The sequence below is a fragment of the Xenopus laevis genome, chromosome 5L (assembly GCF_017654675.1).
Source record: "Xenopus laevis strain J_2021 chromosome 5L, Xenopus_laevis_v10.1, whole genome shotgun sequence".
In the NCBI taxonomy this organism is placed as follows: domain Eukaryota; kingdom Metazoa; phylum Chordata; class Amphibia; order Anura; family Pipidae; genus Xenopus; species Xenopus laevis.
The window spans coordinates 165,435,228-165,568,818 of NC_054379.1; the positions used below are offsets into that span (position 1 = coordinate 165,435,228).

A 133,591-nucleotide genomic window follows, 5' to 3' on the forward strand; every position below is an offset into this window, starting at 1 on the left:
AACTTAAAGGTAAACCACTCTTCAATCAGTAATGTGGAATGGGAAGCATTAAAGTAAAATATAATTGTTGAAAGATGTTGTTAAACCTGCTGATAAAAGGGGAAAGGAAGTGATTTTCCAGTAACATTATATCTGTGAGAACAATAGCAGACGTTAAATGTATGGAAAGGTATCAAAAACTCATTCAGCTTCACTAGACAATATAATTAGTAAGAGGGAACATGAATATTTGATGGTTGAATACTCAAGAGTTCCCACCATCTATGCATTACCCAAAACACAATCACTGGGCAGACACATTGTTTCAGGAAATAACAAGCAAGAAATCTTTAAAATTGTTGATGAGATTCAGGATATGGTAGTGGAACTTTTTTCATATCTTATTAAATGATTGATGCTCTTCCCATTGACTGACCCTAATTCTGTTAATGACTTCTGACATAGAATTCTTATATACATCAATACGCACATGAGAAGGGATTAGCTGCTGTAGGTTTCTTCCCTGTGTTCCAACAATTTGTTGATTTTAGGGCACCCCTCGTAAACTCCTCTGCAGCTCAGGAAAACAGGTCACTGAAATCCGATGTGAAACCATTGAGCAAGCATCAGAAATCAATCAAAACCCATATTTTTCCTGAGGCCACACACATTATCCTACACACAGGCACAAAAATATTAACAATCAAGAAAAAGGCATTTTAGGTAGTGATGGGTGAATTTGTCCCATTTTGCAGAAAAAAAATTGCGAAACACCGCTGACGTCTCGTTTTGGACGCCAGCGTCCGGGTTTTTGGACGCTGGCGAATTTTCACAGCAGTTTCGCTAATTTATTCGCTGGCGGCAAAACGCGGGAATTCGCGCCTGGTGAATAAATTCGCCCATCACTAATTGTAGGCTCCATGATAATACAGTCCTCCCTACTAGTGGGGAGGACTGTAGGGTTTAAAAAAAAAAAAAAGGAAGCGGGAAATTCGCAAATTTTTCAGCGAACCTAAACGCTCCAAATTCACCAATCACAACTCCCTACTCCCATCCCAATGAGGGATATACCACATCTCATTACACAGGGTATAAATGCAGAACTGGCAGCCAAAATCAGCTCCATACCAAACACAATGCTGGCATAACATCCCCCCATAAATCCCCATGTATCACCTATGAGGAGATACACCTGAGGAGATACACCTGAACTGAGCCTTAAGCTGGCCATAGACGCAACAATCCGATCGTACGAATCGTGGATTCGTACGATTTTCAGACAGTGTGTGGAGAGTCCCGACATTTTTCGTCCGGCAGAGATCGGTCGTTTGGTCGATCGGACAGGTTCGAACATTTGTCACCTGCCGATAATATCTCTGCGTGTATAGCCGATCGTATGATTTTCAGTGGGAGAATCTCTTCAGTGGGAGACCTCTACAAGGGGTGAACCAAGTAGCAAAGAACCTCAATAAAATATTATAACTTCATGGCACAACTCTCATCTGAAAAGGACAGACTGCAAGAAACAAGCCAGTAAAAACTCCAACAAATGGTTTGACAGTGAGTGTAAGGCAATAAGGAATCGCCTAAGGAAAGCCTCTATCAAAAACATAGAAAGCCAGATAACCCAGAGCTGAAGGCATACAGAGCCAATACATACATACAGAGTAAAGACATACAGAGCCAATACAAAAGGATCCTTAGATTTCATCAAGATAAAGAAATGCATGTACATATACTGTATGGTATATGTGCTCGAAATTGAGTGATTTTTGGAGGGAAACTATAAAGCAGGGGTTTCCAAACTTTTTGCAATGAGGGCCAGATTTGGTGAGGTGAAAATGTGTGACCAAGTTGCGGATCATTTCACTAATGTGCCCAAATATTACTGCTACGGCAATACGGCAAGGCGATTCCAGATTGCACTGTGCTGGCGGGTCACCTTATTATTAATTTCATGATGGAGGCTGAGGGCTGGTGTAAATTTGAAAACGGGCCGAATTTGGCCACCGGGCCTAACTTTAGACATGCCTGCTATAGAGGATATAGTGAAGGTAACAGCAATTACCATAAAATATACAGATTTGGATTTGCCCCTAATTTTATTAGGCATTATAAACAGAAAAGAATAGTTTAATATCAGATCCACTTACCTTACATCTACTTAATGCGGCAAATCTTTGATACCGAGATATTGGAAGAAGACTACATCTCCAACTACTTATCAAATGGAGAAGTCTGGTAGCGTAAATAAGGAAAATGGAAGAAATTACACTTGTATTGATTTATAATACAAGTGTTAACTACTGGAAAATCTGGAATCCCTTGATTTCATTTTTAAAAGCAACGTAGAGCCCAGTTCCTTTATTTTTTTGTAAGATAGGTATCTACAGGTACTTAAGTATTTCTGTAATTTATGAACGTTTTTCAGGCCATATTACTGTTATTACTAGACTGAATTATATGGAACATGTTAATTTACTCGGTTAAATGCTAAGAAATGAACCTGCTGTCAAAAAAATGGAAAGTGTATAAACTGAATTGTGTAGAAATGTTTTATGTTTATCTCACCTTATACTTTCCCTTTTTTTTGCTTTTTGTATCATCTCAAGCAAACTCCGACAATTGGAGGATGCCCTGCAAGAAAACTCATTCTGGGAGATATGGAAACACATGGTAACCCGACCCAAGACAAATTCCCTCCATATACAAAATGGCAACATCTGGCTAAACTATTTCAAAGATCTGTATAAAGAAATCCCTCAGTTGAGCAAACCCAGGAACAAAAGCAGATACAGTCAAAGCTTCATGCGCTGGAAGCAAAAATAAAGGTTTTTAAAAACCCTCTAGACCTACCAATAACACCCCAAGAATTAGCAGAGAAAATAAGACCTACAATGCAAAAAAGTCGCGGGTCCTTAGTGTTTGCTACCGTACTTCCTCGGATATGTAACCAAGGTGTCACGGTCGGCACCCACACCAGAACAAGCACCCTGGTCTTGGCTCGTGCTTCACCAGTAGAGTGACCGCCTTTGGGCCTTGGGAGGAGCCCTTGGCTTACTTGGATGCCCCCTGGACTTAAACGAGAGGTGCAAGATGAGGGTTCTGGATAGGCAGAGGGGCACGACTGTAGATAGCGTCTTTAAGGCCAAAGGTCATGGTACAAGCAGGAATAGGCAAATTTGTTGTCAGACAGACAGGCAGGATCGAGCCAGGTAGATAGCAAGGATCGTCAGGCAGGCAAGGGTCAAAACCGGGTAAACAATCAGATGGGATGAGGCAGAATCGGAATCAAACCACAGGCAGGAATCAAACCAGGAAGTCAATCAGGAGGGACAAGCGGAAACAAAGTCGGTTTCAGGCATGGGTCAGGTTTTCAGAGGTCAGAGAAGTCAAAAGCCAGGCCGGGTCAAACACAGGAGATCAGAACAGATTACAAGCAAACAGGAACTAGCAAAAGGCTCAGGAAACCACCAGGAATTAAATCCTATCACAGGCAAGGTCTAGCAGCCCAACTGGGCTTTTTATAGCGGTAGTTTCGCACCCTTGCGCGTCTGCGTCAGAGGCTTGCGCATCCGCGTCAATAAGTACGATACGCAGGCAGGCGCGCGTGCCCTAAGGAACCAACATGGCGGCAGAGACAGACAGGCGCGGCGTGCGTCCCTGCCGATAGGGCGGCGGGCGTCCCTGCCGGACCACTGGACCACCAGGATTAGTTTTCGTTACACAAGGCCTCATAACACCCATCTATAAAAGTGGGGACCAGCATAACCCAGCCAATTACAGAATAATCTCTGTGGGCAGCACAATGGGCAAACAATATCGGTAAATCCTCACATTCCTAACCTGACAGCATGTCCTCAGCCAGAGCCAAGCAGCGTTCATGCCAAACCATCGCACCACCAATCTACTCCCTGCACAGCCTCATTAGGGACCATGTCCATAATACAAATCATGGAGAAAAAAATCTCCTGTTTTGTAGATTTTAAAAAGGCTTTTGTGGAACCCAGGTCTATTCCTGAGACTTGGGAGAGTGGGATAGAAGGGAAGACATATGATGTCATAAAGAGCTCATATACTGAGAACCAATGCAGCGTGAAGGTTAACGGGAAGTGAAGTGAGTGGTTCCAGCAGGACCGTGGAGCCCAACTATATTTATCATATTTACATAGTTAAATCGAGTTAAAAAAAAAAAGTCCATCAAGTCCAACCCCTTCAAATGAAAACCCAGCATCCATATACACGCCCCCTCCCTACTTTCACACAAATGACATATACCCATACCTATACTAACTATAGAGTTTAGTATTACAATAGCCTTTGATATTCTATCTGTCCAAAAAATCATCCAAGCCATTCTTAAAGGCATTAACTGAATCAGCCATTACAACATCACCCGGCAGTGCATTCCACAACCTCACTGTCCTGACTGTGAAGAACCCCCTACGTTGCTTCAAATGAAACTTCTTTTCCTCTAGTCTGAAGGGGGGCCTCTGGTACGGTGATCCTCTTTTTGGGTAAAAAGGTCCCCTGCTATTTGTCTATAATGTCCTCTAATGTACTTGTAAAGTGTAATCATGTCCCCTTGCAAGCGCCTTTTTTCCAGAGAAAACCACCCCAACCTTGAAGGTCTACCCTCATAATTTAAGTCTTCCACACCTCTAACCAGTTTAGTTGCACGTCTCTGCACTCTCCAGCTCATTTATATCCCTCTTAAGGACTGGAGTCCAAAACTGCACTGCATACTCCAGATGAGGCCTCACCAGGGACCTATAAAGAGGCATAATTATGTTTTAATATACACATATGAACTGGCAGCAGCCTTAGATTCCTTCTCGACACCAGGACTGAAATTATGATACTGAGGTTCCTGCTGTATGATGATGACCTCCTTCTCCTGTCACCAACAGAGAGTCCCCTGCAAGCAAGCCTGGCAGTGCTGGAGAAGTACAGTACAACATGGGCACTGCCCATTAACCAAAACAAAGGTCATCGTGTTCCAGAAGAAGAGCACACAAAGCAAAAGGCTCTCTTTCATAGTAAACAACTGTGCACTGAGTGGCAATGGCAGCTATACCTACCTTGGCCTAGAAATCAACCAACTGTCCTAAAAGACAAGGCCTGCAGGACCTTCTATGCAATCAGGACACCTGTACAACCTTAAACCGGTGAAAGTCTGGCTTAGAATCTTCGACAGTGTCATCACGCAAACTGTGGGGTCCTGTCACTTACCCAGACCAACCCAAATGGGATTGTAGAACAGAAATATTCCACCTGGAATTCTGTGAGCACCTTCTCCAGGTCCACCGGAGCACCTCAAACTCTGCCTGTCGGGCCCGAGCTGGGCACATTTCCCCTACTGTTTGCCATACAAAGCTCTACCTGATTTGGCAATGCTAAATGTGTTTGGTCCTGCCAATAAAGTTAATTTCATTTGAGTATATATTTAGGACTATCCTCATCCTTGCATTTCTCTCATCCTTTGACATAAATTAATGATTTACCAATCCAACCCACTAATTCTCAAGCTGGGAATCCAGGAGTGGCTAAGCTTAGTCTCCTAAAACATCATGTCACGGTCGGCACCCTAAACCAGAACTAATGCCAAGCTCCCTGGTCTCGGCTCGGCTTCACCAGTAGTGTGACCGCCTTTGGCTTCGGGAGGAGCCCTCAGCGTACTCAGATGCCACCTGGAGTTTTGAGAGGAGCAAGGCGAGGAGTTCTGGCAAGCAAAGGGGCATGAATGTTGTTAAAGTCAGTTAGGCCGAAGGTCGTGGTACAATAACGTAAGACAGATAACGTGGTCAGACAGGCCGGGTCAAGGCAGGCAGATAGCTAGAGTCGTCAGGCAGGCAAGGGTCAAACCGGGTAATCAATCAGATGGGCTGAGGCAGAACCGGAGTCAAATAACAGGCAGAGGTCAAACCAGAACGTCAAACAGGAGGGTTAAGCAGAGTCAAGGTCGGTTTTTAGGCAAGGGTCAGGTTCCAGAGATCAGAATAGTCAAACAGGCAGGCAAGGGTCAAAACAGATAATCAGGATCAGATTCAAACAGAATAGCAACAGCTAATAGCATCAGGAACAAATCCTATCACGGGCAATGACAAACAGTGGGAATGCCCCTTTAATACTTTTGAATTTGGTGCCTTTGGCCGCTGACGCCATTACGTCAGCGCGCATGCACCTTTAAATCCAGAAGTGCGCATGCGCGCGCACTAGGAGAGAGCCGGCACAGGAAGAAGAACAGCGCGACGGGAGTCCCCGCCGAGGGGGCGGCAGGCGTCCCTGCCGTCCCCCACTAGACCACCAGGGTGAGACTTCATTACACATCATTTGGGAAAGTAATGCAAGGGTAACAGTGCAAGTGTGAATCATTCCAAATGATCTGAAAAAGATTTTAAAAGAGGAGCAACAAGGGAGCCACAGTAGAGTTGCAGACAGCCTGCATGCTTGTTTACGTGAACATAGATCAAATTTTCAGGATTTACTGGCATTAATATTCTTATTTCTCCTGTTAATGGTCTTTCCGCTTTGTGCTTCCACAAGTAGCTTCTTCCTTTAGCTCTCTGGCGGACTATCCCCATTCTATCATATCTTACTTCCTGCTCCATTCCACACACTCATGCACCTGTAAATTTTTTTAAAAAATTGAGTGCCTCCAGTTAACAAAAGCACAGTAATTTCAAATCTTTCCAGCTCCTCTCTTGTGCCATTAATTGCTCCATATACCAGATTGCTAGGACAGTCTATCCTTCCCTAATGCTTCCCGCTCTACTGGTTGTGGGGGAGGGAGTAGGCATTCTGACCTCCCCTCACTGGCACTTAAAACTAAACTCTACCACCTTCCTTCTGTTGAGTTGCATGCAGTTCATCAGCTGTTTCACCCTCTCTGTACATGTAGCTAAACTCTCAGACATGATTCCTGCACTCAGCATGCTCACGATCAATGCAGCTCATTTGGGGGAAATACCATACAAAAGCTGACTTTCTTCACTATAATTTCTCATGTCATGCCTCAACTCTGCACTCTCCCAGGCCAAGCAAGATTACTATAGTACAGTCAAATAATAAATCAAATCCACAAAGCTCGTTTTCCATTTCCAACTGCCTTGTCATCAAAGTCTCAAGGAGTGACTGAGCCAGTTATTTGTCGGTATAAAGAAAACCCCTACTTTGTTAAGTGAAGATACGGATTTCATGACAAGTAAGAATTGTGTTCTTTCAGATTGTTTATTGAAACTTATGGAGTTGTTGGTTACAAAACAAAGTACTCTTTATGTGAATTTTCAAGTAGATATCAAGAAACTTAGGAGAGAGCTCAATAAGTTTGAAGGACAATCTGATAATGTATCTTTTGAAACTGTTTATCCATTAAACTAGAGAAACTGGATATTTAGATAATGCATTTGAATGAAACCAAGTTCAAGATACTTCAAGATATTCACACAGGGTCTCTGGCAGTACTAGCAAACCCAGGAGTTCTGTTCTGAAAAAAAAAAACACATTAGCTACTCTAAAGACGATTCTGAATCCAACAGTGACAGGGAATTTTAGAGTGGCTGGCTCCTTGGCGTCCTCTTTCTTCACAGAAAGAAGAAAATAAGGACATTAAAAGTTTCTCAGAAAATATAAGCAGTAACTGTTCCAACTTCGTCAAAAAAACAAGAGTCCACTACAAAAAACATGCTGGAGTCATCACACTCAGCCAAAAAGTAGAGGAGGAAGACAATCCCAACAATGGCTCCCAGGAGATCATACAAAAAAGGGAAGGGATGGCAAAGGTACTGAATTTATCATCAATATAAAAACACAAAAACACTTGAGTAAAAGGACTGTCTTTCAGTCCCTCTTCAAACTGACATTATTTGGCACTGTTGTAGAGATCAATAGATTTGTGAGAACTTCTACTTCTATCATGTCATCATTTTGCATAACTGAAAATACTTTGATAGCCTACAAGAATCCTCCTACAAGGATATACACTAATGTAATTAGCTTTTTGGATATATGTGAAAAACAAACCCTCAAAGAATCATATATGAATAGCTCAGAAGGCTTTGGAGAGTGAGGATTCTGGAATCCCAGACACAGAGTAAATAGTGTAAGAAATCCACCTTTTATCCAGTGCATTTGAGGGACAACAGTATTAATATAATCCAGGCCCATCTTGAGAAAGAACTGGTAGGACTTAGTTTAAACCTAAAAAAGACAAAGAATCTAACTGTAAAAGAACAAAATACTTGATCATTTCAAAACGGATACCTTCATTGTGATCAAACCAGCTGATGGGGTGAGAGGGCAGATCTATGTATATTTCAGAAGCAAAAAGACAGCTAACTAAGTATTGATGTATTATCTCTGTTGGGGTGCCCAAATTTATGCACTTGTCTAATTTTGTTATGATTCATATTGCATATTTAATGTTAATCCAATAAACGTTGTCACTGCTGAAATACTACGGTTTCCATAAGGCATGTTATATATTTTTAAAAGTAAGTTGCTACTTTGAAAGCTCAGCCAATGATAAATAAAACTCCAAATAATTAAGAGGGGTTCCAAAACTTTGTAAAATGTAAGCCTCTAGACACCTCCTGTAGCCTTTGATGATTGTCTGGATTCTGGATGGTGGCATTTTTGACCATTCCTCCATACAAAATCTTTCCGTTTAGTTCAATTTGATGGCTGCCGAGCATGGACAGCCTGCTTCATAACATCCCATAGATGTTTGATGGTATTCAAGTCGGGGAACTGTGACGGCCATTCCAGAATAATGTACTTGTCCCTCTGCATAAATGTGTGTTTAGGGTCATTGTCTTGTTGGAATATCCAACCCCTGCAGCGGAACTTAAACTTTGTGACTGATGCTTGAACATTATCCTGAAGAATTTGTTGATATTGGGTTGAATTCATCCGACCCTCGACTTTAACAAGGGCCCCAGTCTCTGAACTAGCCACACAGCCCCACAGCATGATGGAACCTCCACCAAATGTGACAGTAGGTAGCAGGTGTTTTTCTTGGAATGTGGTGTTCTTCTTCTGCCATGCAAAGCACTTTTTGTTATGATCAATAAACTCAATTTTCGTCAGTCCAAAACACTTTGTTCCAAAATGACTGTGACTTGTCTAAATGAGCTTTTGCATACAACAAGCGACTGTTTGTGGGAGTGCAGAAAGGGCTTCTTCCTCATCCCCCTGCCATACAGATTTTCTTTGTGCAAATTGTGCTGAATTGTAGAACGATGTACAAATACACCATCTGCAGCAAGATGCTGGATCCAACCAATTACATGCATTCAAATTAGCAAAATTACAAGGGTAACCAAATTTTTAGTCGGTTTTTCACATTTTATTTAATTTCACACAACTGAATACTGCTTCACTAAAAATCTTTGTTCAGAAAAACACCCCAGTACTCAATATACCATTTGGTCAATTTTTATGTCTAAGACACATATAGCTTTGATTAATTTGTCACTTTATAGTAAAACAAGTTAATCTCAAGAGGCTGCTCTTAAAGAAATTCTTTACAAGTAGAATACTAAACATCTTACTGACTCCGGTAAAAAAAAAAAAAGATACTTAAGATGGCCATAGACGCAAAGATCCGATCGTACGAATCATCGTACGATTGGACTTTCCCATCTCCCGACCTGCCACTAACCATTCTGAACAGATCAGCCGATGTTTTGCCCCTGACAGTAATCATACGAAAGTTATGTCCGACCAAAGCTAGTGACAGTCTCCCTCTGAAAATCGTATGATCGGCGATACATACAGAGATATTACCTGCAGCCGACAGAAATCTTTTAACCTGTCCGATCGACCAAACGACTGATCTCCGCCGGATGAAAAATGTCGGGACTCTCCACACAAGGTCCGAACTTTGCGTCTATGGCCAGCTTAACAGTCTCATGGGTCCCCCTATCTGCACCAGATCCTCACAAGTGGTTATAGATTTGTATCATGAAAATCTAGGCCTTTGGGCAGTATATAATCTCCCAGTTTGTCGTAAAATAAGGGGGGGGATCAGAACAAAAAGGAATATTTAAATGTGGAGCAAGGAGACGCATTATATGCTCCCATGTACAGTGTTCCAACTTTTAATTCCACTACATCTGTAAAAACTATATAAGAGAATATATCAACTGTAGATAAATACATTTTATATTCACTTGCAAAAAAATGCAGCTGCCAATATGTCAGCTTTGTAGAGCACCTAAAGTACTAGGGAACGCATCTTAGATATACAGTAACCACTAAGAAAGAAACTAATGTTACTAGTCATTTTTTTAATATTACTAATGGAGACCCCACATTTTAGCAGCCACAGGTATAGAGAGAGTAACTCTAGGACCAAGAAAAAGTTGATAGAAAAAAGGTGGATTTTATTTATTTGTTTAGATACCAGTAGTGATGGGCGAATTTATGGCGAATTTGCGCGATTCGCGTCCAGCGAATAAATTCGCGAAACGCCCGCGAAAATTCGTCGAAAAAATTCGCCGGCTTCAAAAACGGGCGCCGGCGTCAAAAACGGGCGCCGGCGTCGGAAAAACGGGCGCCGGCGTCAAAAACGAGACGCCGGCGGCGTTTTGCGAATTTCGCGTGAAATTCGCGAATTTTTCGGCGAAGCAAAACGGCGCAAATTCGCCCATCACTAGATACCAGGATTCCGAAAAGCATGAACTTTTCCATTGATGGCTTTAATGGATTTTACCTGGTACTTAATGCTGGTTCTTGTTTGTTTTTGCATTTTGTATGGTACTTAATGCTGGTTAAATCTGTGTATCGCTGTTCAGCGCTGGCCCGTCCCCATCAAGACTCGCCACACTTAATTCTTGGAAAAGCGGCTTTTATTCAGCTTGCATAAGTGATAACAGGCAGTGGGTAAGTGGTGCACCACTTACCCACTGCCTGTTATCACTTATGCAAGCTGAATAAAAGCCGCTTTTCCAAGAATTAAGTGTGGCGAGTCTTGATGGGGACGGGCCAGCGCTGAACAGCGATACACAGATTTTGCCTTGTAAATACCGGCTTGGAGTTGCCGGAGTATCGCGAGAGCTGCGGCCGAGACGCCACAAGGAAGGGTGAGCTCCGTTCATTACATTCACAACCCGTGTTTCTCCTGTTACTTAATGCTGGTTCTCTAACTTTATTTCTAGCGAAATGTACACCCCATATTTTATATAAATAGTGTAATATTTCCACAGGTATATTTGTGATTTGCACAAAATTTGGTTCCTTATATAGTTTTTCCCCCCTGTATTCCTATTGGTAATTGCATATACTATATGGCAGATCTATCAAGGGTTGAGCGAATATTTTTGTTTAAATTCGAATTTCTAATAGAATTTTCACTATTTTGAATTCAACAGTGCAAGTTGTGGTATTCGATGATCGAGTTTTTAAAACTCGAAAATTGAGTTTTCAAATCCAAATATTTTATTTGAATTAGAGAATAGAAATGTATCAATTTTCACTCTAATTTTTTCCACAAACCAATTTTTCACCTGTTTTGTCCTGCCGAGTACCGTGTCACACAACAGAAATTCAAATATTCGAATTTTAAAAATTTTAATATTTGATTTAGCCTATCCTTATGGTTCAGTAAATGGTTAAAGGCTGCATGGAATGCTGGGAAACACTTTAGTTTGAAAGAGTGTGTTATGCGTTTTAGTATGGACCTGTCAGCATTATTTGCACTAGGTATTGTTGGTGGCCAAGAAAGGCTGCAACAGGTACATGAGCAGCAGCAGCAGCACCAGGACCAACATGTCCCTTTGATTCCTGCTACAACCAGGCAGCCTCTTCACTTCAGGAGGCAAGTCCTTTCTCTTGACCAGCTGCCTGATGTTTAGATTGTGCAGATGTGCCGCCATTCTCCAGGTTTACGGCCTCATCAGCAAGAACATTGAACCTGTGATGGCACGGCCTGGGATGTGCAAGCTGCTTCTAGTTTTGCATTTCCTGGGCAATGGTAATTACCAGAAATGGATTAAACATTGAAAATCAATTTACAGTGTTTTTGAAAAGATTAGAACAAAACCACAAATCAATTAATTCTCTAATTAATCATTAACTGATCGATTAATTATTCTTAATGATAAATGTTTTAATAGATAATTAATGTATAATGAAATCTGTAATTTGTGCTAATAATTGTATAATTTGTGCTAATTTATTTTAATTGATTTACTTCCGGTTAAATAACAGTGTTGAAGTATGGGTAATGCCCCTGAGGAAGTATACATATATACGAAAAACGTTGGTCTTTAATACAAATAAAAACATTTTAATATCCATTGATTGAAGAAGTTCACTTTGTACATGATCCGTGTGAATCTATAACTGTTTGCAAGAAACGACTAGTAAATAAGTTTTGCGGAGTTTGGAGGACACGGAGAGAAACAACACACAGACCGCATTTACCAAGTGGTTGTGATCCACGAGGAGGAGATCGAACCGGGGAAATGAACCCTGCGACTCTGAAAGTAACGTTAGAGGTATCGCCTTTTAAAAACAGGCAGAAGAAACCTCCCGGTGCTTCAAAATATGCGATTGATAATCCTAATTCTATAAATACAACCCATATTTGGGCCATCGGAGGGGGGTTCCTAAAGTACTTCCCCTTAGTAGCTTTCTGTCGGCAGGTATAATTACCATTTCGGACTCCAAGAAGGCACTGCTTATACACGCTGTTTACCGTCTTAACCGAATGTGAGTAGGTTTGATTAAAATCGCAGCTAATCTAGTGTATTTAAGGGATACACTATTGGCACCCTCCATTTTTCTCAGGAACACATGAAATCTTAGAAGCGCACCTTAACCTTGCTATATACAGTTTCCAGCAAGTATCTTCACACCTCATTGGAATGAGCCAGCCCACCTTCAACAGAATACTACTGCAAGTGCTGAGGGCTCTAATGCCGCGCTCACAAAGCCTCCTACTGGGTTATGGTTCTCTAACACACACATCATACGCTACTCTGTAATGTTAGTGCTCACCCACAGAGGCTACAGACATGGACACTGACTGATTGTTTAGCCACACCATGAGAGCTTCCACTAACTCTAACTTCCACTAACATATTAACATATTGTTTGTTTGACTCTGCAGCCTCTACATGAGCAAAGGTCTTATGGCACACTAAACTGGATTCACCTCCTGGACAGAAATAGACAGACGTCACAGCTATTTGGATCATTTGGAACCTGTGGGGGAGTCTCACCTTCAGAAAGCATTTTCTCATAAAGTGGCAGTGTTTGTTTAACAATGACCGGCTTTTGTGTGGCTACTTAAAAAGTAATGTTTGTATTAATGTGTTTTTCTTGTTTAATCTCTTCTCTTGTCCCCCTTGGAACGGACTGAAATGTTAACTCTGCAAGAAAGGGCATTTGGTATTTACCCTGAAAATGATTTACCTGCTCTGCATGTTTCAAAGACATTACCCATGTTTACTGAATTTTTGCAAACCACCTAAGTTTACCTCCAGGTCATAGTATAAAAAGTCTTTTACTTCTCTGCATAGTAGCATTACTTGTAATCAGTGTCTCGTTGAACCTTGGTTTCAGTCTAAGAGCTAGCTCCTCCCCCACCAGTATGTGACTTTTAAGAGGGAGAGATTGCCCAAACCAACGCCCATTTTTAAAAGCACAGGACTTCCATTAGTTTAAAGGGGTGGGTATGGGGTGCTATTACAAACCACATATGAAGCTCACATAATCAGGGAAGCTGGATTCACTATCACACCTAGCAAATGTCAAATATGGTTCATAGAATTACTACCTACGTGGATGCTTATGCCCAGAATCTAGTCAAGCTGGCCAGTGGCCATTGCTTCTTTCAGGGCTGGTCATAACTTTCCGTATAGGGTTGCTTTTATGCAGCCATTTTATTGTATATTTATCAATTTTATTGCATTTTCAGTGGATTTCTTGTTTGTGCTCATATATTATTGCATATAAACTTTCACAAATGAAATAGCTTTTATTGTTAGTCATTACATTGCATTCTGCATTGTTCTGAGAGATTGAACAAAGTAATTTCATCAGTCAGTTAAATATGCTCTTCAGATGTTTCTTGCTGTGTCCTAGTATGCAATAGATTTAATCCAGAAAAAAGCAAAAACAGTGGAGTAACGGGGAGTCCAGTAAAAATATAATACAGGTATAGGATCCCTTATCCAGAAACGCAATATCCAGAAAGCTCCGAATTACGGAATGGCTGTCTCCCATAGACTCCATTTTATCCAAATAATCCAAATTTTTAAAAATGATTTCCTTTTTCTCTGTAATAATAAAACTATAGCTTGTACTTGATCCCAACTAAGATATAATTAATCCGTATTGGAAGCAAAACCAGCCTATTGGGTTTATTTAATGTTTAAATGAATTTCTAGTAGACTTAAGGCATGAGGACCCAAATTACGGAAAGATCCTTTATCTGGAAAACCCCAGGTCCCAAGCATTCTGGATAACAGGTCCCATACCTTAAATTGAAATTTTATTTAGTATACATATAAAAATAAATTACAGCAGCAGTGAACCCTGGCTGCCCACTTAACGCGTTTCGTGGCGTGCAATAGATTTACCTTGGTAATAGAGCCCCTGTCTGAAAATATACAATAGGCCTAAAATATCCAGACAGGGATGACACCGTCCAAGAGAGAAAAAAAACTTTTTCCATCCAGTATGGTCCTAATCAGACACACAAGTTCTGGTAAATTCTTTCTCAAAGCCAAATACAGATTTCAAAAAATGTGTCCACAGAAACACAAATAAATAGCTTATGGTCTATTGGAATCATCAGACTTCATATATTTATTGGGCAAACACATGACTAACCAGAGACAGTGAAGGCAGATCAGAGTGTAAGATGTCTGGAAATATAAAAAAAAAAAACAGAACTAAGTCAATGTATAAATCATACCGATCTTGAACACACAAAAGATGCAAACAAAACGCTCAACTTGCTAACACTTAATGAACAAGTTGTCATGTGTGGAAAGGGGGTTTTGATCAGCAGATTCTTCTTTCCCTGTGTTGGGAGTTATGGTGTAGTTTTGTGAGGTTAAACCTTGTTCAAGTTAAAAAAAAAATATAGGTTTTCCATTCTAAAACACTTGTATCAGATCAAAATTACGCAAACCTACTTTATTGAATCAGCTAGTAAGTGAAATCAAACTGCCAGTTCTGTCGAGTATCAGCATGGTAATCTGCTCCAAAATAACACCTCTGCATAAGAACATGTACAATATGTGAGTTACAACACTGAGGGGCAAGATTTACTGAGGGTCGAATATCGAGGGTTAATTAACTCTCGATATTCGACTGCTGAATTGAAATCCTTCGGCTTCGAATAACGAAGTCGAAGGATTTATTGCTATTCCTACGATTGAAGGAATAAACGTTTGATCGAACATTAAATCCTTCGAATCGGACCTTTCGAAGGATTTTATTCCATCGATCGAAAGATTTTCCTTCGATCAAAAAATTGTTAGGAAGCCAATGGGGACCTTCCCCATAGGCTAACATTGGCCTCGGTAGGTTTTAGGTGGCGAACTAGGGGGTCAAAGTATTTTTTAAAGAGACAGTACTTTGACTAACGAATGGTCGAACGATTTTTACTTCGAATCATTCGATTCGAAGTCGTAGTCGAAGGTCGAAGTAGCCTATTTGATGGTCGAAGTAGCCATATTTGACCATTCGAAATTTGCAGTATTTTTTCTTCTAATCCTTCACTCGAAGTAAGTAAATGGGCCCCCGATTGTTCTAACTAATAGCAGTGCCCCAATAATACTTGGCAATAAAAGCTTGGAGTAAAAATGTGCTTGTGGCATGCAGCACAAGCCTTGCATACATTTAACCAAATATTCACTATTCTTTATATCTTATTAGAGGAGGCAGTCCAATGGTACAAGTTGTCATTTGCTACCTTGGGTACCCCTGGAACTATAGCAGGGTGACTGTTACCCCAATGTTTCTATATATCTGTTACCTTGTTATCAGCTAAGGGGGCCCAGTCTGAAGGTCAGGGGGAGATTTGGGGTGAGTGCTTATTTGTACCCTGGGTACCCCTGGAACTATAGCAGGGTGACTGTTACCCCAATGTTTCTATATATCTGTAACCTTGTTATGAGCTAAGGGGGCCCAGTCTGAAGGCCAGTTAGGGGGAGATTTGGGGTGAGTGCTTATTTGTGCCCTGGGTACCCCTGGAACTATAGCAGGGTGACACCCCAATGTTTCTATATATCTGTAACCTTGTTATGAGCTAAGGGGGCCCAGTCTGAAGGTCAGTTAGGAGGAGATTTGGGGTGAGTGCTTATTTGTACTGTGGGTACCCCTGGAACTATAGCAGGGTGACTGTTACCCAATGTTTCTATATATCTGTAACCTTGTTATGAGCTAAGGGGGCCCAGTCTGAAGGTCAGTAAGGGGGAGATTTGGGGTGTTTATTTGTGTCCTGGGTACCCCTGGAACTATAGCAGGGTGACTGTTACCCCAATGTTTCTATATATCTGTAACCTTGTTATGAGCTAAGGGGGCCCAGTCTGAAGGTCAGTTAGGGGGAGATTTGGGGTGAGTGTTTATTTGTACCCTGGGTACCCCTGGAACTATAGCAGGGTGACTGTTACCCCAATGTTTCTATATATCTGTAACCTTGTTATGAGCTAAGGGGGCCCAATCTGAAGGTCAGTTAGGGGGAGATTTGGGGTGAGTGTTTATTTGTACCCTGGGTACCCCTGGAACTATAGCAGGGTGACTGTTACCCAATGTTTCTATATATCAGCTTTATCAGTGGTTGTTTTTTTAATGTATGAAATAACATTAAAAAAGCCTTCACTTTGCAACCTATACTGTTAAGGCATATTTTATATTTATAACGCATATTTACATTTTCCATAAAATGACAGCATTTAGCTGAAAAATGCTATATTAGGTATATAATTATTTGGATTGTACATATAAATAGCAATGTTGAATTTAAGTCTTCGGTACAGAGCAGAAAGTCATAACTGGACAGAGAAGTCCAACAACATTTGAGCAAAGATCATGATTATGAAACAACTATCATAACCCTTATCTGATGTGTTAATATTTTCTTTAACTGCTGTGTCCATACTCCTCCTATTTTGTAACTTCGCCAGACAAGATCTGAGCTCAAGAGCTGTTTATTAACCAGGCAATCACTGAGGGAGAAATAGGTCAAATGTGAATTGGAATTAGAACTAATAGCCAGGGTTAACGATTGCGGAATGTGCAGCAAACATTCCAAATTCAGAGTGAATTTGAATTTAATGCACAATCCGTATGTTAAATCTTGTATCGCAAACAATGCTCAGAAGAAAAGCTTACAAATGTGAACCATATTAAATTAAAATAGATTTTTCCTTTATCAATCAATGAGAGCATCTCCAAAATAAATGTACATCCCAAATTGGGTGCCTCTTCTCGGAGAGAATAGTGTAAGTAACAAAGGATCGTTGGATTTTAGTTTTTTTCTAGATTTTAGCAGCATCATCCTCGCTATTTAACCCACTCGGTTTGAATGGGCGCAAATACTACCATTACCCTAATAGGCCTTATGGCTGGAGGATTAGGGATAAATAAACCCCACCCTAAGCAGTGATTGGAGGTTCAGAAGACCTTCATCCCTACAGGCCTTTTGGTTGGGGGGGCCCCCCCAATTACAAAAAAGATTCTCTGTAACTTTGTGGAGAACAACCTGGAGACCCTTGCCCCTAACAGTTACCTAATTTTCTGCTGGATAATTAGTGACGAGCCCTAAGCTTAGCTTCTCAACAGCCAATCAGAGCCCACTGAGCATGTGAGTGTCACAGACACTTTCCAAGATGGTGACCCCCTGTGACAAGTTTGTTTGAAGTCCTGGATCATTGCTGATATTGACAAGCTGAAACTTTAGGCTGGTACAATAAGTTCAACATATAAAACATGGCATTTTTAACCATATTCATTTTAAGGGTTTAGTTCTCCTTTAAGGCAGTGTTGTGTGTAGCATAAGGTACGTTTCATTCCCCCCATTACGGGTTGCTTTCATTCCCCCCCATTACGGGTTGCTTTCATTCCCCCTCCCCCCCCATTACGGGTTGCTTTCATTCCCCCTTTCCAGCAGAACAGTGCACATAGTCTATGCATGACTGATGGGATTGTGATACTAATACAAAATGTCCCTACTTTCAGTTATAATCTGCACACAGAGTGCATTTAGAAACCCCACAGAATTCCAGGATGATTCCAAAAGCCTTTTAATAGGGGTCACACTTTGGGGGAGGTTTATGGCCTACAAGAGCAGTATCAATAGAAGTAGTCACAAACACTGCTGGGGACACTCAGTGAGAAGCCAACTGTTCCTATTAGCACTACCATTGCATCCAATAACAAGTTATGGACAGTATTTGTATCAATTAAGCTGGTACATGGACTCGAAGTTTTTCCTAGTCTCATATGTAAGCATTTTGCACCACATGCCTAATTTTCTTCCCCCCTCCCCCTCAACCAGCCCAAGAGCAGACTCCCTCGTTTTCTCCTCCAGTATTTAACCATTATGTTTCTTATGTCCCCTCATCCCCTGTATGCAAGCGACAAGTTTATTTTCCCACCACAACTGCACCCATATTTTATCTTTACACTGCCCTTCCACCCCATTCTATTGTCCCCAATTTCCATTTGAGCAGAACACGCTCAGTCTCCCCAGATCTTCCCTTTACACTTGCTGTGATTCTCCTTTCCAGCAGGACCTGCACCTCCTCCCCTCACTCGCCCTATGGCTTCCCCATTGCTCCCACTAATGCCGCACATACTCACTGCTGCCCATATGTCTACATTGTACATCTCCCACATGATTCCCCACATCTCCCTTTGGAATTCTCTATAGTTCCCCTTCTAGGACACATGCACACAGCTCATTTGATATTTCCAGTAGAAGCGCCCCCCCCCCATTCACACAGACCCCTTGGAACAGGCCAGACAGCCCCCCACTTGATAGCCCCCACTCATCAGTAGATCATACTCTTGTCCCATTCTCTATTTTCAACCCCCACACAAATTCCGACATGGAACTTCCCAATATCCCCCTCCCCCTTCTGGCAGGTCCCAACCACATTTTCGCCATTAAACTTCCCCCAACAAACAGGTCCCCCCTGACAGTGTGACATCTCCTCCTGTATTCTCACCATCAGCTCAGGGGGTTCTCCTTTACTTCCCATACCCCCATGGCACAGTGTCAATGGTTTCTTCCTTCTAAACAATTCCACCCCTCCCCCAGCCCATTCCCAGTTCTCCAGTTCGTGTGCCCAGTTATCAGCTCATATCGCCCGTTGCTCCACACAGAACGCCTCCCAAGTCCCAGCACTTCCCCTTTAACCCAGTGCGGTGCCCGCGCCTCCCCTCCCAGCGGCTCAGACTAAAGGAGTGGCTCAGGCTGTATAAGGCGCTGAGAGAGATATCTCCCACACACACTGTGCCCATGGCTGGGAAGCGCTTCGTATTGTTTGACCTAGGAGGGGTCCTGCTCACCCCTGGGCCGCAATCGGCCTTTCAACGGCTAGAAACTAGCCTACATCTCCCCAGGTAAGTTACCAAGCAACTACTGCTTTTCCCGCCACTGCCCGCCTCTTATCAACCTTCGGATCAATGACGTCACGGGGGGACGCGCCGCGAGCTACTTAGCGTCACTACGCATTTGAATCGTCTGTGAGGGAGCTCATTCTCTGCCTGTAAAACGTTTATACACAAAATAATCAACTCCTGTGTTGACCCCCATCCCAAATAAATTAACATAACATGTTGTGAGACAGTTCCTGCAGTTTTTGCTGCAACTTGCACATCCCAGTGATTTACATAACCCCCCCCCCCAGCACACCTATATTGCCAGTGGCCCTGAATGTGAGACCCTTAATTAGGGTGCGACCATTTTGGGGAAAGGGGGTGGTGCAGTAGTAGAATTAGCAAAATCTGTTTTACTAAAACAGAATTAATGCATAAAGACTTGTGAAAATATTCTATGTAATTTGCTTTATTCTATAGGAGAATTGTTTACACAATAGTAAATGGTAAAAAAAAAAAATAAGAATGTGCCAGTGTATTAAACACTTTTAGATATAGAAGGAATGTGCTTTACAAAGTTGTGTTTCTGGTTATTTTATTGAAAATATTTTATTTTATTGAAAATTTAAGGTGGCCGTAGACACACCAAAATTAACATACAAAAAAAGATCTCCGGTCCATATGTGGTGGGAGACGAGCCGATATCAGTCGGAAGACTTAGATATCAGTCGGCTCATCATTCTGCCCGGGTGGAAAATTGTGAACATCAGTACTGAATCATCAGATAATGGTAGAATTCTATTGTTTCTATATGTATATCTGACAATTCAGCTCTACAATTGTGTATTGAAACGAACAATCTTTCCTGGAAACCTCTTTTCCATGGAATATCGTAATTGTCAAGTCTTTGGCCACCTTTAGGATCTCCAATTCCCCAACCTCATATTCCTCACTCCATTTTCTTCATACATACCCATATGCTCTGTTCTTCCTTTCCATTCTTTGCCCCTTTCCCTTCATTATAACCCTTCGTTCTGCGCTTTCACCAAGTCATTCCTGTAGACACTGGTAGGCCCAGGTATCGGGAACATTGGCATTTCTGAATTTATATTTCAGTTTGCATTTTTCCTTCATGTTCTATTTGGTCATTTCATTTTTTATTGTAATTTGTCCTTTATTATTTTAGCACTTTTGACTCAGTGCTCCCCTCTTGAGCAGCTGATAAAACATAGACGAGTTGTTAGTTCTTTCATTACTGCCACAGACTTTTCCTTGACACTTCTTGTCATCAATATTTCTCTTGAACTCAGTCCAGTTCATTTAGCCGTAAATAACAGCAAAATATTCCTCACATTCTGGGATTAATTAGCAGTGTTAGGACAATCTTATGCAGAGTCTCCGGGAATTTCTTTTTCTCCAGCATGGGGGCAAATTCTCTTCAAAGTGACCTAATTAAGATTTCTTTTTGACAGTTGATCCATATCAGTTTTGTTTCTTTGACATTTTCTGAAGCCCTTCACTACACGGGGCTATAGGTCATTGTGTTATTGCTACAGTAACAAGCAATTTAAGGCACCCCACACAGCTCTGAAACTTGCCTTGGAAACAAAAATAAACATACTAACAAAATTGGATGCATATTTTTAAGGGGGTTCTGCAATTTGTTGTGACCTCATTTACAGCTCAGAGATATGGCTGCCTATAAAGTAATAACAGATATCTTTTTCATATTTAAAATTCCAAATAGGCACCTGAGGGTTTAATGACTCCTCTAGTCCCCTAAGGGAGTTATAGGGGCAGTATCACCTTTTTCATTATAAAATTACTTTTTGAATTGTAAAATGTGAGACATGGTTCATTTGAAAAATGGTACCTCCTGTCAGGAGTACAGGTATGGGACCTGTTATCCAGAATGCCTAGGGTTTTCTAGATAAGTTATCTTTCCTTAATTAGGATCTTCATAAAAATCATGTAACCATTAAATACACCAAAGAGGCTGGTTTTGTTCCAATAAGAATTATTTATATCTTAGGTGGGATCAAGTACAAGCAACTGTTTTATTATTACAGAGAAAAGGGAAATCAGTTTTAGTGTAATCTGAATTACACTATATAATTAAAGCAGACTGTATGGGATATGGCCTTCCCGTATTGTGGCGCTTTCTGGATAATGGGTTTCCAGAGAACAGATTCCATACCTATATAAGGAATTGTCATGCTGCAAAGGAAGTGTAATGCCTTGGAATTACCAGTAAAGTTTTTTAATCAATATTGCTGTAGAATATTAGGCATTTGCAGTGTCTTTATTTGTCCTCCATCATGTTTATTCTTAGACCCTTCTACCTAAAAGTACTTTGTAAATCCTGTAATTTCCAGCTTAATCTTTTCATTTTAAAAAACCCTGTATCTGAATTATAGACTCCTCTCTAAAGCAGTGTTTTGTAATGTTTGCAGATAAAATGTTGTCATGAACTCACACTATTTGTTTGAGTTCTCAGATTATATGAAATACTTGTTATGCCAGTTTGTTAACTAGCTGCATTCAGGCTATTGTCTTCATTCCTCCTGCCCTTTATCATTTCATAGTGGATTTCTGCAGTGTAAAGCATAATATAAACTGTACAAGTGGGCTTTGTCCACGGTACTCACTGAAGGACTAACAAGAGTGCAGAAAATGACATTTCTCAAGGATAGAGAACAATTTCTATTGTAATGAAATGCTATTGAACTGAAGCAAGACAGTGAGAAACGAGTACAATCTGGTAACCTGTAAGTAATTATTTAACAGAATGGATTTAGATAGCACAATAAAGAATTATAAAGAAAACAAAAGTGGATTATTCGCATGATTACATGATGTTCTTGGCAAACCCAAATTCTCCCGCTTCGTTTTTTTTTTTAATATAATATGATTTTTACAGGCTTATAATACCGTCATTTTTGTAATCATTCCCTTTGCCATATTGTAATGTTGTAGCCAACACAGACATGGCCTAACAGAGGCTTGGCTTGACATCACTAGGGCATGGTCGGTCAGTCAAAATAGGCCATACTTAATTTACATTGTATTTTTATCCCCTTTACCTGTTGAAATATTTTTCAATCAAGTTGCTTATAGGAAAAATTATCGAATTGCTATAAACGGGTTAAAATATGTTTCTTGAAAAAGTGCATATGTGTGAAATGTGTAGATAATCAGCCTACGGGGATCCTTAATAATCGACATCTTGAAGAAAGTGACAGTGGTGTGACAAAACAGGGTGAGGGACACAAGAACACAGCTTTATTTAATTTTTATCCTGGCCTGGGAATTTTATGCTTTTAAAAAAATCTAGATTTATTTTAATTTGTGTCTACTTTATAATAACTGATAGATTTTTGGTTTCCTTCTACATCTCAGGTAAATCAGCTTAAGCCTTTTCGGCAGTAAAGGTTTACATACCCTAAAGTCATAAATATAGACATATCCACCGAAGTGTAAATATATGTGAGACCTTGTTCAGATATTGCCCTTTAATTTACAATAAATTGCTTTGTTTAAACTTCTACCCACTTTGCAATAGATAGATAGATAGATAGATAGATAGATAGATAGATAGATAGATGATAGATAGATGAGCTATAGATAGATAGATAGATAGATAGATAGATAGATAGATAGATAGATGATAGATCAGTAGTAGCAACAAAAACAGGTACAGCCTCTCTCTCCAATCTCCAGCCTCTCTCCAATCAACTCCCATGTGCTTCCCCAACAATTCAACCAGCTCATTTGAATTCAATGTTTTATTGTATTCAAATGGCCCCACACATCATCAAGTTTCAGTTCTGTCCCTTGAAACATCATGGCTAACTGTCAAGAAGAAACAGAATCAAATTGAAATGTGGGATCATGTGAATGTGAATACAATGAAACTTTTTTGCACATATCCATACATGATTCTAATTGTATAGCTGTGTATATATATATAAACATGACTTACTTATAGGTTGGTTAAATAACTATAATTAAAAAAAATGTACCCAGTAAGAGTGTAAACCAATGTACCAATCCTAGAAAACCAAAATAGCTATTTATTAAACCTCAATATTTTCTGGTCGAGTTTTTAAAGGGAATATGCTAATCTTTAGGGGGGGGGAATTAGAATTTTTAGAGATTTATTATACCCCAAAGCTGCTAAAAATCTGAATCTGAAAATACTCCAGTTAAAACCTGTCAAGGTCATGTAGAAGTCAATGGCAGATGTCCCTGAAAATGTTGCTTGACATTGTGATTCGTGCCGGTTTTCGTTCGATAATCCGATAAATTCGAGTTCTTGCAGTGACAATTCGATGAAGTTGATTCGAATTGACGAACGTTTTTGTTGCCACGTTTTTTCGCTCACACTTTTTTGAGAAGAATTGTTGGTAAATGAAAGGGATTTGTATTTGGGAGTTTGGTCAAATTTTTTTTTATTAGATTGAGAAAAAGTCCAGTTTTAGTAAATAATCCCCTTCAATGTGGTGGGGTTTTTTTGTAGATTTTTTGCCTACAAAGGCAATAGGGGATACATATTGCTTACAGAGGGGGGGAACATGCTATAGAGTAAATGTAAACTTAACCTCACATTAGTGTATACATGTTATCTACTGTTAAGATATGGCAACTACATTATTTAGTATTTAGTTAGCAACGTTTCACCCAGTCATTTTCTACAAGTGTTTGTTCCACTTTTAGAAGCTGACTGTGTAAAATGCTTGTGTACTTGACCCTAAATCATGTTGGGTCGTATCTAGGAACCAATTAAACGTTTCTAATTAAATGCGATCATTCTTGTAGTGATATAAAATACAAATTATTGTAATTGATTGTAACATCTCTGTTACGTATGAATGCATCTAGTATATCATGCCAGATTATTACATTATGACATGTTCAGCATTAATAGACGTTTGATGTAACCAAACTGTGTCATATGGGTCTGAGTCCATTTTTGTCATAGGGTTTCTCTTCCTCCAGACTGGCAGAAACATATTTAAGACCTATAGTACATATACATTCACTTCCTTTATTTCTGTTTTGGATAAGCACATGATGTAAGGCTAAATTATTCCATGGAGATAGTCATTGATAAATTGGAATGCTTTCAACTTTTAGGGGGTTATTTACTAAATCCAAATATATCTCATTATTAATTAAAAAAGCTTCACCAAACTCCCATGCCTGATTTTGCCTTATTTATTACAAAAATAACTAGAATAAATTTTATTAGGAAAAACACAATAAAATTGAGTGAAAACCAGAATCGTACACTTTTTTTCCCTTGATTTTTTTCCCTTTTTGTTTTTTGCCTGAAAAACCCCGAATTTATTGGATTATCGGGCTAAACCCAGATGAAACCATGATATCCTCAAATTGGATAGGACATCTCCCATTGATTTATACATGACCCTGACAGGTCTGATATGGCGGATTTTTAGGATTCAGGCTTTTTGCAGCATCAGGGTATAATAAATCTCGAATAATTTGAGGGTTTTTTTCCACAAAAATTTGAGCTTTGCCCCAAAAAGCCTGACCAAATAAATTTGAGTTTAGTAAATAACTCCCTTAAAGTGCAGTAAAACCCCCTTTTTACATATTTCAGAGAAAAAAATGGTGTAAAATGTGGGTAAACTTAGCATTGAGGCGTGTAGTTTCACTGTATAATCATTTTTATTTTCATTACATATATAATTTACCAAAGCTGCAAATGTGTTTTATGTTATTATCATTCATGCAAAACATGATGGGGCAAATTTACCTAGGGTCGAATATCGAGGGTTAATTAACCCTCGATATTCGACTGCCGAATTGAAAAGGATTTAGCGCAATTTGTTCTATCGAACGATCGAAGGAATAATCGAATCAAACGATTCGAAGGATTTTAATCCATCGATCGAAGGATTATCCTTCGATCAGAAAATTGTTAGGAAGCCTATCGGGGACCTTCCCCATAGGCTAACATTGGCCTCGGTAGGTTTTAGGTGGCGAACTAGGGGGTCGAAGTATTTTTTAAAGAGACAGTACTTCGACTATTGAATGGTCGAATCGTTCGATTTGAAGTTGAAGGTCGAAGTAGCCCATTTGATGGTCGAAGTAGCCAAAAAAAACATTCAAAATTCAAACTAATTTTCCTCTTTTCCTTCACTTGAACTAAGTAAATGGGCCCCGATGTGTTAAATTTGGCACACATTCTCTTATATACATTTGATGTAGCTATGTAGTAGTATTCTCTTTTTGACATTGTAAGAGAAAATCTCAGTGGTAATAAGTACATATATAAGTACATATAAAAGATCATTGTTTAGAGATTGAAATGGGAAACCTCAGGGGCACCCAGGCAGACCCCAGTTTTTAGTAAGAAGGGGAAAATTAAGCAACTGTCAAGAGCAATGAGTGAAATGGCATTGACAGTTGTAGAGTAGGTGGAAAGGGCAAAAAATAATCCGACGGAAGGTTGAAAGGTTGCCCGTGGGATGAGGGTGACTGACCTGCTAATGGCTATAGCATGGAATGTGATTGCACATCGTTCTGTTATCATTTTACAGCCTGGGCTGAACTTCAACAGCAGATATCTTGTATTTCATTGTAGGGCTTATTCTCCATATAATTCTCTAAAGTCTGCACAAATGAATTACCTGAGAAGTATTGATAAATAGGCTCCTTGAAGTTATTCAGTTTAACAGAAACCTCAGTGTTTGTTATCTGTTCCATACAAAGGGGCAAACATGTTTAATCAGTCACATCTCCAGCTCACTATTTGGCAGGCTGCCACTGTAAATGTCATCAATAGCCCGTTCCAGTGTGACAGATCGTAATTCTACTGCTTGACTCACAAGGCCCAGGAATAACCGCATGCAGCACGGAGAGGCATTGAGATTTGTGTAAATGTATGTCAGAAACATTGGTGTGCAGATATAGCTTCGTATTCATGTGGATTTCATTTAAGAGAAGGGGAGATCATGTAACACAGCCAGTAGACTGAATAACTTAGACACCCTCAGGAGTAAAGGCATGGGGGAGATGGAAAAATGTCATGTTTATTGGGGGAAAAATCTGCTGGTAATGTTTATAATACTTCCTTTCCCACCCTCTTCATATGGGTTTTATACATGTGGGTTCCATTTAGATTCTCCCTTGTGATGATATAGTTCAACCCATGGTCCCTTTTCGCTCATAAAAAAAATCTTAATATGTTGTCTTGACTTTTTTTTCACATTACCCCCTCTGCAAATAAGAATTTTCCTTCATTAATTGCTGAGCATGTTTTCCATATTCCTTGTTCCCTAAGAACTTCCATTGTGTAATGTTTTTCTCATCTCACCCAAATATTGCTCATGCTTTTCTTTATTGGCATACATTTAGACATGAAAATGGCTGTTATAACTGTCCTTGCCACGTACCTTGGTCTCGCCAGTGTACAGTAATAGTCCACAACTCTTTTTCTAGTAAGGCCTCACATGACTATTGTAGCCAACATCCATATTGTAGCCTCACAAATCTGAAAGTTAACTAACAGTGTTGTGGAAGTACTGGTCCCAGAGACGTTGTTGTCTGAGCCCAATCTGTAGGCCAGTTAGGGTGAGAAGCAATGCCAGTTTGGACCTCTAGATGGTCCTTGTACACCTTGAATGTTTTTTATTTGGAGTCAACATTTATGTGATGTCTTGAATATCTTCAAACTTGGATTGAATAACTGACAGCAAACTTTTTAAATACCTGTAACTTTGGCTATGAGCTAAGGCATCCCTAACCAAATGTTTGGTCGCAGAAAGAGCCTTGAACTGAAAAATACCAAAAGCCTGGTTTGAAGATTTAGATATTGTTTATCACAATACAAGGATCCAATTGCTTGTCAAAGGTTACACAGCAATACAATTGCAGTTGATACCAGAATATAACCCCCGTTCTACACCAAATAGATCCATATTTGTACTCACTTTGTATGACTGGAAGATTATTTATTCGATAGTTGGATGGAGTTAATTTTGTGTGCCATCTTTGTACCTATATATGTGCCCAGTATGGTTTATGTCATGTTTCTCTGAATCATACGATTCATTGCAACTGAATAGTTATGATAATAAAGCCTCATACCAGCAATCTCCCTTTGTTCTTTTTACAGTGGATTTCTGCAGAATGTCTTCACTAGGAGTGGCTCAGAAGGTCCATTTGCTATGGCTGAGAGGGGGAAAATACCTTTCTCCAAGGTAAAAACAATGTGTCATATTTGATATGTTATTTGCTGTGAATAGATCATCATACAGATCTTGAAAATTCTGAATTGCGCAAAGATAGGACTTGAAGCTAAATCAACATCTAGTTGTCAGCCAATTTATGAACAAAGGGTTGTTATTGCAGTTTCAGCCTTACTTTATTTGAAAATCATTTAATCTATTATTGTTTAAGATACTATAACTGCATTGCTGCATTTGGATTGATTTTATTAAATGTATCTGAAGATTTCAAATCCCGGTTCTTTTATTTGGAATAAATATAATCCAACTTTGCCAACTATGAGATCATTGTCTACACCTAGAGGTGCACAAAATCCATAATTGGAATCATACAATCATGTCTTCATTTGTCCCTTGTCACATGATTTGAAGAGTTTTGATTTGGATCAGCTAAACATTAAGGATTCAGCATCCAAAAGTACTTGTGACTTTCAAGTCACCCTTATTAGTGGTATTGTAAGTTCTTAAAGGGATACTGTCATGGGAAAAATATTTTTTTCAAAATGAATCCGTTAATAGGGCTGCTCCAGCAGAATTCCCCTGCCCTTAAAGGGATACTGTCATGGGGAAAAAAAAAAAATTCTAAATGAAATCCATTTCTCAAAAGAGCAAACAGATTTTTTTTTATTCAATTTTGAAATTTAACATGGGGCTAGACATATTATCAATTTCCCAGCTACTCCAAGTCATGTGACTTGTGCTCTGATAAACTTCAATCACTCTTTACTGCTGTACTGCAAGTTGGAGTGATATCACCCCTCCCTTTTTCCCCCCAGCAGCCAAACAAAAGAACAATGGGAAGGTAACCAGATAACAGCCCCCTAACACAAGATAACAGCTGCCTGGTAGATCTAAGAACAGCACTTAATAGTAAAATCCCATGTCCCACTGAGACACATTCAGTTACATTGAGAAGGAAAAACAACAGCCTGCCAGAAAGCATTTCTCTCCTAAAGTGTAAGCACAAGTCACATGACCAGGGGCAGCTGGGAAATTGACAAAATGTCTAGCCCCATGTCAGATTTCAAAATTGAATATAAAAAATCTGACTTAAAAATTAACTGATGCGTTTTGAAAAAAATTTTTTTTCCCATGACAGTATCCCTTTAAGGGCAGGGACCACATTCCAAACAAAATTACAAATTTGAATATTTTCACATACGGTTTTTAGAACCCAATTTTTTCATTTATTAGTTTATTTTTTTTTTTAAATCTCAAATATTATAATTTAAAAAAAATCAACACCTCAATGGGAGGTGTATATCAACATTTAGACTATTTTATAGTTTGAGGTTTTTATAATAAGTTGTTTTTTAAAAAATTCTATTTTTAAAGATATCACTAACGCTTATTAGCAAAAACACTACAACCAAAAATGAAATTCTGCCTTAAAAAATCTCATTGTATTCCGTTTCTTACAAGTATGGGAATGAAATAACTTGTATAAAACCAAATTATAAAGATGTCTTCTGACACCACAGCTCATAGCACAATTACTTCAATAAAAGGAGAAATTATGCTTTAAAGAAAACATGTTTATTTAACGTATAGAAAAGATACTACAATAAAAACCAGTAGTTCAGCTTATAAGAAAACAATTTAACTATGAATGTTTTGTTACAGGATAGAATTAACTGGTATGACAAATCAAATAACTATTTTCTATATTTAAAAGATAACTACCGTACTAAACTGAACTGAAGCCAGAGCTTGTAGCAAAGACATTACAATAAAGAAAAGAAATTCTGCTTACCAGAAAAATGTTTACATAGTGTATATGGAACATTTTTACGTGTAGATTATGGAGATGAATGTCAAATCACATGAATCATTTCCATTTTGTTGTGCCACAAGTCTTCCAACTAAACTACAGTAATTTGATGAAGTGAAAGAAGAAAGATCATTTTCTCACGGCATTCATATAAATTTGACTGCCACAAGATAATCTGTAAAGGGAAGTATTGTAGGCCAAAAAGCAGAAATAACAGCTATTGAATATATTCCTCAAAAATGCTTGATGCCAATACAGATATTAAAAATTTTATGTTAAAAACATTTACAGGTCTTATTAAAACTTATATTTCACAAAAAAGTAGGGATCCATAAACTCATTGTAGGGCAGGATGATTTCCATTCAGGCAAAATTAGTTATATACCGGTACATAGTTAAGTTGGTTTAAAAAAAGTCAATCAAGGTCTACACCTCCAAATGGAACCCCACGCACATATTTACACACACCCACTTAAACTATATATACCAATATCTATAGTAATTGTAGATTTTAGTATTGCCTTGGATATTCTGCTTGTCCAAGAAATCATCCAAGCCCCTCTTAAAGGCATTAACAGAATCAGCATCACAACATCACCCGGCAGTGCATTCCACAACCTCACTGTCCTCACTGTGAAGAACCTCCTACTCAAATGAAAGTTCTTTTTCTCTAGTCTAAAGCGATGGCCTTTGGTCCAATGATCCATTTTATGGAAAAATAGATCTCCCGCTAGTGGTCTATATTGCCCTCTTATGTACTTAATTAGTAATTAGAAATCATTTCCCCTCGTAAGCATCTTTTCTCCAGAGAAAACAACCCCAACCTTAAATCTTCCATCCCCTTAACCAGTTTAGGTGCACTTCTCTGCACTCTCTCCAGCTCATTTATATCATTTCTCAGGGCCAAAGGCCAAAACTGTACTGCATACTTCAGGGACCTATAAAGTGGCAATATTATGTTTTCATCCCTTGAATTAATACTATTTTTTATGCGAGACCAGGCCCGGACTGGCAATCTGTGGGTTCTGGCAAATGCCAGAGGGGCTGCTATAAGGTCCCATAGAAAGTCAGTATTTAGTGGGCTGGTGGGGGCTGTTTGGGCCTCTATGTGGGCTGATTGGGCCTCTGTATACCTAAAAATGCCAGGGCCTATTTTAAATCTCAGTCCGGACCTGTGCGAGACTACTTTATTTGTTTTAGTGGCCACATAATGACACTGCCTCAATTAAGGAAAACCCCCAACAAACTCCATTTAGTTCATAAGTTGCATTTATATTATTTCTAGTGCATAACCTTTCATTTATCAACATTAACTATGAAGATTTTCATTCATCCAAGGCATGGTATATCTAGTATAGGTAAATCTAAAAACAACTGGACTTGCTGAGTAATCAATGAAGACGTTTCACTACTCATCCGAGCAGCTTCTTCAGTACAACTGACTGGTGTGGGAAATTCTCGGCATATAAACTCTTCCACTAATCCAATCACAATGGCATGTTGTAACTCTTCAAAGAGGTGACATCTGAAGAAATTCACAGAGGTGTATATTCTGAGTAGTTACTGTGATAGGATTATCCAATGTGTCATGCAACTCCTGTGAATTTCTTCTCAGCAAGTCCAGTTGTTTTTAGATTTACCTATACTAGATATTTATCAACATTGAACCTCATTTTACAGTTTACTGCCCAGTTTTCTAATTGAATATTCCTTTAAAAAGCTTTCCTACCACTGACGTCAGACTAACAGGCCTATAGTTTTGAGGCTGAGAATGGGAGTTCAACAGTTATTTAAGCAATACACTAACAAACAGGGATTTCTATCCATCGTCCCTTCAAGAACCTGCAATCTACCTGCCCTGGGGACAATAGACAAGTTCAGGAGGTTCTTACACTCACTGCCATATACACTATTTGGATCTTCTCATCATTTAGTTAAATTAATTGTGAACTGCCACCACCCCATACTCGAAGTCAGGTCAATGCTCATTTTGCTAAATGTTTGGTCAAGATCACAAATTACGTGCTAAATGATGAGCATATCTTAATAGCATGTATGGAAGTGAGCTCAAGAACCTCCTGAACTTGGCTATTGCCTTCAGGAGGTGCTGATTAGGACAACTGAAAAAGAAACCTATCTTGCCCTTCATTGAGCTTATGAAACCATGCACTCCTAATTGTGTATTTGCGAAAGACAAGTGTAGATGTTTTCAAAATATGATTATTTTGTTTTTAATCATAATGAATTTGATTAAAGTTTATTTCTCAACATTTTATTATATAATTAGAAGCTGATAGGTGGGTACGGGTGTACCTACTTAATGGCTTTTCTTTCTTTTGAGACAATTGATCCATTGTTTTCATTTATACTGCCATGTTAGTAAATTGCTTGATAGAATGTATAGACCTTTTGACAGTTGTACATCCAAACAAATATCCGCTAGCAGCGCAGGGAGACGTATCCACGGGAGACGGTAGGAATAATATCAATATCTGGCTTTATTTAAACATACATAGTGGTATAATAGTAGTGGGAGTGCCAAAAACTAACGCGTTTCGTGCCCCACACAGTGGGAACTTCTTCAGAGCACTGAAGAAGTGCCCAGTGTGTGGGGCACGAAACGCGTTAGTTTTTGGCACTCCCACTACTATTATACCACTATGTATGTTTAAATAAAGCCAGATATTGATATTATTCCTACCGTCTCCCGTGGATACGTCTCCCTGCGCTGCTAGCGGATATTTGTTTGGATGTATAGGAGTGCTCGGTTGAGTGTTGCCGGGATCCCGCGATAGCTGCGAAGGACGTGGGAGAGAGGAAGGAGTGAGGAGAGCTCCGCCATCGACTCCTCTTTTTGTTATCGGTACCTTTTGACAGTTGACCCACTCACCTACCCATCTCATTTTCTCAAGATCAGGCCGTACCCTTTTAGGGCTTTTTTTTTTTCTCATTTTTGCCAGATGTCATGAAATACTCCTAGGGCATTGGGAGAGCACTTCCCTGAATGTATCTAATACATGTAGGTTATTTCTACAGTCATACTGTATATACTCATACTCTATAGTCATATATACTTATAAATACTGTGGTGTTGGGATCCAGTTGCATCCAATTAGCCGACCTAGGGTAACTGCACTGGTGAATTGGTGGGTTAATTATAGCTCTGACCCACAGGTGTTTTCAGACAAATGTTCCCCCGCCTCACCAAAATCACTTAAAATAGGTCAAGACAGATAAACCATTTACCCTACTGTTCTTGTTCAAGTCCAAGCAGCTGCAGCTGGTATGCTATAAGATTAACATTCTTCGAATATAACCTGTTTCTTGGGTTTTCCATTCCCATGAGCGAAGTTATTTTTATTTGTTACCTTCCTGAGGAATAAATTGCTCTCGGCAGGCGAGTGAATATAGAAAGTGTCAGTGTAATGACTTCGAAATAAAACTTGGCCACGTGCAGTCAGTTGTTCATAGATTTTCCTGTGGAAATGTTCAGTTTGTTGCAGAAATGAATAAGGAATGCAGGGCCTTTGCTGAAGAATCTGGCGTTTCTCTTCCTGAATCCTTCTCCCTGGAACAAGCATTTCATGGCATGTTTGAAAACGGTGGGATCAATAAGCCGATGCTAAAAGCCGCTGTCAAACTTAGACATCATGGTAAGAAACATGTACTTATCATATGTACAAATAGGTGCATTATAAACATTATATAACTTAAAAACCCCAGCCCAGGCATCACTGTTGTTTGTTCCCAGATACCTGCAAGACTTAAAGCTTGTGGCAGATATACAACTGTGTCCTGTACCTCCCGTCTTGACATGGCAAAGATCTCCCATCCTTCCTCATTACTGTTTTCCTAACTTTATTCTTCATGTATTGCCATTACTTATGCCTTACTCTGTGTTCTCATAAGCTCTGCAAATTGCTCCTTTCCCTCGGGCACTACATAAATAAACTAATATAAACCTACATGCAGCTTGTTAAGTCTAGTCATAAAGCTGAAGACTAGAGCTGACGCCGGCCTCCTTATCTCTGGATAAAGTAAGTGTTTGGCCACAAGGCACATTACTAAAAGCAGAATGCCAGTTTCATTCTGGATCCAGAGAAGTGTTTCTGACAGTCTAACTTATGTCTTTCCACTCTAAATACATTACTGAGTTCTGCCATTTGCTCATTCCTCTTTCAAACACTAAAACGATTGCTTTATTTTTCTAAAGCTAAGGTATACTGTAGTCTTAATTCATAATGCAATTTCAATGGTCAAGCAGAGGCCACTGTTAGATAGAGAGTTTGGGGCCCACCAGAAAACTCTACAGACAGGCCCCTTGTCTTTATTTCATGTCTCTCATTCTGAGTTTCTTTTAACTGTATCCTCTTTTGTCAGAGTATTTATCAACCTCTTTATGCATTTTCAATCCCTTTACACCTTTGCTCATTCCCCTCAACTGTTTGTTTTTACTTTCTTTCCTTCTATCTTCCCTTTCTCCCTTTGCTTCTTCCCTTCCCACCTGTATTAGTCCATGAGGAGCAAATCATCCATTAGGGAATTAAAAGCATTTAATAGTAATTCATTCATATTCAAATAGATTCTTCATTTCTGCAATCTAAAAAAAAAACAATGTAGATATTATTGTTGGCTTAAGATGCAGTTGGCCCTTATGTTTTATTTGTACTGACCTATTTAGTGTTAAAACTAAATATTTAGTGTTAATAGTGTTGCTATGGCAGGGGCAGTAGAATGATACGGCAGGAAAGCTGTGGTGTTCGCAGGGAATTAAAGTGGACCTGTCACCCAGACACAAAAATCTCTATAATAAAAGTTCTTTTCAAATTAAACTTGAAATCCAATTTCTATTTTTTATTAAAGCATTCATAGCTGTTGTAAGCTCATTTAAAAATCTCAGCTGTCAATCAAATATTGTCTGCCCCTCCTCTATGCCCTTAGGCAATTACTTTCACTTTCCATTCAGCACTTCCTACATGTCACTGCTCTCCCCACATTCCCCCTTTCTCTTTACCATTTAATTGTGTAGCCAGGACATGGGGATGGACATCAGGTCCCCCATTCTGGTGCACAAACAAGATTCTGAGATGATACAAGACTTGCCTTAATAACAGTGTCCACAAAATGGCTCCTTCCTGCTTGCTATAATTATGAATTCCCAGACTGAAGGAAACAAGATTCAAATAATTTATATAGTGTAATTAAAGTTCATTTTGCTTGACTAATGTGATAAAATAGGATTTTGAATAATTTTTTTGGGCAACGGGAATTTAAGGTCAACTAACTGGGTAGAATAGAGAGACAATTAAAGAAGAAGATTATCTTGGTGGCCAGACCAACTTACTTATTTCTATATCCCCTTAATATGTCTTTGTGTTAATCTACCAGATATTGTTAGATTTGGTCATACATTACATTGATCCTTGGGCAGTCAGTCAAATGACTATACAAAACTGTAATTCCATACTGTTGCTGTTAGATGTTGAGCCATTCGTGTGCAGATGGAAATTACCTGCAAAGAGAACTTTCGGTTTAAAGGTGGCCATACATTATAAGATCCGCTCATTTGGGGACATTGCCAAACGAGTGGATCTTTTCCCCGAAATGCCACTAATGGCAGGGCTATATCGGGGGTAGGCTGAATCGGATTATGACGAGCGCAATGGGCTCCGACGGCTCTGTCGGGAGAAAAATGAAACCTTCCCAGATAGATATCATATTCAGATATCTATCGGAAAGACCCGTCGGAAGCCTCCATACACGGGCAGATTAGCTGTCAAATTGGTCTAAATGGCCGATATCGGCAGCATTATCTGCCAGTGTATGGCCACCTTTAGACAGTCTAGAACACACCGGCACAACTTTACTAGCAGGTTTAACCTTGCTCGTTTATTGCGGATGCAACGTTTCGGGGCGTGACCCCTTTCTCAAGCATGTTTTTCTTTTTTGCACCTTTAGACAGTCAACACCAGTCTGATTTCACCAGAGATTGATCTTCCTAAAGGACTACTGAAAGGACTACTTAAGGACCCAAACTAATAGTCCACACAAAATGGATGACTATACCAAATTATTGTGACATATTTTCTCCTTGTATATTTGTATCTCTAGGGTTTAAGACCTGTGTATTGACAAACAATTGGATAGATGACAGCCCTCAAAGGAGTCTTTCAGCTGAAGTCCTCTCTTCACTAAGTCGCCATTTTGACCTGGTTGTAGAGTCGTGTCGTATTGGAATGAGGAAACCAGAAACCCAAATATACGAGTATGCTCTGAAATTGCTACATGCAAAACCAAAAGAGGTTTGTTGTCACATTATTTTCACTTTATGTTTTAGCTTGTTTTGGATATTCATTGGTTGCCTGTCTGGCGTCAGGTGCATAGGTAATGGGATATAGGTACCAGCCATGCTTTGCTTCCTCTGGTGCTTCTACAAAATTAAGCCAACATGTGTTTTTACCCGATCCATCCAGAACTGAAAAATACTCAAGCACTTACCAATCAGCGGGCACCCATTAAACTACAAAGCAGTGGGTTATTTAGCACGCGTATCCCATAATCCCTGTCTAGTGCCCTAAATCGCTTACTGCATCAGTTTATGTTTGTGGTTTCCTTTGTTTACTGTGTCAAATTGATTAGTAACAACAGAACAACAGTACACTGACTCTTCAAAAGAAATTGCCACTGAATCATAAAGAAATTGGTACAGCATTGAAGTCAGTAATGTTATCAATGTACCACGCCCATAATGAATAAACATAATGTTTAAAAATCCTATTAATCCTATCAGCCTTGATCATGGCTTTCTTTACAGTTTGCAAATTACACCCTAAACAAAATTAGACATATGGTAAAAATAAGATGATGTCCACCTCATTCTAGTCTGAACCCCATTATCATTTACTGTATATGTTTGTTCTGTGTGTCTGTAACCACACATGTAGTAAACAAAACTAACCTACCTCACACCAGCCAGTGCATTCATACAACCAAACAGGTACCTATGGGCAATTAAAGCCTTAGAAAGCCCACAGGGTTAGAGCAACCTATAGCCAATAACAGCCTTTCAGTGTCCAAAGAGTTATTAGACCAACCTGTGGCCACTGAAAGCATTAAAAAGCCCACAGTGTTAGGGCAAACCTATAGCTAATTTAACATTACAACCTGTTAAAACCAACCGTTAGCCCTTTAGAGAATTAGAACCTAATGTGCTCAACCTAAAGAATACATTGACAGTTCTACACCAGCCTATAGCTTAGCAGAACAGAACAAAAGGCCTAGCTGTTTTGTCATATCCCTCCCAGGTCTATAGTGATCCACTGATGTTCCCATTGTTTCTTATTCCCTATTCACTCTGACTCCAAACTTGCTTTTTCTGATTTCACAGAGACCTGACCTCAGCTGCAAATGCCATTCTGCATACCAGCTTCATCTCATGTTATTTATAGCCAGAAAGTAGGGCATTACCGGATGATTAATTACCATTTTGGCTTTGTATTGTGCTTACATTTCATTAATAACCCTGATAATTCTAATTCTAATGATTCTTGACATATGGTAACACTGTAAATTACAGACCATTTTCCTTGATGACATTGGTGCTAATCTGAAGCCTGCCCGCGAGATGGGAATAGCCACGGTACTTGTCAAGGACACAGAAACAGCACTGAAAGAGCTCCAAGCTCTCTCCAATGTTCCGGTAATCAAGCTGCTTTATATGCACTCATTGTTTGAAATGCCAGTTTGTGATGGTGGTGGCTCATTTTTACATTGTGTTATAAAGGGTGGATTTTTTTTTAAAAGGTTTTATTTAATGCTTTAACAGTTACAACAAAACCAGGTTAGGTGAAGGAAAGAAGAATAGAGAAGGATGGGTATTTTTAAAGTGATTAATGAAACATTCCCATGTAAAACATCTAAGACCACTTGGTCCAGGACTAACGATATCCGATATTGTTCGGCTCGTTGATCAGGTTGTCCGTAAAATTTTGCTCAGGCACCTTTGAAGGCACCCGGACATCAGCCATTGTTAGTGCTAAATCGTCAGATACAGGTAGAGTTCTATTGTTTCTACTTGTATATCTGACGATGCAGCTGTAATACTTCTGTATTGAAAACTAACGTTCTTTCCTGTGACCAATGATCGTAGTTGTTACATCTATGCCCATTTTTACTTTGCTGCATGTTTGGTGGAAAAAATATATATTCTCAAAATAGGGAATGGATCTGACTGGGCTGAAGTTGCAGCCCAAAAACAATGGTTTCAACTACACCACTAAAATTTTACTTTTGAAATGCAACCCAAGTACAATTGCAAAGTAACCTAGTGAGTAAAGTTCAAAAGACACATTGGGGTTATATTTATCAAAGAGTGAAGTCTGAGATCGCCAAAGTCCACTAGAGTGAAATTCCACCACTCTATTCATTTTTATGGGATTTTTAAATGAGTATAAATTAGTGGGTGAAAGTAAAAGTTCACCCTTTGATAAATCCGCCTTTAAAAATGCCACAGAAATGAATGGGTAGAAGTGGAGGTGGAATTTCACTCTAGCGGACTGCGGTGAACTCAGACTCCACTCTTTGATAAATATACCCCAATATCTCTCCAAAATCAGCAGCTGAATATGTCCTTTGATCATTATATGACCATTTTTCATCATCATTTCTATAGAATGGAGAATCCATAATTCGAGAGCAAAATCTTTTTCTCCTGTTGTCTCAGAGGATGTCCTCATGTCACCATTACTGTCCCAATGAATTAGGCAAATATACAGTATAAATTGACACTGCATATACAGTATTTGTACATGCTGATCAAATTCCCAATAAGTCATCTGTGATCAAGCCTTTGCTTGTTGGCTAAAACACTGATTTCATTATCTATCTGACAGGCCTTCTATACAACTCTTCCAGTGCCTTTATGTATCTTATTTTATACCCAAATGTTACCTCATACTCAAGTTGTGCTCAAGCCAGGTTTCCTTTCAATAAATATCTTTTCCTGCATGTTAACATTATGGTAGCCTTTACAGCACTTATCTGGCATTGAGTGCTCTTACCAAGCTTTCATTCTACTATTATTCCATAATTCCTCTGCATTGCTGCCTTTGTTCTACATTATCTTGCTTATAAATCACAATAAATGCCACTTATTTTCTTCTTATTCTGTTTTATATATTATTTGTCTTTTTACTGCAGCATAGGCCCATTATATTTAACCCAATAAAAACAAAATAATGATTTATTATTCAGACACTGTAACTGAATCATTGAGTTACCAAGACAGTGTATTATTATTTATAGTTTTTGTTAAATAAAACAAACACTTTGCAGCAGTTTAAAGTCCCTGACTATATCAGCGCTATAAATTCTATCTAACAAGTTTTCCAGACTTTATTTCTGTCAGTCCATAATAACCTCTGAAAGGGGCAACTAGGAAAGATCCTGATATTGCAGAAAACTGCAGCAACTGCATCAACATCTTTCAACCGCTCGAGGTATATAATGAAAGAATGCAGTCTTAAATAATGAAATCAGCTATACGCAGGTCAACAGCATATTGTAGGGCTAAACACACAGCATCCCTGAGTAATATATGGCCAAGGCTTGTAAGATGTCACTTGCAAAGCTTGTAAAAACCCATCAGATGAGAACCTCTTTGACCTGGGGATGTGTTTTTTTCTTGCAACAATTCCATTTTGTGATCTGATTGTTGTCCAGGGAGCCAAAAGATTGGATCAGTCCATTTTGATCAACTTGGGTGTCTAAATCAGGCAAATATCCTCTTATATGCTGTTCTATTATCTATAGTGAGGGCCATGTCATTGGCATTAACCCTTCCCAAGCAGCTGTTTTAAGCAGTGGCAGCTTGGAGAGGCACCACCTAACAAATAACTCTTAAATGAAATGCTATGTCCACTAAATAGGTATTGGCAGTTAATTCTGTTGTAGGTTTGATACCATTTGTCATATACACAATCACGAGGGACCTATTCACTGGCTAGCTAGCATGTCAAGCTTGATGTGTTCTCCCACCAATTTATGGGCTGTAAATATCCAATGCTCATTACAGTTTTATGTTTCTTGTTTTAGTTGATTGAAAATGAAGAAGTTGCACCAATCCCTGCCAATCCTGACAAAGTTACTCATGGATTTGTAACAGTTAAGGTATGATATTATGTACTGCCATGTAACAGAGGATGTGGACTAATTAATAATAATAGACTGTTGAGATTGGTCAAATCAACTTAAAAAAATTTTCCCAATAGTTTTCTGTGAGATTCCACACCCCAGAACAGTACACTTTTTGCTGGTCTGAGATAACAAATCCTGCTCATCCAGTGATAACGATTGATTTTGATTGATATTTATTTCTATTTATTGTTTGACTTATCCAGTTGATTTGATCAGTCAGTTGGATCAGTTCGATCAAAGTTGAATTTTGTAGTATAAAAGGATCGAACTTTCCCCTTAGTGTTTTTTGCATGCTGAATGTAGGGACGGACTGGGACAGTGGGACACCAGGGAAAAAACCCGGTGGGCCCTGCAAACCAAATATGGCCTCCCCGCTGCTGTCCCTCGATCCAGACTCGATTGTGGCCACCCCTGCTGCCCACCCTCTCAATCTTGTCAAAAGTAATAAGGATGGTGCACAAGCACTGGAGAGGGCCTGGCGGTGGATGAGCTGGCTGGGGCCCTAGTGTGGTATGGGGGCCCCTGGGGTAGCAGCCCTGGTGGGCCTTGCACACTCCAGTCTGACCCTGGTTGAATGTATTGCAAATACCAAAATGTTTAATGTTTTTCAAACAAAGTTATAATTATAAAACCTAGACTTTGGGGGAAAGAAGCAAAAAAGATCATAAGAACCTTAGTGACCCCTATAATTCATTGTCCTTCCAAGCAAGGGGCAGATGAGGCTCTTTACATAAGTCCTGCTCAAGGTAGACATTGCCCATGGCGCTCCCATTCCCTGCTGAGTGCTTCTGAGAAATGTGCAGATACTTTATAAATAAGGCCCTTAGAGCCAGGCTGAAATGTGAATCCCACCCTTGTAAGAACCTGGCTTTTTTTCAGTAGAATGACCTTGATGAGGTTACACTATATTCCTAATACCCTGTATGAGGTTACACTATATTCTTAATACCCTGTATGAGGTTACACTATATTCCTAATACCCTGTATGAGGTTACACTATATTCCTAATACCCAGTTCGGGGTTACGCTATATTCCTAATACCCTGTATGAGGTTACACTATATTCTTAATACCCTGTATGAGGTTACACTATATTCCTAATACCCTGTATGAGGTTACACTATATTCCTAATACCCAGTTCGAGGTTACGCTATATTCCTAATACCCTGTATGAGGTTACACTATATTCCTAATACCCTGTATGAGGTTACACTATATTCCTAATACCCAGTTCGAGGTTACGCTATATTCCTAATACCCTGTATGAGGTTACACTATATTCTTAATACCCTGTATGAGGTTACACTATATTCTTCATACCCTGTATGAGGTTACACTAAATTCTTTATACCCTATATGAGGTTACACTATATTCCTAATACCCTGTATGAGGTTACATTATATTCTTAATACCCTGTATGAGGTTACACTATATTCCTAATACCCTGTATGAGGTTACATTATATTCTTAATACCCTGTATGAGGTTACACTATATTCCTAATACCCTGTATGAGTTTACGTTAAATTATTAATACCCTGTATGAGGTTACGTTATATTATTAATACCCTGTTGAACGGACTGATTCTCCGACAGTCTCTGCTTAGCAACTTATTAAGAAAAAAAAGGAAAAAGCCCAGAAATCCAGGGATCGTTAGTTCCACTGAGCGGCCAGAACATTGATCACAAATTCATCAGAAATCTCAATACTTTCAGAGCTCTGGGTCATACTTTAGTGTGAGGTCAAAGGTATAATAAAAACTGATGAATGTTACAAGAATAGGGTAATAAAATCACCTCGTGCCCTAGAGCTCCCATTCATCTTACTTTCCAGAAGCCAACGGAAGGCTGCTGTGTATTAGATGTGACGTCAAGCACAATATGGATTCCTTTAACCTTCTGCTGCCTGAGGGTCATCAACTCACAAAAAAGACTCCCAGGGAGTAGTCATTGTGGCTATTGCTGAAAAGTTACAGAGAGGTCACTAAGAATCTCAATGTTTCTCCTAAACTGTGTATTCATACACTGTCACACATCTCTTTTTATTTAGAACATAGTGAGTCTGCACAAACAACATATTCATTGCATTCATATTTGTTTCTGTGGGACAATTGTAAGTTATGGCAAAGAAGCAATGTTTAGCCTTAGATGGGTCACATGACCAGAAAATAAAATATCCCCATAATTTACAGTAGGGGGTACATTATCCCTTACAATACATGAGTGATACTCAGAGTTCCCTGTATAACTCAGCCTGCAGCCTTGTGCCTTTATATGGTCACAGAACAACCCCTCAGTGACTTCTAATATCCTTATCATTTACAGTAGGGGGTACATTACCCCTTATAATTCATGAGTGATACTCAGAATTCCCTTTATAACTAAGCCTGCAGCCTTGTGCCTTTATATGGTCACAGAACAACCCCCTCAGTGACTTCTAATATCCTTATCATTTACAGTAGGGGGTACATTACCCCTTATAATGCATGAGTGATACTCAAAATTCCCTGTATAACTCAGCCTGCAGCCTTGTGCCTTTATATGGTCACAGAACAACCCCTCAGTGACTTCTAATATCCTTATCATTTACAGTAGGGGGCACATTATCCCTTATAATACATGAGTGATACTCAGAGTTCCCTGTATAACTCAGCCTGCAGCCTTGTGCCTTTATATGGTCACAGAACAACCCCTCAGTGACTTCTAATATCCTTATCATTTACAGTAGGGGGTACATTATCCCTTATAATACATGAGTGATACTCAGAGTTCCCTGTATAACTCAGCCTGCAGCCTTGTGCCTTTATATGGTCACAGAACAACCCTTCAGTGACTTTTAATATCCTTATCATTTATAGTATTGGGTACAGAATTCTCTATATTACTATTACTATTTTACCCCTCTGATGTTTGTCTGTCTCTTGCACTTTCTATACATATATATATATATATATATATATATATATATATATATATATATATATATATATGTATATGATGGAAAACAAAAAATGTTGCTGTCTATCCATTGACAATTTAAAGGAAAACTATTCCCCCCAAACAATGTAGATCTCTATAAATATACATTGCATAAAACAGCTCATATGTAGAACCCTGCTTCATCTAAAAAATAATTTTGTTCAAAATATACTGTATTAGTAGTATGTGCCATTGGGAATACCTAAATAGAAAACTGCAATGCTTCGTTAGCATTTGCCCCCCCTTGTGAAGGACCCCACCAATGAATGTGCCAAGTGATGCTCCTCTTTTCTTTATTTCAGCCTGGGGTGAAGCTCCATTATGTAGAGATGGGCAACGGGCCTGTTATCTGCCTGTGCCATGGCTTCCCAGAGAGCTGGTATTCCTGGAGATTTCAGGTAAGGATCTGAGCCCCCTATCTACTAACCTTCTATCCCTAGGGATATTATTAATGTAGAGTTTACCTAATTTATTAATCATTTATAATATTTGTTATGTGGATTTTCCCACAATGCAGCATTTCTGTACAGTATAAAATATATGTACTGATATATATCAGTGTAATGCATCAATAGTGCTGCAAAAATTGTTATTCTTGAGCGAAATTGATCCGTGCCAGCACAAGTTTACCCTGGTAGTGACGTGGGCATTCTCTTACATGCCCACCTTTCCCATTATTTACTAATTACTATTGTTTCCCACGTGCCTATAGAGTCGCACAGTGCTCCTGAATTCATTATTTGGTGCTAAGACAAAGCTGTATTTGGCACTACAATATTAACTGCCACTGTGGAATGGCTCCAATTCTTTCTATTTTAGAGCTTTGTGCCTAAGGCACCTTGATTTACGAAACCAGGTAACCTTGGTGAATGATGCATTTTAAAGGGATGGTTCACCTTCAAGTTAACATTTAGTATGGTATAGAATGGCCAATTCTAAGCAACTTTTCAATTGGTCTTCATTGTTTATTTTTTATTAGTTTTGAATAATTTGCCTTCTTCTTCTTCTGACACTTTCCAGCTTTCAAATGGGGGTCACTGACCCCCATCTAAAAAACAAATGCTCTGTAAGGCTACACATGTATTTCTATTGCTACTTTTTATTACTCATCTTTCTGTTCTGGCCTCTCCTATTTATATTCCAGTCTCTTATTCAAATCAATGCATGGTTGCTAGGGTCATTTGGCCCCTAGCAACCAGATGGCTGAAACTGGAGAGCTGCTGAAGAAAAAGCTAAATAGCTCAAAAACCACAAATAATAAAAAATGAAAACCAATTGCAAATTGTCTCAGCATATCACTCTCTATGTCATACTAAAAGGAAATTTAAAGGTGAAGTACTTCTTTAACACATTTTCTTTTCCCTTCCTTTGTAGATCCCAGCCCTGGCGGATGCAGGTTTCCGAGTGATTGCCTTTGATATGAAAGGATACGGTGACTCCTCTGCGCCGCATGGTGAGAGCAAATTGATGCGTGAATGCATCCGGGGTTGCACACTGCACCACCATTCATTTCTAGGAGAAAAGGTGTGACTGTGTGTGCCCAACACTCCTCTTATTTACCTCCTCTTGTTAAAATAACAATGAATATTAAGCACTTCCTCTGAAACTGATCCCAGTCGCTGGATAATTAAAGCAGTAAATTAACACATATCTCTTCTGTTTTTAGAAATTGAAGAATATTCCCAAGAGCAAATCTGCAAGGTATAAATAGATCATGTATTATTTATATCTGGGTTTGCTGGGAAGTGTAGCAACCACCATGTTATTTTATGGGAACTATCAGTTATATAAATAATTTACCACCTTTTTTTAATTTTTTTATAGGACTTGGTGTCATTTCTAGATGCGGTGGTAAGATCTGTACTTGTGCTCAATGTTGTTTTTAATGTTTATTAAACATTAGTAGTTTTGCAAGACAAACAATTCACTAACATTTTGAAAAATATATAGATGACAGAACATTCTACAAAATATCACAGTGGCCACAGATCCTGTCTGATTCCCATTGCAAGCAGCAGTCCTGTCCTGCTTTATGGCAGCTGAGATTCTAGCTATCTGTATAACAGAACATTCTGTCCCAGTGGCTGCACAGATCCTATCTGATCCCCATTGTAAGCAACAGTCCTGTCCTGCTTTATGGCAGCTGAGATTCTAGCTATATGTATAACAGAACATTCTGTCCCAGTGGCTGCACAGATCCTATCTGATCCCCATTGTAAGCAGCAGTCCTGTCCTGGTTTATGGCAGCTGAGATTCTAGCTATCTGTATAACAGAACATTCTGTCCCAGTGGCTGCACAGATCCTATCTGATCCCCATTGTAAGCAGCAGTCCTGTCCTGCTTTATGGCAGCTGAGATTCTAGCTATCTGTATAACAGAACATTCTGTCCCAGTGGCTGCACAGATCCTATCTGATCCCCATTGTAAGCAACAGTCCTGTCCTGCTTTATGGCAGCTGAGATTCTAGCTATATGTATAACAGAACATTCTGTCCCAGTGGCTGCACAGATCCTATCTGATCCCCATTGTAAGCAGCAGTCCTGTCCTGCTTTATGGCAGCTGAGATTCTAGCTATCTGTATAACAGAACATTCTGTCCCAGTGGCTGCACAGATCCTATCTGATCCCCATTGTAAGCAGCAGTCCTGTCCTGCTTTATGGCAGCTGAGATTCTAGCTATCTGTATAACAGAACATTCTGTCTCAGTGGCTGCACAGATCCTGTCTGATCCCCATTGGAAGCAGTAGTCCTGCTTTATGGCTGAGATTCTAGCTATCTGTGACTGCACAGATCTTATCTTTGTTAATATTAGAATTTGGGCCAGAATTTGTAGTGCTGTTAAATCTCTATGCTTTAAATACGCTTTGATTATTCAATGTCGGTCACATAAAGACTGAACTTCACACAGTTGGAAGCGGGCAAAAATTAAGTAGCTGCAGATAAAATCACTAACATTTGTAAGAATTCAATTTGTTGCCGGGAATCCTTAACTGTGTGAAATTCTGTATAAATTATGAATTTTTCCTCCAGGCTTTAGAGCGGCACATGCTTTCTCCAATCCATATTTAATCAGCGTCCCACTGTTGCGCTTACTGCAAATGTACCAATAGGACGGCCTATTCCCCTGCTGCTGCCATGCTGCTTATCCTTCCCCTTTAAGGAACAAGCCCTAGATTTTTCTAACTGGAATAGGAAGTGCAATTCAACCATAGTATCAGATTGGATGTTTATTTTCTAACTTCAATATGGGATCTAAATGAACAAATATTGTTTGAATTAGTCGTTCTCTTTATTTTCTCATGAGCAGAGAGGATGCACCTTATTGTCTCTGATTGTGAGAAGGAGCTGCCATATTGAATTTAATTTTTATTTGCTGCATGTCGGTGCCCTGAGTAGCACTGCTGCCTTGAAATTCAGAGATTCAGAAATTGGATTCCAGCCAGGACACTATCTGCAGGACGTTTGTATATTTTGCCCATGTTAGTAGGTACCCCGGTTTTCTCCCACACCCTAAATATATACAGGCAGGTTAACTGGCTCCTGATCACTCCCTAACACAATAATGTATTGTGTGCCAAAATAAATGCACTCCAAAAGAGCCCTAAGCCACACTCTGAAAAGACTGGACACAATTGCAATGGATGCAACTCAGAGAGCAGCCACAACTACCCTGGGATTATGGGAAAATCTTGCTTTAGTTATCAAACATAGTTTGTACAGTACATATATCTCCGCTCTGAAATACTGTCACTGTTTAGTAAACCTGAGTGGGCTTTACAATCAAACAAGGCAGATAGTTGGGGAATGTAAATAAAGGATCTGAGGCTTTTCTTGTATATAAAATGCTTCTGTTATTTATTAAAATCAGAATGCCAAAAAGTCGAAAAAGTTTAGTCTTTATTTATTATAAAATCCAAATTTTTAGTGGAAAAATACTCAAATGTTTTGAGATTTATTATACCCCAGGATACAAAAAGTCTGAATCTGAAAATCCGCCATCTCAGACCTGCTGAGGGTGTAAATAAGTCAATGGGAGAAGTCATTATCCTATTTGGAAGTTTCTGTGGTCTGTACTGGAATTAGCCTGAAAATTTGAATACTTTGGGCTTTTCGGGCAAAAATCCGAAAAATTCATACTTTCCGGGGAAAAGCCCGAACAAAAAATTGTGCAAGATATTAATAATAAATAAGGTTAAATTATGGTTCTAGTTTGGTCAAACTTTTAGTTTAAAAAAAATCTAAAAAATTCAGATTTTGATAAATAACCCCCCTAATGTCAGTCCTTGCACAAACATACCTACTCACATCATGTATAGAGCTTAGCCTTAACATTATTGCATTATGAAACATTTTGGGCTCCCATATATTCAGCAATGATGCAATATCCAAATAATCCTTCTATAAAACTACTCTGTACATGCAATGTTTCCTGGTGGTTGTCCAAATGTGGGGATTGGGCTTGCTTTTCAGGATTTAATTTCCAATTAATTCCTTTTTTTTTTTAATCATTACAGGGCATATCCCAGGCATCATTTATTGGCCATGACTGGGGTGGTGCTGTTGTGTGGAACATGGCTCTTTTCTACCCAGAAAGAGTGCGGTAAGACATGGATGCCATCATAAAACATTTACTATAGGTAACCAGTTTGTGGTCGCCTCCCTCTACCCCGAAATGCGGAAGCTCAATAGATCTCTGCGCAGCCTTGTCTGTATTAATATATTCGGCTTGGATAATGTGAGCATTGTGATTCCTTGCGATTGGGCTAAAGCTGAATCCAATTTAATGTATGCTTGTTAATAACCACATAATGTCATAAACACAAGCTCAACATTAATAGAGTTATGTAATAAAAGCCAAAAAGTGTGCCCAGGAGCAGTAAGCCATAGCAACCAATCAGCAGGTAGAATTTACTGGTCATCTGTTTCAAAGCAAACATCTTATTGGTTGTTATGGGTTACTGCTCCTGGGCAGACTTTGTGACTTTTATTACATATGGCAGTAAGAGTTTAGATGAGTTGTGAAGGACTACACATTAGAGAATTAGAAGCAGGAGCTATTTGTTGGGCCGTGTGTTTCTCTCTCTTTCTTGCTTTTTTTCAATATTTTATTTTTGCTTTTGTAGGGGATTGATAAATTTATCCCCATTTACTTACTGCCTCTCCCTAAGGATTGGACACAAAGGGGACACTTAGTCTAAGGGAAGGAGTAATTCTCAATTTCCTGGCTCACATCATGACCCCTAGCTATCCTAGGTTTGGCTGTGTTTGGCATATAAATGCCTGAGCCATGTGGGCTCAGAAGGGATTTGGACAGAGGATTCTGCCAGAGGCTTTTGCCTGAACCTCTCCTAAGTGTATTGGAGCCTCATGTGGAGTCATCATTAGTAAGGGTTAGCTAGATCCTTTAATCATTTCTCTAGGAGAGCCAGGCAGATTAAGTCTACCTATATTGAGCAGCTTTGGCTCCACCGAGGAGTGTTGGAAAGGATTAGATCCCAAGGGCATTGTTGCCTAGTCAGGGAACCAGAGACAGGCAATAGGGACTTAAATAGATCCCCCTTGGGTTTCCCATAAGAAATGTACACAAAGAAAACAGGAGAAACTCTGGGTAGACTGATACTCCCCCTCTCAAGCACTATTAGAGGGAATACTCTACAATTGGTCATTATGGGTATGTATTGACTGTTACACCATGGTTGCATTCTGTATCGTTGCTCCATTCTCCCATGTGGATATGTTCTAATAAATCGCTTTATTGTGCACTACAGTCATATACAGCTGTGCAACACCCTGCCTCTACACTGTCGAGAGGGTTCAACCCCTGGGAAGTAAGATCTCATCCAGAGCACATTATTGGAGTCAAGCTCATAGTTAGAGCAATGGTGCCACTCATTTTACTATTGGCTTATACCTTTAAAACTTTTTAGATGAGCATATTGAAAACCGAGTGAAGACTTGATTGCTGTTGGAATCAGTAGAACATATATCCATCTATATTATGCATAGGATCTGCAGGGACATCATGTACTGTAAGCCATTTATACGGGGGAAAAGTATCATTCATCAATTTCGGCTAGAATGAAAGGGATGGAGGAGCTGTAGATTTCTGGTGGAGTATGATAGCCTTTTTTGCATAATAGAGGAGTTGGGGTAGCAAAGTTTGGCACAAGTCCCAGGCCAACTCCACTTCCAGCGGGCAGTAAGTAAATGGGGATACATTTATCAACCCCAGAAGCATTGTTTGAGACGGCAAATCCAGAATACATGGTTTTAAGAGCCCACCTCTCAACACTTTGATCAGAATCTATATAGTGTAAGATACACCAGGTTCAGGAGAAAAAGGAATCTTTATCCATATGTCTTTGTATATACTGAATTCATTTTAGTACAATAAAATAAGAGGTATGGTTTCTAATTTGTGACAGATAGAGATGAGATTCCAGATTCTTTTTTTAAAAATGCTTCTAATAAAAGACCATGTTATCTTCATATCTTGCAATGCTATATTTAAACTATCCCTCAACCATATGGTCCCAAATCATACTATTATTGTTTGCTCTACTTAAAAATGGGGTACAAAAAGAGCATGAATTGGTAAAGTACCACTGGCCCTTTCATCTGGGATGAAATTGTGGTTTTCCCCACATGGTGTAAGCCAAATGAGCTGCCCAAAAAGTAAATGACATAGTCTCATATACTGGACAGTCATTGTTTAAAGGAGAATTCAACCGTTAACTAGAAAAAAAAACCATTACCCTACGTAGATCCCCCTCCCCGCAGCCTAGCTTCCCCCCGGGGAAATGCCCCTAACTTTTTACTTACCCCTTGGTGCAGATTCAGGGATCACAGTTCACGGCAGCCATCTTCTGGGTCTTCGGTAATCTGAGAATGAGACCGGCGGAGTAATAAGTTAGGGGCATTTCCCCGGGGGGCAGCTAGGCTGGGGGGGAGGATGGGGGGGTCTACATAGGGTAGGGGGGTTGAATTCTCCTTTAACTGTAATTCTTCCCCACAGTTTGTGGGTGAGTAAAGTTCTCTCCCATGAATAAAAATGTATTGAACAAAATTTTGGTTACATAGAACAAAACATATTGCACAGTACTTTATATTATTTAGGAGAAATATAAGCATTCCCAGGTAGGGGCCATGTTGGAGCCCATTGCACTAGCCAGTAACTGCAGCTTGAATGTGATTTCATATCTAAAGAAGTTGATTGTTGGAAGCACAAGTGTTAAGAGTTCCATCACAATTTTTATTGGAACTGCAGTGAGTGAGCAGAGCAGCATAAAATGCCAGTATACCCTCCTTATGGGGTTATCATAGTGTAATAACGCTAAAAACACCAATATAGAATCCACAGGCAAAGAACATCTCCTCAGCAAAATCTCAAAGAGAATATGTGGCAACAGGCTCCAATTAAAAATCCAATCAACCTAGAGATAAAAAATAGGGAACCCCAGAGCCAAAATAAACAGCCTTCGAGGTGGCCCAGTTATAGGCTTGAGAATCTTTGGAACAATGTACCTAATTAGACAACCATATTGATTATCTGGAGCAATTGAAAACACTGATAGTAAGCAGGCAATGGAAATACCAACCTACTTTCTACTAAAAGGCACTGTGGGATTCCCTGGAAAAAGTAGGGCAGTCCTTTTATTAGTTCAAAAGTCCAATGCAATATTCTCTAGGTCAAGAACCATGATGGCGGCATCTATACCTGCTTGTCTTATTTATTATTTATTTTAATGCACATATATATTTGACATTAAGCCTGCCAACATTTTCACTTTCAAGATCAAGGGTGGGCCCCCACGCTAGGTTTTTGGAAGAAACTAGTGAACGATTCCTTGATCAAACAAAAACTGGTATACAAGGCACGTGGGTGCCCTGGAAAATGTTAAGGGATCTGGGGTCTCTGGCTGGAACTAAACACTCCAGGGCCTGAACGAATACCCACACCTAGCTAGACCTCTAGAGACGGGGCTTACTAAAACTAACTGGTCTCTTTCCCTCTCTTTGTTATTCTTCCTTTCACTATTTTTATATATTTATTTATTTCCTTTCACTTTCATTATTCCTATTATTATTCCATTATTCTTCCTTTCACTATTATTTTGTTTTCCATGTAATGTTTAATTGAGAATGTTAAATAAAAACCTTTTAAAAAAAAAAAAAAAGATCAAGGATGGGTGTAGTCACCTGGTACCAATTCCATGATAAGATCATGGGTTTACATGTTATATTAAATTTGTACTTCAAAAGCTGAGATGTCCCTGTCTTGTTCAGCCTTCTCCGAGCTGTTCGATTCATGAATAGGTGTCACTCTCACGATAGATCCAATGCAGATCGACAGACACCTTAATTCAGAATACTGGCTGTGGAGTCTCATGATTTCAATATCTCTTAGCGAACAACATATGAAAAGTGACCCTTATTTTACTTATATAGGGCAGTGGCATCCCTGAATACCCCTTTCTTTACGTCTGAGCCAGGAGTGAACGCTTTGGAAAGAATAAAAGCCAACCCAATCTTTGACTATCAGCTGTACTTCCAGGAGCCTGTAAGTATGACACAATGAAACTGGGGCTCATTCACTTAGATTTACTTAGCAAGGTTCTAATTGGCTGCTATGGGTAACTGTGCTGGTGCAGTTAATAAATTAACCCTTGTGTGTGTGTTTCCTCTATATTTAAAATAGTAAATAAAATGCCAGCATCCAAGTAAAGCTTTGGAATATATTAACCTAACCAGTAGCTTAAGTAGCTGTTCTGTATAAAACTGACCCATTCACCCCATAAACCTCTGATTGTTGGGAGAGTAGTTAGACATGAGGCTACTTATATGTATTATAGATATTAACAAATCTCACCCCAAGGCAACGTATCATAAGGCTGCCTTTTATTTGGGCAATTATTTTTGGGAGCCCCATATTTGAGTATTAGATCAGGGGGCAATATGCAGGTTCTAAAGCTACAGGTTAAACTAGATTCTACTTTATCATTGTTTCCTTGCAATAAAAAGGTCACTGCATGGAATGACACTCACATAAACCTTTCTTGGTTTAGCAATTGTGTTATGTCTTATGCGATCTTGTGTGCTCACTAGGAGCAGCAGCTATGGGAATAGTGGCAAGAAACAAAAAGTAAGATCTCTCCCAACTAATTTACCCAAATATCCCAGCAAGGAGTCCATTGTGACCATTGAATTCAAACAAATCATTTCAATTATTTTTAAATGAAATGCAAAGAATTCAGACTTTTGCCAGCTTCCATATTCCAACAGGCTTTGCTTTTATTCACTTTGCAAACAAAAGGGGGTTATTTATCAAAGGTTGAGTTTGTGCGTTTTTTCTACCTAGAATAAACTTACAACTCAAATGTTTTCTATTTCAGTGAAATTGGGGGGGGAACTCAAGTATTCAAATCAATCGATTTTTCAAGCGAAAACCACTGAAAAAGCTCCTGATGGCTCAATCATCTTCAAATGATTCAAGGGACCTCTGCCATTGACTTCAACATGACCTCGACAGGTTTTAGCACGAGTATTTTCGGATTTGAGCTATTACCAGCTTTGGGGCATGATAAATCTCGAAAAATTCAAGTTTTTTTAAACCTGTCTTTACCCTTGAAAAACTCAAATTATTTCGAGAAAACACAACTTGACCTTTGATAAATCTGCTCCTAAAAAAGGCTGAACCAATGGATCAGGGGGTAAAATATAACTTTATTTTCCCTCCCCAGGGTGTCGCTGAGGCAGAACTGGAGAAAAATTTGGAAAGGACATTCAAAGTATTTTTCCGAGGCTCGAGTGAAAAGGTAAATGGGAATTCTAGGCCATTGTCTGAACTATGTTTTCTTAACTGGGCATCTGTTTAGATTATCTTTTTCAAGACCTCCTATTGTAATCTTTTACTAAAACAATGGTTAAAAACTGTGGGACTACCCCTCTTAGATAATTCAATGGGGGGCCCATGAAAAAAACAGTTAGGATTAAGGTCCCCATAGACGCAAAGATTTTTCTTGCCGAACAACCGATTTTAGCGAAGTCCAAGCAATCCTTCTAAATTATTGTGCGGTTAGTGGGATTTGAACGATCGTACGTCTTACGATTTTTAAGCCGACATCTGTCAGGAAATTGATCGGCCAGGTTAAAAAATCTTTATCGGCCCCAGTGCAATGTATCTATGTTTGCAGGGACAAGCAGGCAGCTCCCCTTTGTTTTCCTGCCAAAATGGTCTTTTTAGTTAATGGACAATTCATACGATCGTTTCGAGATAATCGTGGTGTCACAATGACGATAGGATCTTTTAAAAATCTTTACATCTATGGCCAGCTTTAGATATGGAAAGAATGCCTATTTGGTGCCCAAAAAGCCATAAAATATGAATTGCTGTAAACTGACTCAGTAAGTGATTGTCTAATGTATATTCATTTCTATTTTTTAGCTGTTTCTGAGATATATTAGATATTTAATACCGGGCTTTCAGCTCAACAGTTGTGTATGTGTGCCTGCAAGGCAATACAGAAAAGTAATATAGGATAAGGTTTTGGGTTTATATTACCCCGGGTCATTTTGTGTGAGCTTTGGGGTCCCTGCTCAGTGAAAAATTGTCTCCCTGGGGAGAAGACTTACAGTCTAAAAAATGAAATGGAAGTGGAAAGTTAAGAATAGAGCATAAGGGTATTGGGGAAAATACATGGAAAGTGGGAAATAAAGAATAGAGCATAAGGTATTGGGGAACAAACACATGGAAAGTAGAAACTGAAGAATAAAGCTCAAGGGTATTGGGGAGAAAATACAGGGGTCCCATCTAAAAATAATATATGTAGGCTTGCAGGTCTGGACTGAGAATTAAAGTAGGCCCTGGCATTTCAGGTACACAGAGACCCAAACAGCCCCCACCAGCCCACTGAATATTGACATTCTATGGCACCTTATAGCAACCGCTCTGGCATTTGCCAGAACCCACAGATTGCCAGTCCGGGCCTGTAGGCTTGGCAAAGGAATACATCATAGGGAAAGGGCAAAAGGGTGAGAGAAGGGGCAGGAAAAACATCAGTGGGGTTATAGGGAAATACAGGAAGAGGTAGCTAAAGTTGGCAAGAGACAGTTTATAAATAATTTGTACAATCTTTTCTATTACAATGTCAATCCCAGCTTGGTCTTCATAACTGAGACCATTCATACACAATACTAGCTCAGTTATTTTTCTTGGAGCTTTATATCTAGTTTCTGTTAAATAAGAGTTTTGGAAGAAGATATTCCACAATCCCAGGTTTGGGTCTTAGAAATGATCTGAAAGTAATATTATGGAATATATACCCTTCCATTGCCTGCAGCTTCCAAGATGCTGGACACTGAGAGGCCAAACTTAACAGCATTAAATAAATAAATGAAAATGATATACCCCAAAGGCCTAAAGATCTTCAATTAAAATTTTCACCAGTGTGTGACCTACTGCACCAAGGAATATAGCTGAAACACAAGAGGCCATGCTCATAAATTGTTTACACCTATATGAAATTAGACTCGTCTTGTCCCGAAGATTGGCCTTTCGCTATTCCATTTAGTTTCCTATGATTTAAAGATGATGGCGAAACCTTTCCGTCTGACTTTAAATTGGTGTTTTGTGCTGATGGGCGGGGAGTGTAATGGATTAGAGTAGAAAAGGAGATGAGTTACGTACTACACTTACACATCACCTCTTGCTCACCTCGACCCGCTCAGCAAAATGGTGCTAGGTTCTGAAGTTCAAGGTGTTGGTAACACTGACGTGCCACAAGGTAATTAGAGGAATTAGATATTTGGGTTGGAGCAATCAGAAGTACATTGATTCTTTTGCCTGGATGAAAGATTTAGTAGATCTAAAATTTCAGGAAAGGTTTCAAACAGAATGAAGAGGGAAACTGAACTTGTCGTTAAGTGTCAGTACTTCAATGGACACCTACATATTATTCAACCTGTGACACCTATTGTCATTGCCCAAAGTAACATTTACTAGATATATTTTTTTTGGTTGCTATCGGTTACTAGACCTTAATAAACCCATTAAACTTTTTTTTTTTTAATTTCAGGATCGACTCCCTACCACCCTAACAACAATGAATGTGCGAGAACGAGGTAAGTTTTACCAACTATTTGGAAGTCAGAGGTGCAGCCCATAGTGTGTGTGTTTATTATTGCTGTCCTTGATAAAGTAATACTTAGAAATGACTGCTAACATTACTCTCAACCGTGCACAGGAGTAAAAGCCAAAAACTACATGTGCCTGTCTTGTGTGTGCGCTTCAAGTCATGTGACTGTAGGGCAAGTCAACCCCAAAATAGAAAATTTCCTAATACCGGTAAATAGAAAACATAATTCTAAGCAACATTCCAATATGCATTTATTAAAAATGTTCAGTGCTTTTAAAGTTATTTGTAATAAAATACATATACAAATAACATAGAAAAAGTTGTAATGAATGTATATCACAATGTTGATAAAGAATTATGTTTTCTTGTATTAGGCAAAAAATTATAAATTTGGGTTGACCTTCCTTTTAAAGGGTTTCGAATTTGGTTCGGGATTCACCTGATCCTTCGGCCGAATCACTAAAAGATGGATTCAGTGCATCCTTGATTATTATGACGCACATCAATACAAAATACCCCAGGGCCTCAGCTGATGCAGATATCCCCTACAGTGTTTTTTGCTCAGCTCAAGTGATACAGCATGGGTGCAAATGTTGTGCTCCTATGTAAACTGCATATGTTATTTACATTAGTACGAGCATAGCATGGGTGTATCAGGGCACTATTATATTTCTTCCATTTGTGTGCTGTATTTTAGTGCAGGTACAGAAATGCCTTGGGAGCATGGGGTTGGGTAATGCAGCCTGGCCTCATTTGCAATTTATGGGCTTGCAAAGCACTTCAGCTCTGCCACTAAACACTAAAAGCATGGTGCTCTCTCCATATGTTGTTTATATGGTGCAAAGTTTATCCTTTTTTTTTTTTTTGCAACAAGCACTATACTAGGATCATGAGTTGAACCTCATCTAAAGATGGCCATAGACGTACAGATATTAAAGTACAAAGTAAATTTTCGTAGGATATTTGGTGTGGATATGGCGGAAGAAGAGCCAACCGATATCAGCAAAAGACTTGAATATCAGTCGGCTCGTTGATTGGCCAGGCTGGAAATTTTTGATCGGGGGGCCTTTGAAGGTGCCCGAATACCGGCCAGTGTTTACTGTAGAATTCTATTGTTTCTACCTGTATATGTGACGATTCAGCTCTAAGGTGGTTATTTACTAAAATCTGATTTTATCTCATATTTTTAAATAAAAAAAGCTCGACCAAATTCCCTCTCCCGATTTTGCATTATTCTTAATAAAATAACTCGAATTAGGAATCAGGAAAAAACATTGTGCGAACACCAGAATCGTTTTTTTAGACTTTTTGCCCGAATTGCTAGTTTTTTTCAAATTTTTCCAAATTATTCTGACGCCCATTGACTTTAATGCATTTGGACAAAATAGTCGTGCGTATAAAAATTGTCTCAGGACCGAAATTGACACATATCAAAATAATTTTGGCGCCCATTGACTTTCGCAAATTTTTCAACCCATCACTACTCTAGCGCAAGGTATATCCAAGTGCAACTTTTAATGGCCAAAAGGCTCCAGCACTTCTGCCTGTCACATTGCTGAATGAACCCTCTAGTCTTAGTTTCAGGAACAGACATTATAGAGAGGATCTTTGTGTTGGTACTGTTGCTAATTTTATTGCTATGATCTCGTTATATATAAAACAAAACTCAAAGATAAGGCTATTTTAAATAGAATGAGGTTTATTGAGTTTAACAACAGAACATAGTCTGGTTTTGCTTTGGGAGCGCAGTCAATGTGACACCGAAGTGTAACACGAGGGCTTTGCCAAAGACACTCCCCTTGTCACAAACTTTTATAGATTCAAATGGGTGTAAACGAACATATAACTTGAACCCAAAATGTTGGAAGAGGACTGAATGTTCTTAACTACAGATATTGCAACTGAAAATAGTTTCCCACTTACAACTGTCCCTCAGCCTTGTAGTTCTTTATCTGTTAAAAGCAGACACAGGGATGAACTCAGCAATGAAAAAAAGACTTCTGTACAGGGGCCCCATCCAAGCCCGGACTGGCAATCTGTGGGTTCTGGCAAATGCCAGAGGGGCTGCTATAAGGTGCCATAGAAAGTCAGTATTTAGTGGGCTGGTGGGGGCTGTTTGGGCCTCTGTGTGGGCTGATTGGGCCTCTGTGTACCTGAAATGCCAGGGCCTATTCTAATTCTCAGTCTGGACCTGGCCCCATATAACATCTGCTGACACTCTGAATTCTGTCAGTAGCTTACAAAGTCGACTCTCGTCACGGGGGTGTCATTTACAAGAGAAATAATTAACGGGGGAACATTACCCCTCCCTGCACCTACCCTGCTTTGGGCAGTTGGTATTGCAGCGTCAGAATGATAGGGGCATTTGTTATTAGACTTTATTATTCTTTCATTCTGACACATAACCATTCGTTCCGTCATTGGAATAGGCTGTTCTCATATAAATGTGGTCATATAAAAACATATTATCAGTACTTGAGTTCCCTTAGGTCTCTCTCTTGCGGGGCACTGATCTGCATATGCTGCATAGTGTATGTATCTCTTATATTCCTTAGATCTGGAAGAGACAGGGGATATATTTGAAGCTATATAAGGTAGGGTAATTACATGCCTGCTGGATATGCATGCTCTATGGCAGTGGTCCCCAACCAGTAGCTCGTGAGTAACATGTTGCTCTCCAACCCCTTGGATGTTGCTCCCAGTGGCCTCAAAGCAGGAGCTTATTTTTGAATTCTAGGCAAGTTTTGGTTGCATAAAATCTAAGTATACTGCCAAACAGAGCCTCAATGTAGGTTGACAATCCACATAGGGGCTACCAAATGGCCAATCGCAGCCCTTACTTGGCACACAAGAACATTTTCATGGTAGTGTTGCTCCCCAACTCCGTTTACTTCTGAATGTTGCTTATGGGTTCAAAAGGTTGGGGATCCTGCTCTATGGGGAAAAGTATATGTCCAACAAGGAACATCTTGAGTTATGGTTCCATCTGGAATATGTTGGTAATAACCACTGCATGTACTACTATAAGCTACAACAAACATGCCAGTAAAAGTTTGCACCCAAACACAGTTACTCCATTAATAGCTCCTCTTCTGCGCAGGCGGAATATTAGTCGGCACAGATGAAGACACGCCATTGAGCAGCATCATAAACGAAGCAGATCTGCACTACTATGTGGCACAGTTTAAGAAATCAGGATTCAGGTACATTATTGAACTGAAGTGTGAATTTGCTTTATAAAAAAGAGTTGAAACCATTACTTTTATAGGGTAACGTATCATTCGGTGAATGGAGTAATATGCATGTTGCCTAAACGTTGCTTTTTTTTTTTCTTCTGCCGTTTAAACACGAGCCAATCAATGACTGAGCTGTAATTTCCTCCCGTTCGCAAGGACTTCCGCTGACGTGGAAACTTCATTTGCATAATTTCCATCCAATTACATATTCCATTTTGTTTTTCCGCATTATAGAAATATCTCCTTCATTTGACATCTTCATTGATAGATTCACGAGCGAATTGAAGCCCAGGCTCGGCTTGCAATTACTGGACAAGTTTAATGTTCCCCCTGTCCTGAAAGCAGAATTGAACCCTAAAATGGATTGGTTATATTGTAATCAGAGTAATGTTTTACCCTAGGATTAGCACTTGGCACTCAGCATTGGAAAAATGCTTCTTTCTCATTAGCTAAAATGCATATGCCTCTGGTTTTAAAGGTGAACTGAACCCTAAAAATAAATATGGCAAAAAATGCCTTTTTTTATATAGTGAACTTATTGCACGAGGCTAAAGTTTGAGCTTGTCAATAGCAGCAATGATCCAGGACTTCAAACTTGTCACAGGGGGTCACCATCTTGGAAAGTGTCTGTGACACTCACATGCTCAGTGGGCTCTGATTGGCTGTTGAGAAGCTAAGCTTAGGGGTCGTCACTAATTATCCAGCAGAAAATGAGCTTCCCTGGCTGTAATATAAGCTGATGCTACAGGTTTGCTGATTATTCAATTCTGATGCTAATTGCACTGTTTTCTGTGCTGCCATGTAGTAATTATGTGTATTAATTACTAATCCGCCTTATATTGTGACATTTCTATTGAATATGAGTACTGTATATTGTGAGTGGCTCCCTAAGTTCAGTAAGTGACAGCAGCACAGAGCATGTGCAGTGAATCAGCAGAAAAGAAGATGGGGAGCTACTGGGGCATCTTTGGAGACACAGATCTTTACTGCTAAAGGGCTGTGGTTGCCTTGGGCTGGTACAGAAGCACAAAACATTATGTACAACATTTCTAGCTACTTCTTTAGTTAAGCTTTAGTTCTCCTTTAAAGAGGTTTAGCTGCGTTCTTTTATACCCTTACAGTTGATATAAAGGGTATATTGTGTGCCTGTATTATAGTGCACACAAGCAGCAAGAGTCCAATAATAAGAATCCCCCTCCCCATTGGCTACACCTGTACCTCTAGGTTGCCTCTTGTCCAATTCCAATTGCTTTACCAACTGGGTATGCTCCGCTACAATAACTGATACTTATGGGTTATGAAAAAACACACCACACTGGTACCTGATATCACTGACTTTCAAACTGAGTGTTTAATAATTAAAAGTTTGGATTTAATTGGGATTGGAGTTGGATCAGCACCCAGTTCTTCCATCGCTCACTCTGTCTCGGGGGTCTCCTGTTTGATGTTTGATTATCTGCTGCTCTTACAGGGGCCCATTAAACTGGTACCGGAATATGCAGAGGAATTCAGAGTGGAGCATCTCAGCGCATGGCTGGAAGGTAGATACTAAAATAACAAACCTTCTGTGCTGCCTGTGCTCTCCAGACTGTGCACAAATCCCTGTATGTACATGTGCAGATAAACGGTCAACTATAGCGAACAATCATATGTTTATCATTCATTTAACTGTATTAGGTCAGTAACCAATAACAACCAATCAGATGTTTGCATTCATTGGTCTACCTGCTGATTGGTTGGTATTCATTACTGAATGAAGGGCATTGGTTGCTCCTATATAACCTTAAGTGCCTCTTGCATGACGGTGTCATTTTTTAAATTTTCTTTAGATTCTGGTGCCGGCGTTGATGGTGACTGCTGGAAAGGATTTTGTTTTACTCCCAATAATGACCAAGGGTATGGAAAACTTGGTGAGTTGGAACTTTTGCCGAAGAGCTGTGAATGCTTATGATTGAACCCAGTGGGAATAAAAAGAGGTATATCATTATAAGTAGGGATGCTCTGAATCCAGGATTTAGTTTGGGATTTGGCCTTTTTCAGCAGGATTCGGCCGAATCCTTGTGCCGAACCGAATCAGAATCCTAATTTGCATATGCAAATTAGGGGCAGGAAGGGAAATCACATAACTTTTTTTCACAAAACAAGGAAGTAAAAAATGGGTTTGCATTTTTATCTGTTCACATCCTTAATTTGCATTGGCAAATTAGGATTCGGGTTCGGTATTCGGCCGGATCTTTCATTCGGCTGAATCCCAAATAGTGGATTCGGTGCATCCCTAATTATAAGGGAACATATATCACTCGTAGATCTTCTTAGGTTCCAACTGGCTGTAAATGATTGGTTATCAGGTCATTTGAAGCCATCGACTCCAATGAGCACCTTACAAAAAGTAACCTGGCTATAGAGATTTAGCATGTGAACAGTAACACTGTGGCTTTAAGGGGCTGTTCACCTTTGAGTTAACTGTTAGTATGATGTAGAGAGGAATATTCTGAGCCAATTTGCAATTGGTTTTCATTTTTTGTCATTTGTTGTTTTTAAGATGGGGTCAGTGACCCCTGTTTGAAAGCTGGGAAGAGTCAGAAGAAGAAGGCAAATAATTAAAAAATATATAAAAAATAAGTAATGAAGACCAATTGAAAGTTGCTTAGAATTGGACATTTTGTACATAGTAAAAGTTAAAGTTGAAACCACCCCTTTAAATTACCCTTTTTTACTTAATATCACACTATTATTTATATAGCAGAATCCAGTAAAGCTCAAAAAAATTAAAAATGACAAACCGACAGCTATTAAGGGAATATCAATCTGAAAACTATAATAAAAAGAAGAATTCCGCAGAATGAAACAAAATTGAATTCTAATCAACCTTCCAATATTCATTGATTAAACATTTTAGTGGTTTTTACATTTAAATGCAAATGTGATTGCCATTGAAATCAGCATTGTCCCTGTTTCGTCTCCCTGGTTGGTGGACCGATTTCTGCTCCGTGGGTCCAAGAATGGGAACCATTGAACAGAAAGGGATTAACAAACGCTGCTCCCAGCTGCAATTACATTTACAAATATAAAACCAATGACATTTTCAATGAACGGATATTGGGAAATGGCTCCGAGTCACCGTTTCTTTCATTAGGCACAATTTTAATTGTAAGGTTTACGTCCCCTTTAATTTACAGACTAATAAATCATCTAGAGTGGAAGCCTGATTGGCCAGCCATTCATTATACACTTTTGTATGATTTTCACCTGACTGACACTCGTTAGGGAATACATTCATTTTGTATTCGTTTCAGACAAAGATTTAATAAATATTTTAAAGGTATAGCTCATGTTTTTTTGTCTTATGAATCAGATTCCTAATTTGAGCCGAGGTCATATAGAAGAATGCAGCCACTGGACACAAATGGAAAGGTAATATTATTCCCCTGTACCCCCAATCTAAGGTATAGAGGAAAGCTGATTTCTCATACTGGGTATTGGGTTATTTTATATTAACATCTGTCTCCTAGTGTATATGCAGAGTATGGCTTTTCCAGGAAGGATATTTGAATATAACGATATAGAACTGGATCAGCAGATGCATTCTTTCTTTAATGAAACGGAATACTGTGAGGCGGCATATCTAAGGGATGCTATTATCATTTATGACCCCATACTATAGATACTCAAGCATAAAAGCAACACACCATGTTTTATTTTTGCCAGATACGGTTTGCTGATGGTTGCATAAGGCAGCCCTATTGCACCCATGGGTGCTCTATTATGTGTGTCTCTAAATTATAAACAAGTAGAAGGCCTGGGTGCCAACCCAAAATAGAGCAGTGACGACTGCAGGAAGTGCTGTATTCATCGAGGGGACACAGAAACCTGCAGAAATGTTCAAGCTGCATGGCAAGGCACAGAATGCAAAAACATGGGGGGTTGTGCCCATTTTTTGCACTCAACTCGACACTCAAATAATTGATCCCTTTGGACGAGGCCTGGACTAGCAATCTGTGCAGTCAGGCAAATACGTATTATGCCGCTTTAATTTTTGCTATGTGGCTACATGATTTGGCCAATGGCCGCTAAATGGGAGCTAAAGCCGCTGGAAAGAGCCGAAGAGGGAACACAGGAGAAGGAAGAAGACCGTCTGCCAAATTTTAAAGGTAAGTTTCCACTAAACACCAATGGGTTTATTTAATCATTGGCAACCGATGTTCTTTTTTACTTTTATGGGGGGGCCTAGGCATCATTGTTTTTTACTTTTATGGGGGAACCCTGAGTGCTTTTTAATCCCAGTCTGGCCCTTCTTTGGACTCTTTTACAAGCGAGACTGCTAAAAGAGTCATTTTTTTGTCCAAGATGTACTGGCCCAAGTGCTGGTTTCCTGCATTTAATGCGGGATTGCACTGCCGTATACAAACTTTGGGGGGAAATTGAGACTTTTATGGCTAACAAACTGTCAGGGCCCGAAGGCTCCGCTAGGATTTATGGACCAAGGAGGAAGCAGCAGGTTCCAACACAGTTCTCGGTATCCAAAGGGTTAAAGAAGAAGAGTAGTCATATCCAGGCAAAGGTCAGTTCAGGCAGCAAGGTTCTTAGTTAATATGAAATGCCGAAGTCAATAACAGCAATCAAGGTCAGAAGAAGTATATCACACCAAGGAACACAATAAGTTGAATCTATAATTGGGCACGGATCTTTTATAGGCAGATTTTCGCGGCAAAATGACAGCGATGATGCGTCACGTGCTGATGTTGCGTGTTTTGACACCCTGGCGTCATGCTACTACGCACGTTTTGATGCATTGTCGTCAGAATGCGCCACATGGGTATCCTGGGCTCCGTCATCTTGCCCATGTTGCCGGAGCGGACTGTAGCACCGGTTGACTTCCCTTACACGGACTAGGACCACCCCATGAGCTCAACCCAACTACCTGCCTGTTAGGCCTACTTGACTCTCTGGTGCCCAGAACACTAACCAGATATCTAATGAGGCTGCTTCTGCAAAGACGATCGCCCTGCACTGGGTGGGCCCATCACCACCAACTTTCAACCAATGGATTAAACTTGTCAACTCACAACTGGAACTGTGTAAGATCACCTATTTAGCCAGAGGATGCCCAAGCAAATTTTAGAGTATATGGACTCCATGGCTTGAGTTTACAGCTCAATTTGTTAGAGGACGACAAGGTGCTCCAGAATTTGTTGTAAGGTTACTCACCAAACAGTGAAAGTGGTCCGGGTGCACCAGCCCCAGACCCCCCCACAGCAGAAGATAGAGAAGCAGGGCTGACCAGCACTCAAACGGATCCACAAGACCAGAGATGCTCAGTTAAAAGATAAATTTATTGGTAGAAAAATTAAAAATATAGCTTCATCTCCATCCACCCTATGCGTTTCACACCCTTCAGGGTGCTTAGTCATGGGCTCGCTACCGCCATCAACTAATGGACAATAAACCCCGCCGACCATCTTCTTCCTTCCCTCTACCCTACCCCTTCCCTCCTTTTCTAACTGTTAAAATTCAATGAAAAGCATTCTATAAAAGTAGCAATTTGTGCTACAGGTCTCTATACAAGGACAGGTTCCCATTTCCGTGCCCTTTCTTTCGTGTAATAATATGCACAGTGCTTTAGATTCATACTGTATATACCTGTAGCTGTAATGCGACAGGAATGGAACCTGGTGACAGATGGAGTCGCAAAGAAAAAGGTTTCAGGAATAATGAATAAAATCGCTGTGAATAAGGATGGCTTGGCACATTATGTAGGTGAGGATCCTGCGCTGTAGGTGGGCAGCACACTCTAATTACTCTATCCCGCCAGAACTGTGCGCCAGGAGGAATTCTTCCTTCTTATTGTAGCAAAATTTTCAATCTGCAGGTTATTAGATGTAATAAAAGAAATATAAAGGAAATATGTAATGTCTAATAATGTGCAATACCCAGTGTCAGTGTCATTAAAAAGACTCTTGTCCCACATCTGCCTGTGGAGGAGACGACTTCAAGGCCTGTTCCTCAGTAACGACTTCTGACTTGTCTTACTTTTCTGCAAAAAGGAGTCAGTAGCTTGACAAGTCTGGGGGCTGATAAGAACTTTTCATTATTCCTCGGGCTGTTGGCACCCATTGGTGAACTGTGTTCAGATGTAGATGATTCCATTCCTTTTCATTAGTCACTTGCTCTCTATTATGCCACTCGAGTGCCCCGTCACTGCTGCTGCTACAAAAATATTTATTCCTGGTGCTGAAGTTTCTTTACAGTGTTTTTCTACTGAAAGACACATATATTCAGCCAAATATACATCAGCCTTATTCTGGGCAGACATAAAACCGGGGCTGCATGGCTGATGGGAAATCATTTCAGATTCATGTTGCACAACCAACAAATAAATACATATAATTTAGAACAGGTCTTAAAGAGATTATACCATTAGTCTTGCAAATGAGCTTGGGTGGGGAAGGGGCCTTGCAGATTGGCTCCTGGTGAAGACATAATGATGCTGATCAGATTTAGGGTGCATTGGTGACCGATGACGGGACTATTTTCTTGGAGGTCCCTTTACGAAATATAAACGTGTGTACATATATCTATATAATTTTGTTTATGACTCGAGTTTTCATTTCAGTGAAATGCTCATCCTGTTTACTGCTTGCAATAAAACGACTCTCATTTCTTAGAAGCCGGCAGCCAGTCAGTAAACAACTGAACCGTTATTATATATGTGAGCCAAAGAGAAACTGCTCATTCCTTTGGGGAATAAAGCTGCAAATCAACAATTTAATGAGAAAAATAGTATTTATTAGTAAGGGCTGGACTACACGGCCGATTTCGCAGTGATTCAACGTCGTCAGATGCGAAGGAAATAAGGTAAGTAATTCAATTGTCGCATGGTGTCGCATTGTTGATTGTTGATCAACAATGCGACACGATCCGACACTGCCATTACTTACCTTGTTTCCGTCGCATCCGACGTGACGCCTGCGATTTTCCACAGCGTGTCCGATCGCTGCGAAATCTGCCGTGTAGTCCTGCCCTTAGGGCTACTGTGTGCGTGTGCAATTAGACTGAAGATCTAGAAGAAGAGAACTGCTGCAACACACTAATGTGGACCATGAGCACATTGTATATTTATTCAGTGTAATTGATTGAGTGACATCAGTGAGCGACTGTTAGGTGGGCAGATTCCATTGAGTTGCTCACAGTGTTGCATGACAGTTGCAGTGTGTTATTGACTGTATTGCATAACAGTTGCAGTGTCTAAGATGCATATATACAACTATGGGGGTGCCCAGAGCAGTGGATGGGTGGCCCAGTTTGAAGGCCATTTAGGGTGGTAGTTGGCAGGTGCTGTTTGTTGTTTTTTTCCATTGTTGAGACCATGACCATATTTTCAAGTATCTGCAGGCTTGGTATAATTTAAAGGGGACACGTCACCCAAAAAAGATATTCAAAATCCTATTTTATCACATTAGTCAAGCAAAATTAACTTTAATTACACTGTATAAATGATTTAAATCTTGTTTTCTTTAGTCTGGGAATTTATAATTATAACAAGCAGGCAGGAGCCATTTTGTGGACACTGTTATTAAGACAAGTCTTGTATCATCTCAGAATCTTGTTTGTGCACCAGAATGGGGGACCTGATGTCCATCCCCATGTCCTGGTTACACAATTAAATGGTGAAGAGAACTGGGGGAATCTGGGGAGAGCAGTGACATGTAGGAAGTGCTGAATGGAAAGTGAAAGTAATTGCCTAAGGCATAGAGGAGGGGCAGACAATATTTGATTGACAGCTGAGATTTTTAAATGAGCTTACAGCAGTTATGAACGCTTTAATAAAAAATAGAATTTAGATTTCACGTTTAATTTGAAAAGGACTTTTGTTATACAGATTATTGTGTCTGGGTGACAGGTCCACTTTAAGGAGGGCTTGACCAGACATTGGACTACCTAAAAGACTGAAAGAAGAAGGGGATTTGGTAGAAACACTTCAATATGAGCAGGAAATTAACAAGTTCAGGAGGGAAACGTGTTGGCTTCAGGGCCAGTCCAAGTTACTGGCACACATCACCAAGCTGCCCCCCCTCCCACATGCAAAAGATGTCCTCTTCACGAGATAGGAACTGGGGGTAGCCAGGGACATGAGGTACATGCTTGGCATCCCTTCACATTTGTGCCCAAGGCACGTGCCTTTTCTGCCTGCCCCTAGTTCTGGCCCTGGTTGGCATAGGGATGTTGATAGAACATAAATATTTTGGGAGTAAAGCTTAAAGAGAACATAAGAAAACACTAAGTAGGGAGATAAACAGAGATGTTCTGGAGATCATTCAGTAAAGGATTTAAAAAACAAATGATATAGATATATACCCAATGTTGATGACCATAACTAAGCATTCATTGGACCTGCAGTACCAACTGTCCAGCTGTTTAACTGACAGTTTAATTGCATGATCCCTGTTTGTTCCACCATTATCCACTGAGCCCAGGGAATATTCAAGGGACTTCAGCTTTGAATAAGAAATAAGACACACACTGCCCTTATGCCTTATGTGCTTTGCTCATAGTACAAACATATTGAGGGGCCAATGTATTAATTGTGTATTTACATTGCCTGTTGCCAAGGTGACAATCCATGCAGTTCCCTTTGCTAGAATACAAATTATATTGCCTGACTGTCAGTCCTGCCATTGAGACGTCGCTTCCTTAGCTGACCGTTCACCTCTCCTTGATTTAAACAAGATCTTGGTGTTATTACATATATGATCCCTGTAGATATGGGTGACAGAGGTGCCTGACCCCCGAAATAAATCATAAATAAAGAAAGGTCAATGACTTGGTGTCACTAATAACTGGGGGCACAGACTGAAAACTGCTTTCTATTATGTGTAACTGGCCCCCCACGCCCACAGATTGGTGCCTCCACTCACAGCAGACTGACTGTAATGAGACTGCAGGGAATCATATGCATTGCCTTCAGTCTTGAGGCTACGAGGCCTTGAGTAAATAACAGCAACAACAGTATGTTTGCAATTGGTCTTGATGAATCCATGTATCTATCTGTCTAACTATCCTTAAATATTTATTTGCAGTTATCTTTGTCTAATTGTCTTAAGGTATCCATTGATTAGGGATTTACCAAATCCACTATTTTGGAAAGATTCGGCCTAATACTGAACCGAATCCAAATTCTAATTTGCATATGCAAATTAGGGGTGCGAAGGGGAAAACGTTTTTTACTTCCTTGTTTTGTGACAAAAAGTCACGCAATTTCCCTCCCCACCCCTCATTTGCCTATGCATATACATTGAAGATGTTCATAGCCTGCAAGATGTTCGAGTTTTTTTCCCAAGGGTTTTGCCCAAAAACTGGACTAATTCGAGTTATTCGAGTTCTTTCCCGCGGAAAACTCAATTAATTTCGGGCTTTGGAACTCAAACTCGCAGAATCAAGTTTTTCCATTCAAGTTTCTTCTTAAATAAGAAATCATTCGAGTTTGTTCGTGGTATAATAAAAACTCTAACATTCGAGCTTTGATAAATAACTCCCCAAATGAAGAGACAGCCAAGAAGTTTCTCCATCAGTTTCCCAAGTTTGATAAATATCTTTCATGTTGGCTGAGTTTGGCTTGAATCATAATACATAACTTTGCCTTGGGCCCACTGGTACCTTAAAACTGACCGAACCCCACATATTTTATGCAACATGTACAGAGGAGGGATGAGATTATATTGGAAAATGGATTCAACTATAGATGGTGGGTAGAGATAGTCCTACTGTTTATATTGGTGTGTGCCCAGCATCATAAAGTTTCCATTATTTTAGGAATCCATTTGTTTTACAAAAAATGACCTTACGTTCCTTATATTTATATTAAAATAAGCTTTTTAATTTATTCTTTTTTTATTCCATTTTTTACAGACCGGCAGCTGTAAATGAAATCCTTATCAAATGGCTGGGGGAGGTTCTTAACTTGCCCGTAACATCCAAACTGTGAGATGAATCCTTGTTTCTTCTGGTTCCTCTCCCCCTGTCAGGATCCGGAAGAAGTTCTAGGTTTGTTCTGTGTTCTACTGGGCCATATTTGTAGCAGTTGTATCTTACCAAGAAATTGTGCCTGCTCATCTCATAAGCATATGCCTATAAGTGATTTATGCTCTTTAGCATTCAATAAAAATATAGAGAATACAGTCTTCTGAATGATTTGGTCACCAGTGGGAACTGGTTTCTGTTTATAATTCCTTCACTATGCATTCCCTCAGCCCCAATTTCTGTCTTTATCACTACCCACTGGGACCCAGTTGCATTTCCTTATGGCTCCCATATGTGTCATGTCCAGACCTTCTGAAAATCATTGCACTTCTTCATGGCTGTTAATCATCAAGAACTGGCTTGCATTGGCTTCCTGTAACGACTCACCCTGGTGGTCTAGTGGTGCGGCGGGGACGCCCGCTGCGCCATGGGCGGGGACGCCCGCCACGCCGCTCCTCTATGTGTGCCGGCATCTAGGGCACGCACTGCACACTTCTGCTGTATTTATAGGCGCATGCGCGCTGGCGTCAACACGCCAACACATCAATGGCGCGAAATTCAAATGTATTTAAAGCCACATTTTGTATTTTTTCACTGCCTGTTATAAGTTTTCTCCTAGTGAGTTCCTGGTGCTTCTGTTCCCTGACTTCTGATTACCTGTTGTAACCCCTGCCTGTTTTTTGACGATTCTGACTTCTGTATCCTGACCCCTGCGTGGTAATCGACTCTGCTGTATCCGTATCCCTTCTGATTGATCTCCTGGTTTGACCCTTGCCTGCCAGACTCCACTAGTACTCTGCCTGTCCCGACCTGGCCTGATTTGACTACGCTTTCTGTCTACGCTTTGTACTGTGACCTTCTGCCCAAAAGACTTTGCCTTACCGTCGTGCCCTTTGCTCGTTCAGAACCCTTCTTTGGCACCTCTCTTATAAGACCTGCCGGCATCCGATTAGCCAAGGGCTCCTCCCGAGGTGAAAAGCGGCTGTTAAAGGTGGAAGCAAGAGCTGAGAACAGGGTACTTAGCTTTGGTTCTGAATTTAGGGTGCCGACACTTCCTTGTAGCTCATCAAGAACATATTTATCCCCTCACAGATCCTATGTCTAATTTGATCACATCCCTCAGAGAGCTTTTTCAACTTCTCCAAGTGCTTTATTACCCAACCATTATGGGTGCCTTATTCATACCCCAGGGGCCGATCCCTACCCTCAGAGGCCATTGATATGTCCTCATAGCTTCTCTTGCTATTTCCTATTGCATGCCCTCACAGCTCCTATTTATAGTTCTATTAGTACTGAGGTCCCCACTGGGACCCAGTTGCTCTTCCTCATGGCTCTCATACCTTTCACGTCTGGACCTTCTGAAAATCATTCCACTTCTTCATGGTTGCTGTTTTCTAACTCCATCACTAGCCATCAAGAACTGGCATGCATTGTCTTCCTTGTAGCTCCTCAAAAACATATTTATCCCCTCACAGATCCTATGTCTAATTTTATCATCTCATCCCTAAGAGAGCTTTTTAAACTTCTCCAAGTGCTTTATTACCCAATCATCATGGGTGCCTTAATCATACCCCAGGGGCTGATCCCTACCCTTCGAGGCCATTGATTTGTCCTCATAGCTTCTCTTGCTATTTCTGTTATGGCCCATTGAGACCATTTCTAACTATGTCACTGAAATGTTTTGCGCTTCCCCAGATTCCAATCTCATCACTACCCATGGAGACCGATTGAACTTCCTCAGCTTCTATTCCTATTGCACAACTCCTATTTATAGTCATATTAGTTCCCCCTGAGACAAATTCCACCTTCTCACAGCCCCAGTTACTCATTCTATCTCCAGCATCTGAAAGAGCCTGAATGTTCCTTGCAGCACCCATTAATAATTATGTCACAACCCTCGGACTTCCTCAAAGATCTAATTCACAAGCCATGAGTGTGAAACAATGGAATTTTATTGCATACAAGTATAGGGCATATCTTTTAATATCTCTTTGGGTTGACCTCATTTTTCTGTTGTGGGTGATCATGCTATCCTTCACATTAAAACACATGAGACAAGTGAGACATATAACTGCTTCACGCCTGCAGCTTCTTTAAGTTTTATATTCAGGCTTACTTCCAGATATTTGAAACAAGGATACTCACAAGGTAGTTTATAATGGTCTCACCTGCACGTCTTCATCTTCTTACAGTCTTTAGTGGTGCCGTGAATGCCTTACTGGACATCAATAAACACCAACTACACCTACAAAACAGATCATGATATAAGGTTAGGGTTACACCAGGTTGTTTCTTGACCTTTGGAAAAACACAGGCAAAAAAAACAGCTCTATGTTCTTTCTGCACCTGGAGCTACTGAGTTGGTTTAGTAGAACTTGAGCTGGTGAGCAGCAGAGCCCAGCATTGTCCTTGCACAGCTCCATTAAATTAGACTGAGAAGTTGATTGTTGTTGAGTCCAGAAATGTAGGTTGGGGAAAAGTTGTCGACTGGTCAGGACTATTAGTTAAAGTCTTATCATAAATGGTGGTGGAAGCCAGGACAGGCAGGGAGGCAGAGCAAGTATTGTTGGGGAGCCTGGCGGGTGCTTTTTATGGACTGGAAAGCTGAACGCTTGTGGAGGGGAAGGTCAATCGACAGAGAGTTATAGAAATCAATACATGACATGATATGAAAGTGAATTAGATTCTTAGTGGCATCTTGTGTGATGAACAACCGTATTGTAGAAATATTACATAGGTGAAAGTGACATGATTGATTGGATATGAAGAGTGAAGGTTGGGTGGAATCAAAGCTAACCACTAGTCACCAGGCCTGTGCAAATGGGCTGATAGCAGAGTCATTAACTATAACAGAGATTTCTGGTCTGCCGTGGCTGTTAGAATGTGAAAGAGGGCCATGACTCTGATTTACTATACTGGTTTTTATAGCCACAAGGGCCTTCAGGTACATAGAAATCAATAGACGTGGTCTTGCTGATTATGCCTTTATTTGTTAAAAAAACATACCTCTCTTAAAATGCATGCCTCTGTCACTCTCCCCCCCCTCTATATATATTAGAGCCTTTCATCTGCAAGGTCCATGTCCATGTATTTATATGTACCTGATACCCCTCGGGCTGTAATTAATCTACTTTCTGTTACCAGGTTCCTATAACTGGCTAATGTAGGGCAAAGTCTTATCGCTGAATAAAATGTGCCGATTGTGAGAGGAAAACCGGTAAAAGTAGGTGAGCCTTAACAAACCATGAAATGTTGAATTATTTCTATTCATATATTTGTATTTTTATATTGATCTTGCTCTTACAATATCAGGGCCCACATTTATAGGTGGAAATTTACATAAATTGCAGTTAATTAGGTATTCAACCAATGAGCTCCATCCATAGATCGGATGACGAGAACATTTTGAGAGACATCTCATGTTGGGTGTCAGCTCTTCAGGTCTCTCTATGGTTATATGTACCAGATACTACAGGTATTGGACCTTTTATCCAGAATGCTTGGGACTTTCTGGGTTTTCTGTCCGGATAAGGGATATTTCCATAATTTGGATCTCTATAAGTTAAGTCTGCTGAAACATCACTAAATTGTTTAGCTCCCAATAAGGATTAATTATATCTTAGTTGTGATCAAGTACAGGGTACTGTTTTATTTTTACAGACAAAGAGTAAATCATTTAAAAAAAATGTATTTATTTGATTAAAATGGAGTCTAGGGGGCAAATTCACTAAGCCGCGAAGGGCCGAAAGCTAGCGTTAATTCGCTAGCGATTGGCATATTCGCTAATGCGCAAATTCACTAACGAACGCTGGCGTAGTTTCGATAGTGTTACTTCGCAACCTTACGCTAGGCGAATCTTCGCTAGCGACGAAACTACGCAAATTCACTAACGCGCGCAGTGTACTGAACGCTACCTTTTACGTTAGACTTCCTTCGCCACCTCAGACCTGGCGAAGCGCAATAGAGTAGATAGGGATTGTTTCAAAAAAAGTCAATTTTTTTTCTTAGACCCAAAAAACGCTGGCGTGTTTTCTACATGATGGCTGATAGGCTGAAAAAGATCGAAAATTTTTTGGGGCTCCCCTTCCTCCCCCCTACATTTCCTGACTCATGGCAACTTACCTATACAGTGGGCACATGTGTAGGGCAAAATAAAAATTTTATTTGCAGATTTGAAGGTTTTCTAGGCATTTGTAGTGCAGATATGTGTTCCTCCATTGAAATTTGAATTTCGCGCGGTATGCAAATTAGCCTTCGCTAGCGTAACTTCGCTTTATATAGCGAATCAACGCTACCGCAACTCCGCAACCTTACGCTACCCCTGTGCGCAACTTCGGATTTTAGTGAATTTGCGGAGCCCTGGCGAAACTACGCCTGGCGAAGTGCGGCGAAGTTGCGCCTGGCACAACTTCGCATCTTAGTGAATTTGCCCCAATGGGTGAAGACCTTCCCATAATTGGGAGCTTTCTGGATAATGGATCCCATACCTGTATCAATGAGATTCTAAAGTACCAGCAAACATTCCACTTCGCCAGTCACTCAATTAGAAACAGTTACACCTAATTAGAAGAGAAAACAAGGGACATTTATGTGCTAAACCAGGGGGAAATGTTATAATCCTTTGGCCTGAGCCCATGGAACAGCACAAGGTACAATGAATACTTAATTCTAGAGAGACGGATGCTAAGGAGCTTGTTAGAAAGCAATGAGTCTTAGGGAAGAGGCAGAAAGCTTGACTTTGCTGAGGCCTTAGTAATGCAGCCCCTATGAGATCCCCCCCAATGTTATTGGCGTCTATGGAGAGCCCATGCAGTGACTGTAGCCTGGAGAGGGACATTTATTCTCTAATACATTGGGCACAGATTTGACTAATAGGATCCTGCTGACGAGATAAGCACGGCGGGGAATATGACAGTTGAAAACAATCTGTTGAGATATGTGGTGTTTACATACTGAAATTAAGGACAAGGCACCCAGACATGTCAGAAGAAGCTGGAACGTTATACTAGGATGAGATGCGACCTCCTTGCTTTAACCTTCAGTGTTTCATTTCAGCAAGGGAAGTCGTTGTCCTGCTACTACATTATTACTACTACTATTACTGAAGTCTCACTACTACCAGGATACCAGAAACCCAGAATTACTCAAATTACAGGGCTCCAGAACTACCGCTCCTAACATCTGTAAATCAACTGAATTGCCAGAAAAAAGCCAAAAGCTGCTTATATCTGTTGTAAACTGTCAGTCATGCTACTATGGGATTTATTTTTTAATGTTCTGCTCTGTAGGACTCATGACAATGTCCGATGACAGCACAGCAGAGATAGCTTTCTAATCTTTTCTTTTTTAGCCAGAGTTACACCTACTATCCTATCCTACCAGGTGTCCTCTGCTACTTCACCAGCCTGCACACTGCCTTTTCACCTTATATTCGGTCTTCTTAGTTTATTGCTTCTCTTTTTCTGCTTCTGTCCTCATAGAGGCATCTTCCCTCTGCCTATTCTTCTGTCCCAGGAGTCTTTTTTTGCTTCTCTATCTTCTCTATGTCTACCTTTCTTTTTTGTCCCGGTTGTCCTATATCTTCCTCTTCTCCTTTTCCTCACCACATAATACATTTACCTGTCCTTCTTCTCCTGCTTCTTCCCATGTGGACTTATTCTGCATCTCCTTCTTCTGTTCTTCATCTCCATTGGTATTTTCTGCTCTGCTTCTTCTACTTTTCCTCTCTCCGTTTATCGATCTGTCCTTTCCTTTTTCCTCTCCCCACAGATTTATTCTACCACTCTTTCTTCCCCCGTTGGCCTATCTATAGTGTTTTTTGTCTCCTGTACCTCACCCCATAGAGCATTCTGCCCTTTCCTCCTTCATGCTCGTCTCCTTGTGGACTTATTCTGCCTCTTCATCTTCTCCTATTCTTCCCCTGAGGGATATATATTGTCCTCCTTTTTCTCCTGCTCCTCTGCCCATGGATTTATTCTACCTATTCTTCTTGTTCATATCCATGTAAAAATTTTTGTACAGTAATTTTTTGTTTTTCCTCCCCATGGTTTATTCTGCCTCAACCTCTTCTCCTGTTCTTCACCAGAGGGATATAAATTGTCCTCCTTTTTCTCCTGCTCCTCTGCCCTTGGATTTATTCTACCTACAGTATTCTTCTTGTTCCTATGCATGTAGATTTTTCTTGTCCAGTTGTTTTTTAGTTATTTTCTCGCCATCTTCTCTTCTTCCTCTCCCCATTAATTAATCTGCCCTTCTTTTTTTCTTGCTCCCATTCACATATTAATATCACTGCTTCCTACTTTCCTCATGTCCCTGTGAAACAACCAACATATGTGTCCTCTATCTTTTCAGCTATCCTCTCCCATGAAGAATATCTCACCCTTCCATATAAGATGCCATTATTTCTGTCAGTACAGAGCTTAGAACAGATTCTCTGCCAATCAGTGAAGTGTTGCAGAATCCATAATGCTAAATGTATAAGGACAGAAGGACACATTCCTCTTTATATAATATATTGGAGGTCCCTGAGAAACCCCCATGGCCTTGTAACAATACACAGTCACACAGGTCAAGTTATTTTACATAGGTCATGTTAGTTCAAGGTGACGTCTAACATTGGCACATGTTGTAGAATGGAGTACATTTCTCTTAAATGAAGCAACTATTTTGTTGTTTTGTATGAGCCATTAATCATAAACTGCCATTTATTTAGGAATCGGTGGTGACCCATTTATATTATGACCTGATCACACTATACCTGACAACTATGTGATAATATCCCTCATTTTAGTATATCAGGACAGTAGAATTAATGGCCTAAAAAAAAACAAAAAAAAACTGCAGGCAAAATGTTAACTGGTCATAAAACTTGTCTTATATATGATTTCCTTATAATTGTTTCCCTTTCTGAAGCCTTCACATACTGATCTGGTCATTATTATTAGTAAAATAAATATCAGTATTCCCTCCCTTCCCCTGTCCAATTGGGTCTCCCAGTACAATAATACAAGTTTCCCCTCTCTGTAGAAAATGAAGTCAATGCTATACTTTATACTTTGTATATTTTCTTGTTATTGTATCTTTGTGCTAAAATAATGCAGTTTTTGGTACAATTTCATAATGTTCCTGGACTCACAAGCTCTTTGTATGATCATGTAGCCAAAGAGCATCTGACATATTTAATTAACCAAACAAGCAATTGGAACATTCTCAGCTAATAAAACAACTCCAGGCTGAATTCATTCTACAATTTGGTTTTCCAGCTGAATCTGATACAGACGCATTTCGCAGCCTTTGTTTCAGCTCAGCATTGGGCCAAACACTTACTGACACTTCATAAACATAAATCAGTTTCCTATAAATGAAGCGCCCTCCCTTCACACCAGTTTAAATCAATAAGATCTGTTTATTGCCTAAAATATAGACTTTTTGTGCCCATAAATCCAGTGAAACGCGTGGGGAATAAGGAAGATGGGGCCAAGCATTATAAACCGCCTCCATTTATCTCAACAGAGAGGGACAGAGATGAGACAAAATCCTGTTTTCCAAAGACATAACGACTGAAATGTGCAAAGTATTTAGATTTATTTTCTCAGAATCTGGCACCAAACAGCTTGTTATTCCTCTTTATAAAGTGTTTAGTAATCTCAGTCACGGATTCCTTTCTGCTGCACAGAAAAATTGAAGGCAAGTGGTGCACAATTACTTCCAGTCAAAATGATTGGATTAATTACATTCATTAATGGACTGAAGACGGATGGACTGAGAGACGGATGGACTGAGATTTGCTGTCTTTATAGCAGGATCTGTGCAGCCACTGGGACAGAATGTTCTGTTATACAGATAGCTAGAATCTCAGCTGCCATAAAGCAGGACAGGACTGTTGCTTACAATGGGGATCAGATAGGATCTGTGCAGCCACTGGGACAGAATGTTCTGTTATACAGATAGCTAGAATCTCAGCTGCCATAAAGCAGGACAGGACTGTTGCTTACAATGAGGATCAGATAGGATCTGTGCAGCCACTGGGACAGAATGTTCTGTTATACAGATAGCTAGAATCTCAGCTGCCATAAAGCAGGACAGGACTGCTGCTTACAATGGGGATCAGATAGGATCTGTGCAGCCACTGGGACAGAATGTTCTGTTATACAGATAGCTAGAATCTCAGCTGCCATAAAGCAGGACAGGACTGTTGCTTACAATGGGGATCAGATAGGATCTGTGCAGCCACTGGGACAGAATGCTCTGTTATACAGATAGCTAGAATCTCAGCTGCCATAAAGCAGGACAGGACTGCTGCTTACAATGGGGATCAGATAGGATCTGTGCAGCCACTGGGACAGAATGTTCTGTTATACAGATAGCTAGAATCTCAGCTGCCATAAAGCAGGACAGGACTGCTGCTTACAATGGGGATCAGATAGGATCTGTGCAGCCACTGGGACAGAATGTTCTGTTATACAGATAGCTAGAATCTCAGCTGCCATAAAGCAGGACAGGACTGCTGCTTACAATGGGGATCAGATAGGATCTGTGCAGCCACTGGGACAGAATGTTCTGTTATACAGATAGCTAGAATCTCAGCTGCCATAAAGCAGGACAGGACTGCTGCTTACAATGGGGATCAGATAGGATCTGTGCAGCCACTGGGACAGAATGTTCTGTTATACAGATAGCTAGAATCTCAGCTGCCATAAAGCAGGACAGGACTGCTGCTTACAATGGGGATCAGATAGGATCTGTGCAGCCACTGGGACAGAATGTTCTGTTATACAGATAGCTAGAATCTCAGCTGCCATAAAGCAAGACAGGACTGCTGCTTACAATGGGGATCAGATAGGATCTGTGCAGCCACTGGGACAGAATGTTCTGTTATACAGATAGCTAGAATCTCAGCTGCCATAAAGCAGGGCTGGACCGCTGCTTACAATGGGGTCCCATGGGATCTGTGCAGCCACTGGGACAGAATGTTCTGTTATACAGATAGCTAGAATCTCATCTGCCATAAAGCAGGACAGGACTGCTGCTTACAATGGGGATCAGATAGGATCTGTGCAGCCACTGGGACAGAATGTTCTGTTATACAGATAGCTAGAATCTCAGCTGCCATAAAGCAGGACAGGACTGCTGCTTACAATGGGGATCGGATAGGATCTGTGCAGCCACTGGGACAGAATGTTCTGTTATACAGATAGCTAGAATCTCAGCTGCCATAAAGCAGGACAGGACTGTTGCTTACAATGGGGATCAGATAGGATCTGTGCAGCCACTGGGACAGAATGTTCTGTTATACAGATAGCTAGAATCTCAGCTGCCATAAAGCAGGACAGGACTGTTGCTTACAATGAGGATCAGATAGGATCTGTGCAGCCACTGGGACAGAATGTTCTGTTATACAGATAGCTAGAATCTCAGCTGCCATAAAGCAGGACAGGACTGCTGCTTACAATGGGGATCAGATAGGATCTGTGCAGCCACTGGGACAGAATGTTCTGTTATACAGATAGCTAGAATCTCAGCTGCCATAAAGCAGGACAGGACTGCTGCTTACAATGGGGATCAGATAGGATCTGTGCAGCCACTGGGACAGAATGTTCTGTTATACAGATAGCTAGAATCTCAGCTGCCATAAAGCAGGACAGGACTGCTGCTTACAATGGGGATCAGATAGGATCTGTGCAGCCACTGGGACAGAATGTTCTGTTATACAGATAGCTAGAATCTCAGCTGCCATAAAGCAGGACAGGACTGCTGCTTACAATGGGGATCAGATAGGATCTGTGCAGCCACTGGGACAGAATGTTCTGTTATACAGATAGCTAGAATCTCAGCTGCCATAAAGCAGGACAGGACTGCTGCTTACAATGGGGATCAGATAGGATCTGTGCAGCCACTGGGACAGAATGTTCTGTTATACAGATAGCTAGAATCTCAGCTGCCATAAAGCAGGGCTGGACCGCTGCTTACAATGGGGTCCCATGGGATCTGTGCAGCCACTGGGACAGAATGCTCTGTTATACAGATAGCTAGAATCTCATCTGCCATAAAGCAGGACAGGACTGCTGCTTACAATGGGGATCAGATAGGATCTGTGCAGCCACTGGGATAGAATGTTCTGTTATACAGATAGCTAGAATATCAGCTGCCATAAAGCAGTACAGGACTGCTGCTTACAATGGGGATCAGATAGGATCTGTGCAGCCACTGGGACAGAATGTTCTGTTATACAGATAGCTAGAATCTCAGCTGCCATAAAGCAGGACAGGACTGCTGCTTACAATGGGGATCAGATAGGATCTGTGCAGCCACTGGGACAGAATGTTCTGTTATACAGATAGCTAGAATCTCAGCTGCCATAAAGCAGGACAGGACTGCTGCTTACAATGGGGATCAGATAGGATCTGTGCAGCCACTGGGACAGAATGTTCTGTTATACAGATAGCTAGAATCTCAGCTGCCATAAAGCAGGACAGGACTGCTGCTTACAATGGGGATCAGATAGGATCTGTGCAGCCACTGGGACAGAATGTTCTGTTATACAGATAGCTAGAATCTCAGCTGCCATAAAGCAGGACAGGACTGCTGCTTACAATGGGGATCAGATAGGATCTGTGCAGCCACTGGGACAGAATGTTCTGTTATACAGATAGCTAGAATCTCAGCTGCCATAAAGCAGGACAGGACTGCTGCTTACAATGGGGATCAGATAGGATCTGTGCAGCCACTGGGACAGAATGTTCTGTTATACAGATAGCTAGAATCTCAGCTGCCATAAAGCAGGGCTGGACCGCTGCTTACAATGGGGTCCCATGGGATCTGTGCAGCCACTGGGACAGAATGCTCTGTTATACAGATAGCTAGAATCTCATCTGCCATAAAGCAGGACAGGACTGCTGCTTACAATGGGGATCAGATAGGATCTGTGCAGCCACTGGGATAGAATGTTCTGTTATACAGATAGCTAGAATATCAGCTGCCATAAAGCAGTACAGGACTGCTGCTTACAATGGGGATCAGATAGGATCTGTGCAGCCACTGGGACAGAATGTTCTGTTATACAGATAGCTAGAATCTCAGCTGCCATAAAGCAGGACAGGACTGCTGCTTACAATGGAGATCAGATAGGATCTGTGCAGCCACTGGTACAGTACACATACACCGGGTTAGATAAACTTGTGGAGAGTATTTGTCTGTTGACTGTAGTTGCATTTCTGCAGTATATACAGTACATAATTCACCAATCTTTCTAATGCAAACACTAATTATAGGATTTCCGTCCTTACCCAGTGATACTTTCGTCCATTCATGTTACTGCAGGACCCCCTGACCTCTCTCTCTCCATATAGCTTTGTATGCTCAGTATAATTAATATATTGCTAATAAAATAATGCCATTGAAACAATAAATATCAAATCTGCAGTAATAAATATTTCTAGTTATTTCATTGTTGACTGAGGATTACATTTATTTTAGGCGAATCTTTTTCCTTCTTCTTATCATTTCTCCTAGGAAGGGGAATGGCAATATTTTTAATCTCCATTTTGCCAGGATTCACTACTAGAAAATGATAGTCTGTATGTCTTCCATCAGCACCTGCACGTAAACGTATTTATTGGCAACAAATTTCCATTTTATATGAGAGAGGTTTCCATGTTATGGTCCTGTAGAGCCATTTGACCCCTGTTTATCTCCCTGTGTAAGAATGAAACCCATTGTTTGCTGCAGAGCCAAAGAGCAAGTAGCTTAACCTTCAGCCTATGGCCCAGTTTCACCTGAATATCTGCCCCAAGGCTACACAGCAGCTTATTTATATAATCTCTAAATGTGCAGTTTGTACCAGGGCAGGGTCACAGTACAATGCAGCTAAATGCATGGAAATCCCTTTCATTTTTCAGTGTTACTTGTCCTTCAGTCTGTGAGGTCTGTAACTGGGACATCAGATTAAAAGGAAACAGAAAGTCATTTTCAATCTCCTAATAAATGAAACTGTTGGCCCCCAATCTTGTAACGTTGTAGATTCAGAGCCTCTGAATAAGTGTGAAGCCCTCTGCTATTAATAATGATATTAATAATTAATAATGATTTTTATGATGAGGTAAGTAAGATGCTGGACAGTGGGGGGGCAGTAGATCTATTTGGATTTTGCCAAAGCGTTTGATACTGTGCCCCACAAACGACTGCTTTCTAAACTAAGGTCTGTTGGGCTTAATGAAGTCGTTTGCACGTGGATAGGAAACTGGCTACAGGATCGGGTACAGAGGGTGGTTGTTAATGGGACATTCTCTACTTGGAGTAAGGTTCTTAGTGGGGTCCCTCAGGGCTCGGTATTGGGTCCACTTTTATTTAACTTGTTCATTAATGACTTAGGGGAGGGTGTTGTAAGTAATGTATCAGTGTTTGCAGATGACACAAAATTATCAGCCCAATTAATTCCATCCAGGATGTGACACTTGCAACAGGATCTTGACTAACTGGCAATCTGGGCAGCTAAGTGGCAAATGAGATTCAATGTTGATAAATGTAAAGTCCTGCACCTGGGATGTAACAATATCCACTTATACCCTTAATGGGACTGCACTAGGCAAATCCATAATGGAGACGGAGCTTGGAGTCCTTGTAGATAATAAACTTGTCTGTAGCAAGCGATGCCAGTCAGCAGCATCAAGGGCAAATAAGGTCTTGAGTTGTATTAAATGGGGCAGAGAGTCACGGGAGGAGGGGGTCCCACTGTATAGAGCACTGGTAAGGCCCCATCTAGAATATGCAGTACAGTTTTGGTCTCCATCACTCAAACAGGACATTATTGTATTAGAGAGGGGACAGAGAAGAGCAACTAAGCTGGTAAAGGGAAAATCTTAGCTATGAGGAAAGACTGGCCAAATTGGGGATGTTCACTCTGGAGAAGAGGCGCTTAAGGGGTGATATGATAACTATGTATAAATATATAAGGGGATCATATAATAATCTCTCTAATGATTTATTTACCAGTAGGTCTTTCCAGCTGATACAAGGTCATCCATTCAATAAGAAGAAAAGAGGTTCCGGCTAAATATTTGTATGGTGTTATTAATAATGATAATAATAATAATAGAGACAATTAGGGGTTTGTAAGTGAGGAGGTGCATAGAGTATATGGTGCTATTAATTAATTAATTAATTAATTAATTAATGATGATAATAAAAATTTAGGGGTGTGGGGGTGCATAGAGTATATGGTGCTATTAATTAATTAATTAATTAATTAATGATGATGATAATAATTAGGGGTGTGGGGGTGCATAGAGTATATGGTACTATTAATAATGATAATAGAGACAATTAGGCGTGTGGGTCCACCTAGGGCTATGGTGCTATTAATAATGATAATAATAATAAAGATAATAGAGACAACTATGGTTGTGGGGGTGCATAAAGAATATGGTGCTATTAATAATAATGATAATACAGTCAATAAGGGGTATGGGGGTGCATAGAGTATATGGTGCTAATAATAATGATAAGATAGACAATTAAGGGTATGGGGGTGCATAGAGTATATGCTGCTAATAATAATGATAAGATAGACAATTAGGGATATGGGGGTGCATAGAGTATATGGTGCTAATACTAATGATGATAATGATAAGATAGACAATTAGGGATATGGGGGTGCATAGAGTATATGGTGCTAGTAATAATGATAATATAGACAATTAGGGGTATGGGGGTGCATAGAGTATATGGTGCTAATACTAATGATGATAATGATAAGATAGACAATTAGGGGTATGGGGGTGCATAGAGTATATGGTGCTAATAATAATGATGATAATGATAAGATAGACAATTAGGGGTATGGGGGTGCATAGAGTATATGCAGCTAATAATAATGATGATAATGATAATATAGACAATTAGGAGTATGGGGGCGCATAGAGTATATGGTGCTGTATCGATGTCATTACAGGGACTATATGAGACTAGAGTCAGTGACATTACGGGGGTCGCTGATATTCTCATGCCATGTGCAACACAGGGATAATTTGCTCATGTCGGGGTTCCGATGGCGATTCCTACATTTCATTATATTTGTTACTTAGCAACAATATAGCACAATGGGGGGGGGCAGCGCTTTGAGAAACATTGCAAAAATGCCCCATGTTATCGCATTGCTATGAGCCAATCCCCTGCCTAGAATGTGGTCCATACAGACCAGTGTAGCCAAGGAACCACCTGCAATTGGCTGTTTTTATCCGGACACCTGCAATATAAAGGTGCCTTTATTCTCTATAGAATGGCCTCAGAGTACAGCACGGTGCCCCAATCACCCATATGCTACAGACTTCTGCTCTTCCCCATATTCTCCTGTATTTGCTGTACTCAGATTAAAAGCTTAATTAATGAGCTTGTTGAGCCTGACCCAGATAACGAGCTGCTGATTTATATGCTGGCGGCATCTGATTTTGTTCTAAAGGTTTTTCATTTCACAAAGGGAAGAGTTTATCCCGCGCACTCCAGTGAATATTGATCCCGGGCCCTTCCCAGGGGCCCAGCACAAAGGGATCCAACTACAAAGAAAAATCAAAGAGGCTCTAAATTGCAGTTATTCCGAAGGTTTTCATGTTCCGCTGTCAGTTAATAACGTTCATTAGTGAGGGATTTGTATTATTATGTGTGCTGCGTCCCTTTCATTTACCCCCGGCCACTCAATTAATGGCACCAAAAGACCCAAATCCATTAAGTTTACAACTTTCTGAACTCTTCTAATGTCCATTCTGACAAACCTGAGTCCCAGCAGGTAAGGGGCCAGTTCAGCCTGAAAGAGGGGGAGATCATTGCCCACCCCAATAGAGCAGATTGTTGCCAGTTACATGGTATCAGTTACCTTTATACATGGCCATGCCATTCATGAACCCCAGCACTCATTTCCATTTCCCAAACCTGACTGCCCTTACAGTAAACAAACTCTTCCTTTACTGATGATAAAATCACCTCTCTTCCTCACCAATTAATCACTCATTTTCCCCTCTTGGTATGGAATCCAAAAACCTGACTGCCCTTACATTAAAGAACCCCTTCCTATACTGATGGTGAAATTGCCTTTCCTCCCCACCAATAAATCACTCATTCCCCCTCTCTTGGTAGGGAATCCAATAACCTGACTGTCCTTACAGTAATGAACCCCTTCCTATGCTAATGGTGATATCCCCTTTCCTACAATGAATCTCATTCCCTCTTTCTTGGTAAGGAATCCCATAACCTGACTGCCCTTACAGTAAAGAAACCCTTTCTATGCTGATGGTGATATCTCCTTCCTCCCCACCCATGAATAACATATCCCAGATGTGGGGTACCATGGAAATACACCGGCTGTGCTTACTAAACACATAACTGGTCAGTATCAGTGTCCCTTTAAGGTTTCTGTGTTCTGGAGCAGTTGAAAGTTCCCCTGTCACATATGGATTTTCAATTAGTAAGAGTCAGATGGGATAATCTATACATCACAAAGATGGCTGACCCACTAATGCACATAGAGTACTGATTGTCTGGATACAAGGAATCCGTCACTGGCTAATTGGAAGGCCAGATTTTCCCCCCTTTTATAATCAAACAGAAAGCCATAGAAGGCTTTTCCTTATACTCTGCCAGCGTTTTCCGTCAGCGTCTTGAGAATTAATCAACAAATTCCAATTGAAGAGATGGGTTGGGTATTGGTTTCTCCCTAAGGATGGAGGAGGAAAATCTGTTAAATTACTAACTTATTAAAAATAAAAATACAAAAATATTGCCATATTTGTTGATTTCCACCCACTGAAACAGTTACGTTCTGTTCAAGGCTCCCTAAACTCTTATCTTACTCTCCTTGAGCTCTGCCAGGACAGTAGACTCTTACTAACAGGGCATGGCTTCAATACTGGGTAGAGGCTTGGCATCCAAAATGGGTAGAGTTATGGCTTCCATACTGGGTGGAGGCTTGGCATCTATACTGTGTAGAGACTTGGCATCCATACTATGCAGAAGCATGGCATCCATACTGGGTTGAGGCTTGGCATCCATACTGGGTAGATGCATTGCTTCCATACTGAGTAGAGGCATGACATGCATACTGGGTATAGACATGGCTTCTATACTGAATAGCGGCTTGACATCCACACTGGGTAGAGGCATTGTTTCCATACTATGTAGAGGTTTGACTTCCATACTGAGTAGAGGCTTGGCATCGATATTGGGTAGAGGCTTAGCATCCATGCATGGAAGAGGCTTGGCTTCCATACTGGGTAGAGGCATGGCTTCCATATTGGTTAGAGGCATGGCTTCCATACTCGGTGGAGTCTTGGCATCCATACTGGGTAGATGCTTGGCTTCCATACTGAGTAGAGGCTTGGCATCCATACTGGGTAGAGGCTTGGCATCCATACTGGGAAGAGGCTTGGCATCCATACTGGGAAGAGGCTTGCCTTTCACTGAGTAGAGTCATGGTATCCATACTGGGTAGAGGCATGGCTTCCATAGTTGGTACAGGCTTGCCATCCATACTGGGTAGATGCTTGGTTTCCATACTGGGTAGAGGCATGACTTCCACACTGGGTAGAGGCATGGCATCCATACTGGGTAAAGACATGGCTTCCATATTTGGTACAGGTTTGATTTCCATAGTAGAAAGAGGCTTGACTTCCATACTGGGTAGAGGCATGGCTTCCATACTGGGTAGAGGCATGGCTTCCATACTGGGAAGATGCTTGGCATCCATACTGGGTGGAGACATGGCTTCCATATTGGGTAAAGGCTTGACTTTCATACTAGGAAGAGGCTTGGCTTCCATATTGGGTAGAGGCTTGGCTTCCATACTGTGTAGAGGCTTGACTTCCATACTAGGAGGATGCTTGACTTCCAACTGGGCAGAGTCTTGGTTCCCATACTGTTTCCATACTAAGCAGCAATAATCTTTAGGAGTATTTTAGGGTATTTATGCACAAGGGACAATGAAATTAAATGCATTGCAATGAGGTCTATTGATTGAAATCAAACATTGACTTTATATGGGCAGCAGCAATATATTTCCCAGTTAAGTCAATGGGATTGACTATGGAGTACTGGCTGGAACGGGACCTATGAGCTCTAATAGGGGGTCACTGTTGGCTTTCACTGTTGTAGCTCTTCCATTATCAATAGATTGTCCCCCACTGTATGAAGAAGAAGGCAGGGGAGAAGACGGCCACGGGACTACCTCTGTATTCCAATGTTCAATAGTCACTGTTATAGGAATGACTTTTTAGTAGGGTTCTGAGAGGCTGGGAGCCTCGGCAGGATAACAGATCACCTTGATCACCACATTCCTTGATCTTGGAAGTATTATTAATGGGAAGCTGAGGGCATCTCAAGTAGATGTTTGTTTTGGCTCATTACTGCCTATTAACCCTCTAATAATGTGTTATAGCTGCGCAACAGAACACCTTCTGCCGTTTCAGCCCGCAGCCATCATACAAATGTGGGATAAAGCAGAGCAGGGAAGTCACTAGAGTCTAATTAGTCAGACCCAATCAATAGCGTTTAGCTTGGAAGATTCCCTCGGTGACTAATGCATCAGATCTGCCGCTAATTGATGAAGGCCGGCGCCTCCCGTGAGACCATCATGCCCAAAAACTCTCATGAAAAGGATTTACAGGGTTAACCTTGGCCAGTGACCTTAGTTCCTTATTTATGGCAACCAGACAAACAAACTGCTCCACTTCACTTCTTCTCCTTGGATGGGCTCCTCCTGGGAAAGGTCAATTTATGAACAATTTGCAGGCAATTTCATGAATGCAATTTATTTCCAGGCTATAAAAGGATGAATATTTGCTCATATCCAGGCCAGATAAGGTTGTCAGTCTATAAAATGGGAGGCCTTTTTATGTAAATATGGTAAAGGTAAATTATATAGAAATACTCAGAGCCACAGGGCGTCAGTCCTCATTAATCAGGGAGGCTAGTGGGAGAATGTACCTGTTTATAAGGAGGGTTAATCATCCATGTATTTTCTATTACAGAAATAAATAGGATCTTGTAGCTTACAATGTCCCCAGTGCATTCTTTCTCTATATATTTGTATTTATATGGGCTGGAGTTGCCATATTGACTGTATGAAGGTATAGCTTATTGTGTGTCCAGAACATTCCTTCTCTGTATATTTGTATTTATACATATGGGAGGAGGAGGTGCCATATTGATTCCCTTAGACAGTACAGTATGAGGTTATAGCTTATTGCGTGCCCAGAACATTCCTTCTCTGTATATTTGTATTTATACATATGGGAGGAGGAGGTGCCATATTGATTCCCTTAGACAGTACAGTATGAGGGTATAGCTTATTGTGTGCCCAGAACATTCCTTCTCTGTATATTTGTATTTATACATATGGGTAGGAGGTGCCATATTGTTTCCCATAGATGGTAACGAAATGCCTTCCAGCCAGCAAGAATACGAATAACCGGTGGGATAGGATACTAATACCTTTTTGAAGTCGCCCGAAGTTTCCACGTGAGGCAACTTCGGAAATGTATGTCATCCCACTGGTGATTCAGTTTCTTGAAGTAGGGGAGGGAGATTTGTCGATGGGCGACTAATCTCCCGTCTGCCATTACCCTAAGGAATGTCAACTTGCTGGGTTGGGTGCATGTTGGGTGCAGGTTTGGGTCAGGTGATTTGTCTCCCTTGGGTTGGACTATAGAACCTCCCCTGGGCAGACATAAAGGTGATACATGCGGATGTTTAATAGAAACACAGATACTCAAGCACTCGGCATTTTGGCTGAGACCAAGAGGTATAGGGGCCCCAGAGGCCTTAATCCAAATACAGTTTCAATAAATATTGGTGAAACAGACATTTTGGGGGCCTGCAAGGCCTGCAAAATAATTTGCTGTGGGGCCCATTAATATGCAGTTAAGAGAGGCAGAAGGAGGGCACATATTAATTCTAAGTCTTTAGGGGGGTAACCCACGTCAGTCACAGGGACCAGTGCTGCTATTAATGGGCTCCACATTTATCTAATTAAATGTATTTTAAATATAAGATCAATTCTTAGTTTACTTTACATTTACATTTATTTTGAGCATGAAATTAGGACTGAGTGCCAGGTACAGGGACTGATGGGACTGATGGGAACGTTGTATAGTCTCTGCGAGGGGCTGTGAAATTTATTGCCGCTATATAAAATACAAGAATAATAAATTCACTAACTTATCACCCCCAGTAAGGCTGAATGTCTGAGGTCCATAGAAACATACTGACATATTGCTTGTACAGTTATTTTCATCCTCTTTTGGGTAGAATAGAAGTATTTTACACGGTGGTGTAACTAGATGTTACTGGGCCCCACAGCAAATTATTTTTCAGGCCACCAAAATATCTAGAGGTTGAACTGTTTTTATTAATATTTATTGAAATTGTATATGAATTAGGGTCTCATGGGGCCCCTATACCTCCTGGAGCCCCCAGTGCAGCCGCAGAGTCTGCTTCCTCTATAGTTACACCCTTGTTTTTATAGACATCTTCATGCAACACGTTTCTATGTAGTATTTGTAGGAATATTCACTATAGAGCGCCACCTATTGGATTCATGGGCATATGGCACCCGTGGGGATTCTGCAGTTTTGTCCTTTTATAACAAATTCCATATCATTATCACTAGTCACATTACTTTCATTATAGTAGAAGTGGCACCAATATTGCCAAGAGTGTTTAAAGCAGAGATTATTTACCTTGTTGGGCTAAAAAATATGGTACATCGGTAAGGTTTAACAATTTCTCAAATGCTTCTTATTTAAAGGACAACTAAAACTCTAGAACTAAATTATTAGTAAGAGGCTAATAATGATATACTTTCGATTTTGGGTTTCTGTACCAGCCCAAGGCAACCACAACCCTTTAGCAGTAAAGATCTGTGTCTCCAAAGATGCCCCAGTAGCTCCCCATCTTCTTTTCTGCTGATTCACTGATTCACATGCTCTGTGCTGCTGTCACTTACTGAGCTTAGGGAGCCACTCACAATATACAGTATATATAAAATATAATACAAGGCTTATCTGCATCAGAATTTAATAACCCGCCCTGTATCATCTGCATCTCACTTACAGCTTGATGATTTCCCACAACCCCTAAGCTTAGTTTATTAAGAGCAGCCCAGAGCCTCCTGAGCATGTGCAGTGCCACCGACACATAAAAGAGGCCTAATAAGATCCAAGTCGAGGAACTGCTGGAGGCAAAACTGAAGACCCGGATCATTAATGTTACAGGGCTGCTGAACCTCTGGCCAGGTACAGTAAGTAAAGTATGTAAAATACAGAATTTCTAGCCATACTATTTTTTAGGGTTTAGTTATCCTTTAATTTCTAGATAAAGACATTTCCAACATACCAGAGAAGGAAAAAATTCTCCCCAATTTCAGGATGATCAGTCTTTGGCTTCATATATTAATATTAGTAACATTGTTCTTTCTCGGCCGACCCAATAAGGTGCCCGACCCTTTCTTTAAACTATCTCTTGTATCCGCCATTCATATGATGAACTTTTTGCTCATTCCTCCCAATGTTTAAACCGCTGGTTGTTAAATAATTGAACTTTAGAATTTAATGACTCCAGGAGCACAAAGTACAGGTATGGAACCTGTTATCCAGAATGCTAAGGACCTGGGTTTTTCCAGATAATGGATCTTTCCATAATTTGGATCTTCATACCTTAAGTCTAGTAGAAAATCATTAAATAAACCCAATAGGCTGGTTTTGCCTCCAATAAGGATTAATTATATCTTAGTTGGGATCAAGTACAAGATACTGTTTTATTATTACAGAGTAAAAGGAAATTATTGAAAAATATTCTATGGTCTATAGGAAACAGCCTTTCCATAATTCAGAGCTTTCTGTATAATGGGTTTCCGGAAAACGGATCGCATAACTGTACTATAGGGGGGTCTCATTATTATAAAACCCAAATACTTTTCAGCTTTGGTTTGAGTTGCCCTTCGCTGGCGAGTCGCTACTAATACTCAGTAATGAAAGTGAATAAATGATACCAAATGACATTAAGCGCAAGACTCTGCATTGTTTAAACTTCCTTAATTATTTGTGAAAGTCGGGGATTATTTAATGACATTACTGGTAATTTTGTTGATTTAGAAGCCAGAATGACATTAGCCTGAGCTGAGCTTTCCTTTAATCAAATACTGAGGAAATAATAATTCGCCATCAAAGCCACTTATACTCCCAAAACCACGGAGGAAAGACAGAGGGACACGTCATGGGAATAAATATATTATACGCCGGCTTTATAAAGCACCAAAGCCTATCAGTATTTAACCTAAGGTGCAGTTATATTTCCAGCAGTCTAATGTAGCAGCAGAGAATAGACTTCCCCAGTCATCTCTCTCTCTGAATCATTAATCTTACAGTGAAAACTCAGCGCTGAGACTAAATAATCTCTATAAACCCATTGGTACTTACAGTCTGGCACCAGTACCTTCCCCACATACATCTCTTCTGTGCACAAAAGCTTTTCATCATTTATAAGGACTAGATATATTTAAGTTATAAGTTCTTTCTTTGTCAAATATCCCTGTAATTTCTGTGTCTTTGTGGTTTTGTACAATTATTTGATGTTATTTACTGCTAGGATTTTGTATTTATACAATACACATTGTAAGCAGCAGTCCTGTCCTGCTTTATGGCAGCTGAGATTCTAGCTATCTGTATAACAGAACATTCTGTCCCAGTGGCTGCACAGATCCTATCTGATCCCCATTGTAAGCAGCAGTCCTGTCCTGCTTTATGGCAGCTGAGATTCTAGCTATCTGTATAACAGAGCATTCTGTCCCAGTGGCTGCACAGATCCTATCTGATCCCCATTGTAAGCAGCAGTCCTGTCTTGCTTTATGGCAGCTGAGATTCTAGCTATCTGTATAACAGAACATTCTGTCCCAGTGGCTGCACAGATCCTATCTGATCCCCATTGTAAGCAGCAGTCCTGTCCTGCTTTATGGCAGCTGAGATTCTAGCTATCTGTATAACAGAACATTCTGTCCCAGTGGCTGCACAGATCCTATCTGATCCCCATTGTAAGCAGCAGTCCTGTCCTGCTTTATGGCAGCTGAGATTCTAGCTATCTGTATAACAGAACATTCTGTCCCAGTGGCTGCACAGATCCTATCTGATCCCCATTGTAAGCAGCAGTCCTGTCCTGCTTTATGGCAGCTGAGATTCTAGCTATCTGTATAACAGAACATTCTGTCCCAGTGGCTGCACAGATCCTATCTGATCCCCATTGTAAGCAGCAGTCCTGTCCTGCTTTATGGTTTCTATCTATACATAAAGGGTCACTTGTGTGGTACTCTGAGGTGGAATCATTTGGCTTTCGGACTAATGATCGATTCTGTGTTTGGCCACTTTTGCTCAATATATGAGTTCCCAGGAGGATCTGATAGGATTCCAAGAGACAGGTTCCAGAAGTAATAGGGTTGTGGGAAGTTTTTGAAAAAGATATGACGAGCAGCAATGAGGTATACAGTAGATGTTATAGAAATAAGAATGATTGAGTAGCAGATTGCAATAAGATTAGTTGCAGGGTTTTGGGTGACTGGGTGCAAGGTTGCGTTTATTCTCACTAGGGCACATCCGTTGGGCAACCTCACTTGTAACTCACGGCAGACACAATAGCCAGAGCCCTGCCTGTTATACTCTAGTCATTGCTGGGTATTTGACTCTCACAGATCCGGCCTCTCACTGGGGTATTGCACTCAGTAAACATATTTACACGTTTCCAAACACATTTCTATCAAATAGAATTATCCCCACGCATCTTGTACCGATGCGCTAATGATTCGCCATAAACATGACCACAATCGCACACAGGTGCATTCGATACAAGACACGAGATAATGATATTGAAAGTGCACTAAATAATTTAGGACTTCCCGGAATGCTTTCCTTTTGTTGTTTGTGGGTTAATGCATACTTTTATGAGAATTACATGGGGTTCCTCTGTGCCGGGGCTGATGGGAAGGTTTAATACTAGCGCTTAAAGGCCCAGTAATAGAATATACAGAGATATATGATTATAATAATAAAACATTTTAATATCTCTAAAGCTCCAGTCGCTCATTGGCATTATAATGCATATAGAAAAGACAAGAACAAAAACTATGATATTCCCCATAACAGACCCACTTTTACAGAACTCTGTGGGATCTTGTGTGACCCATTTTAAAAAGACTGACGTTATGAAAGATTCTGAATTACAACATAATATTAGTATTTTAACAATGTGGGACCTTTACACTTCATGTCCATCTTGGAAGTCCAACCTCACCATTGCATTAAGTTCTTCTTGGTCAGCTATTACCTAATATCCCCAGGCACAAACATTTGCAGATATCAATCAGAGTTTAGGTTGAAATTAATGATCCCCAAGGCATCTGTGTGCCATTACCATGGGGTGACAAATAAGTGCTGTGATTGGCTATTTGCTAGCCTTTATGTGGACTGGCAGCCTACAGGAGTCTTTGTTTGGTAGTACATCTGGTTTTTATGCAACCAAACCGTGCCTTCAAGCCAGGAATTCAAAAATAAGCACCTGATTTGAGGCAATTGAGAGCAACATCCAAGAGGTTGGTGAGCAAAATGTTGCTCCTGAGCCACTGGTTGGGGATCACTGGTCTAGGAGATAGCCTGTGTACAGTATCTGCTATGGCATCATCAGCTCCATTTGTTTTACCTTCTTCCAAAATCCATAGACTCTTTCAGGTCATAGTTAGACCTCAATAAGTCAATGGAAGCTCTGTTGTAAAGCAATTGGGCAGGCATAAGGCCAGCTAGGGTGAAAGGGTGAAAAAAATGCATAATTGCTCTTCTAGATGCTCCTAGAATCCCAGTTTTAAGGTTATTTATGCTGAAATTTGAGATGAATACTTATTGCTGCCCTAGATATACATGGAACTATGGTTGGAGAACTTGACTAGGACATCGTTTTCATATATCTTCAAACTTGTCATAAGCTAAGAGGGACTCAGAAAAAAGATGGGCTTGAGCCTAAAAATAAATTATATGAATGCGAAAATGTCTATGAAGGTTTTTCATTCATCCAGGTCATGGTATATCTCATAGAAGTAAATCTAGTTCAACTGGACTTGCTGATCATTCAAATCTTCAATGATTACTTAGCCAGTGTAGTTGCTCTGGATTTACTTCTGATAGATTATGTGGAGATGTTTGGAGTCTTTAAAGAACCGCCTTTGTACAAAGATCTTAGCAGAGGTTTGTGGCTTATACTGCATTCTAGAACTAGTGGCAAAATACAGAATCTATTCAAACAGATTCATATTTATTCAATGTTGTTGAGCTAAACCTATCTGGTGGAACATAACTCTAGTAGAAGGAAAAAACATCTTTGCTCATTGGTTCTAGAACATAGAATCCATATCCTCCAGCCATCAATGAACCTTTTTGAAGATTGACCCAAAAACTCACAAAGAAGACTGATCCAGTAACTCATGAAGAAGAATGGTCCAAAAGGAACAGTAACAAAATATATACAGTAAAAACATAAGTGATGTTCTGCAGGCAAAGGGGTGAATCCAACTTTTTGGTTACTAAATATTCATTTCTTGGAGTTTCCGGTATTTTATCTTCTCCAACTCGTGTCATGTCAGTATGGAAACACACAGATTTTACAGGTGGTAAATAAAAATAGAAATCATATATATTTCTGATCATTCCCTGCTTCTTGTTACTCTTGATACCTTTAAACACACACACACAAGCCTCATGTTATTAATTATACATATAGTAAAAAGCCTTTGAAACCATCCAGGTTTTCAGATGTACTTCTCCCCATCTATATTTAATAGCAAGTTGATGAATTGGCGCCAACTTCTACAAACTTGTTTTTTTTATTGTTCCGGAACCAATAAGACGATCAATATTTAATCTTTGGGATTGGACATTTCACACTCATGTCTGATAGGAAGTGACAGATGGAAGGAACCTGCTTCATTCTGTGAAGGCTCAATGTTTAGGAAGTCAATCTTTCAGTAGGAAGTAGTTTATACTTTCTATGGATAGTCCGTCCTTGGTAGGTTGCTGGAGAGCAGAATGATGATATGAATGGATTCCTGCCCTCCCCCCGTATCATTATCTCTTAATTCGGAGATATACATTATTGTAATACTTCTAGGACAAAACTTCAACCCAAACATTAATAAAATTTTTATTGTTGGCTAGGGATAGGGTTGCCACCATTGTTTCAGTGAAAATGGACAGTGGGCGGGCTGGTGATGTAGAGGGCGGGCCAGTGATGTATGGGGGGGCGAGCCAGTGACATAACGGGCGGGACTGATGACGTGGTGATCAGCGATTGGCTGATCTGTCTGGATTTCCAAAAACCGGCTGTCAGGGTAAATTTTGGACAGGTGGCAACCCTAGCTAGAGATGCACCAAATCCAGAATTCAATTTGGAATTTGGCCAAATCCCAACACTTTTTGCAAGATAAAGGTTCAACTGAAACCATAGGGCTTGGATTTAGATTGGTGGAACCCATAGGGAGTAATTTATTAAAGGTCGAGTGTCTGAGTTTTTTTTTTTTACCTCAAATTAATTTGAATTATATCTTATTTAAGTAAAAACTCAACTGGCAAAAACCAGATTCTGTGAGTTCAAGCCCGTAACCCAAAAAACTCAAATGAATCAAGTTTTCAGCAAAAAAAACTCGAAAAACTCGAGTTTTCGGGCAAAACCCTCTGTGGTAGAGTGACCAAAACAATGTGGGAAAATGTGTGTTTTACCTTTAAGTTCTCCTTAGTGGGAGAGGTAGGCACCAGGAAGTGTGTTCATAAAGAGAGAATAGGTTCTCTCATTAAAGGTTTTGGCAGCCAGATTCTGGAAAGAACAGGCAAGCCAGGTACTCCGATCCAGAAGTCCAGCTCATGGATTAGAGCTCACCTTTCACAGGAAGGCTGTCCTGTGGAAAGGTATTTAGGTCTAGTGAGGCTGTTAGGAAACTCTCTCAGAGCAGGACACAGAGCAGGAAGGACACCTGCCTGTGTAAGGAACTCCCAGAGGGGCTGGGGGTGCCATTTGCTACTGCAGGGTGCAGAGAGAGGAGACCAAGTGACAGAGGGTCTGTCTGACTGAGGAAAGCCAGGAGGCTGAGCAATCCCCCAGAAGATTCGTGAGTACAGGGGTGACCCCTACTTATGTGTTTGCTTACTGGTAGTCCACAAGGGGCCCAGTTTAGTAAGGGAACCCTTCAGGTGTGAAGGTAGCGCCCAGTGGGCAGGATTTATTTTTATTATTTGTTTTGTATCCTGAAATGGTCACCCCTGTGTGTAAATAAACTGCCTTAAAGAGAAGAGAAGTGTCTGTCGTGGATCCCGCAGCTTACATATGGTGGAGGCATGCAAAGGGCAGAAGTTTGTTAGGAAAAGCAAACTTTGAAAATTTAAAGTAACAGACACCATCTTAAAGGCGAGGTTAAAGGTTCACCAAAAACAGTGAAGTTGGGAAACCGTGTACCGTGAGTTTAAAATACCCATATTGTGTGTTGCAGTTGCTGTGGGACTGTGTAAAATGAACTTGGGCTAAAACAAGTGTGAAAGTCCTGGCAAAAGTGTGTTTGAATCATTGCTCTGTGGTTCAGAAGCTGCTGCTGAAAGTCTGCTCACATGTGCAAGTTAATTAAAGTGGCTAATTGATTCAGCTTGTACACCCAATGCTCAGAGTGCAGAAATGGGCAAGAAAAGCAGAAAACGTTCTGTGAAAGGAAAGTGTTTGCTGAATGTGTGTCCTAAACAAGAGGACATTTTGGGAAATCAAAGTTATGCTGCTGGAAAATGTTTACCACAAAATAATATGAATTGTGTGCCTAAACTTAAAAATGATGTTGGTGTTAAACAAACATGGGGCATAGACTGTGCATTGCTTGGAGATGGCAATAAATGTGATTCATGCAAAATATCTCCGTGTCAAGGTGAAAATTGTGCAGCTAAAGTGGTTAGTTCACAGCCCAAGGAAATTAACACTAAAGCAAACTTCCAGGTGCAGCAATGGTTAAATAGAGTGAAAACTGACAGTGAGAGTCAGAAGTTGCAGTGCCTTACTGAAATGGTTCAGTGGTTACAAGAAGGAACTGCAAAGTATTTACCAGAGTTTCCAATAAAGGGTGTTGTGTCTGCACTTATAAAACTGCTGGGAATGAAACATAATTTTGATATGATGAATTTTGCCTGCCAAGCATTAAAATGTGTTTTGGAAAAGTTGCCTGTGTCTTCTGAAGTAGTAGTTGATGCAGTTCCCATATTACTGGAAGAGGTACAATGTGTAAGAAACTTGGATGTGGTAGAACAAGCTTTTGCTATCCTTGAGATTATGTCTCATACACATGGCAGGGCCATATTACAGACTGGTGAACTGGGTGACTGTTTCTATGACTTAGAGTTCTTCAGCATCCAAGCACAGAGAAATGCTCTAGCCATGGCTGCCAAATGTTTACAGGAAATTCAGCCCAGTGAGTTTCATTGCATTCATAGAGCTTTGCCAGAGTTGTCACAAAGGTTAAGCCATCCTGACAAGGAGTCAACAGAAAGCATACTCCTGTGTTTCATGCACCTCACCAATAACTTTAAGTTTAACCAAGTGCTTTTGGAAAAAGTGCTGTGCCCTGAACTGGTAACCTACATCTTGCAATGTGATGGCAAGGAGAACAAGATGGTGGCATCCCTACTCCCACTGGTAAAGGTATTAGCAAATCATGAGAGTGAATCCTTGGTGGGAAGTGTGCCAGTTATAAAGAGAGAATGTGCTGTAGCCTCTCTTGAGGTTGGTGCTTCTACTGCAAACAAAGCAAAGGAGGTAAAGACGGCAGCTGGAGTGCAAGTGCCCACTAAAGCTGTGGTAAAAGAGGCTGAAAGGAGGGATCAGCCTGAACAGGTAAAATACATTGAAAAGTTGAAAATGATATATGCTGAACTGGCCAAGGCTTTTAAAGAGAAAGAAAGCCAGCTTGAACAGTGCCAAAGAGAGGGTGTCACACTTAAAGAAGTGCACTCTGTAAATGTCCTTGATCTGGAAAGAGAAATCCAGTCACTAAAGGGGAGCCTTGCTTCAGAGATTGAGAATAATGCCCTGGAGTCAGAGCGGAAAAATGGAGTTGTGACAGAGCTACAGAAGGAGGTCGCTGACCTAAAAATCAGGCTTGCTGAGGCCTCAAACCTTCACAAAGAGACTGCTGAGAGAGCACAAAAATGTGAGCAAACGTGTACAGAATTAGCCCAGGCAAATGCAGCACTGCACACACATGTAGTAAATTTGCAAAGGCAATGTACAGAATTGACTGATGCTAAGGACCTCTTGGCTGATGGCGAAAAGAGTCTGCAGAAACAGTTGAGAAGAGACACTGCAGAAAGAGCAACATTGAAGTTAATGTTGGATGACCTTTCCGAGTCACACAGGTTGCTGGAGAAACAACTGTGTGATGTGCAAACCCAGAAAGAGGATCTGGAGCAATGCATACAAGCAAAGGCCAGAGCTATAGAGGAGCTTCAGGCCCACCTTAAAGTGAGTCAAGCTGAGAGTAAGTCTTTGAGGGATCAGAACTTTGAGTATAAAGCTGAGAGCGATTCTCTAATGCAAAGACTTTACACGTTGCAGGCGAAAGAACACCAAATCACATTACTCCAACAGAGGGAGTGTTTACAATGTAAAGTCCATCAGAAGGATGTGGAGATTCAATTGTTAAAGGAGAAGTTCCTACAGACCAAGTTGAAGGATGCGTTTCAAGACCAAAATGGCTTGATGGTGAACAAGAAATCTGAAAGTGGAGTTACTCCTGAGATGAAAGAAGTTGTAAGCTTTACTGACCAACTGCAAGGGCGTGCAGTTGCACAATATCCTAAGCTTGAGGAAACAGGTGTGCCTAATTGTAAAGCCTTACATTCTGGTGAGCCAACAAAGCTATCTGCAGTTGGGTCCAGTACACACCTGGAAAAGAGCCTTGATGTCAAACTTGCAGAAGTGAAAATACCCCAAAGGAAAGTAGGGAAGGACTTTGGGACAGAAAGTCCAGTTTGTCATGTGGAGCCAGTCAGTGTGGCTGATGAAAATTGTATTGATGCTATAGTTCCGAACAGAACTGCTATTGAGAATTCAGCTGTTGATTCATGTTCTAGAACCCTGATGTCGGAGAGTACTAAGGAAGTACCTCATGCAAAAGAACAGTTTAGAGACTGTAGTTATGATGTGCTGACTAACAATATTTCTCCACAGGTTTCGGATCCAGTTGTGCTACAACAGAAAAGTATGGTAAATGTGTTGCCTATGATGTTATTGCAAGGAGACTTTAAATTGCTGTGGGGGTCACTAAGTAGGAAAAAGGTACCCCTAGGACAGGTATCCCAAGCGGTAGGGATTCCAACAATGCCTTTAAGTCTCCTAAGCCAAAATGGAAGTGCTGATGACCTAATGAGGAGTAAAAAGGTTTTCGCTCCAAGTTCCACTTTAAGTAAGCAAATGTGTGTGGAACTAAGTTCAAAAGGTAAGAAAACCCCCACGATGGTCAAGTGCCTAGAGCAAGAGAGCAATGGGATGGCTTATTGTGCTCACCCCTACGGGCTGAAGCAGAGGGGGAGGATATGTGGTAGAGTGACCAAAACAATGTGGGAAAATGTGTGTTTTACCTTTAAGTTCTCCTTAGTGGGAGAGGTAGGCACCAGGAAGTGTGTTCATAAAGAGAGAATAGGTTCTCTCATTAAAGGTTTTGGCAGCCAGATTCTGGAAAGAACAGGCAAGCCAGGTACTCCGATCCAGAAGTCCAGCTCATGGATTAGAGCTCACCTTTCACAGGAAGGCTGTCCTGTGGAAAGGTATTTAGGTCTAGTGAGGCTGTTAGGAAACTCTCTCAGAGCAGGACACAGAGCAGGAAGGACACCTGCCTGTGTAAGGAACTCCCAGAGGGGCTGGGGGTGCCATTTGCTACTGCAGGGTGCAGAGAGAGGAGACCAAGTGACAGAGGGTCTGTCTGTCTGACTGAGGAAAGCCAGGAGGCTGAGCAATCCCCCAGAAGATTCGTGAGTACAGGGGTGACCCCTACTTATGTGTTTGCTTACTGGTAGTCCACAAGGGGCCCAGTTTAGTAAGGGAACCCTTCAGGTGTGAAGGTAGCGCCCAGTGGGCAGGATTTATTTTTATTATTTGTTTTGTATCCTGAAATGGTCACCCCTGTGTGTAAATAAACTGCCTTAAAGAGAAGAGAAGTGTCTGTCGTGGATCCCACAGCTTACACCTCCCAAAAAAAACTATTAACATCTTCAAATGATTCAAGGGACCTCTGCCATTGGACCTCTGCCATTGACTCCTACATTACCTAGACAGGTTTTAGGTGGTGTATTTTCGGACTTGAGCAGGGGCGTAACTACAGAGGAAGCAGACCCTGCAGCTGCAGGGGGGCCCAGGAGGTATAGGGGGCCTATGAGGCCCTAATTAATGAGAATGTCAATATATATATTGGTAAAACAGGACAACCTCTGGAAATGTTGGGGGCCATAAAATTAATTTGATGTGGGGCCTAGTAGCATCTAGTTACTCCACTGGACTTGAGCTATTTTGAGGGTTAGGGTATAATAAATCTCAAATAATTTGAGTTTTTTTCACCCAAAAATGTGTGTTTTGAACAAAAAAAACCTTGAAAACTAAAATTTTCATGGAAAGCGAACCGTTATAAAGCTGCCCAGTAAAGTCATGTGACTTTTAAACCAAACTCTGAAATGAGTCCTTGATCTCCCCTTCCCATTTGCATTTGGGTTGTTATTTGCCGTATCTTTCATTTCACAGACAATAATTCTATGTCATAAAAAAAATTGTCTTCAATTCACTTTTCAACAAACAGACAAGTTTTAATATCGGAATATGTTTAAACCTTAAAGGTGTGATTTATCTTAAACTTAACATTCAATATGTTATAAAAAGACCAATTTTTAAGCAACTTTTCAATTTCAATTATTTCATTTTTTTTGTAGTTTTTTAATTATTTTCCTTTTTCTTCTGGCTTGTTCCAGCTTTCAAATAGAGGTCACTGACCCCATCTACAAAAAAGTGCTCTGTAAGGCTTCAAATGTATTGTTATTGCTACTTTTTATTACTCATCTTTCTATTCAGGCCTCTCCTATTCATATTCCAGTCTCTTATTCATATCAGTGCATGGTTGCTAGGGGAATTTGCATCATAGGAACCAGATGGCTGAAATTGCAAACTGGAGAGCTGCTGAATAAAAAGCTAAATAACTCAAAAACCACAAATAATGAAAAAGGAAAACCAATTGCAAATTGTCTCAGAATATCCCTCTCTACATCATACTAAACATTAATTTAAAGGTGAACAACCCCTTGGCACTTGCCTTGGTGGATATGGGGGAAGATCATAAGAGCTTGCACTTCTGAGGGCAATGCCGCTATACAAAGAATAACATATTTTGCCATATTATTAATCACACGCAGCTATTTGTGCATTTAGCAGGATACAGAATGTTAAATAGTCACCTGATCCCCAAACAAACGTCTGGAAGAGTTTCACAGAAGAGCGGCGGAACCCCTGCAAGATACAGCCGTGTGACAGGTATTATATGAATTTCGCTTCCTGAGCAGGACGGGAAGGAAACGCTTTTTATTATTAGGAACAAAGACAATGAGAAAATAATTATTCATTATTTAATGTGACAGCGACACAGCACCGGAGCAACTTCTGCACTCGTTGTAAATGGAAACTTTTCTCTCTCTCTCTCTCTCTCTCTCTCTCTCTCTCTCTCTCTCTCTCTCTCTCTCTCTCTCTCTCTCTCTCTCTCTCTCTCTCTCTCTCTCTCTCTCTCAGAAGTTATTTATGTAGATAATTGCTGGGCAAAAAATGCAATTTAGTAAGGGTGCCAGTTAGTAAGGGGGGCATTTAGTAAGGGTGCCAGTTAGTAAATGGGACATTTAGTAAGGGTGCAATTCAATAAGGGGGCCATTTAGTAAAGGTGCCAGTTGTAAGGGTGCCACTTAATAGGGGTGCCATTTAGTAAGGGTGCCAGTTAGTAAGGGTGAAATTTAGTAAGGGTGCCAGTTAGTAACGGTGCCATTTAGTAAGGGTGCCATTTAATAAGGGTGCCATTTAGTAAAGGTGCCAGTTGTATGGATGCCATTTAGTAAGGGTGCCAGTTAGTAAGGGGCCATTTAGTAAGGGTGCCATTTAATAAGAGGGCCATTTAGTTAGGGTGCCAGTTAGTAAGGGGGCATTTAGTAAGGGTGCCATTTAGTAAGGGTGCCAGTTAGTAAGGGAATCATTTAGTATGGATGCCATTTAGTAAGAGTGCCATTTAGTAAGGGTTCCATTTAGTAAGGGTGCTAGTTAGTAAGGGTGCCATTTAGTAAGGGTACACTCAGATCGCTTCATTTTCCAAGGTCGTCCAAAGTTGCCTCTTGAGGAAACTGCGATGACTTCGGAAAGCCGAAGTGGTCCGAGTATCATCCTGCTGGCGATTTACATTCTAGCCTGCGGGAAGGCAGTTCGGGGAGATTAGTCGCACGAAGAAGAAGGGATTTGTCGCTGGCGACTAATCTCCCACAATAGCAGCATGTGTCTCTGCCCTAAGTTTAGATGTACAGCCAGTGGCACCCACTCGGGCCATGGGCCTACTGGGTTTTTCCCAGTCTGACTTTGCCCTAATTTACATATACAATTTAGGGCCAGGACTAAATAGTGGATTTGGTATCTCCCTAGTTATTTCTGTTTTATTAAATGTAAGTTAACATACTATTTTGCTTTCTATGTTATATAGTTACATAGTTAAATGGGGTTGAAAAAAGACAAAGTCCATCAGGTTCAACCCCTCCAAATGAAAACCCAGCCCCACACACACACCCCTCCCTACTGTCACATAAATGATATATCCCCATATCTATACTAACTATAGAGTTTAGTATCACAATAGCCTTTGTATTATGTCTGTCCAAGAAATCATCCAAGTCCCTCTTATAGTCATTAACTGAATCATCACCCGGCAGTGCATTCCCCAACCTCACTGTCCTCACTGTGATGAACCCCCTACTCTGTTCCTTTAAATGAAACTTCTTTTCTTCTAGTCTGAAGGGGAGGCCTCTGGTACGTGATTCTCTTTATGGGTAAAAAGGTCCCCTGCTATTTGTCTATAATGTCCTCTAATGTACTTGTAAAGTCTAATCATGTCCCCTCACAAGCGCCTTTTTTCCAGAGAAAACAACCCCAACCTTGTCAGTCTCCCCTCATAATTTAACTCTTCCCTCCCTCTAACCAGTTTAGTTGCACTTAGTCTCTGCACTCTCTCCAGCTCATTTATATCCCTCTTAAGGACTGGAGTCCAAAACTGCCCCCATACTCCAGATGAGGCCTCACCAGGGACCTATAAAGAGACATAATTATGTTTCATCCCTTGAGTTAATGCCCTTTTTTATACAAGAACTTTATTTGCTTTAGTAGCCACAGAATGACACTGCCCAGAATTAGACAACTTGTTATCTACAAAAACCCCAAGATCCTTCTCATTTAAGGAAACTCCCAACACACTGCCATTTAGTGTATAACTTGCATTTATATTATTTTTGCCAAAGTGCATAACCTGCATTTATCAACATTGAACCTCATTTTCCAGTTTGCTGCCCAGTTTTCCAGTTTAGACAAATCACTGTGCAAAGTGGCAGCATCCTGCATGGAACCTATAGTTCTGCACAATTTAGTATCATCTGCAAAAATAGAAACAGTACTTTAATTACTTTAATAAACAAGTTGAAAATCAAGGGACCTAGTACAGAGCCCTGCGGTACTCCACTAACAACACTGGTCCAATTAGAAAATGTTCCATTTACCACCACTCTTTGTAGTCTATCTTTTAGCCAGTTCTCTATCCAGGTACAAATACTATGTTCCAGGCCAACATTCCTTCATTTAACCAGTAACCTTTTGTGTGACGCAGTATCAAATGCTTTAGCAAAGTCTAAGTAAATCACATCCACTGCCATCCTAGAATCAAGGTCCCTGCTCACCTTCTCATAAAAAGAAATGAAGTTCGTCTGGCAAGATCTATTACACATAAAATCATGCTGGGACACACTCATAGTATTATGATTTGCTATGAAGTCCAGTATCTTATCCTTTATTAACCCCTTCGAAAAGCTTTCCTACCACTGACGTCAGACTAAGTGGCCTATAGTTTTGAGGCTGAGAACGGGATCCTTTTTTGAATAGAGACACCACATTAGCAATTCGCCAGTCTCTCGGCACTATGCCAGATCTCAATGAATCCTGAAAAATTAAGTAAAAAGTTTTGGCAATCACAGAGCTAAGCTCGCTAATTACCCTGGGATGAATACCATCTGGCCCCGGACCTTTGTTAATCTTAACATGTTCTAGTCTCTTTTGAATTTCTTCATGTGTGAACCATGCATCATTAGTTGTATTACTAGAATTGGGACTGTTAAGAAGGAAACCTTCACTTACTGGTTCCTCATTTGTGTAGACAGATGAAAAATATGAGTTCAGAATCTGTGCTTTTATTTTGTTTTCATCAACCAGCTGACCCCCCTCTGATAGTAAAGGTCCCACCCCTTCCTGCTTCATTTTTTTACTATTAACATATAACGTATGTGAAAGATTTAAAAGTAAAACATTTTAAGTTTTAAAATAAAATGTGAATTCCTTCAGGTTATTTAAGCTGAAGGTAAGTTTTTTGCTAAGGAGTCACCACCCTACAATTTATTGTACTTGCCTGTGACTGGGCACAGAGTTTCTCACTTTAAGCGACATCACATCTCATTTGAAAGATTTGATTTAGCAAAATGAGTGAGAAAGAGGAGGATTTGCCAGATAAGACTCAGGGATCCCGTGTCTCCCCCTCAAGGCCTGGGGCAAGTTACTTTATCTACTGAACATCACATGCTGAACTCAATCTGTTGCTCCTACAGCCTGGGGACGGCTCATATCAGAAGGATCTTCATAACACTTTGGAATATTATAAAAGCAGGTGATATTTTATGGGAAATGAATTCAGTGTATTTATATCAGAAGCTGAAATAAAGAGGATTGTGATTGTTACATAGAATAGCTGGTGTCTCACATGTAGCAGTGTAATCCTTGCACATTCACTATGTATAAAAACTCTCTTAGATCTCCAGTCAACATCAGAAAATCTATTCATGCACCGCTGGGGCTCTGCTGTGATTGGTGAATAGTCTCTGTACATGAAATACAGAAATACAGTATAATAATATAGGGTGTTATTTATTAAAGTCCAAATGGTTAAAACTTGAAAAGTTCTAGTTTTTTTTTTTACTATAAAATCTGAATTTTTAGTTGGAAAAAAAACTCAAATTGTTTGAGATTTATTATACCCCGAGTCTGCAAAAAATCAGAATCCAAAAATACTCCATCTTCAACCTGTAGTGGTCCTGTAGAACCCAATGGCAGAGGTCCAAACAATTATCCAAACATTTGGGCTTTTCTGCCGATTTCACAAAAAATTCTGAGTTTTTGGGCGGTCTCGCAGCAATGCAAAAAACAGTTGTGGTTTTCATGTGACAATCTGCAAAAAATTTTGGATTTTTTTGGTTTTTTGGAAAGATAAGGGTAAATCGTAAATCTACTTTGGTCTGACTTTTTTTATTTAAATCATAAGAACAATTCGGATTTTGATAAATAACGCCCATAGAGTTACCGAAGCCAGAACTTTGTTACACAAGGAAGAAACGTTGAAATATATCGCCAGACAACATTCCTCTAACTTCTGGGTATTTTCAAACATTCTGCCTATACATATTTTATACTGTGTATGTATATATATAAATGATATTTCCATTATCTGGAAACTCATTATCCAGAAAGCTCTGAATTATGGTAAGGCCGTCTTCCTCAATTTTATCCAAATAATCCAAATTTTAAAAAATGATTTCCTTTTTTCTCTGTAATAATAAAACATATATTTAATCCTTATTGGAGGCAGAACCAGCCTATTGGGTTTATTTAATGTTATATGATTTTCTAGTAGACTTTAGGTATGAAGATCCAAATTACGGATAGATCCATTATCTGGAAAACCTCAGGTCCTGAGCATTCTGGATAACAGGTCCCATACTTGTATCACTTATTCCAAGGGACTTGCCATCTTTGTATGTGCCCTCTGCTATATTTCAGAGGCATTAGAATCAAATGCAGTTCTATAAAACTCTTTTGGTGGGTCCTCAGACTACAAGTTACAATATTGGACTTATACAATATACTGTATATATATATATATATATATATATATATATATATATATATATATATATATATATATATATATATATACCAGAGGGCCCCAATGACAATATAGACTGCCACAGGCATCACGTGTACCTTTCCAATGAGTGCAGATCTCTTATACACTGTATGGTTATCTATACACAATAGGGAATGATGTACCCCTACTGTAAACTATGAGGAAAACACTCACAGCCATAGCTTACAGAAAAAATCCAAAAGGTTTGTAGGTGCAAATGCAGAGAATAAAACTGTTCGATATTTTTGTAATCTATGGTCGTTTTCTATCCATGGACTATATTTATACATACATCAGTGGGGCAAAAGCCAAAAACATCTATTTGCAGTTACACAAAATAATATAGAGACGTATGTACCCCCTACTGTACATGATAAGGATATTAGAAGTCACTGAGGGGTTGTTCTGTGACCATATAAAGGCACAAGGCTGCAGGCTGAGTTATACAGGGAACTCTGAGTATCACTCATGTATTATAAGGGATAATGTACCCCCTACTGTACATGATAAGAATATTAGAAGTCACTGAGGGGTTGTTCTGTGACCATATAAAGGCACAAGGCTGCAGGCTGAGTTATACAGGGAACTCTGAGTATCACTCATGTATTATAAGGGATAATGTACCCCCTACTGTAAATGATAAGGATATTAGAAGTCACTGAGGGGTTGTTCTGTGACCATATAAAGACACAAGGCTGCAGGCTGAGTTATACAGGGAACTCTGAGTATCACTCATGTATTATAAGGGATAATGTACCCCCTACTGTAAATGATAAGGATATTAGAAGTCACTGAGGGGTTGTTCTGTGACCATATAAAGGCACAAGGCTGCAGGCTGAGTTATACAGGGAACTCTGAGTATCACTCATGTATTATAAGGGATAATGTACCCCCTACTGTAAATGATAAGGATATTAGAAGTCACTGAGGGGTTGTTCTGTGACCATATAAAGGCACAAGGCTGCAGGCTGAGTTATACAGGGAACTCTGAGTATCACTCATGTATTATAAGGGATAATGTACCCCCTACTGTAAATGATAAGGATATTAGAAGTCACTATGAGGTTGTTCTGTGACCATATAAAGACACAAGGCTGCAGGCTGAGTTATACAGGGAACTCTTAGTATCACTCATGTATTATAAGGGATAATGTACCCCCTACTGTAAATGATAAGGATATTAGAAGTCACTGAGGGGTTGTTCTGTGACCATATAAAGGCATAAGGCTGCAGGCTGAGTTATACAGGGAACGCTCAGTATCACTCATGTATTATAAGGGATAATGTACCCTTTATTGTAAATATAAAAAAACAAAAGATCACCTATGGTACATAAAGTACTAAAAGGAAATGTTTGTTATAAATAAGTAACGCAGGGACATTCCTGATACAGACATTCAGTTCTAGGGAGTCTCCCCATCCCCATTTTTGTTGCTAATCAGCCCAAGTTGAGCTAAAAACTCCGTCAGATTCTCATTTCTGCAGAGAAACACAAGAAATCTGCGCCAACGCTCCACCTTCTAAACGGCCTTTTAGTAAAGGAAACTGCTGTTTGGAAAAAACCCATAAATACTCATTTAACATTCTATCACCTGAGGGAAAGGCACTGATTGAAGTCGCTCGGATTGATACTTGAAAGAAATTGCTTTTTCAGATCCGGCTCCAGCGCTCGGTGCGTTATTTGCGGCACAAACCGAGGGCCCTTCCCAATAACAAAACAAAACATGAAAACCCTTCAAATTGCAAGTTTCCCAAGCACAATGCACAATGGACCCTTCTGCTCAGACAGATGCCAATTTGTACATATAAAAGCTACAATATAATATCCCTTATAATGAAGTGGCGCTGACTCAATCTAATGGCTCTCCATCAATATCCCATGCACGAAAAAGAAATATATATATTTATTTCTGCCTCGCAACTGTTCTGCAGCAGCTACACTCTCTTATACTTCCAACTACCATTTTATATATCAGCTGTAATATTCCCAATGCCCTTTGGGCTGCTCATATATAGAACTTGGGTTAAGTATCAAACTCCAAAGGTTTCAACACAAGTTCTATGTGTGACCAACCCAAGGGGCCCTGGGAGTTATCACTGGAGAAAGGTCATTTTTATACCAAGGACTTTGAGTTATAATATATTATTTTACACCAGAATTCTGTGCTTTACTGGAAAGACTAAAACTAATATACAGTAAATGTGACCCTGCATAGCAGGTGGCAAATGGTAATATAATAATTGCGCAACATAAATCAGTTCAATACATTGAAAGTTCTCAGCGGTTTATCCAAGGGGAACTTGTATGTTTAACTCTCAGCTGCCCACAGGGAAACACATTCTCATTAGAACTTTGCCTTTGATCTGTGTCTTCTTTGACTTGTTTGGGTTTATCAGAAGTCATGAGTGAGAATCTAAGTTTCAGGGACCCTTTTATGTCTGATGAATAGAGCCCTAATAGCAGGTTTAAGGCAAGAATTGTCCCTTCCCAGACTGGTTTGTCCTTCTGAACATCTGAGCTACACTGGAGCCTGAGTAATTGATCTGAAGATTAAAGTCGCATTTATTCTGTTCTTATTCACAGGGTGCGATATGAAAAGAATTAAACATGAATCATTTGCTTGGTTAATTAAGCACAATGCAGTGAAATTCCATGCGGGTTCTGTAGAGAGAGTATAACACAAGGATTTGATTTCATATTCTGCTCCCAGTGTGGTTCTGCATCGACCCATTTGTATCTTACATTGGGCACAGCATTCCAACCCAACATTGGTTATTCCTTTCCAGATAACCCTTATGCACTGACTATAATCCATGCCCATGTGCCACCTTTTAATACATACCTTTAGTATGTTATAGAACATTATGGCCAATTCTAAACAACTTTTTGATTGGTCTTCATTGAATGTTTTTTATATTGTTTTAATCGTTTTTCTTTTCAGCTTTTCAAAATCAAAATAACGAATGCTCTGTAAGGCTACAAATGTATTGTTATTGCTACTTTTTATTACTCCTCTTTCTATTCAGGCCTCTCCTATTCATATTCCAGTCTCTTATTCAAATCAGTGCATGGTTGCTAGGGGAATTTGGACCCTAGCAACCAGGTGGCTGAAATTGCAAACTGGAGAGCTGCTGAATAAAAAGCTAAATAAGTCAAAAACCACAAATAATAAAACATGAAAACCAATTGCAAATTGTCTCAGAATATCCCTCTGTACATCAGTGCTGTCCAGGAAAGCGCCCGAGGGGAGGGCAGGGGAAATCACCAGAGGGGAGGGGAAAAATCCGAAGGGGAGATCACCAGAGGGGAGGGGAGAGGGAGGAAGGAGAAAAAGCCGGAGGGGAGAGCGCCAGAGGGGAAGGGAGAGGGAAAACCTGGAGGGGAGGGAAGGGGAGATCACCAGGGGGGAGGGTAAAAAGTCGAAGGGGAGACCATCAGAGATGAAGGGAGGGTGAGGGTAGAGGTGATCACCAGAGGGGAGGGGAGAAGGAGGGGAAAAGTTGGAGGGGAGACTGCCAGAGGGGAAGGGAGAGGGAGGGGAAACCACAGGAGAGGAGATCACCAGAGGGGAGGAGAGAGGGAGGAGAAAAAGCCAGAGGGGAGAGCGCCGGAGGGGAAGGGAGAGGGAAAACCTGGAGGGGAGGGCAGGGGGGATCACCAGAGGGGAGGAGAGAGGGAGGAAAAAAGCCGGAGGGAAGAGTGCCAGAGGAGAAGGGAGGAGAAATCACCAGAGGGGAAGGGAGAGGGAGGGGAAAACGCCAGAAGGGAGGGCAGGGGAGATCGCCAAAGGGAAGGGGAGATCCATTATCCGGGAAACCCCAGGTCCTGAGCATTCTGGATAACAGGTTCCATACCTGTACCTTGAAGTTTATTCTAACTAAATGTAGGGAATTAGTGCAAAACCATTGCACTTATCCCTGTAAGAGATCAAGCATAGAGCCTGGGTCTGTGTGCTGTAAGCTGTTACCTAGCAGCCAGCTGTTCAGTGCTCTCAGTGCAGCAGGAAGTGACACAGCAGCTAGTGACTGGCTGGCAGGAAGAGGAAGTCACAGATACTGGCAGAAGAGGAAAATCTGGCAGAAAAATTTCACATGGTGGACACAGAGAGAGACTAGAGAGCTACCGGTGGGCAAAACATTTATTCAGTTTAACCAATATTGTGTGTGAATTATTACTGTATTCCTAGTGGGGCCACCCATAGGTGCATTCCTGGATCCCACTAAGTGGAGGCACTGCGCTAGTAAGTACCAGTCTCTCCCAATACCACTGCAGAGGGGCTCAGGTTTGTCCATCAGGTAAGCGCCACACGTGGAGTGTAAGATCGACAGGAGGGGTGTCAAAAGGGTTACATAAAATATAATTAATCCTTATTGGAAGCAAAATAATCCTATTGGGTTGATTTAATGTTTAAATTAGACTTGAGTTATGGAGATCCAAATCACAGAAAAGTCCCTTATCCGGAAATCCCCAGGTCCTGGGCATTCTGGATAATGGGTCCCATACCTGTATTACAATTCTCTGCCATATAGTCCTGAAATATTAAGTTCTGGGGTAAATCAGAGTCCAACATGGATGAAACCCAAGGAGACCAGCATAGAATATATATATATATATATATACCTTATAGATAGTGCCCTGGCTGGAAGGCAACACTACACCACCATGTTACCCTTGCCAGAATATGGAAGATAAAATACTGTACATGTAAAAAAATGTTTTTAAACGTTTATTGGGAAGCTTTTACCCTGTTTTGCAGCTATCCATTATTCATGGTTTCCCGCTCTCTTCATGTTCTTCATGTCACCACCTATTAGTTCCATTAATATACCAAAACCTGCAGAAAATAAAAGAGTCCCACTGAGTTTTCCCACATGCTGAAATATTTAACTGCACCCCGGTCACTACTACTGACTTCACCCAATTCACTGAATCTGTCTTTGCACAAGTTAATATTTATATGTTGCTGCAATCAGCACTTCAGCCCTGCTAATGAAGTTATACCTATATGTATGAATATTGACACTGGAGTCACTATATAACAAAATACTGGAGTCACTATGTAATGAAATACTGGAGTCACTATGTAATGAAATACTGGAGCCGCTATGTAATGAAATACTGGAGCCGCTATGTAATGAAATACTGGAGTCACTATGTAATGAAATACTGGAGTCACTATGTAATGAAATACTGGAGTCACTATGTAATGAAATACTGGAGTCACCATGTAATGAAATACTGGAGTCACTATGTAATGAAATACTGGAGCCGCTATGTTGGGAAATACTGGAGTCACTATGTAATGAAATACTGGAGTCAATATGTAATGAAATACTGGAGCCGCTATGTTGGGAAATACTGGAGTCACTATGTAATGAAATACTGGAGCCGCTATGTAATGAAATACTGGAGTCACTATGTAATGAAATACTGGAGTCACTATGTAATGAAATACTGGAGTCACTATGTAATGAAATACTGGAGTCACTATGTAATGAAATACTGGAGTCACTATGTAATGAAATACTGGAGTCAATATGTAATGAAATACTGGAGCCGCTATGTAGGGAAATACTGGAGTCGCTATGTAATGAAATACTGGAGCCGCTATGTAATGAAATACTGGAGTCACTATGTAATGAAATACTGGAGTCACTATGTAATGAAATACTGGAGTCACTATGTAATGAAATACTGGAGTCACTATGTAATGAAATACTGTAATCACTATGTAATGAAATACTAGAGTCACTATGTAATGAAATACTGGAGTTACTATGTAATGAAATACTGTAGTCACTATGTAATGAAATACTGGAGTCACTATGTAATGAAATACTAGAGTCACTATGTAATGAAATACTGAATCTGTCTTTGCACAAGTTAATATTTATATGTTGCTGCAATCAGCACTTCAGCCCTGCTAATGAAGTTATACCTATATGTATGAATATTGACACTGGAGTCACTATATAACAAAATACTGGAGTCACTATGTAATGAAATACTGGAGTCACTATGTAATGAAATACTGGAGCCGCTATGTAATGAAATACTGGAGCCGCTATGTAATGAAATACTGGAGTCACTATGTAATGAAATACTGGAGTCACTATGTAATGAAATACTGGAGTCACTATGTAATGAAATACTGGAGTCACCATGTAATGAAATACTGGAGTCACTATGTAATGAAATACTGGAGCCGCTATGTTGGGAAATACTGGAGTCACTATGTAATGAAATACTGGAGTCAATATGTAATGAAATACTGGAGCCGCTATGTTGGGAAATACTGGAGTCACTATGTAATGAAATACTGGAGCCGCTATGTAATGAAATACTGGAGTCACTATGTAATGAAATACTGGAGTCACTATGTAATGAAATACTGGAGTCACTATGTAATGAAATACTGGAGTCACTATGTAATGAAATACTGGAGTCACTATGTAATGAAATACTGGAGTCAATATGTAATGAAATACTGGAGCCGCTATGTAGGGAAATACTGGAGTCGCTATGTAATGAAATACTGGAGCCGCTATGTAATGAAATACTGGAGTCACTATGTAATGAAATACTGGAGTCACTATGTAATGAAATACTGGAGTCACTATGTAATGAAATACTGGAGTCACTATGTAATGAAATACTGTAATCACTATGTAATGAAATACTAGAGTCACTATGTAATGAAATACTGGAGTTACTATGTAATGAAATACTGTAGTCACTATGTAATGAAATACTGGAGTCACTATGTAATGAAATACTAGAGTCACTATGTAATGAAATACTAGAGTCACTATGTAATGAAATACTAGAGTCACTATGTAATGAAATACTAGAGTCACTATGTAATGAAATACTAGAGTCACTATGTAATGAAATACTGGAGTCAATATGTAATGAAATACTGGAGCCGCTATGTAGGGAAATACTGGAGTCGCTATGTAATGAAATACTGGAGCCGCTATGTAATGAAATACTGGAGTCACTATGTAATGAAATACTGGAGTCACTATGTAATGAAATACTGGAGTCACTATGTAATGAAATACTGGAGTCACTATGTAATGAAATACTGGAGTCACTATGTAATGAAATACTGGAGTCACTATGTAATGAAATACTGGAGTCACTATGTAATGAAATGCTGGAGTCACTATGTAATGAAATACTAGAGTCACTATGTAATGAAATACTAGAGTCACTATGTAATGAAATACTAGAGTCACTATGTAATGAAATACTAGAGTCACTATGTAATGAAATACTAGAGTCACTATGTAATGAAATACTAGAGTCACTATGTAATGAAATACTAGAGTCACTATGTAATGAAATACTAGAGTCACTATGTAATGAAATACTAGAGTCACTATGTAATGAAATACTAGAGTCACTATGTAATGAAATACTGGAGCCGCTATGTAGGGAAATACTGGAGTCGCTATGTAATGAAATGCTGGAGTCACTATGTAATGAAATACTAGAGTCACTATGTAGGGAAATACTGGAGTCGCTATGTAATGAAATGCTGGAGTCACTATGTAATGAAATACTAGAGTCACTATGTAGGGAAATACTGGAGTCGCTATGTAATGAAATGCTGGAGTCACTATGTAATGAAATACTGGAGTCACTATGTAATGAAATACTGGAGTCAATATGTAATGAAATACTAGAGCTGCTATGTAATGAAATACTGGAGTCACTATGTAATGAAATACTGGAGTCACTATGTAATGAAATACTGGAGTCAATATGTAATGAAATACTAGAGCTGCTATGTAATGAAATACTGGAGTCACTATGTAATGAAATACTGGAGTCACTATGTAATGAAATGCTGGAGTCACTATGTAATGAAATACTAGAGTCACTATGTAATGAAATACTAGAGTCACTATGTAATGAAATACTGGAGTCACTATGTAATGAAATACTGGAGTCAATATGTAATGAAATACTAGAGCTGCTATGTAATGAAATACTGGAGTCACTATGTAATGAAATACTGGAGTCACTATGTAATGAAATACTGGAGTCACTATGTAATGAAATACTGGAGTCAATATGTAATGAAATACTAGAGCTGCTATGTAATGAAATACTGGAGTCACTATGTAATGAAATACTGGAGTCACTATGTAATGAAATACTGGAGTCAATATGTAATGAAATACTAGAGCTGCTATGTAATGAAATACTGGAGTCACTATGTAATGAAATACTGGAGTCACTATGTAATGAAATACTGGAGTCACTATGTAATGAAATACTGGAGTCACTATGTAATGAAATACTGGAGTCACTATGTAATGAAATACTGTAATCACTATGTAATGAAATACTGGAGTCACTATGTAATGAAATACTGGAGTCACTATGCAATGAAATACTAGAGTCACTATGTAATGAAATACTAGACTCACTATGTAATGAAATACTAGAGTCACTATGTAATGAAATACTAGAGTCACTATGTAATGAAATACTAGAGTCACTATGTAATGAAATACTAGAGTCACTATGTAATGAAATACTAGAGTCACTATGTAATGAAATACTGGAGTCACTATGTAATGAAATGCTGGAGTCACTATGTAATGAAATACTAGAGTCACTATGTAATGAAATACTAGAGTCACTATGTAATGAAATACTAGAGTCACTATGTAATGAAATACTAGAGTCACTATGTAATGAAATACTGGAGTCACTATGTAATGAAATACTGGAGTCACTATGTAATGAAATGCTGGAGTCACTATGTAATGAAATACTAGAGTCACTATGTAATGAAATGCTGGAGTCACTATGTAATGAAATGCTGGAGTCACTATGTAATGAAATGCTGGAGTCACTATGTAATGAAATGCTGGAGTCACTATATAATGAAATACTAGAGCCACTATATAATGAAATACTGGAGTCACTATGTAATGAAATACTGGAGTCACTATGTAATGAAATACTGGAGTCACTATGTAATGAAATGCTGGAGTCACTATGTAATGAAATACTAGAGTCACTATGTAATGAAATACTAGAGTCACTATGTAATGAAATACTAGAGTCACTATGTAATGAAATACTAGAGTCACTATGTAATGAAATACTAGAGTCACTATGTAATGAAATACTATAGTCACTATGTAATGAAATACTGGAGTCACTATGTAATGAAATACTAGAGTCACTATGTAATGAAATACTAGAGTCACTATGTAATGAAATACTGGAGTCACTATGTAATGAAATACTAGAATCACTATGTAATGAAATGCTGGAGTCACTATGTAATGAAATGCTGGAGTCACTATGTAATGAAATGCTGGAGTCACTATATAATGAAATACTAGAGCCACTATATAATGAAATACTGGAGTCACTATGTAATGAAATACTGGAGTCACTATGTAATGAAATACTGGAGTCACTATGTAATGAAATGCTGGAGTCACTATGTAATGAAATACTAGAGTCACTATGTAATGAAATACTAGAGTCACTATGTAATGAAATACTAGAGTCACTATGTAATGAAATACTAGAGTCACTATGTAATGAAATACTAGAGTCACTATGTAATGAAATACTAGAGTCACTATGTAATGAAATACTGGAGTCACTATGTAATGAAATGCTGGAGTCACTATGTAATGAAATACTAGAGTCACTATGTAATGAAATGCTGGAGTCACTATGTAATGAAATACTGGAGTCACTATGTAATGAAATACTGGAGTCACTTTGTAAAATATTGCTGGTGTCACTGTGTCATATTGCTGAGGTCACTTCGGTCATAAAATATCAGGATACTCCTGGGTCATATATTCCTGACGTCACTGTCTTATGGAATTATTGGGTGACATACTTTGCTTGGGACACTGCATGATATAACATTTTAATCAATATGATATAAATTGCTGGGACCACTGTGACATAAGTCATCAGGGCTACTGTGTTGTGTGTGTGTGTATATATATATATATAATACACAAGAGGCATGAATATCCTTTATGTTACATCCTTATAAATGGTGCTTAATGATGCAATCGGTTATAATCAGAGCTTAGTGATGTCATTACTGTCACATGACTCACTGAAACTGAAGTGTATTATATTAAAGGGATACTGTCAAATCGCCTCAGTTAATAGTGCTGCTCCAGCAGAATTCTGCACTGAAATCCATTTCTCAAAAGAGCAAACAGATTTTTTTATATTCAATTTTGAAATCTGACATGGGGCTAGACATATTGTCGATTTCCCAGCTGCCGCAAGTCATGTGACTTGTGTCTGCACTTTAGGAGAGAAATGCTTTCTGGCAGGCTTTTTCCGTCTCAATAATTGATGTGTTTTGAAAAAAACCATGTTTTCCGATGACCGGATCCCTTTAAATAAAGTACCCCCTGTTGCAAAATATGAGGATATTAGAAGTCACATCGGAGTTCCATGACTTTGGCCTTCGGTCTCGTGTTTTTATATGGTCATGGAACTCCTTTGCTACTTATAATATCCTTATATCTTACAAGACTTTATTCACTATATATAACAACTTTGTTATCAAATGCTGGGGTCACTGTGTCATACTGTATATTGCTTACACTGCTGTGACATGTATTGTTGGGGCCAACCTTTCTTATATTGCCGGGAGCCAACCTTTCTTATATTGCCGGGGCCAACTTTCCTTGTATTGCTGGGGCCAACCTTTCTTATATTGCCGGGGGCCAACCTTTCTAGTATTGCTGGGGCCAACCTTTCTTATATTGCCGGAGCCAACCTTTCTAGTATTGCTGGGGCCAAATTTTCTTGTATTGAAGGGGCCAACCTTCCTTGTATTGCCGGGGCCAACCTTTCTTATATTGCCGGGGGCCAACCTTTCTAGTATTGCTGGGGCCAACCTTTCTTATATTGCCGGGGCCAACCTTTCTAGTATTGCTGGGGCCAACCTTTCTAGTATTGCCGGGGCCAACCTCCCTTGTATTGCCGGGGCCAACCTTTCTAGTATTGCCGGGGCCAACCTTCCTTGTATTGCTGGGGCCAACCTTTCTAGTATTGCCGGGGCTAACCTTCCTTGTATTGCTGGGGCCAACCTTTCTAGTATTGGCGGGGCCAACCTTCCTTGTATTGCTGGGGCCAACCTTTCTAGTATTGCCGGGGCCAACCTTCCTTATATTGCTGGGGCCAACCTTTCTTGTATTGCCGGGGCCAACCTTCCTTGTATTGCTGGGGCCAACCTTTCTAGTATTGCCGGGGCCAACCTTCCTTATATTGCTGGGGACAACCTTTCTAGTATTGCCGGGGCCAACCTTCCTTGTATTGCTGGGGCCAACCTTTCTAGTATTGCCGGGGCCAACCTTTCTTGTATTGCCGGGGCCAACCTTTCTAGTATTGCCGGGGCCAACCTTTCTTGTATTGCTGGGGCCAACCTTTCTTGTATTGCCGGGACCAACCTTCCTTGTATTGCTGGGGCCAACCTTTCATATATTGCTGGAGCCACATAGACATAAAATTCTGGGTCCAATATTTGTATGAAATTCTGAACATTAATGAAACTGTATATGTTGCATTGAATGTGGGTGGAATTACAAGTAGGTTTGCAGCATTTGCACTTCTCAATGCTTTTGCCAGCCTAAGTCTGAAAACCTCCACTCTGTGGTTAATATTGAGGATTTAATATACAGGTATGGGACCTGTTATCCAGAATGATCAGGACCTGGGGTTTTCCGGATAAGGGGTCTTTCCATAATTTGGATCAGCATATGTTATGTTAAGTTTGTAAATGTTTCCGGATAACAGATCCCATGCCTGTACTAGAACTCTTAGTAAGAGATACTATGAAGACACTTTTGAGAAGTTGAAAAGCTACAAGTATGGGACCTGTTATTCAGGATGCTCGGGACCTTCGGTTTTCTAGATAACAGATTTTTCCGTAATTTGGATCTTCATACCTTAGAAAATCATGTAAACATTAAATAAACCCAATAGACTGTTTTTACTTCCAATAAGGATTAATTATATCTTAGTTGGGATCAAGTACAAGCGACTGTTTTATTATTACACAGAAAAAGGAAATCAGATTATTTAACAGTTTTCCGGATAACAGATCCTATACGTGTACCAGTTGTGCTTAATATTCTGCTTTTATTTGCCAAATGCCAGGATTAAAGAGTCGACACAGATATGTTGTTTGGTAAAATAGTCTGTTAGTTACATTGGATCATTCCCGACCCACAGGGAAACACTTGTCGCTTTTATCTCAATTCTGCTCACGCTTTGAGTTCATCTCCCCGGCGTTATCTTACACTATAGCTTCATAATAACAATGGGAAGATAATTAATAGACTAAATGAATAATAAGCACCAGGCTCCCTCCAGAGGGGGTTACAGATAATGAAAATGATAAATTAATTTCCTTCATACTTTTGGCCTTCAGATATTTTGTTTTAGGCTGCAAAGCTTGTCAGAAATTAATTGCCCTAATCGATATATCAAACGAGTTTTCTTAAAGAAACAATATCTTGCCTTGTCCAGCCAATCAGGGACAAATTAACTGTTAAAGGGGTTTTTCACCTTCCAACACTTTTTTTTCCAGTTTAGTTGGTTTCAGACATTAATAAGAAATAAAAACTTTTTTCAATCACTTTCTTTCATTTATTTGTGCTGGTTTTTTTTTAAAGTTTAAACTTATGTCCTTTTTGAAGCGGCTCTGGGAGGGGGGGTCGCCGACCCTGTAAACTATTCCCAATTAATACATTTAGTTGATCCATTTCTTATCTTTGTCCATGCTGAACAAAATTATGGAGTTTCATTAAAGGAGACATTTAGGAAAAACCAAAAAACCCTAATTGTGTAGGCAATGATGTATGCTATACAGTGCTGGGTTCACGTTGCTCTAAAAATGTATATTATCTTTAAAAATGGCCCCTTTATTGGAGCTCTCTGATCCCTGTCTATGTTTCAAATGAGGGGTGGGCGTGTCCTAATGGTCCCTATCAGAAGCACAGTAGGATTGTACAACCAATCACAGCCCTGCAGTCACACAAGCAAAGACAGGCTTCAGTTCCCTATCAGGTCCTACTAGCTGCTGATTGGTTCCTGTCCTACAGTGCAGTGTGCTGAGTGCCGTCAGCTCCCCTGCACAGCCTGGGAAAGGAGGCAGCGGGATGTTGAACAGATGGGCGGGACTATTGAGAATTTTTTCCGAAATTTTCAATAAAGTAACCAGAAACACAACTTTTTAAAGCACATTCCTTCTATATCTAAAAGAGTTTAAAGGGATCCTGTCACCGGAAAACATGTTTTTTTCAAAATGAATCAGTTAATAGAGCTACTCCAGCAGAATTCTGAACTGAAATCCATTTCTCAAAAGAGCAAACAGATTTTTTTATATTCAATTTTGAAATCTGACATGGGGCTAGACATATTGTCAATTTCCCAGCTGCCCCTGGTCATGTAACTTGTGCCTGCACTTTAGGAGAGAAATGCTTTCTGGCAGGCTGCTGTTTTTCCTTCTCAATGTAACTGAATGTGTCTCAGTAGGACATGGGTTTTTACTATTGAGTGTTGTTCTTAGATCTACTAGGCAGCTGTTATCTTGTGTTAGGGAGCTGCTATCTGGTTACCTTCCCATTGTTCTTTTGTTTGGCTGCTGGGGGGGAAAAGGGAGGGGGTGATATCACTCCAACTTGCAGTACAGCAGTAAAGAGTGATTGAAGTTTATTAGAGCACAAGTCACATGACTTGGGGCAGCTGGGAAACTGACAATATGTCTAGTCAGATTTCAAAATTGAATATAAAAAAATCTGTTTGCTCTTTTAAGAAACAGATTTCAATGCAAAATTCTGCTGGAGCAGCACTATTAACTGATTCATTTTGAACAAAAAATTTTTCCCATGACAGTATCCCTTTAATGCACTGGCACATTCTTGTTTTTTTTCAGGATATTCAAAGGCAGCTGTTAGAATTAATACAATTGTTTATATTCCCCATAGATCCTATTGAGAAATGGATCAACTAATGGAATTGCCAATTGTAACAGAGTTTGCACCGAGATCAATGAGCTGCCCAACTCACACACCAGAGACACAAACATGACACTTTAATTTCAATTTTGTAAAAACAGTAAAAAAAAAAAAAAAAAATGGAACTTCATTGAAAAAAGTCTGGTGCTCAAAACTCAAAAAAGTGTTTGGAAGGCGAATAACTGCTTTAATAACAACTGGAAGCTCTTTTATATCAGCTCTGCAGATCTGTTACATTATTATGAGCTAAATGTCGCTCTTCAGATGGAGGTTCGAACACCAAAATACAAAAACAAAAGAGTTTATATAATTTGTGCTCGTGTCTTTGCAGTTTTCTTCTGTTTTATGCTCAAAATGGAATGTCTTGTTTGGCAGAAACTCATTCCCACACGAATCCGTTATTTGTATTTGTTGCCGGCGAGGTCGTTCCGTTCTAATGATGTCGGTTCAGCTTTAATGTAGGCGAAAGGTTCCGACGTGTCTCCTGTTTGTGCCGACTTTGCTTCTTCTGCGTTCCACACGGCCCTGGACTTTGCCGGATGCTTCTCTGGTGATGCTCCGCTGGTCTCCGTCCTTACATAGCAATTTGAGAGATAAAAGTAATCATTCACAGGACAAGCCATTACGCTGACTTACATAACCCCAAGATTCTCCATCTTCCACTGGGTGAATACTATGTGCAGCGACAGCAAATCTGGCCCTGCATTTTGGACACTTCAGCACATATATATATATATATATATATTTTTCTTTCAGTGTGATAACTCACAAGCCATATCTGCGATACAGTTCATTTTCTTGTAAGCTGTTATTGATAGAGCTGTTTTCTGTAATTCTATGATAGGAATGAAACGGCGGCAGAGGGTTGGAGGTCCTTGTACCACATCAGGCCCAGGAGCTGCAGAAGAGAGATAAAAAAACGGGAAAATATAAACATGCGATTTTGTGGTCTGGTTCTGTGATTCCGACTGGCAGAGATTAATAGTAAAGGCAGTGCTATCTCTAATTATTTATAGGCTGTGTGTGTGTGTGTAAATATTTGCTTTTCTGCACAACAGGGTGGTGGGTGAATCCCAACAAGTAGGGAATTATATGTGTATGGAGTCCACCAGGCACAAGCACATGAGCCTTGCTTAGATACAACATGGGAAGGCAATCAGCCTCACATGCTCATGAAAAAATAAAAACTGCATTCCATACTCTAGATGGGGCGGAACCAGCACTTTGCATAGTGAAGGCATTACCCTCTCCTCTCTTGACTGTACTCCTATCAGAGAATGCACCATAGACTACCAACCAGTATGTCACATCTACTGCAACCCCAACGTCCAAGTTCCCTTTTACTACATTGTATAAATCTATTTAGTTTGTCTGACATGATCTGTCCCCCCACAAAGTCATGTTGATTCCTGCTAATGCCACGTTTTAGATTGAGGGTTCCCAACCTTTTTTTACCCAGAGGCAACATTCAGATGCAAAAAGGGTTGTGGAACAACACAAGCATGACAAATGTTCCTGGATGGGGCAAAATAATGGCTGTGATTGGTCATTTAGTAGCCCCTGTGTGGACTGGGAGCCTACAGGAGGCTCTGTTTGGCAGCACAGCTGGTTTATAAGCAACGACAACTCACCTCCAAGTCGGTGATTCAAAAATAAGCCATTGGGGGCAACATGGAAGGGGTTGGTGAGCAACATGTTACTCACCAGCCACTGGTAGGGGATCACTAGAACATAATCTCAAATGTGATCCCTTTAACATATCTTCAAATAACTGACCAACAACAGATGTCAGACTTACTGGCCTATAATTTCTAGGTTGAGATAGTAATTACTTTTTAATATTGGAATAACATCAGGTTTTCCTGCAGTCCATAGAAACCATACCAGATGAGATTGAGCCTATGAAAGTCAAAATAAGTGACCTGGCTTTGATTTTTTTTAAGTACTTAAATCTATATTTCTTTAATACACATTTAAATACCATAGCCTGTATCATTGACAACGTGTTTGAGTTGAGCCATGTGTCTCAGTACAGAGGGGGAGCTGTAACTGTGACTCCTCTGTTGTATGGAGTGAAGAAAATACATGATTAAGGACGTGTCCTTTTTCAGGTGCATAGGGTAATCTATTAACCTTTCTACTTGCAATTAGCAATTAACATGAGAGGGTCTGTAGAATAATCCAACAATTAACCTGCCTGTTTTCTTACAATTTTTGACCCATATGGTTTAAACCCCATTATTAATTTTGTGCAGTCCCGTTACTTATTCATAGGGCCATGAGTCATCTATGCCCTGTGCCCCCCCCCTAACAAGCATCAAGAGTCTAGTTTTACTTTGACTTTGGGGCATATCCCCCGCCTTGTTTCTTTTTTTTAGAATATATGACAACAATAACATCCTAGGGGCAAATTCACTAAGCGCCGAAGCGCCTAACGCTAGCGTCAATTTGCTAGCGTTGGGCATTTTCGTTACTTCGCAAATTCACTAACGAACGCTGGCGTAAATTCGCTAGTGTTACTTCGCACCCTTACGCCTGGCGAATTTTCGCTACGGATGTAACTACGCAAATTCACTAACGCGCGCAGTGTACTGAACGCTATCTTTTACGCTAGACTTCCTTCGCCACCTCAGACCAGGCGAAGCGCAATAGAGTAGATAGGGATTGCTTCAAAAAAAGTTCAAATTTTTTCTAAGTCCCAAAAAACTCTGGCATTTTTTCTATATTATGGGTGATAGGCTGAAAAAGATCGAAAAAAATTTTGGGGCTCCCCTCCTTTCCCCCTACATTTCCTGACTCATGGCAACTTAACTATACAGTGGGCACATGTGTAGGGCAAAAAAAAAAATTTATTTGATGTTTTGAAGGTTTCCCAGGCATTTGTAGTGCTGATACGTATTCCTCCATTGAAATTTGAATTTGGCGCCGTATGCAAATTAACCATCGCTAGCGTAACTTCGCTTCGCGAATCAACGCTAGCGCAACTTCGCAACCTTACGCTACCCCTGTGCGCAACTTCGGATTTAAGTGAATTTGCGGAGCGCTGGCGAAACTACGCCTGGCAAAGTGTGGCGAAGTTACGCCTGGCACAACTACGAATCTTAGTGAATTTGCCCCCTAGTCTCAGCGGTATCTTGAAAATATAGTTTTACCCCATATATCATCTACCTTGGAGTACCCTAAGGGGTACTCCGCATGCTACATTTCAGTGAATAAATGAAAGTATTAGAGTATGTTGTACACATTAAAATAATATTACGGGAGGCAGTCGGTAATTATGCATTGTGGACATGAGTCAGAAAAAAGGTCAGGCAGAAAGCAGAGAGATGGATTATTGAAATGACTGGATGAGACAAGTTATGGCATCTGTCGGCATTTCTTTACTTATTTACATTGTAATTAGCCGAACAATGATTACAGCTACATGACCTAACATGATTACTCTGATAGGCTGCTGAGGATTATATGCGGAAGAGGCATCTTGCATGCAGATGGCAATATAAAAGGGAAAGCATGTCTACCTCCCACATGGGTTGAATCAACCAGTCCCAACAAAAGAAGTTACTATTTAATATATGCTCACTTAGGAGAGATCTACTTCTATGAGATCTACTCATATTGATAATTGTGTAGATACTGTGCAATGGGGCAAAGTAGGAATACTGGATTCTGGAAAAAAAAAATTGAGAAAAATGCCCATTGACTTTTGGACAAAAAGCTACCAAGACAAAAAAAATTTCAGCATTTAGGTAAAATCATGCGAGAAAGACATAACTTTAATAATAGTTTCTTGCATAAAACTCTGCTTCTTGTGTTATAGAGAAGAATTCATGTGAGGGTCCAGTGGCCCTTTTGAAGGCATCTCCATGTAGATCCAGTGCCAATAGAAACCTGAGTCCCAAACATCTATCTAACGTCTACTTTCAGTATTTCGCCACTATGTTGGGTTTCCATGAAATTTCTGATTCAGCCTTTGGTCTGGATCACTTACTCAATAAAACATGAACGTGTCAGTGATAAATTATGGATGCCCATTCACTTTCTTTCTCTCTCTGCAAAAGGAAACTTGACATGTTTAGACTTTGTCTCCAGTGTTCACATCCTATGCGGTGACAGATACATGACTTTTCCCTGATGCTCCTCGTACCTGGTGTTGACCAGAGATGTACTGAAGTTCTTGTGTGGCATCTGAAGGGGACATCAAGCCTTCTGACCACATTTGTAATTTAATCTTTAAAGTGCTTTTTTTTTTACAAAAAAAATGCAGATGGTTCCTTTATTCAGATATTGCTGTGCATATGGAGTGCTGTCCCTAGTAGTTCTGTGCAGCTCAGGTTACTGTCGAGTCACCTACACGGTAACACGACTCAATACAAACCCAGCTATTCCCTCTTACTATTAGAACATTGCAGAGATGCCCAAGTGTTCCATATACAGTGTCTTTTCTGTGTGCCTGTACAATCAGTTGACCTCATGACTGTTGGAACAGCAGAATTGATTGAGTACCGTATAATTCAACTTTTGGTGCCTAAACCAGCAGATCTTCAGTTCTTTGTTGTCCATGTCAGTACCGCAGGCGGCGGCGAAGGATCAAAGATGGCGGCGCCCATGAGGTCCACGTGGGTAGCCCGGCACGATGACGTCACGGATTGGCGCCAGTGCAATGATGTCACAAACCAGCACCAAATTCAAATAAAAGGATGCCAGTTCAATGCCCAAGTATAGGACTTGTTTGCTGAACGTTCCTGGGTGCTCTATTATTCCTGATTGATTATTGTACTTTGACCCCTGCCTGGACTTTGATTCTGTATTCTTTCTGCTTGCCTTTGAACTCTTGCCTGAAATTGGATTACGTCTTTACCTGAACCCTCCTGTACTGCGAATTTGGACTCTTCACCCTAAAGCTTCCTCCTTGGTCCTGACCTCTCCCGGCTGGGAGCCAATAGGCCCGACAGTCCACAATTTTATTTCAAATTCATTTTTAAAAGTACAACCCACATAGCTAAGGTCTCGGCTACCCTATGTTAAATGATTCCTTCCTGCCTAGCTGTTGTACTCTTTTAGAAGTATCTTTAGCCCCAAGCGTTTGACTGCCCTACTCTACTACAGTGCGTTGCCTCATTGGCCAGTCTTCTTCATTACCAGCTCTATGCCCTCACATTCTCACATGTACATGTAACACAACACATGGGTCAGACTAGTGGTCTGGGGCCCCCCCTCACCAGCCGCAACTCCCCTCCAAAATCCCCCCACCTTGCAGATAATTTTTTTTACTTGAGGGGGGGGGGGGAACAGCACTGGGAGCAAGTCTTGCTGGCAGGGCCCACCCGTTTTTTTACCAGTGTCCTTCTGGCCCAATCCAATGCTGACAACAGTTTATTTCTCTACTTCCAGAGTAAAAAACTAAATATGGAGCTGATAACTCTGACTGTTAAAGTTAGAAATAAGTTGTTTTTGCCCTTTCTGAAACCAGCTCTCGGGAGACTCCAGTTTAGTTTTTGAGGTTGGTTTATTAAAGGGCATTTTGTCGTACAGAACCTCCAAGCGTATATTAAATAATAGATCCCTATGTGCTGACTTGACAATGCAAAATGATTCAGTAGCAGAATGTTGCCATCCCAGTGTATACTCTATACTCTACTAGACTAAATCTGCGGGTCAGTCTGGTTTTATCCATGGAGCACAAGGTATAAATGCAGGGCCCACAGGAGCAAGGGTTCCCTGGATTATCACAAGCCAGGATGACACACTCCCATTGCATGTGATATACAGTTGTACACACTTGAGTGTCTTTTTGGCACTGGAACATTGGCACACCAAAACCTGCAGCAACTTGCATGATATACCAAAGTGGAGCAAAGTTGCATATTCATTAGTCAATTTTTGAAGTTTTCTTTTATTACAGTGCAATTCTTATACACAGTAGGATCTGCACCATTTTTTTGCACATTGAACATGGCATGACTTTACTAATTCAAATCCTATTCTGCATCATTTGAACCACCAAACTGTTGGCTTGTTCTGAATTGTTGTGGGTCAAATAGGACAATGTTGATGTCTTGGCTCTTTGTGTTGAAAGACCACATTACACTGGCCAAGACCAAGGACCATGTCAGCCATTCTAACCTTCTGTCTGGGCATACCTTGGACATTGTTTCTATCTATCAAGCCCTAGCTCAGTCTAAAGCTCCCCATAGATGCGACGATTCTTCTTGCCGAACAACTGATTTTAAGGAAGTCCGACCAATCCTTCAAAATTATCGTGCGGTTAGTGGGATTCGAACGATCGTACATCTTACGATTTTTCGGCCGACATCTGTCAGGAAATTGATTGGCCAGGTCAAAAAATCTTTGTCGGCCCCAGTGCAATGTATCTATGTTTGCAGGGCCAAGCAGGCAGCTCCCCTTTGTTTTCCTGGCAAATTGGTCTTTTTAGTTGATGGTCAATTCGTACGACCGTTCCGAGAAAATCGTGGTCTCACAATGAGGATCGGATCTTTTAGAAATCTCAACATCTATGGCCAGCTTAAAGTCAATCCTGGTTCTCTCCAACAGTTGTAGCCAGGGCCGCCATCAGGGGGGGACAGGGGGGACAAGCGTACCGGGCCCGGGCATGAAGGGGGGCCTGGCAGCGCTGCATTTTTTGAAGATCCGGGCCCCCCTTACGAGCGCCCGAGCCGTACGTCTTGCCTCTTGCGTGCCGAATGCGGAAGTGCCGAAAAGCCGAAGCCGATGCGCCGAAAAAACCCGAAGTCGCGGAAAAAGCCGAAGTCACGAAGCGCCGAAAAGACCCGAAGTCACGAAAACAGCCGAAGCCGAAGTCCTGAAGCAGCGCAAAGACCCGAAGTCACGAAAACAGCCGAAATTGAAGTCCTGAAGCGGTGAAAAGACCCGAAGTCACGAAAGGAGGCGAAGTTGAAGTACTGAAGCCATGAGTTCAATCCTACTGAACACCAGTTTGTGTTTTTTTTTTTTTAATCCCCTGGCCACCAATGTATTATTTTAATATTCTATAGGCCCCTGCCACCAATATTTTTTTAAAACTTTTTTTTTGGGGCCCCAATTTTTTTTTAACTCGTAAGGGGCCCCTTGCCACCATTGTATTTCTTTGGTTTTTTTTAAAAAAAAAAAAAATTAATTTTCTTTTTGGTGGCCCCAAATTTTTTTAACTTGTAAGGGGGCCCCTGCCACCAGTTTTTTTTTTTTTTTCAAAATATAAATTTTTTTTTCAAATTTTTTTTTGGGGCCCCAATTTGTTTTTAACTTATAAGGGGGCCCCTGCCGCCAATGGTTTGTTTTTTTTCAAAAAAAAAATTTTTTTTTCAAATTTTTTTTTGGGACCCCAATTTGTTTTTAACTTGTAAGGGGGCACCTGCCACCAATGTTTTTTTTTTTTCAAAAATTTTTTTATTTTTTTTCCAATTTTTTTTTGGGGCCCCAATTTGTTTTTAACTTATAAGGGGGCCCCTGCCACCAATGTTTGTTTATTTTTTAGTTTTTTTTACATTTTTTTTTGTTGGGGCCCCAAGTTTTTTTTAACTTATAAGGGGGCCCCTGCCACCAATGTTTTTTTTTTTTTTTTTTTAAAAATTCTTTTTTTTTGGGGCCCCAATTTTTTATAAGGGGGCCCTGACCATCAATAGCTTTTTACAACTTGTGTGTGGGGGGGTTACTTTTTTAGCGCTGATGTCTGTGTGGTCTTTTAACTGCGATGTGGAGTGGGCGGAATATGGGGTGGAGCTTGGTCGTCAGTGTGGGCGGGGCCCAGGGGGCCCCAAAAATTTTGTTGTACGGGGCCCCGTGATTTCTAATGGCGGCCCTGGTTGTAGCACACTTTGTACGAATGACAAAAACTTTTTCGGTGGATTAATATTCTTCCCTGTTCAACTGCAAACTACAGTAGTTCCAAGTTGGTTGCAGCTGATGTCTCTTGGGATATCCAATAAGACAGGCATGAATTTGGGTCATACATGGTGCTTCTTCTTAAGATACATACAAACAATATGATCATCCCTTTTCTCTTTATGATTGCTCGTTACATGTACTGCTAACTATACAAATTTGTTGGGATAAATCCCACATTCTATGAAAAATGATGCCTAAGAATGCATATGTATTGTTTCTAAAAATGTCAGCAAGACCTTTCTTCTGCCTCACATGTTTGGGTCCATTAAACAGCCGAATCAGCACCTCTGGATCCATCAAACCAATTATTCCAGTGCGACAGAGACTGAGGCAGCAACATTCCTTCACTGCTCCTCTTATGATAACGCTATCACTAGTTACAGAATATAAAACCAAATATTCCTCCATTTCTCTCATTTACCGCGATGGATGAAGACGAGAGTTTCTATTTCAAACAGAAAGATGCTGTTGACATTAAGTGATTACATATAAAGCTAATTAGCATAAGTGAATTCCTCGGCTGCACTCCCCGGCTTTATCTGCTTCTGTCAACAAAACAAAGGAGAGGATTTAAGAGATGCTCTGGGGTTCTAATTAAAATCCTACAACAGCTCCTGAAATCTAATCTCGTTAGCACACATACTGTAGGAATCTAATTAGAGAAATTAAACAAGTCAAAGGCCTCCAATATTTCCCCAACTTCCAAAAGTATAAACAAAACATCATCATCATCGTACTGTCTACACATTTGGCTTCATTTTAGGTGACAATTACGATAAATGACTTCACTTGGCCAAATATAGGATGCCTTCTACCTGAAAACATATCATTTAAATGATTTTTTAAAAATAGATTGCTGAATTTTCTGTATCATTGGAGATATGTTTAATTCCTGCAATGAGAGTCTAAAGCTGGCCATACATATGGAGATCCACTTGTTTGGCGATGTCACCAGAGAAGCAGATCTCTCCCAAATATGCCCACGATAGGGCCCAACGATTGGATCACAACAAAAAGAATAAGGGCAGTAGGATTGAGGATCATATGAACAAACTGATGAGGTCCTTGACCTGGTGGGAATTTTAAACTCACCCGATCAACATCTGGTCGACTTTCGGTCAGATATTGATCGGGGAAGTCCATTGGAGGCCCCCATACACTGCCTAATAAACTGCTGACTTAATCTATAGGCAGCTTATATCTCCCCATGTATGGGGTCCTCAACTGTCTAGCAGAATCATGATCAGTGGCCCTTATCTAAATCACAAATAATTGTTCTATAGGATGAGGTTGTCCCCCAGTTCCAACCATTTTGTCCATGCATCCTCCTTGAACTCTTCTCATTACTTTTTGAATATTTGATTAAATATATTGTTTCTAGCCCCGTATCTTTTTTATGTCTTTGTACCTTTGTACAGAACCACATAACTAAGTGGGGCCAATAGCTTCTTAAGGCAATGGGTGTAAAAAGTTTTCATGGCAAACCCACTTGAAGGTCCAGTCTTTGGTCATGAAGTTAGTACAGATAAAATAAAATACTGGTGTATCAAGAATAGTTTCAAGAATATGTAGGACAGCAAATGCATGTTGACCTCAAGTGATCTTCAAGCTTGGTATCTAGGAGAACAAATGATGACCATTGTCTTCAATTCTCAACATAAGTGGCCTTCAGGCAGAGTCCTCCTGCCACTGCTCCAACCCCCACAAAGGGGCCCAGCCCAACAGTTTAGTAAACACTGACCTCAGGTCAAACAGTAGTCACAAATCTTGGCAGATCCAGTTGTCCATGACTTGCCTACCATGTCTAGAGGAAAATACCTCAGATACTATCAAAGGGGTGGTTGGCAGAATTGTGAAAGATTCCCATCTTGCTCATGGTTCATATTTGAATGTTTCCTGAATTTATGTCAGGAGAGCCCAATGGCGATCCCGTCTCCGTCGGCGCTGCTCCCAAGATGGCGGCGCCCGTGGCCGCCATGTGGGTAGTGGCAAAGACATCACCCGCCAGGTCACCATCACAGGTTCAATGCCCGATAATAGGATTTCCTGTGTGTTTCCTCAGTGTTTCCTCCTGAACTTCTTGACCTTGCCTGAACTTGGATATTGCTACTCTTCTGCCTGCCTACTGATCTTGTGCCTGGAATTGACGACGATAACTCCTGATCCCTTATTGATACTTTAAGCTTCCTCCTTGGTCCAGACTACTCCCGCTGGGAGCCGAAAGGCCCCCTGACAATTTATCCCTTTTGGCCTTTCCTACTCTCTGTACATGGACTCTGAACCATCTGACTAAATGGGACCCATAATTTCTTTATGTGCAACCACAGCCACAAACGCTGGTAAGAGGGTACCATCAGAGCAAGAATTCTGTTGGTGCCAATATTATTGGTCTTCATATCATGAATGGTACCAGAGCTGCTGCTGGGTGGAAAGGAAAAGCTACAATATGGATCAATTCAATAAAGGGCTAATATCATCAGCTGCTCAGCCCCATGTGTTCATGTTTCATCTGATTCATCACAATTCATTGTATTTATTATTCCAAAAATATCCAACATCACAGTGATGACTTTCTGGGTCCTTGTTCCCAGCAAATGGCTTTATTTGGGGTTAGATTGCCTCTATCTGTTACCTTTATATACAGAAGCTGCAGTGTAGCCATGGGGGCAACCACACACTAGGGCACATGCTTACAGACTACAATGGTTTTAGTTCTTACACAAGAAAACTGAAGGGCTGGACATGGACCTGTTGCGTTTTATTTGTCTTGCAGACATCTAGTTGTGAAGGAGGAAAAAATACAAACTGAAGTCCAACCCTGAATGCTGACAAATCGGAATACACAGCAATTAATTCTAATGATCTATTAATTAGCAGGAAGTGACCTTTAATAAAAACCAAGTAAATGTGAAATCTTATGACACCATGAGAACAGTGTCAATTGCTTTATGGTGCCAACAACGATTCTATCATTACAGCTCACCATGGATCATTAATTCCAGCAATACAGCAGAGCGAGTAATTGTATTATTATACACTGAGTTACACAGAACTATGAATATATTGTCTGTTCCGTTACATTAAACGTTTTCCCATTTCCCCTTCATACATTGAATGACAATAGCTGGAAGTGAATCTATAAATATATTTATTTCCCAGTGTTTTATTTCTATTTTTGTATCAAGTTATTACAAATTCTGCAGGCAGTTTCACACTTGTATAAGTCTCCATAAGGCTGTCCTGACACCATAATATCACTCCTATAGCTGTCCTTTAGTGTGTTAATACCCTGCACTAGTCTATAGCCTGTACAAATTCCATACAACACTATGGCAGCATAGGCATTTCCTCTAATAAGCACAATTCAGCAGGAACAGTCCCCTATGTTTGCTCATAGTCTGTACAGAGAGATCCCATAAAACTATGGCAGCATAGGTATTCCCTGTACTAAGCACAATTCAGCAGGAACAGCCCCTAAGTTTGCTCATAGTCTGCACAGAGAGATCCCATAAAACTATGGCAGCATAGGTATTCCCTGTACTAAGCACAATTCAGCAGGAACAGTCCCTAAGTTTGCTCATAGTCTGTACAGAGAGATCCCATAAAACTATGGCAGCATAGGTATTCCTCTGTACTAAGCACAATTCAGCAGGAACAGTCCCCTAAGTTTGCTCATAGTCTGCACAGAGAGATCCCATAAAACTATGGCAGCATAGGTATTCCCTGTACTAAGCACAATTCAGCAGGAACAGCCCCTAAGTTTGCTCATAGTCTGTACAGAGAGATCCCATAAAACTATGGCAGCATAGGTATTCCCTGTACTAAGCACAATTCAGCAGGAACAGTCCCTAAGTTTGCTCATAGTTTGTACAGAGAGATCCCATAAAACTATGGCAGCATAGGTATTCCCCTGTACTAAGCACAATTCAGCAGGAACAGTCCCTAAGTTTGCTCATAGTCTGTACAGAGAGATCCCATAAAACTATGGCAGCATAGGTATTCCTCTGTACTAAGCACAATTCAGCAGGAACAGTCCCCTAAGTTTGCTGATAGTCTGTACAGAGAGATCCCATAAAACTATGGCAGCATAGGTATTCCCTGTACTAAGCACAATTCAGCAGGAACAGTCCCCTAAGTTTGCTCATAGTCTGTACAGAGAGATCCCATAAAACTATGGCAGCATAGGTATTCCTCTGTACTAAGCACAATTCAGCAGGAACAGTCCCCTACATTTGCTCATAGTCTGTACAGAGAGATCCCATAAAACTATGGCAGCATAGGTATTCCCTGTACTAAGCACAATTCAGCAGGAACAGTCCCTAAGTTTGCTCATAGTCTGTACAGAGAGATCCCATAAAACTATGGCAGCATAGGTATTCCCCTGTACTAAGCACAATTCAGCAGGAACAGCCCCTAAGTTTGCTCATAGTCTGTACAGAGAGATCCCATAAAACTATGGCAGCATAGGTATTCCCCTGTACTAAGCACAATTCAGCAGGAACAGCCCCTAAGTTTGCTCATAGTCTGTACAGAGAGATCCCATAAAACTATGGCAGCATAGGTATTCCCTGTACTAAGCACAATTCAGCAGGAACAGCCCCTAAGTTTGCTCATAGTCTGTACAGAGAGATCCCATAAACTATGGCAGCATAGGTATTCCCCTGTACTAAGCACAATTCAGCAGGAACAGTCCCTAAGTTTGCTCATAGTCTGTACAGAGAGATCCCATAAAACTATGGCAGCATAGGTATTCCCCTGTACTAAGCACAATTCAGCAGGAACAGCCCCTAAGTTTGCTCATAGTCTGTACAGAGAGATCCCATAAAACTATGGCAGCATAGGTATTCCCCTGTACTAAGCACAATTCAGCAGGAACAGTCCCTAAGTTTGCTCATAGTCTGTACAGAGAGATCCCATAAAACTATGGCAGCATAGGTATTCCCTGTACTAAGCACAATTCAGCAGGAACAGTCCCTAAGTTTGCTCATAGTCTGTACAGAGAGATCCCATAAAACTATGGCAGCATAGGTATTCCCTGTACTAAGCACAATTCAGCAGGAACAGTCCCTAAGTTTGCTCATAGTCTGTACAGAGAGATCCCATAAAACTATGGCAGCATAGGTATTCCCTGTACTAAGCACAATTTACTTACAAGGCAGTTGCAGAACTATAAAGCTTTGCTGTGATTCATTGCTGGGGAATTGTATGATTTTCATGATTGAATATATACATTTACAGATAAAATGCATCGTTGTCTCCTGACGGACAATCTGCTGAGGAAACAAAACACTGACTGTTCATTGATTCGTGCGAGTGACACTTTGCTCTTTGGCCCCCGTGGGGTATTTAGGAATTAGGAAACACGACCATCTGGGGATTCATTAGATATGAAATTGCTGAGCTTCCTAAATACTTAATATATAGGCCAAGCAAAGTGATGGGGGTTCATTGAGTTACTGATTCCAAAGTGCAGATTAGTGATCTATTAACTGATCCTGAATAAGCTCAGCTTTCCAACCTGTTCTGCTCTGCGTGTGGACCCTTTATCCATAAACCTGTGCTCCGATATATTGCAATGCCATTTGCTGTAGAGCCCTATAGACAAACAATTTAACATTTCTTATTTCTCTGTACTAATAAGACAGCGTTGATGGAACTAAGCTGCATTAAACCATTCAATCCTATTCTGTAAACTCTGCATTACGGGCCCATTATGCCTGATCCCTCACTCAATCTCATTTCCCCTCCTTCCATGAACTGAAGGGGTTAAACAATCATTGCTGTTTTCTGAAAGCAGAGTTGGAAAGGGGAATAATAGATAGAATCCAAGCTGCTAATGTGTGGCAGTCAGTTTTATATACACACGGCACAGAGTGTTCTTTCCTTACTATTCAGTTAATATATGATTTATTCCCAGGTCATTTTGACTCGTTATTTACTATAAATTTTCTCCTTGCCTGAAAGAAAATGGAAATCTCAGCAAGTTCCCTATAAACATTCATTGAGCAATGCTAAATTAAACGCAACGGCTCTTGAAACCTGTGCCTGTCTCTTTCTGAACTGCTGGTTCTGAGTCGTGAAAGAATATAGAATAATGCTCCTTTGCTGTATTGTTTTAGGACTTAGAAAGGAGAAAGTGTAGCAATGGGCTCTTGGAGAAAAACAAAGGTTTTCAGCTGTTATTGCCCCATGGTGGGGCAGCTGTAGAAATATAAAAGCTGCACTAGGAATGTGTATCCGTTACATGGGAATTGAGTATAAATGAGGCTAAAATAGTTCATGCAGTGTCGGACTGGGACACCAGGGGCCCACCAAAAACCCTTAGACCAGGGGCCACTCTAAGTATTATTTTCTTCCTTAATCAACCTCTATTCTCCTAGTCTCTTTTCTTTCCATACTATAACATATTATTCCATCTATTTAGCCTCTTTATTCTCATAGAAAAAGGGAATGGCCATGAAATAAGCCAAATATTTAGAAGCAGGAGGGGCCACTGACACCCGGGCCCACCGGGAGTTTTCCTTGTATCCCTGTGGGCCAGTCCAACACTGAGTTCATGTACTTGTTGTAATTAGCCCAGGACTTGGCACAGTTGGTACTATTACATAATAGAGAGGTAGAGTTCCAGTTCAGAAAGTCAGCGTGCAAACAACCCAAACAGGATTGGATGGAAGCCCACTACATGGTACTGGCTGAAAAGTGGCCAAATGGAAATGGAATTGATACATTAGGTGTTTGGCCGGACATAAGTGGAACTCTTGGGGGCAAATTCACTAAGGCGCGAAGCGCCGAACGCTAGTGTTAATTCGCTAGCGTTTGGCATTTTTGCTACTGCGCAAATTCACTAACGAAAGCTGGCGTATTTTCGCTAGTGTTACTTCGCAACCTTACGCCAGGCGAATCTTCGCTAGCGACGAAACTACGCAAATTCACTAACTTGCGCAGTGTACTGAACGCTACCTTTTACGCTAGACTTCCTTCGCCACCTCAGACCTGGCGAAGCGCAATAGAGTAGATAGGGATTGTTTAAAAAAAAAAGTCAAAATTTTTTCTAAGTCCCAAAAAACGCTGGCGTGTTTTCTACATGACGGGTGATAGGCTGAAAAAGATTGAAATTTTTTTGGGGCTCCCCTTCCTCCCCCCTATATTTCCTGACTCATGGCAACTTACCTAGACAGTGGGCACATGTGTAGGGCAAAATA

The 133,591-nt window shown here is 40.2% G+C and overlaps 1 protein-coding gene across 1 annotated transcript; it reads left to right on the forward strand.

Annotated features, from left to right (window-relative positions):
* The first annotated feature begins 19,427 nt into the window (after positions 1-19,427).
* ephx2.L (epoxide hydrolase 2, cytoplasmic L homeolog) lies at positions 19,428-68,284 on the forward strand. The gene is given in 19 exon segments (NM_001093674.1): positions 19,428-19,566; positions 27,686-27,770; positions 33,062-33,221; positions 35,680-35,870; positions 37,145-37,267; positions 39,661-39,735; positions 43,045-43,140; positions 44,117-44,195; positions 44,409-44,443; positions 44,567-44,593; positions 47,256-47,341; positions 51,190-51,301; positions 52,482-52,556; positions 54,816-54,861; positions 57,976-58,078; positions 59,583-59,652; positions 59,941-60,021; positions 61,467-61,525; positions 68,018-68,284. Coding segments are annotated over 19 exon segments (1,683 nt in total). The 5' UTR covers positions 19,428-19,462; the 3' UTR covers positions 68,094-68,284.
* The last annotated feature ends 65,307 nt before the right edge of the window (positions 68,285-133,591 follow it).